Source organism: Oncorhynchus gorbuscha, linkage group LG14 (assembly GCF_021184085.1).
Source record: "Oncorhynchus gorbuscha isolate QuinsamMale2020 ecotype Even-year linkage group LG14, OgorEven_v1.0, whole genome shotgun sequence".
NCBI classification, from domain to species: Eukaryota; Metazoa; Chordata; class Actinopteri; order Salmoniformes; family Salmonidae; genus Oncorhynchus; species Oncorhynchus gorbuscha.
In genome coordinates this window covers 52,701,184-52,823,079 of record NC_060186.1, presented here as the reverse complement: position 1 = coordinate 52,823,079, position 121,896 = coordinate 52,701,184, and the positions used below count along the sequence as shown (strand labels likewise).

General features: G+C 42.3%; 4 protein-coding genes across 8 annotated transcripts; 1 reads left to right on the top strand and 3 right to left on the bottom strand.

Moving 5' to 3' along the window:
- Positions 1-8,546: 8,546 nt before the first annotated feature.
- ccdc25 (coiled-coil domain containing 25) lies at positions 8,547-13,669 on the bottom strand. Its single transcript, XM_046299333.1, has 8 exons — positions 13,495-13,669; positions 13,063-13,110; positions 12,894-12,933; positions 11,048-11,175; positions 10,826-10,929; positions 9,498-9,700; positions 9,345-9,390; positions 8,547-9,206 (listed from the first exon to the last, which is right to left on the bottom strand). The coding sequence occupies exons 1-8, from the start codon at positions 13,517-13,519 to the stop codon at positions 9,177-9,179; spliced, it is 624 nt and encodes a 207-aa protein (XP_046155289.1). The 5' UTR covers positions 13,520-13,669; the 3' UTR covers positions 8,547-9,176.
- A 54-nt stretch (positions 13,670-13,723) lies between these two features.
- LOC123995092 (N-acetyltransferase ESCO2-like) lies at positions 13,724-18,189 on the top strand. The gene is made up of 11 exons (XM_046298403.1): positions 13,724-13,845; positions 14,371-14,433; positions 14,549-15,446; positions 15,548-15,635; positions 15,730-15,769; positions 15,949-16,084; positions 16,205-16,336; positions 16,535-16,624; positions 16,780-16,923; positions 17,343-17,527; positions 17,714-18,189. Exons 2-11 carry the CDS (start codon positions 14,384-14,386, stop codon positions 17,844-17,846), a joined length of 1,896 nt encoding a protein of 631 aa, XP_046154359.1. The 5' UTR covers positions 13,724-13,845; positions 14,371-14,383; the 3' UTR covers positions 17,847-18,189.
- On the bottom strand, positions 18,187-27,899 carry LOC123995093 (lymphokine-activated killer T-cell-originated protein kinase homolog). Of its 2 annotated transcripts, none has more exons than XM_046298404.1 (6): positions 27,638-27,899; positions 27,265-27,455; positions 26,767-27,076; positions 26,010-26,139; positions 18,888-19,058; positions 18,187-18,765 (listed from the first exon to the last, which is right to left on the bottom strand). In XM_046298404.1, the coding sequence occupies exons 2-6, from the start codon at positions 27,441-27,443 to the stop codon at positions 18,533-18,535; spliced, it is 1,023 nt and encodes a 340-aa protein (XP_046154360.1). In that variant the 5' UTR covers positions 27,444-27,455; positions 27,638-27,899; the 3' UTR covers positions 18,187-18,532. The 2 variants fall into 2 exon arrangements, with proteins under 2 accessions (XP_046154360.1, XP_046154361.1); XM_046298405.1 differs by having other exon boundaries at positions 18,187-18,750.
- A 3,828-nt stretch (positions 27,900-31,727) lies between these two features.
- LOC123995091 (scavenger receptor class A member 5-like) lies at positions 31,728-83,454 on the bottom strand. Of its 4 annotated transcripts, XM_046298401.1 has the most exons (10): positions 83,119-83,454; positions 80,408-80,526; positions 77,901-78,032; positions 61,165-61,839; positions 58,460-58,540; positions 57,699-57,806; positions 52,591-52,656; positions 38,984-39,172; positions 33,547-33,627; positions 31,728-32,999 (listed from the first exon to the last, which is right to left on the bottom strand). In XM_046298401.1, the coding sequence occupies exons 2-10, from the start codon at positions 80,517-80,519 to the stop codon at positions 32,956-32,958; spliced, it is 1,488 nt and encodes a 495-aa protein (XP_046154357.1). In that variant the 5' UTR covers positions 80,520-80,526; positions 83,119-83,454; the 3' UTR covers positions 31,728-32,955. The 4 variants fall into 4 exon arrangements, with proteins under 4 accessions (XP_046154357.1, XP_046154354.1, XP_046154356.1 ...); XM_046298398.1 differs by having other exon boundaries at positions 31,728-33,627; positions 83,119-83,452; XM_046298400.1 differs by having other exon boundaries at positions 31,728-33,627; positions 83,230-83,452.
- Positions 83,455-121,896: the final 38,442 nt, after the last annotated feature.

Genomic DNA, 121,896 nt, shown 5'->3' with positions numbered 1-121,896 from the left:
CCAGTTGAAGCTCGCATCCGCTACAAGACCATGGTGCTTGCCTACGGAGCTGTGAGGGGAACGGCACCTCAGTACCTCCAGGCTCTGATCAGGCCCTACACCCAAACAAGGGCACTGCGTTCATCCACCTCTGGCCTGCTCGCCTCCCTACCACTGAGGAAGTACAGCTCCCGCTCAGCCCAGTCAAAACTGTTCGCTGCCCTGGCCCCCCAATGGTGGAACAAACTCCCTCACGACGCCAGGACAGCGGAGTCAATCACCACCTTCCGGAGACACCTGAAACCCCACCTCTTTAAGGAATACCTAGGATAGGTTAAGTAATCCCTCTCACCCCACCCCCCCTAAGTTTTAGATGCACTATTGTTAAGTGACTGTCCCACTGGATGTCATAAGGTGAATGCACCAATTTGTAAGTCGCTCTGGATAAGAGCGTCTGCTAAATGACTTAAATGTAAATGTAATAAAACGGCCAACCGAATCGTTTCTAGTCATCTCTCCTCCTTCCAGGCTTTTTCATCTTTGAACTTATATGGTGATTGGCATCTACATGTTCATAGTATTACCACGACAACCGGCAAAACATTTCATCTTTCAATCACCCACGTGGGTATAACCAGTGAGGGGATAGCACGTGGGTACCTGCTTCTATAAAACAATGAGGAGATGGGAGAGGTAGGACTTGCGAGCAGTGTGGGCGCAATAACTGAATAACATGGATTTCTAAATGTATTTTCCGATGCTCGTGCACGCGACGTGTCCGGTCTGGTCAGCATGTAAGTGTATTAAATACTTGGTTATTCTAGCCACACCCTTATCTAAAGACATGGTAGAGACTAACATGAGATCTTTACTGTACTCTATGAAAAGTTATTTCCAAATATGTATAAAATGTGTTTATCAATGTGTGGAAATGTGAATTGTATAAACATTATGACAGCTCCAGTTGTGTACTATACCAAGTGTCGGGCAAGCTACTCTGCAAATACAGTCTACCATGCTACCAATTACTTCACACTGGAAGAAGTTACGTTATACTAAATCTAAACTAAACTTAACTAAAGTTATTTTTAGAAAATTGTTTACTACATCCAAACTGCTTTGTAAAACCTGAAATTTCATGGACTACAAATTGCAAGAAGAAGATCACTCTGGAGTCAGATGTTAACAGAATGTGTCATTTAACCTATTAAACATAAAAAGGTTTCATGTGAAAATTAAGCAGGTCTGATGCCGAACAATAAATTCAATGTTTTGCCTACTTTACCCATATTATCTTTTCTTTTTGCAAAAAAAGTAGTGTGTAGTTTCAGTAGTTAGCTACACCCATTACATGGCAAAAAAGTTGTTAACTACTGAAAACACATTAACACTTTACTTGACACCCAGCGTCATAACACAGTCAAAACACGGTCATAACTATGTCATAATATGTCAAAGAAGCTGACGTGATACATACAGTGCCTTGCAAAAGTATTCATCCCCTTGGCGTTTTTCCTATTTTGTTGCATTACAATCTGTAATTTAAATTGATTTTTATTTGGATTTCATGTAATGGACTTACACAAAATAGTCCAAATTGGTGAAGTGAAATTTAAAAACTAGCTTTTTTTTAAAGAAATCTACAAAATAAAAAAACAGAACAGTGGTACGTGCATATGTATTCACCCCCTTTGCTATGAAGCCCCTAAATAAGATTTGGTGCAACCAATTACCTTCAGAAGTTACATAATTAGTTAAATAAAGTCCACCTGTGTGCAATCTATGTGTCACATGATCTCAGTATATGTACCTGTTCTGAAAGGCCCCAGAGTGTGCAACACCACTAAGCAAGGGGCACCACCAAGCAAGCAGCACCATGAAGACCAAGGAGCTCTCCAAACAGGTTAGGGACAAAGTTGTGGAGAAGTACAGATCAGGGTTGAGTTATAAAAAAAATATCAGAAACTTTGAACATCCCACAGAGCACTGTTAAATCCATTATTAAAAAATTGAAAGAATATGGCACCATAAAAATACCTGTCAAGAGAGAGCTGCAAAGCTCCACAGTGGAGATTGGAGTATCTGTCCATAGAACCACTTTGAGCCGTACACTCCACAGAGCTGGGTTTTACAGAAGAGTTTCCAGAAAAAAAGTCATTGCTTAAGAGAAAAAAATAAGCAAAAACGTTTAGTGTTTGCCAAAAGGTGTATGAGAGACTGGAAGAAGGGAAGAAGAAGAAGGTACTCTATGGAAGAAGGTACTCTGGTCAGATGAGACTAAAATGGAGCTTTTTGGCCATCGAGGAAAATGCTATGTCTGGCGCAAACCCAACACCTCTCATCACCCCGAGAACCCCATCACCACAGTGAAGCATGGTGGTGGCAGCATCATGTTGTGGGGATGTTTTTCAGGGACTGGGAAACTGGTCAGAATTGAAGGAATGATGGATGGCGCTAAATATAGGGAAATGCTTGAGGGGAACCTGTTTCAGTCTTCCAGAGATTTGAGACTGGGACGGAGGTGGACAGTCCAGCAGGACAATGACGCTAAGCATACTGCTAAAGCAACACTTGAGTGATTTAAGGAGAAACATTTAAATGTCTTGGAATGGCCTAGTAAAAGCCCAGACCTCTTTTGTCTTATTTCTTGTTTGTTTCACAAGAAAACATGTTTTGCATCTTCAAAGAGGTAAGCATGTTGTGTAAATCAAATGATACAACCCCCCCCCAAAAAATATATTTTATTTCCAGCTTGTAAGACAACAAAATAAGAAAAATGTCAAGGGGGGGGTGAATACTTTCGCAAGACACTGTATATTTAGACCTGTTATGACATATATTGCATTATGTTATGGCTGGTTATGACACCTACATAAGAGTGCCAAAACCCACAAAACCTACCACAGATGGTAGTTATTTTATGGCTGGTTATGACACCTACATAAGAGTGTCAAAACCCACAAAACCTACCACACAAGAGAAAACATTCCATTAATGTATCATTTTAATTGCACACAAATTGATGTCAGGCATGCACATACCCCAATTCTCTGTTGCTGATGACTGGGATGAATGCAGGAGCAGATTTCAGGAGCAGGACAAGGTACCCTCTTTTTGACTGATTACTGACATAAGGGCATGTACGTTATAGGCCTATCTGGTTTATGCGATTATGATGGACATAATGCTTCTTGACAGTGTCATAATGTTCATTGTCTTAGTCCAAGTAAAGTGACACAGGATGGTCATAATGCTTCATGAAAATGACATAAAGTAATTTAAAATATGCTGGGGGAAAAACATGACTGTGAGCAGAATTCATTACAACAACCACAAAGGACTTAAGAAACAAACTTTCAAAAGAAAGGAAACTTCTTGGCAGGGAAAAAATACATTTGAATAAATGTTGGTTTTGACACTTATGTTGTGTTGCTGATGCACCTTCATCATTCAGTAGACCTATTGGCAGTTTCAGAAAATACTTTAGGCCGGATTGTGAACGGACTATTAATTGTAGGTCTGCCTTCCTCTGGAGGGGATGCGGTGGGTGGGAATGGTTGAATGGTCTTGTTGATGTTAGGCTGCATATGTCTGTGTGTGTATCTTGTTTGTTTAATTTTGTCTCATCTGAATAAAGAAAGAAATTATATATATAAAAAAGAGAAGCACAGTCCATGTTGTTGTAGGGGAGTGCTCTCTATCAACCCCATGTGAAAGACATATTTCCTTACATCAGAAGGAGGCCTTTCCAAAGACACCACCCCGACTCTGCATTTTACGGCCTTGTTTGCTTTTGTTGGAGGCTTCAGCTGGTCAGGCTGGACACGGGGACCACAGCAGAGCAGGTGGGTCTGTTGGTCAGAGGGTCGGCAGTACATCTCAGTCTGCCCTCCAGAGCCAGACCCTCCATAAGTGGCGGTATGTGGTCCCCCTGCCTCTGTCAGCCACAGGCAGATGTTATAACCAGGACAGGGGTAAAGCATAGCTGAAAGAAGCCACAGTTAGGGAAACTTTCCTCCTCTCTCTCTAAACAGGAAATTACAGGACTGCCTAGCTATAGATGACAATACATCCATAAAGCAGAAATGTTTAGAGTAGGAGTTACAATGGGCCACAAGTTGAAGGCACCATCGTTAGACTAGGTGGTACCCCACTGTGGTAAAGCAGTATACATGTCTGATACATGTTGTACTGCAGGGAAAGGGGATACCTAGTCGTAACTGCCTTGCTCAAGGGCAAAACAACAGATTTTCTTCCACCTAGCCGTCTCTGGGATTCCAACCATCTTTTGGTTACTGGCCCAACACTCTTAACCACTAGGCTACCTGCCACCCTGAATGGGCTGGTTTCCTGGACCCAGAATAAGAGAATCCCCATTGAAAATACTATTTCTGTCCATGAACAGGGTTAATCTGGGTCCGAGAAACCACCAGCCCTAAATCTCAGCCATAAAGCACATAAGCATCTGGCTCAATAGTGTACTGCACCGAAGCAAATTAACAACAATTTGCTCCCACGCTCTCTCTAGTCATTTCCACTCTCCACCCCACTGCTGCACTGTGCTTGGGTTCTGTGAGAATTGGGCTGGGATGAAGCTGAAGCTCTGGCAGGGTCATGGGCTACTGGAGGAGATGATTGCATATTTCCAATAAACACATAACCCTGCCTTCTCCACGTGGAGAGAAGAGGACCATCAGAGGTGGCAGCATTAAGAGGTCATTCTTTCCACAGGACCTTACGTCCTGCCAGCATGGCTGACGCCCTCCTCTGCAGAATAACTCCTTTCTCAGGCTTCCATTAGTGCGTGTGTCATCTCTATGTTGTGTAGGCCAGTTCTTCTGAAATGTACCCTCTTAAATCTACTGTGGGAGAAACAGTCAATTCAGAGCTGTAAAAGCTTTGAAAGAGAGTAAACTGGGCCACCTTCAGGTTTCTGAAGCAAAGGTTATGAGCACCGAGTTCAAAGTTATGGGAAACATAGGGCTTTTTGGCAGGACATTCGCTTGTAAATATAAAATTAAACTATTGTGACAGAGCTGGAAATGATCCCTAGTAGACGCCTGTCTGTATTTGTCCTGGTTCAGTGCTTTAATTTTAGAATGTCACTGCCACACTATTATTTTGAGCAAATTACATACAGCCCACCAAAAAATGTTTTATTTTCCACAATATACAGGCTCCTGACACCAGCTAATTACCCCCCCCCCCCCAATTTTTTTTTTTTTTTTTTTTTTTTAATATATTCTAAAAAATGTACATACTAATTTATGGCAAAACAAGACAAAGGTGTAAAAATAGTGACGCTGAAAAGATAGGCATATAGCTTTGTCTCTGTGAGATCATATTGAAGAAACACTTTGAAAGAAACAAATCTGTAGTCGACATCAAGTTTGATTATAGATCAAATCAATCAATGAATGACAAATTATACCATTTACCATGTCAGAGTGACCAACTCTAGCTTGATATTTAGTCAATTTGAACCTCCGGAAATAAAGCAATAACCTGCCATCTAGTGGTCTTAAAGAAAATGGAATCTCAAAATGTGAAATAAAGCAACAGCAACTATTTTTCAGACTTAGTACAAAGTACATGTTGTTACAATGGGTGTAGCATAAGTTCTTGACTCTGCACTCATAGCTGTAAATCTATGTAGATCTCATTATAAAAATAACTGGGACGTCTTCTCAGTTCTGGAACTGACTCATACGACAGGACTAATAAAACGAGACAAGAATGACAAATTCTGGCTGAACTCTTAATGACTCCCTTGCAAAGGAACAACTGAACTGCCACAGCGGTACCTCTCAAGAAGTACATCTCTTTAGAACAATACAATGCAGGCTACTTCTAATCAGCACTGAAACACGACAGATTCAAAGGAAATCTCTAGCCACCTTAATAATAGGATGTAATAAATTGATCACTAGCCACTTTAAACAATGCCACTTTATTTAATGTTTACATACCCTACATTACTCATCTCATATGTATATATTGTACTCTATACCATCTACTGCATCTTGCCTATGCCGTTCGGCCATCGCTCATCCATATATTTTTTATGTGAAATTGTTAGATTAATTGTTAGATATTACTGCATGGTCAGAACTAGAAGCACAAGCATTTCGCTACACTCGCATTAACATCTGCTAAACATGTGTATGTGACAAATAAAATTGGATTTGATTCCCATTTGTTGTGATAAGAGCAATTTAAACACACATCCAACTGTTAGGTCAGCTATAACTTCAATATCATGCCTTTCTCCAACAGTTCATGTCTTGAAAATGTTTTAAATAAATGCCTCAACCATGAAATAACTTTCATTCAAAAACTTGATTGAAGGTGTATGCAATATTCCAGTCAGATTGAAATCATACTTGCATGTGACAAATATGCATATTCACAGTTAGTTGATGAACACACAGGGTCCTGTAGTTACATACAGTTGAAGTCAGAAGTTTATACACCTTAGCCAAATACATTTAAACTCAGTTTTTCACAATTCCTGACATTTAATCAGAGTAAAACATTCCCTGTCTTAGGTCAGTTAGGATCACCACTTTATTTTAAGAATGTGAAAATGTCAGAATAATATTAGTGAGAATAATTTATTTAAGCTTTTATTTCTTTCATCACATTCCCAGTGGGTCAGAAGTTTACATACATTCAATTAGTATTTTGTAGCATTGCCTTTAAATTGTTAACTTGGGTAAAACATTTCGGGTAGCCTTCCACAAGCTTCCCACAATATGTTGGGTGAATTTTGGCCCATTCCTCCTGACAGAGCTGGTGTAACTGAATCTGGTTTGAAGGCTTCCTTGCTCGCACACGCTTTTTCAGTTCTGCCCACAAATGTTCTATAGGACTGATGTCAGGGCTTGTGATGGCCACTCCAATACCTTGACTTTGTTGTCCATAAGCCATTTTGCCAGAACTTTGGAAGTATGCTTGGGGTCATTGTCCATTTGGAAGATCCATTTGCGACCAAGTTTTAACTTCCTGACTGATGTCTTGAGATGTTGTTTCAATGTATCCACATCATTTTCCTTCTCATGGTGCCATCTATTCTGTGAAGTGCACTAGTCGCTCCTGCAGCAATGCACCCCCACAATATGATGTTGCCACCCCTTTGCTTTACGGTTGGGATGTTCTTCGGCTTGCAAGCCTCCCCCTTTTTCCTCCAAACAAAACGATGATCATTATGGCCAAACAATTCTATTTTTGTTTCATCAGACCAGAGGACATTTCTCCAAAAAGTATGGCTTTTTATTGGCGGTTTTGGAGCAGTGGCTTCTTCCTTGCTGAGCGGCCTTTCAGGTTATGTCGATATAGGACTCGTTTTACTGTGGATATCGATACTTTTGTACTTGTTTCCTCCAGCATCTTCACAAGGTCCTTTTCTGTTGTTCTGGGATTGATTTGCACTTTTCGCACCAAAGTATATTCATCTCTAGGAGACAGAACGTGTCTCGTTCCTGAGCGGTATGACGGCTGCGTGGTCCCATGGTGTTGATACTTGCGTAATATTGTTTGTACAGGTGAACGTGGTACCGTCAGGCGTTTGGAAATTGCTCCCATGGATGAACCAGACTTGTGGTCTACAATTATTTTTCTGAGTTCTTGGCTGATTTCTTTTGATTTTCCCATGTCAAGCAAAGAGGCACTAAGATAGGCTTTGAAATACATCCACAGATACCTCCAATTGACTCAAATGATGTCAATTAGCCTATCAGAAGCTTCTAAAGCCATGACATATTTTTCTGGAATTTTCCAAGCTGTTAAAGGCAGTCAATTTATTGTATGTAATCTTCTGACCCACTGGAAATGTGATACATTGAATTATAAGTGAAATAATCTGTCTGTAAACAATTGTGTCATGCACAAAGTAGATGTCCTAACCGACTTGCCAAAACTGTAGTTTGTTAACAAGAAATTTGTAGAGTGGTTGAAAAACGAGTTAATGACTCTAGCCTAAAAGTGTATGTAAACTTCCGACTTCAACTGTATGCCATCCTGTCACTGAGAATAACCCACTTTTATTCATGTAGTGGGAAGCAAATCACATGCAGAGTGAAACAAAGGCCTTTTCTTCTGCTTTTCAGTCGTGTGGAGTGAAAATGTTTATGCAGATGTGAAATGAAATGTAAGTCTTCTTGGAGAATTAATTTGGACGCGCTCCTCATACCTTAACCTGCTCCACGCGTTTCAGTCTGTGTGATGTGGACCAGAGGTCAGCCACAGCCTCTTTCCTTTCATACATACACAGCATTGAGAAATGAAGAGATGTCGTGCTTTATACTGAAAATCCAGCATGTTAAAATCCTAGCTCTGATCATGACCCAGGAAAGAGAAACCTGATCCATTACCCTGACAAAAAGCACTTGGAATAGGTAGGGGAGAGAATGGTACCCATATGACTAATAAAGGACCAAGTAGCTCAAACCATTCAAATGTCTCACTCTTCATTAGCAAAGCTATTTCAACATGTTTTCTAAATAATGACCTGGGCAATTACTCTACCTTCTGGGCAGTTCAATTTAAAACAAAAACGGAACTTTGCATGGATAAACAAGGGGAATTTTATTAATAACGTCAGCGCTCTTTCGGCTATTACAAAGAAACATTCAAGATAAAAAAACTTACTTTGCATGGCCTCATGGGGATACATTTACTAGACTCTAGTCTCTGGACAGGACAAAGTCTGCACCATCGGCCAGGTAAATTATAATAGATGTAAAGTACATATTCATTTCACCCATAGCTAGACATACTGGTCAGGAGATCATATATTCATTCATATCATTAGGTCAACATGCACCAATACTGAATTAGATCATAGAGCGTGTAAGGAATAGCAGTCCCAAGACTAAATCCTTGACAGCACTTGTCTGAGGAATCTGGAATTGCCGTTACCCTCGTCAGTCAAGCAGAGGATGTAAAAGTACAAGATACCAATGATGTTTGAATTTTTCCTTTGAAATTCAAGAAGCGTAGGGAAAACAAGCAGTTCACTATGGTCCTGAAATTGTGCATAATTGGCACGAGTACTGTTCCAAAAATACAGTAGCAAGTTTATCGATCTATACACACAATGTCAAAGCACTGTCCGGTATAACAGTGTGTATAACAGTGCAATCCAACAATGTTACATTTCAGGGGATGGTGTTTCTCCGATGTCCCAGATTCTCTTTTTACATGAAGTCATCCGAATCATTTCCATCCTGAAAAAGACTCCATTATCCATTTCTGACATACTGAATGGTCGTATTGCAACAACAGTCATATAAACGATTAACAGGCCAGTCTATTTCTGAAAGAAACAGATTATAACTCTGTTCGGATTTTGTTAATCAACTCACCTCATTTGTTGTCATATTGTCACTCGTCATCAGCGAAGAATAACTTCTGTTTAGGAACAATTACAGTGTAAGTTCATATCATTCACAGAAGTGACACGTGGTGTTTTGGGATGCCAGTCGAACATAGATGATGCAGCTAGGGAGATAACTTACTTGAGCTCCTCCAGCTCTCTTTTCTTTTTTATGTCATCTTTCTCTTTCTTTTTCAGATCTTGTATCTGGGCCTTCTTCTCGTTTCTCTCCTCCCTGTCTCGAGACTCTTTCTCTGCTGCTAGATCAGGGTATCGCTCGTCCTTTGTTTTCTCCACCCTGTTCACTATCTCATTGACCTTTTTCTCTACTGCCACGACCTTCACCTACAAAACAGTTGACAAAACAGGTCTCAATGATTGTTTTATAGAAATGACCAAAACCTCACAATACGGTGCAGTGTTGGATTTGGCTGGTCTGCTAAAACCATTGACAACTACATGCCGTTTTCAAAGGATTGTTAAATAAATGTTATAACCATTTGGTTTTAATGTCATCACCTCTTGAAGAGCATAGTCAGAACTACACATGTCCAATTATTCCACATTTAGCTTTATAATTAGACGTATACAGCATGTATACAGCATCCCTTTCATGAACAGTAAACATAAATTGACAATATATTTTTAGATATGCGAGGGTAGTCTATCCATTTGGCATGTAGCTAGCTACAACATGTGTCATTTAGCTTGCTTCATCAGAGATTAGGCTTTTGGAAAGAGCTTGACATCGGCAAATCCTCGTCCTGGTAAAGTTCAGTCGGACTACTGTCATCACCACTGAAAGTTAGCTTGTTAACTAGCCATATTGATGTGATCTGTTATTAGCTGGCTAGACAATTTGACATGGTCCATCAATCGATGTAGCCAATCATGTCTGTCAGCAGCAATTGTGATTTAACCCTCTTTAAAACAATGTTGAAGAGAATAATTTGTATGTGTCCTGCTGCTTGACAGGCAGAGCACACAAATGAACCTAAACCACACATACCTGTCAGGTATAGTTCACTTTAATCTAATTAATGGAGGACAATATTGAGAGATATCGTGAGTCTACCCTCAGGTATCTGAAATTACATGATCAATTGATGTTTACTGATCATGAAAACATGCAGTTACTTGCTGTATAACTCTGATGACAGAGCTAAATGTGGAATAATTGGACATTTGTAGGTCTGACAATGCTCTTCAAGAGGGGATGATATTAAAACCAAATAGTTCACATTTATTTAACAATCCCTTGAAAACGACACGCAGTTATCAATGGTGTTAGCAGAGCTGGGGGTCTCCTTGCAACCCAGCAGACAAATCCAACGCTCTGCACCTAATTGTGAAATTTTATTGATAACAACCTTAGAAACAAAGAACATATGAACAATACAAGATGAGACACATATAAAAGTGACAGATCTGAAAGTAACACAGATTCATTATGCCAGAAAGATCACTGACCTCCTTGTGTCGATGGAAACCTATTTGGCCTACATCCATGTCTCCTGTTTTCTTTAGGTTAGCCCATGGTGTGTAGACAACATTGATGTTGTTCATTTTACAACCTGTTAAAGAGTAATTAAGAGTTAAAAGGCTATCACCAAGTTTCCTGGAAATGCTTGTGATATTGTATTAACTACTCTGTTATTTGTATCAAACTCAACAGGAAACTCAATGTATTACCTTGGATGCTGTTGTTTTTCACAAGCTGTGCACAGTCAATCAAGACTTCCTTGGGAATATCCTCTATTGTCAGTCCCTTAGGCATTCGCAGGTACACATGGGCAGAGGAGAGTTTATCCACATGAAACCTGTTTATCCACATGATAGAATTATTATAACAGCCTTAAGGCACACATACTAAAATAATCAATGCCATACAGTACCAGTCAAAAGTTTGGACACACCTACTCATTCAAGAATTTCTTTATTTTTAATTTTTTTTTCTACATTTTAGAATAATAGTGAAGACATCAAAAGTATGAAATAACACATATGGAATCATGAAGTAACCATAAAAGTGTGAAACAAATTAAAATAATTGTTCAATTTGAAATTCTTCAAAGTAGCCACCCTTTGCCTTGATGACAGCTTTGCACACTCTTGGCATTCTCTTAACCAGCTTCATGAGGTAGTCATCTGGAATGCATTTGAATTAACAAGCGCGCCTTGTTGAAAGTTAATTTGTGGAATTTATTTCATTCTTAATGCGTCTGAGCCAATCAGTTGTGTTGTGACAAGGTAGGGGAGGTATACAGAAGATAGCCCTATTTGGTAAAAGACCAAGTCCATATCATGGCAAGAACTGCTCAAATAAGCAAAGAGAAACGACGGTGCATCATTACTTTAAGACATGAAGGTTAGTCAATACGGTTTCTTCAAGTGCAGTTGCAAAAACCATCAAGCGCTATGATGAAACTGGCTCTCGTGAGGACCGCCACAGGAAAGGCAGACCCAAAGTTACCTCTGCTGCAGAGGATACGTTCATTCGAGTTACCAGCCTCAGTAATTGCAGCCCAAATAAATGCTTCACAGAGTTCAAATAACAGCACATCTCAACATCAACTGTTCAGAGGGGACTGTGTGAATCAGGCCTTCGTGGTCAAATTGCTGCCAAGAAACCACTACTAAAGGACATGAATAATAAGAAGAGACTTGCTTGAGGCAAAAAACGAGCAATGGACATTAGACCTGTGGAAACTTGTATTTTGGTCTGATGAGTCCAAATTTGAGATTTGTGGTTCCAACTGCCGTGTCTTTGTGAGAAGCAGATTAGGTGAACGGAAGATCTCCACATGGAGCATGGAGGAGGAGGTGGTGCTTTGCTGGTGAAACTGTCAATGATTTATTTAGAATTCAAGGCACACTTAACCAGCATGGCTACCACAGCATTCTGGAGCAGAATGGAAAATGACCCAACACACCTCCAGGCTGTGTAAGGACTATTTGACCAAGTAGGAGAGTGTTGGAGTGCTGCATCAGATGACCCGGCCTCCACAATCTCCCGACCTCAACCCAATTGAGATGGTTTGGGATGAGTTGGACCGCAGCGTGAAGGAAAGCAGCCAACAAGTGCTCAGCATGTGGGAACTCCTTCAAGACTTTTGGATGGAAAAGCATTCCAGGTGAAGCTGGTTGAGAGAATGCCAAGAGTGTGCAAAGTAGTCATCAAGGGAAAGGGTGGCTACTTTTTTGGTTACTACATGATTCCATGTGCGTTATTTCATAGTTTCTGTCTTCACTATTCTTCTACAATGTAGAATATATATATATTTTTTTAAATATATATTTTTTATTTAAATAGAATGAGTAGATGGGTCCAAACGTTTCACTGGTACTGTACATACTACCGCAGCCCTATTAGCTGATATATACTGTACCTTTGCTTAGCTCTAGGTGCCACCATGTGGATATTTTTCAACACTGCATAGACTAATGTATCAGACAAATGTTCAGACTCAATGGTCAAATCCCAATAAGAGGCTCATGGTTTCAGTTATAACCAGAGAGAGATATATGAGTTTCTCACCAAATGTCTTCAGGCCATCCATATTTGATGAGATCTTCATCTAATTGTGAGAAAGAAGCAGACAGTTAGAATTGTGAGAAAGAAGCAGACAGCGGCGGTCTTTAATGCCGCTGACAACATGAATCATGGTTTGTTAGAAAACAACACTTTAAAATGACCAGCTACCTACTTTCATATTTGTCTTTCCCCATGTAGATAGTGTAGGGAGGTGTAACAACTGTACAATAAAAAACAACAAAGCAAATGTTAGTTTTAGTCAGCTATATAAACAAGGCTTTGGGGCTAATAAAACACGAATAATATGATAATTTGCCTAGCTACACATTCCTGTCCATTCTCAGAACAGGACAATAACTCTGCCATCATCCACTCCATATGATTATTATTCCTAATTAAATGCCTAGCTTCATCTGCTGACCTGAATATGTCAACAAACATCCATGACGAATGACAACTCATGATTATATTTGTCAAGAAAGCTTTCTAGCTAGAAATCAAACGTAGCTATCTAACAAAATAATTCAAGAAGATTCTCTAGGCTAGCTAGTTCAGTGCTAACTATGGGCGGGATAGCCAGCTAAAGAAAAGCTCACTTACTCACCGGCACTTGTGAAGTAAAACACCATCTTGCATAAATCGAAGAAACTGTTTTAAACTTTAGAAACAAAATAGGAATGGAGTACTGTACACGCTTTCCAAATGACTAAATGTGCCTCATAACGAGATGACAACTGTGCTGACAGTCAATTTCGCATGGAAAATTGACCCGGAAGTTGGCGGCGGTCACAAACCAACTATTTCCGCTGAGGTCATGCTGCTCCACTTTTTTTTCAAAGTGGGACGCGCTCATATGGTCATTGGGCGCGCTGTTCAAAAACAGTCTGCACGGGAACCGCGGGGAAAACAAGCCACACTCCAGAACTTTGCTACGTATTGGATCACTTTGGATTTGGTATGCATTTTTGAAGAACAATTTATTTGGTCAAAGTTAGCTAACTCTTTAGATGGCATTTTACATTTTGTCTTGCCTGTCAGCTGTTTGTTTGCACCAAAACGTTGCTAGCTAAAATAGTTAGCTCGCTAACAAGCCAATAATCATTTCAACCACAATAATAACAACTTAGCTAAAGTTAGTTTTTATATTAGTAACTTTTTAGTGAAAAGTCGCCGTCAAGTTTTATCATACAAAGGACATTCCCACAAACATTTCGTTAACTTTGTAACTATATGGCGCACAGTGTAATATTTGTGTCAGATCTATCCCGCCAATAATTATTCACTCAGACACTGAACTAACGTTAGCCAGCTGGCAAAGGCTGCGCTGTCTATACATAATACACCATTACGTTTGTATTGCAATTATCTATTATTATTGCTAGATATGCTAGCTGATTCTGCGTGGTTAATTTATCTATCTATTGATTATCCAATGCGGGACCTAGCTAGCTAACATTAATACTTCTACTTATTCTTCCAGTGAAGTTACAAACATGCCCAATACTACAAGGAAGAGGAAGCACTCTTCAGTTGATTCTGACAGGTGAGTGACATGATGTCTATTAGTAAGTCGTGTGTTAAATCAGTTATTAATCAATAATTCATGCATATAACATTGAGTAGGGCCTAACATCCTTGTAATTCTCCAACATTTTTAGTAACTCAGCCAAAAGGCCTATTACAGATGGAGAATCTCGCCTAAAAAGGAAGTCATCTCGGGTGCCACAGTCTCCACTAAAGATGTCCGTAAAACACCAGGAGAAAGAGAACTGCCCTTCTCCCCAGAGATCCCCAGCTCCATCTCCCCTAAAGATTGCTCTGAAGAGAGGCTCTCCGTTCAAGGCTGCTGTGGTAACAGGGTCCTTCTATGGTAAACGCAAACCTTTGTACCTGACACCCCTGGAGAGGAAGATGCTGAATGAGACCAAATCACCTCCAAGGCTGACCAGTGTGGATCCTTATGGAATGCCGACAGCTGCTGTAAAGAAAAGGATTAAGATTAAAAGTACCAAGGCCAAAAAGGTGGCCACTGTACACGGAATGAAGACTGGCGTAACGGGAAACGCCAACTCCAAATCAAGCCTAATCAATTCCTCAAAGCCTAAAGCATCCGCCAGCACAGAGAAAGTGGAGCTGAAAAAAGGCATCACCTTGAACTTTGGCGGTTTAAAGCCTAAGCCTAAAATCTTCATTGGGGCTGCCTTTTTCAGCACAGGAAAAAAAACTGCCTCCATGTACAAAAAGTCTGCCTGGAAATCTACCAAGCCAGCTTTGAGATTTGAGAAAATAAAGGCCATGGTTCCTGCCTTAGAGGGAAAGCAAGAAAAAATACAACAAGCCCCCTTTCCACAGCGACATGCTGTTGTAGTGAAGATACTGCAGGAAGAGCCAGAGTCTCTGCCCGGTGTGCAGGATGTACCAAAGAATCCAGAGTCACTTGAGGCCCAGTCAACCAGAGCTATAGCAGAGAAATACGGCATGAACAAGGAAGTCAGGATTGTGTTAAGCCGATCTCCGTCTCCCACATGTCCAGCATCCCCAGAAATAAACACTCAGGTGAGCTGTATATCACTTGACTAGTGTTTAGCATAGGTCTCACTGTCTGTAAGCATATTGTATCTGTATTACATTTAGGATATTGTTCTTTCTGTTTGTAGGAGGAATTGATCACAAATACAGGTTCTGATGCCGTGTTTGATCTCAGTGACATTAGCCCATTAAACGGCATCATCAGTCCAGTCAAAGGTTGGTTGTTTATTGTTGGTCAATTAGCATTCCTGTTTTTACTAAATGTCTTCATTTTCATTCATGGTTCCTCTCCCCTTTATGGAATCATCAGCCGATGCTGTGTATCCAATCTTTGGATCTGCATCAACGAGGTAGGCAAAAACACTTCCATTTAATCTTCTTTTTTTTTTTAGCTAGAATGGTTTACTGCCCTCCAGGGATGGTATTATTTTTGGTCTTGCACATGGACAAATAGTAGTAACTCCAAACACTGTCAACATGTGTGTATCGATGTATATATGCATTATCACTTTCTATTTTCTGCCTTTAGGCCCCAGAGGAAGGCAGCTCTGGACTCTCCAGTGAACTGCAGCACCCCCTCTGCCCTTAGTCACCCCCTTCCCTCTGCTGCCAGGAAGAAGAGGGAGACTAACAAACAGGCTGAGGCTGATGATCAACTCATCATCGTAAGTAAATCCTCTGGAAAGATGATTGATGGAAACCTTGATGATGACCGTTGACTGCCTCTCACACTGTCATCTGTGAGCTTTGCTAATGCTCTTTGTTCTGTTCTGTGTTTACCTCAGGATGCTGGCCAGAAGCAGTTTGGTGCCACTGTGTGTGGGTCCTGTGGCATGATCTACAGTGCAGACAGCCTGGAAGACAACTTCCAGCACACACAGTTCCACCAGAGTTTTCTGGACGGAATTAAGTTTGTGGTACGTATGACTATGCATTTCCTCCCTTTCATTGACTCGTACAAGTTGCCCTAAGCATGTTGCTTTTAGAGTAGCTCATTTTTTTTCCCCCGCAAAAGCTTAGCCAAAACCGTTTCACTTTAGCGAATAAAGTGAAACTTGACCACTCACTCTTGATTTGTGACAGTTGCTTAATCATTGTTTCCTTCTCGTCCCCAGGGCTGGAAGAAAGAGCGGGTGGTAGCAGAGTTCTGGGATGGAAAAATCATTCTGGTTCTACCTGATGATCCAAAATACGCTGTCAAAAAGGTTTATCGATCATATCAGTGTCTGGGTCTGAAACAGCACCCTATTCCCTTCATAGTGCACTTCTTTAGGCCCATATGGTGTGCTTATGCATTTGGTTTGAATGGAATCGTGAACGCACTTGCTCATGCTTAATGATTTTTTTAAAAATGTATTAGGCAGAAGATGTGAGGCGACTTGCTGACAACGAGTTGGGCTTCCAGCAAGTGTCCCTCCGCTGCCCCAGCCAGGCTAAAACCTACCTGTATGTGAACAGTGACAGGATGGTGGTCGGCTGCCTCATTGCCGAGCACATACGACAGGTAAACTTCTCTCTCCTCCTGTGCTGCTTAACTTTTGCCCTCTGCTCCAAACAAATAACGCGCCAAACAAATGGTGGGTTTTCCAGGAATGGATCAGGAGTCTTTTACCACAATATGCTGATGTAAAGGCCTGTGATAATGTACTTTTTGTGTGTGTGGTGTGCACGTGAAAGATTGTCTGCTTGATCAAGAAATTAACAAATATACACTCTGTCAAATACGATTAATCGGACGTTAGCTTTTGCGGACAGTAAAGGGGTGGTCATTACCTGGCTCATTGCAGAGCGTGTAAGGAACCAAGGGTCTCCTTCAGAGATAGAAAGGTAGCACACTGGAGGTGATAGCAATTCACTCGCTATCTTACAGGGGTATTTAGCGGAGTGACTGAGTGATTAGTCTATCTTGCCCTTTGGTTCCAGGGCTTCAGAGTGCTGGAGCAGCCAGAGCAGACCAAGGACATGACCAGGGAGGACTTCATGGAGCGCCACAGAGCCTGGTGCTGCTCTACCACGCCAGAAAAGGCCATCTGTGGGGTCAGCCGCATCTGGGTGTTCAGCCTGGCCCGGAGGAAGGGCATTGCCACACGCATGCTCGACATAGTCAGGTTAGGAAATTATTACAGGTTAGGTAGTGCAAACTTACTTTTGATTTGTTAAACCGAGAAGTACAACAATTCAAATCAGCCAAACAGGCATACTGGTTTGAGGGCCAATGTCAGGGACGAATAGCTAAATGGAAGATGTCATGTATGGCTATTTTTTTTAAAAATCTGAATGTATGTCATTTTCAGAAACTCCTTTGTGTATGGAGGCCACCTGACCAAGGAGGAAATAGCCTTCTCTGACCCCACCCCAGATGGAAAACTGTTTGCCACGAAGTACTGCGAGAAGCCTGCATTTATGGTCTACAATTTCATTGGTTAACTTAAAGCACAAGTTCACTTTTTTTTAATGCTTTGAGTTTGATCAATGTTTGCCCCATTTTGAAGAGTTTAATTTAAATCAGAAAGTTGGTTTGTTGAACATGCAGTCAAATTCCATTAGTGTTGAACTGAAGTATATTCTCTAAAGCTTTTGTATATAGTTTTAATAAAATTTATCACACTTCAAAGCCCAACTTCTTAACAAAATACATCATGCTTCATCAACACACATTGTTTTTTTTTCTCCCCAAAATACACCCATTTCACTAGTTTGTCTGTAATGACAGTTGTGCCACTGCTATTCACAGAAATGCTGTGGGGGCTAAATAAAGAGTATGGCAGAGCATCTGAGCAATTTATTTAATCACATGATTGACATTCATGACACTTTACAACATAATGGATCGACACTACACATTCCATTTTAGATTATGCAGCACAAACCATGTATGCCCACAGGACACTAATAAAATGCTCAAGTATGTCAACTCCAGTTTAAACAACTGGAGGAAAACCCTACTTCTTTGAATTCCTTCTGTTTTCATAGCAGTATACTGAAATGTAAATCATTTTATTTACAAGTTTCACCTGAAAAAGGAGTACAGGACAGAATAATACAATGATATTACAAAAGTCAAGGTTTCTGGACACCGGTCTAGTCATGACAGTATGGCTTGATGAGACTGGTCAGTCTATGACAATGACCTCACTATTTTTGTTGGACTCCAGAACCTGAACTATTTGGGTAGCTGAAGGGCGTTTCTGTGGATTGTCCTCGGTGCAGAGCCAGAACAGCTCCACCATTCTCTGGTAGGCTCCCCCGAGACTGACAGAGTCCAGCGCTGGCCGGGTGCCCAACTTCTCATAGTAGGCATCCTCATCAAAGCCGTCCTCCAATGAATCATCTGAGAATGTAACGTCTACAATGATTTAAAACCATTATTGAGCAAATTATCTTGTTTCAAACAGAAGTTTTACATAAATCCCAAAAATGTGAAATTGCCTTTTTAAATGAGCTCTAGACATATAGAACTCTCCTTACCCCCCTCCTCACTGTCTAAAATCTCCAGGTGAGGCATGGCCAGAGTCATCATCTCCCAAAGGGTCAGTCCGTAGGCAAAGATGTCTGCCTTGTCAGTGATCACTCCTCCCTCCAGAGCTTCCTTGGGCGTCCACGGCTCAGTGCCAACATACTCTGCTTTGGGGTTACTCACTTGAGAGAGGAGCAGAAACAGGAAGAGGTTTAAACATGTCATACAGTGATTAAAGCATGGGTTTTTAGACTTACTGGGCATTGGTATATTTGACCAACAGTTTATTTGTGAGTATTGGTGGTTCTCAGAAAATCCAAAAGTAGAATTGGTTAGGAACATGTGTGAGAAACACTAAGAATAAAGATTTTTTTAAATGTATTATTTATTTCACCTTTATTTAACCAGGGAGGCTAATTGAGACGCAAAGCAGTTTGACACAAAGAGTTACACATAGAATGGACAAACATACAATCAATAATACAGTAGAAAAAGTCTATATACAGTGTGTGCGAATGAGGTAGGATAAGGGAGGTAAGGCAATAAATAGGCCATGGTGGCAAAGTAATTACAATATACCAATTAAAAATGCTGGAATGGTAGGTGTGCAGAAGATGAATGTGCAAGTAGAGATACTGGGGTGCAAAGGAGCAAGATAAATACAGTATGGGGATGAGGTAGTTGGGTGGGCTATGTACATGTGCAGTGATCTGACAGCTAGTGCTTAACGCTAGTGAGGGAGATATGAGTCTCCAGCTTCAGTGATTTTTGCAGTTCATTCCAGTCACTGGCAGCAGAGAACTGGAAGTAGAGGCAGCCAAAGGAGGAATTGGCTTTGGGGGTGGCCAGTGAGATATACCTGCTGGAGCGCATGCTATTGGTGGGTGCTGCTATGGTGACCAGTGAGCTGAGAGAAGGCTGGGCTTTACCTAGCAAAGACTTGTAGATGACCTGGAGCCAGTGGGTTTGGCGACGAGTATGAAGCGAGGGCCAGCCAACGAGACCGTACAGGTCGTAGTGGTGGGTAGTATATGGGGCTTTGGTGACAAAACAGATGGCACTGTGATAGACTGCATCCAATTTGTTGAGTAGAGTGTTTGAGGCTATTTTGTAAATGACATCGCCGAAGTCGAGGATCGGTAGGATGGTCAGTTTTACGAGGGTATGTTTGGCAGCATGAGTGAAGGATGCTTTGTTGCGAAATAGGAAGCCAATTCTCAATAACTGTGGATTGGAGATGCTTAATGTGAGTCTGGAAGGAGAGTTTACAGTCTAACCAGACACCTAGGTATTTGTAGTTGTCCACATTTTCTAAGTCAGAACCGTCCAGAGTAGTGGTGCTGGACGTGCGGGCAGGGATCGGTTGAAGAGCATGCATTTAGTTTTATTTGCATTTAATTTAAGAGCAGTTGGAGGCCACAGAAGGAGAGTTGTATGGCATTGAAGCTTGTCTGGAGGTTAGTTAACAGTGTCCAAAGAAGGGCCAGAGGTATACAGAATGGTGTCGTCTGCGTAGAGGTAGATCAGAGAATCACCAGCAGCAAGAGCAACATTGATGTATACAGAGAAGAGAGTCGGCCCGAGAATTGAACCCTGTGGCACCCCCATAGAGACTGCCAGAGGTCCGGACAACAGGCCATCCGATTTGACACACTGAACTATATCAGAGAAGAAGTTGATGAACCAGGGGAGGTAATCATTTGAGAAACCAAGGCTGATAAGAATGTAGTGATTGACAGTCGAAAGCCTTGGCCAGGTCGATGAATACGGCTGCACAGTAATGTCTCTTATCGATTGCAGTTATGATATCGTTTAGGACCTTGAGCGTGGCTGAGGTGCACCCATGACTAGCTCTGAAACCAGATTGTATAGCGGAGAAGGTACGGTGGGATTCGAAATGGTCGGTAATCTGTTTGTTAACTTGGCTTTCGAAGACCTTAAAGGCAGGGTAGGATAGATATAGGTCTGTAGCAGTTTGGGTCTAGAGTGTCTCCCCCTTTGAAGAGGGGGGATGACTGCGGCAGCGTTCCAATCTTTGGGAATATCAGGCGATACGAAAGAGAGGTTGAACAGGCTAGTAATAGAGGTTGCAACTATTTCGGCAGATCATTTTAGAAAGAGAGTAGAGGTCGACCGACTAATTGAAATTGCTGATTTCAAGTTTTCATTACAAAGTCTGTATTTTTGGTATTGTTTTTTTTTTTACACCTTTATTTAACTAGGCACTTCAAGACTATCAACTCCCGAGATGAGGCTGGTGTAACCGATGTTAAATGGCTAGTTAGCGGGGTGCGCGCTAATAGCGTTTCAAACGTCACTCGCTCTGAGACCTGGAGTGGTTGTTCCCCTTGCTCTGCATGGGTAACGCTGCTTCGAGGGTGGCTGTTGTTGTTGTGTTCCTGGTTCGAGCCCAGGGAGGAGCGAGGAGGGAGACGGAAGCTATACTGTTACACTGGCAATACTAAAGTGCCTATAAGAACATCCAATAGTCAAAGGTATATGAAATACGATATATACGATACATAATATGGTATAGAGAGAAATAGTCCTATAATTCCTATAATAACTACAACCTAAAACTTCTTACCTGGGAATATTGAAGACTCATGTTAAAAGGAACCACCAGCTATCATATGTTCTCATGTTCTGAGTGTAACAGTATAACTTTAGACCGTCCCCTCACCCATACCCGGGCGCGAACCAGGGACCCTCTGCACACATCAACAACAGTCACCCACGAAGCATCGTTACCCATCGCTCCACAAAAGCAGCGGCCCTTACAGAGCAAGGGGAAGTAGTACTTCAAGGTCTCAGAGCAGGTGACGTCACTGATTAAAACGCTATTTAGTGCGCATCCGTTACATGAGCAAGGAACTTAAACGTTAGCTTTCTTACTTGGCACATATTGCACTTTTACTTTCTTCTTCAACACTTGGTTTTTCCATCATTTAAACCAAATTGAACATGTTTCATTATTTATTTGAGGCTAAATTGATTTGATTGATGTATTATATTAAGTTAAAATAAGTATTCATTCAGTATTGTTGTAATTGTCATTATCACAAATAAATAAATAAAAATGTCCGCTTAATCGGTATCGGCTTTTTTGGTCCTCCATTAATCGGTGTTGAAAAATCATAAATCGGTCAACCTCTAAAAGAGAGGGTCCAGATTGTCTAGCCCGGCTGATTTGTAGGGGTCCAGATTTTGCAGCTCTTCCAGAACATCAACTATCTAGATTTGGGTGAAGGAGAAATGGGGAGGCTTGGGCGAGTTGCTGTGGGGGGTGCAGGGCTGTTGACCGGGGTAGGGGTAGCCAGGTGGAAAGCATGGCCAGCCGTAGAAAAATGCTTATTGAAATTCTCAATTATAGTGGATTTATCGGTGGTGACAGTGTTTCCTAGCCTCAATGCAGTGGGCAGCTGGGAGGAGGTGCTCTCCAGATGAGGAATTGATGTGCCTAAAAGCCCAATTATATAATACATTGAGGTATTGTAACCTTTTTTTAGACCCTTTTTGTTCCTACCCATGTTAATGTCTATAACTATAATTAATTACACACACACATTGCTCAAAATATTTACTAAAAGAAGGATTCAAGTTACCAGGATAGGATCAACGCTATTAGCAATTTTAGTCTAAATACAAGTATCGATATGCAAACAAAGCTTTTCTGCATTTGGTTTGAGGTTAACAAAACTCTTATTGCATTTCACTTGACAGTTCAAATGATTCACTATTGTGTCTTGACATATGTATACTGTAGGCCTACAGCCTATTTCCGAAATACAAGAATATATAGACTTGTATTGTCCTGCCTTTCTCTTTGAGAGGTTCTACAACCTCATGGACAAGAGGAACACCGATGTGAGAATGCTGTTCATGGACTACAGCTCAGTGTTCAACACGATGGTGCCCAAAGCTCACTAAGCTAAGGACCCTGAGACTAAACACCTCCCTCTGCAACTGGATCTTGGACTTCCTGACAGGCCGCCCCCAGACGGTAATGGTAGGCAACAACACATCTGCTACGCTGATCCTCAACACGGGGGCCCCTCAGGGGTGCGTGCTTAGTCCTCTCCTGTACTCCCTGTTCACCCACGACTGTGTGGCCAAGCACGACTCCAACACCATCATTAATTTAGCTGAAGACAACGGTAGTAGGCCTGATCACAGACAAATATGAGACTGCCTATAGGGAGGTCAAAGAATTGGCATTGTGGTGCCAGAACAACAACAACTCTCCCTCAACTTCAGCAAAGACAAAGGAGCTGATTGTGGATTACAGAAAACTGAGGGCCGAACACGCCCCCGTTCCTTGGTGTCCACATCACCAACACACCAAGACAGTCGTGAAGAGAGCACGACAACACCTTTTCTCCCACAAGAGACTGAAAAGATTTGGTATGGGTCCCCAGATTCTCAAAAAGTTCTACATCTGCACCATCGAGAGCATCCTGACCTGTTCCATCACCGCCTGTTACGGCAACTGCTCGGCATCCGACTAAGGCACTACAGAGGGTAGTGCGTACGGCCCAGTACATCACTGGGGCCAAGCTTCCTGCCATCCAGGACCTACAGCGGATTCGGAAAGTATTCAGAACCCTTGACTTTTTCCACATTTGGTTACATTACAGCCTCTGATTCAGAGCGGTTTGGTTAAGACATTTCAGTTGAAGGCATTCAGTTGTGCAACTGACTAGGTATCCCCCTGTCCTTATTCTAAAATAGATTACATTGTTTTCCCCACCTCATCAATCTACACACAATACCCCATAATGACAAAGCAAAAACAGGATTTTAGAAATCTTTGCAAATGTATGCATTTTTTTTAACTATTACATTTACATATGTATTCAGACCCTTTACTCAGTACTTTGTTGAAACACCTTTGGCAGCAATTATATTCTCGAGTCTTCTTGGGTATGATGCTACAAACTTGGCACACCAGTATTTGTAGAGTTTCTCCCATTCTTCTCTGCAGATCCTCTCAAACTCTGCCAGGTTGGATGGGGAGCATTGCTGCACAGCTATTTTCTGGTCTGTCCAGAGATGTTTGATCAGGTACAAGTCCGGGCCCTGGCTGGGCCACTCAAGGACATTCAGAGACTTGTCCCGAAGCCACTCCGGCGTTGTCTTTGCTGTGTGCTTAGGATCGTTGTCCTGTTGGAAGGTGAACTTTCGCCCCAGTCGGAGGTTCTGAGCGCTCTGGAGCAGGTTTCATCAATGATCTCTCTGTACTTTGCTCCGTTCATCTTTCCCTTGATCCTGCAGCTGAAAAACATCACCACAGCATGCTGCCACCACCACGCTTCACCGTAGGAATGGTGCCAGGTTTCCTCCAGATGTGAGACTTGGCATTCAGGCCAAAGAGTTCAATTGTGGTTTCATCAGACCAGAGAATCTTGTTTCTCATGGTCAGAGTCTTTAGGTGCCTTTTGGCAAACTAAGTGGGCTGTCATGTACCTTTTACTGAGGAGTAGTTTCCGTCTGGCCACTCTACCATAAAGGCCTGATTGGTGGAGTGCTGCAGAGCTAGTTGTCCTTCTGGGAGGTTCTCCCATCTCCACCGAGGAATTCTGGAGCTCTTTCAGAGGGACCATCAGGTTCTCTGTCACCCCCCTGACCAAAGCCCCCCTCCTGATTGCTCAGTTTGGCTGGGCGGCCAGATCTAGGAAGAGTCTTGGTGGTTCCAAACGACTTCCAGTTAAGAATAATGGAGGCCACTGTGTTCTTGGGGCCTTCAATGCTGTAGAAATGTGTTGGTACTCTTCCCCAGATCTGTGCCTCGACACAATCCTGTCTCGGAGCTCCAAGGACAATTCCTTCGACCTCATGGCTTGGTTTTTGCTCTGACTTGCACTGTCAACTGTGGGACCTTGTATAGACAGGTGTGTGCCAATCATTTGAATTTACCACAGGTAGACTCCATTCAAGTTGTAGAAAGATCTCAAGGATGATCAATGGAAACAGGATGCACCTGACCTCAATTTCGAGACTCATAGCAAAGGGTCTGAATACTTATGTAAATAAGGCATTTCAGTTTATGTTTAATACATTTGCAAACATTTCTAAAAACCTGTTTTCTGGTTGTCATTATGGGGTATTGTATGCCGATTGATGACGAAGAAAAGTAATCCATTTTAGAATAAGGCTGTAACGTAACAAAATGTGGAAAAAGTCAAGGAGTCTGAATACTCTCCGAATGCACTGTATATACCAGGTGGTGTCAGAGGAAGGCCCCCAAAAATGTCAGACTCCAGTCACCCAAGTCAGACTGTTCTCTCTGCTACCGCATGGCAAGCCTAGGTCCAAAAGGCTCCTTAACAACTTCTACCCCAAAGTCCTAAGACTGTTGAACAATTGATAAAATGGCCACCCGGCCTATTTACATTGACACCCCCTCTCCTTTCTTTTAACACGGCTGCTACTCGTAGTTTATTATCTATGCGTAGTCACTTTACCCCTACCTACTGGACATGTACTAATGACCCCGACTAATCGGTACCCCTGCACAGGTACCCCGGGTAGATATTCTCGTTATTTTATTGTTTTACTTTTTATTTTTTTACTTTAGGTTATTTTGTAAATATTTCCTTAACTATATTTCTTGAACTGCATTGTTCGTTAAGGGCTTGTAAGTAAACATTTCACGGTAAGGTCTACAGCTGTTGTATTCGGTGCATGTGACAAATACAATTTGATGAATAAAATAGATTGTTTACATAGCAAACCACCTGCACATTGTTTGTTACTCTATACCCTTCCCTACAGCACCCCTACTATGAATAGAAACGCTGTGTTTCCCAGAAAGCATGAGCATGATGTAACCACTGGGCATGTGTTCCATTAGGCTCAGGACATTAGTGCGCGCAACACTGTGAAAATCATCAACAGCTATGTTGCAAGAACAACAGATGTTTGGCATTACACCCCAAGACCTAAACTAAAGAGGGCTAGGAATGCATTTTGTTCAGGTCCTACATCCGGCTAATTTCTCAGGTTCACACTTTCTAAACAGAGACAAAGACAGGTTGTCTAACAACAGATGTAGAAAAGAGACCAAAATACCAAGTCCTGCCTATTTTACCAGTGTTTGAGTGTATGTATTGAGCTCAGATGGTGATATCTACCTTTCATATTCTCATCCAACTGCAAGGAGACTCCAACATCACAGATTTTGACAGTCTCAAAGTTTCCCTTGATGACAACATTGCAAGACTTCATGTCGCCATGTAGTAGCTTCTTCGCGTTGTGAAGGTACTGAAGGTGAAACAAATATACATTTCAAGCGTTTCCTTAATATATTTTCTATACCAAATTGTACACAGCCACATGCGTTTGATTCCCATTAAAATATGGAATAACATGAAGCATCTGGTAACTGACAGTGAATGAGAAAACAGGAAAATCATTTCCATTTAAGAGGGGTGTTTCATAGTGGTTTTTCAGTTAATTTGGTCATAGCTAGGCCATGAATCAAAGATTCCTATACTCAGTAATGGTGCGGTTTAAGAACTGCTGCATAAAGCAACACTCCTTCCAGGGATTACAGAACATTTGAAATCCTAAACCTGAAATTGTTGACGTAATGACACGAATGAAGGAGAAACTCAAATACCCTTCATCACCACGTATTATTCACGTTAATTGAGGGGAAATGTATAACAGCAATCTTGAATTACATTTGCTTACATGACCTCTCTGCCCCAAAGCATGAGAATAGAGCCAATCCATATCGATGAGCTGGATGATCACATCCAGTCGACACTACAGTACTCCTGGTATTACAGCTTTATGTTACAAGCTGTATCTCCATTCCTCCCCCTGTAACCCATTCCAGATCAATACCAGGTGAAAACTAGATTCAAAAGATGAGCAGGATGTTACCTGTAGGCCCCGTGCCACATGTAAGGCCACTTTGTCAATGGTGGCAGCTGGAAAAGCCTTCAGGCCCTCCTCTCTCCTCCTCTCTATCAGGTCGTTCAGGGACTGCTCCCCACCATACTCCATGGCCAGGCACTTGGAGCCATCCTTGGCAGTGGCGAAGGCACGGAATCCAACAATGTTTGGGTGGTGCAGGTCTTTCAGGATCTTTGCCTCGTCACTGAGTCTTCTCTGGAATACACCCACCTGTTTTGAGGCACATTTGCTGTTGATCTTTTTGACAGCCCATGGAGACTGGTTAAATGTACCAAGTCTGCAAAAGAGCACATAGGAACATGACATACCAACTCCATAGGTAATATTGAGAAGATAAATGACAGAATATACTGTAAAGAGATATAGGAAAGATATACCAATGATGTGTATTTAACATATGGAAATATGTCTATAGTTGGCTGGGATTAAGGATGAATTACATAAAGGTTATCCCACAAAACAAACCTGTTCATGAGATAAACATTCACCCCAGTTCCACATCCCAGTTTCTTCATGAAAGGGGAGGCAGGGATGGTTATAGGGGTTCTAGGACTGGGTGCGCCATCAGAGAGAGGGCTTTTAATCTTGTATGCTTTGCAGGGCGTCTTAAATGCATTCACATCACTGGCAATAGAAGAGTCCATTCTTTCACCGATCTGTGAACACATAAGACAGAGTCAAAGTACCTCAATGCTAGCAAAGCTGGCTAGCTAACTTCAATAACAATCATAATATATCGCAAGGACCCAAAATTAGCGATCAACAACCTAATTTACTCAAGTGCGAATATTATATTTTGTGATAAAGGTTTATGCACAAATTCAGTGATTATTCTTACCAATATTTCTGTCCTGTATTGTCTTGATCACAAAAGATGCAGTAGAAAAGGCGCCCAACGTTTAAAAATCCAAAATGTTTTCGTAAATCAAATACAGGCGCCCTAGGAGGACAAACTGCAATCTGTCAAAATTATTGAAAAAAGCGTTTCTAAAATACGTAGCCTCCCAACTATCTGAAATACAGGTCAGGGGCATTAACACATTGTTTTGCGTATAATATAAAGTACTGATGTAGCTAATGGTGTTTCTGGTTTGATTAAAACTCTGTTTATGCTTGTAGAAAATATTTGTAAAGTAAAATACATTGATTACACCACCAGAGAGCAGACTTAGGCGCTAAATAGAGAGGAAAGTTGTGTGTGGACTGTGGGCACATCTATACTGAGTGTACAAAACATTAAGAACACCTTCACTACGGAACAACTTTGAAAGTTTCTTCAAGTGCAGTTGCAAAAACCATCAAGCGCTATAATGAAACTTCCCTTTTCTTACATTTTTATCATTGGGCCCGAATCCTGGATTCCAGTATTTTACAGATATCCATAATTTCTGATATTCTGCAGATCCAGGAACAAATTCCGTGTTCCATTTGTTATTTATCCAGCCACATTTGAGCAGATGTCTGCTGCAGCCTGCATATGTGTGTCCCCAAGCACAGTTGGGGCTCATTGATTGTGTCTCGCCACATTTCTCCACATAGCCATGGGCAGACCATGCCCAAGCCATATTGCACTTCCAGGTGGTACTGCATGCTGTTTAATCCTTGGTAAAAAACTGATTTCAATAGGGACATACCTAATCAATTGTACAACTGAATGCATTCAATTGAAATGTCTCTTCTACATTTCAGAGTGGTGCCTTAATCAACATCTACGTCATCAGCGCCCAGGGAACAGTGGGTTCACTGCCTTGCTCAGAGCAACAGATTTTTACCTTGTTAGCTCAGGGATTCGATCTAGCAACCTTTCTGTTACTGGCACAACGCTCCTACCCGCCAGGCTACATGTAGTTTCCTCTCTTTCCTTCAACCTGATATAGCAGAAACATAGTATAATATGAAGAACACAGTACCCTGGTTAGAAAACAAATGTTCAACTAAACCTCAGAGGGAAATTGGCGAATTTTTCTGTGCTTGCTAAATGTTGTGGTTGGTTTTATAAAAAAGTAGAGTGTGTTCCTTGGTCAAACCTCAGCATGGGCTCTGGTTGGGGAGAAGGAGCTGTCCCTGGCTCTGCTCAAATTGGGTAGATTTGGGGAAATCCACAATTGAATCATTTCATGCATGTTTTCAATGTCAAACATTGTTCTGTAGACACGGTTTATTTGTCCATTGTTTTACTTGAATAATCAACTGCATTTTGACCATGTATGGCTTATTGTTTAGCTTTACAGTATTTTGGATCATGTCCAGTGTAAATACAGTACCAGTCAAAAGTTTGGACACATCTACTCATTCAAGGGTTTTTCATTATTTGTACTATTGTCTACATTGTAGAATAACAGTGAATACATCAAAACTATGAAATAACACATGGAATCATGTAGTAAACAAAAAAGTCTTAAACAAATCAAAACATGTTTGAGATTCTTCAAAATAGCCACCATTTGCCTTTATGACAGCTAGCACATTCATGGCATTCTCTTATCCAGCTTCATGAAGTAGTCCCAGTCACCTGGAATGCTTTTCAATTTACAGGTGTGCCTTGTCAAAAATTCATTTGTGGAATTTCTTTCCTTCTTAATGCGTCTGAGCCAATCAGTTGTGTTGTGACAAGGTAGGGGTGGTATACAGATGATAGCCCTTTTTGGTAAAAGACCAAGTCCATATTATGGCAAGAACTGCTCAAATAAGCAAAGAGAAACCACAGTCCATCATTACTTTAAGACATGAAGGTCAGTCACTACGGAACATTTCAAGAACTTTGAAAGTTTCTTCAAGTGCAGTCGCAAAAACCATCAAGCGCTATGATGAAACTGGCTCTCATGAGGACCGCCACAGGAAAAGAAGACCCAGAGTTACCTCTGCTGCAGAGGATAAGTTCATTAGAGTTACCAGCCTCAGAAATTGCAGTTCAAGTAACAGACACATCTCAACATCAACTGTTCAGAAAAGACATTTACATTTACATTTAAGTCATTTAGCAGACGCTCTTATCCAGAGCGACTTACAAAAGACTGCGTGAATCAGGCCTTCATGGTCAGATTGCTGCAAAGAAACCACTACTAAAGGATACCAACAAGAAGAGAGACTTGCTTTGACCAAAAAACATGAGCAATGGACATTAGACCGGTGGAAATCTGTCCTTTGGTGTGATGAGTCCAAATTTGAGGTTTATGGTTCCAACCACTGTGTCTTTGTGAGAAACAGAGTAGGTGATTGGATAATCTCTGCATGTGTGATTCCCACCGTGAAGCATGGAGGAGGAGGTGTGATGGTGCTTTGCTGGTGACACTGTCAGTGCCACAGCATTCTGCAGTGATACGCCATCCATCTGGTTTGCGCTTAGTGGGATGATCATTTGTTTTTCAACAGGACAATGACCCAACACACCTCCAGGCTGTGTAAGGGCTATTTGACCAAGAAGGAGAGTGATGGAGTGCTGCATCAGATGACCTGAACCTCCAAAATCACCCGACCTCAACCCAATTGAGATGGTTTGGGATGAGTTGGACGGCAGATTGAAGGAAAAGCAGCCAACAAGTGCTCAACATATGTGGGAACTCCTTCAAGACTGTTGGAAAAGCATTCCTCATGAAGCTGGTTGAGAGAATGCCAAGAGTGTGCAAAGCTGTCATCAAGGCAAAGGGTGGCTACTTTGAAGAATCAAAAATATTTTGGGGTTACTACATGATTCCATATGTGTTATTTCATAGTTTGATGTCTTATCATTCTACAATGTAGAAAATAGTAAAAATAAAGTAAAACCCTTGAATGAGTAGGTGTGTCCAAACGTTTGACTGGTACTGTATATGAATAAATTCTGTAGCTATATGGACATGTTGACAGAATGTGTGTTCCAACACAGCTCTCAGCAGCATCTTCATCTGAACATTCAATCATTCATCCTCCCAGACACAGGAGACGGAAGATTGTTCAAGAATTCCGGCCAACAGCCACTGATAACTCTCTCTAGTTTACAATAGCAAACAGCCTTTGTCAAATCTCAAGGGAGGACTCTTTCTTATAGAACTTATCCTGTCCAGAATACACATGGACACATGGGGGAGTTCTGGAAGGCTCTGGGGAAGCTTACACTTCTAGCAGTGCTGATTACTGGAACTGCTCTTTCTCTCGCTGAGTTCTGTGACGTGACCCTAAACTGCTCTGAACAATGTAGTTTCTTTCTATAAATGGACTGAAGAGGTATAGTTATTGAGCCCACTACCCCTTGCACAAAATCTCTATATATGGTTGCACTGTTATTTCAAACCCCTCTTACCGAGCTGACTCAATGTGACAGTCATGGATGTTAATGCCAGAGAGAGGTCCTCTGGGAACTATACAGGATAATGGAGTCCAACGATTCCTGTGTCCATCTGTGAATTCCCCTGAATTATCGCTTCAGAAATATTGTCCTCGGTCATACCTCAAATAAAATACTTGTTGTTTGTCTACATTTGACATAAAACTGAGGGTAGAAAATAATTTGAGACAGTTCCAGATGATAAGGACGTTTCACAAGGGGAGTGTATGAAACAGATTAACCTAAACATTTCACAATGCAAAATTAAACATGTTCTTATTACCTTCCATAGAAATGTTTCATCCAATACAAGTTCAAACATTGTTTAGAAGCATGTTCCCCTCAGCCGTAATTCAGGGTCTTTGTTCTCCCTAGGCTCACCATATGCCGAGGTGATCAGGTGATTCTCCAGCAATCATTTCTATTTTCGTCCTTCATGTGGAACCACTTTTAAGGTAATTGCTTCTCAGTTGTCAAACCAGAGATGACATACCCAACTTCCTCTATCCCTCCTCACCTGTTCTCTTGATGTACTGTATCTAGGGTATGGGCTAGGATTACTTAGCTTTCAACTGAACTGCCTCAACCATTTTCATCCTAATCAGAAAATAATCAAGTCCACATGTATAAACAAATGTATATTTTATTATTTCCATGGTACATGAACAATTAAAAAATCTGAAAAATCTAGTAAAAAGTGTTGTCTAATGGACATATGAAATATTGTTGTCACATATTCACTGTATTTATTTATCTAATTCATACTACTTCAGGTATTGTTATCTGGGTGTTATGACCAGCACAATTGATAAGCAGATATTTACATTCCTCAGCAGTCCCTTTGTCCAATAAAAGTGGTGATTAGGGCCACAGTATAACCAAGTATAACCATAGTATAACAAATCAACCAATCTTGACTTCACATAGCAATCATACCATCCTGGCATTTGATAGCATGTTCCTGAAGTGGGAACCTGGGTTTGTGGTCCCTATTATACAAAGCAAATGTGTGCAGTCTGCTACCTTAAATGTATGTGAAAAGCATTGCATGACAGTGATTCATTTCCAGCACAGTTGAAGATCCATGCAAGAATAACCTCTGTTATGTTCACAGACTAACTGCACCCTGGTTGAATATCTGAGACAGGATTATAATAGAGATGATCACGTACTGTAGGGAATATCTATCAGAATAATATCTACCAGAATAAATGTCTTGTATGAAAATATTTTAGGTAGAAAACATTTTTTCTCCTTTCTTTTCTGTTGAAGGACCTTTCCCAAGAAGGAAGAATGATCAGTCTGAGTGAAAATATATAGAGATTGTAAGGTATTCTCCTTGGCTGTTGGCTTAGAAAACGAGTGCATTGCAACACCTCTATAGCACTTGTCTGCGCATGAACCTAAGTTGATAAAAGTGAGGACCATTTCTGAGGGGAGCTGCTCTACTGCTCCAGATGAAATATTGAGATAGTCCAGATTCATGAGTCTGAGAGTGGATCAAACCTAGTCCTCAGGACCTCCGCACATTTCATTGTTTATCCCAAATCAATATCTGGCAAGGGATCATCTACAGAAATATTTTTCTTACAGCCATCATCTCATGTCAACACGTGATTTACATGTGAAAGTATCTTACATCAGGGGTTGGTTTTGTTTATTTCACACAATAATACATATTTCCCGGTTTCATTTCCTGTGAGAAAACTCAATTCATTGTGCATGTTTTACCATTTCACTTGATTTTCCCCAAACTGTAACTTGCCCTCTTAGGCTGTAATTTGTCTTACTCGTCGTTAGAGTCATGGTTTCCATATGTAAACCAAGCGTCAATCTTCCAACCGCCCATGCAATTATCGATGAAGAGGGTGACATTTTTGGGCTCTAACAAAAAAAACTGTTGAAGGGAGAAGCAAAAACGAGAGAGAGAGAGAGAGAGAGACTCTCATTCATGATGATAAAAAAAAATGCTTGGCTCTACAGGCAGAAATAGTCAAATTGTCAGACACAAACCAATAAATCGTACTAGGGCCAAGTCATACATCCATTTAAAATGGCATCTCTTCCCCTTTCTTTTCTTTGTAATTGCTTTATCAAAAAATTTGACAAACATTTGTGACTGACCATTTTTTAAGTTGGTCCATTTTTGGCACTGAATCTAGTTCAGCTAAGAAGTATCTGCTATTGATAAACCTACTTTACATGAACAATAGCCATCCAAGAGGCCCTAAGGGGTCTGAAATCAAAGCATGTTTGCACATAACTGTCAAATCAGTTGCCCACAGCGGTGGGTGGGTGTACAGCTCTTCTGCTCTACCTCACGCTGCCTGTCAACTGCAACTAATCTCAGCAGTTTGTAACTGAACTCGGTGGGGGTTCAAATGGTGGGTGTTAGGTGTTGCATGTCACCCCCGCATCCTCCACGTGCCCACAGTTTGTCTTACCCCAGCCTGAGAACTTGCACTGGTGAATGGTGTCCTCGTTCCCAACGCAGGCCACATCATCCATCCAGATGAGCCCAGTACCTGTATAGAGAGAGAGACAGACAGACAGACAGACAGACAGACAGACAGACAGACAGACAGACAGACAGACAGACAGACAGACAGACAGACAGACAGACAGACAGACAGACAGACAGACAGACAGACAGACAGACAGACAGACAGACAGACAGACAGACAGACAGACAGACAGACAGACAGACAGACAGACAGACAGACAGACAGACAGACAGACAGACAGACAGACAGACAGACAGACAGACAGACAGACAGACAGACAGACAGACAGACAGACAGACAGACAGACAGACAGACAGACAGACAGACAGACAGACAGACAGACAGACAGACAGACAGACAGACAGACAGACAGACAGACAGACAGACAGACAGACAGACAGACAGACAGACAGACAGACAGACAGACAGACAGACAGACAGACAGACAGACAGACAGACAGACAGACAGACAGACAGACAGACAGACAGACAGACAGACAGACAGACAGACAGACAGACAGACAGACAGACAGACAGACTGTATACAGAGAGAGACAGACAGACAGACAGACAGACAGACAGACAGACAGACAGACAGACAGACAGACAGACAGACAGACAGACAGACAGACAGACAGACAGACAGACAGACAGACAGACAGACAGACAGACAGACAGACAGACAGACAGACAGACAGACAGACAGACAGACAGACAGACAGACAGACAGACAGACAGACAGACAGACAGACAGACAGACAGACAGACAGACAGACAGACAGACAGACAGACAGACTTTATTCAAGATGAACCTAACAGTGCACATATGTCCTCTCAACATCCAGATCGACTCCAGTATTCAGGACTTACAGAAAAGTATGATTCACAGCTAAGATGATAAAGGAGGGATATACAGGGAGGAAATATAGGGGCGGCCAAGTATCAGGCTCTGCTATTCTATTGTTTTTCTTCGCAAATCACAGCCTTTATCTGAATGAAAGAGAGTGTGATAGCAGTCTGGTCTGGTCATACTCAGGCTCCTCTTACTCATCACACTCCTCTGAGAGCCCTTGGAAGCGTCAATGTGAGGCAGATATCTGGCAGAGGGATGAGAGCATGTCATGGCTTCACAAACACAGAGAGACTGGAGACTGGCGCAAGCCTCTCCTCTCCCCTGTCCACAGGCACCAGGCAGGGTAGCCAAGAGTCACCAGAGGCGACCTCTGGCATGGAATCTATGTCTGAAATTGGGTTTATTGTGGTATCAATTACATTGAAGACAGAACTGAGAGGTTGACAAACATACGAGACGACACCCTCTAGTGCCTGTTTCCCGGTCCAAATTAAAATAATTTCAAGACGCAGTCAAAATCTCTCGATGGTTTGAGTAATAATTGCTGTCTGAAGAATGATGTGCAAAATGTATGTCCAACGTATGAACACAAACTTAGGAACTCCATTGTTCATGATAATGAGTTGTGAGTTACAACAGTAAATGTGGGACTCTGAATTCATCATTGGGTTTGAGAACAAAATTCACTTTCAATCGTTATGTATAGGTTCGGAACATTTGTGTAACAGCACAGTTAAACATATACGATAAATAGAAAACAAAACTGGATGGTCTTCAGATACAGATGGGAGGGGTTGAGGGTAATTGAAGGATTGGATTCAAAACAAACAAAAGATAACTAATGTAAAATACACTGTGTCCGATCTAATTTGCCTACTTGCCAAATAAGCAGGTTAGAGAAAGACATAGGACCTCAAATATACAGTGCATTCGGAAGGTATTCAGCCTTATTCTAAAATGGATTAAAATGTGTTTTTCCTCATCAATCTACACACAAAAGGCCATAATGACAAAGCAGAAACAGATTTGAGAACGGTAAACGGTACTTTGTTGAAGCACCTTTGGCAGCGATTACAGCAACGAGTCTTCTTAGGTATGATGATACAAGCTTGACACACCGGTTTTTGGGGAGTTTCTCCCATTCTTCTCTGCAGATCCTCTCAAACTCTGTCAGGTTGGATAGGGAGCATCGCTGCACAGCTATTTTCAGGTCTCTCCAGAGATGTTCGATCAGGTTCAAGTCCGGGCCCTGGCTGGGACACTCAAGGACATTCAGAGACTTGTCCCGAAGCCACTCCTGCATTGTGTTGGCTGTGTGCTTAGGGTCAAATGTCCTGTTGGAAGGTGAACCTTCACCCCAGTCTGAGGTCCTGAGCCCTCTGGAGCAGTTTTTCATCAAAGATCTCTCTGTACTTTGCTCCGTTCGTCTTTCCCTCGATCCTGACTAGTCTCCCAGTTCCTGCCGCTGAAAAACATCACCACAGCATGATGCTGCCACCACCATGCTTCACCGTAGGGATGGTGCCAGGTTTCCTCCAGACGTGATGCTTGGCATTCAGGCCAAAGAGTTCAATCGTGGTTTCATCAGACCAGAGAATCTTGTTTGTCATGGTCTGATAGTCCTTTAGGTGTCTTTTGGCAAACTCCAAATGGGCTGTCATGTGCCTTTTACTGAGGAGTGGTTTCCGTCTGCCCACGCTACCATGATTGGTGGAGTGTTGCAGAGATGGGAGAATCCTTCCAGAATGACTGCCATCTCCACAGAGGAACTCTGGAGTTCTGTCAGAATGACCATTGGGTTCTTGGTCACCTCCCTGACTAAGGCCCTTCTCCCCTGATAGCTCAGTTTGGCCGGGCGGCCATCCCTAGGAAGAATTTTGGTGGTTCCAAACTTCTTCCATTTAAGAATGATGGAGGCCACTGTGTTCTTGGAGACCTTCAATGCTGCAGACATTTTTTGGTACCCTTCCTCAGATGTGTGCCTTGACACAATCCTGTCTCAGAGCTCTACGGACAATTCCGTTGACCTCATGGCTTGGTTTTTGCTCTGACATGCACTGTCAACTGTGGGACCTTATATAGACAGGTGTGTTCCTTTCCAAATCATGTCCAATCGATTGAATTTACCCCAGGTGGACTCCAATCAATTTGTAGAAACATCTCAAGAATGATCAATGCAAACAGGATGCACCTGAGCTCAATTTAAAGGCTCATATCAAAGGGTCTGAATAGTTATGAAAATAAGGTATTTCTGTGTTTTATTTTTAATACATTTTCAAAAATGTCTAAAAAAACATGTTTTCGCTTTGTCATTATAGGGTATTGTCTGTAGATTGATTTTTAAAAAACGTCTATTTTAGGATAAGGCTGTAACGTAAGAAAACGTGGAAAAAGTCAAGGGGTCTGAATACTTTCCGAATGCACTGTATGCCTAACATAACTACAACTTTGTTTGATTTATAACAACAAGGGATAATATACATGCAGGAAAACCATAGTGAATCCAGGTGAAAGCTATGATCCCTTCTTGATGTCACTTGTTAAATCCACTTCAATCAGTGTCGATGAAGGGGAGGAGACCGGTTAAAGAAGGATGTTTAAGCATTGAGATATGGATTGGGAATGTGTGCCATTCAGTGGGTGAATAGGCAAGACAACGGGCTATAGTAGTGGGTGCCAGGCACATGTCAATAACTGCAACACTGATGGATTTTTGTCAACAGTTTCCCGTGTGTATCAAGAATGGTCCACCACCCAAAGGACATCCAGCCAACATGGGCCAGCAACCCTGTGAAAAGCTTTTGACACCTTGTAGAGTCCACGCCCAGACGAATTGAGACTGTTATGAGGGCAAAAGGGAGGAGTGCAACTCAATAATAGGAAGGTGTTCTTCATGTTTTTCATACTCACTATATACAGTTTACCAAACCAATCCAGAATAATATATGTTTTAAATGCAATATGTCATAAGGATATCACTCTCCCCACAAAAGGTTCCCACAAAGTTAACATTAGCATAAGCATGTCGTTCTTATCCCACATTTGAATGAAATTTCACGTTATAATTCCTGGTCTTCGTTTGCTTTAGGGTTATATTTGAATGCTGGCAACATAATGAGCACAAAAAGTACAAAATGCTTTTTATATCCTGAATCAGACATTCATTTCTTTCACTCTAAGATGACAGTTTACAGATGTGCATGTGGGCCTCATCCCCATAGGCCTATCGGGGCTGTGTACCAGTGAGGGGATTCATAGACGGACTTGATATAAGATTAGAGGCCAAAAATATCCTACACTGGCTGGAGGCCGCAGACTAGACCATCAACCCTTGAAATGCCAGGGCTTGTCTGATATATCGTGTAAATATACATCTACAATGAGAACTATGTGTGTAGTTAGGAACTAATGTCTCCATTTCAACTATTTTATTTGATGTATTTGTGTGTCTTCCCTCAAAAGTAGTAGTATCACTATTGCTCAAAGGAGGCCCTTTGTGTGTACGGAAATATCGTTCCGTATTGTTTCCCATATACTTTATGACCAGCAGTACTGTTGGGAAGGGACCAGGACCTGGTAGACCTACCGTCTGTCTACTCTATCCGTTTGTTCACAGAAACATTTTGAACTTTGAGTGTGAGCAATATTTTCCCTCAGAATGTTGGCAAACACACTCTGTATGATCAGAGTTTCTGCTTTAAGGTCATTCTACCACATTTAGCACCATGAGAGAAGACTCCAAGTTTGAGCACCACCAACTACAGAACATTGAATAACTGAAACATATTGAGTGCAGCATGAACTTGAAAAGGAAACTTGGCCAGGACCAGTATAGTATAGTGTACATTCACCACAGATGTTTGGACTGGGCCTAATACATCACTGTTGGGTTTATTTTAACTAGACATGCCTCCTAAACTGGTTTACCCAGCATCTCAACACTTACTTTGAGAATTATTTATTGTATTGACCATGTACAATGTCATCTCTAACATAATTATAGATACAAATATGGGTCAGGATGAGGTCAAGAATAAAGAAACAACATTTTGCTTCGCAAATGGGGTCTATGAAAGAAAGACACATTTACAACTGTTTAATTAATCCTCAAAAGTAAATGTGAATTATTGTTAATTTTAAAAAAATGGTTATTGGAATTAGATTTTTTTGGTTTTTTTTTTGTCCAGATTAATTTGAACAAAACCCTAATATTTTGATTGGACCAAACATAGATGTGTGTGTATGCATGATGTAATGATGGTTGTGGAAAATAGGTCATAAGAGAGGAAACAGATGGATATTACCACTGGCACATTTTTGATGGCATCTGGCTCATATGATGTTCACTATAAACGTATATGGATCTCAGTAGTTTTCAAATGCTTTGTGCACTAATACCCACCATAAAAAGTACAATTACAACAAACAATTGTAAAAATCCTAATCTGCCTCCGCAAGTTTATCACAGTCTGTACTGTAGTTAGTTCAAATCTCCATAGAGATAAAAACAGCTAAAAGGCTTACCTTGTCCAAACCGGCCTGTTTTATGGATCTCAAAGGCTCCTTTGTAGCCAAGCATCCTACAGACCACGTCGCCGTCCTTCTTGTCCCAGACGTCATCACACACCGTTCCCCAGCGTCTCTCGTGGAACACCTCCACTCTCCCCTCGTGAGGGCCTGATCCATTCACCAGCCTCACCAGTGTCTCTTCCACTGAATCGCACGCACACACACACATACGCACACGCACACGCACACAACAGGGGAGAGAGACATGGATGGTGGTTCGAAAGGGGAAGCTGGTCATGGGCCAAACAAAACCCCTAGCCACAGAACACTGATCAGATTGAGGTGGCTTGACTCAGTGTATTAACCTCAAAGATGGATCATAGAGTGCATTTCTGTAAAGTCAACTAAATTACAGTAATATTCAGAGGACACTGGCTTGTTGATTTGCTGTTGATTTCCCAACCAGGTTGGTTTACCAGCATGAGAATTTCTTCCAGAATGGTCCTGTATTTGGCTCCATCCATCTTCCCATCAATTTTAACCATCTTCCCTGTCCCTGCTGAAGAAAAGCAGGCCCAAACCATGATGCTGCCACCACCATGTTTGACAGTGGGGATGGTGTGTTCAGGGTGATGAGCTGTGTTGCTTTTACGCCAAACATAACGTTTTGCATTGTTGACAAAAAGTTCAATTTTGGTTTCATCTGACCAGAGCAGCTTCTTCCACATGTTTGGTGTGTCTCCCAGGTGGCTTGTGGCAAACTTTAAACAACACTTTTTATGGATATCTTTAAGAAATGGCTTTCTTATTGCCACTCTTCCATAAAGGCCAGATTTGTGCAATATACGACTGATTGTTGTCCTATGGACAGAGTCTCCCACCTCAGCTGTAGATCTCTGCAGTTCATCCAGAGTGATCATGGGCCTCATGGCTGCATCTCTGATCAGTCTTCTCCTTGTATGAGCTGAAAGTTTAGAGGGACGACCAGGTCTTGGTAGATTTGCAGTGGTCTGATACTCCTTCCATTTCAATATTATCGCTTGCACAGTGCTCCTTGGGATGTTTAAAGCTTGGGAAATCTTCTTGTATCCAAATCTGGCTTTAAACTTCTTCACAACAGTATCTCGGACCTGCCTGGTGTGTTCCTTGTTCTTCATGATGCTCTCTGCGCTTTTAACGGACCTCTGAGACTATCACAGTGCAGGTGCATTTATATGGAGACTTGATTACACACAGGTGGATTGTATTTATGATCATTAGTCATTTAGGTCAACATTGGATCATTCAGAGATCCTCACTGAACTTCTGGAGAGAGTTTGCTGCACTGAAAGTAAAGGGGCTGAATAATTTTGCACGCCCAATTTTTCAGTTTTTGATTTGTTAAAAAAGTTTGAAATATCCAATAAATGTCGTTCCACTTCATGATTGTGTCCCACTTGTTGTTGATTCTTCACAAAGAAATACAGTTTTATATCTGTATGTTTGAAGCCTGAAATGTGGCAAAAGGTCACAAAGTTCAAGGGGGCCGAATACTTTCGCAAGGCACTGTGTATATTGTTGGTCAAGCTTATATCTCCTGAATTTCAATTGGCTGGCTCTTTGTCCTCGCTCGAGAAATTAATAATGACCGAGCCTACCCGCATCTGAAATGCGCCAGGCAGAAATAGCCCTGCGTTTGGCCAAACGCTCTATTTCTCAGATGTCTATAATTAGCTTTCTCGGTCCTTATACAGAAATGTGTTCGCTTACGTTACCCGCTGACTACGTCAGCGAACAACACGGAGGCGGGGAATCTTCAGCACACACACACAATAATGCTTGTCTTTAACACTGCAAAAATGTGTACAATAAGCTTGGTATATTATGTAATCTGCTTTTCAATTTTATACAGGCTGAATCAAAATGAAAGCGTCATTCTATTTTAGATTCCTATCAGCGGCCTCCAATAATGTTGATTTAACCCAGACGTGTGGCCTAGTTCCATAAATGTTCAAATCCTTTCCAGATCATCGCACAATGGTAACTTCTTAGATGACAGAGTATACTCTTGGCTAACAAGTTGAATCAGCAATACAAAATTGGGTTTAATTATTTATTTACTAAATACCTAACTAATCACACAGAATTACACATACACATATTTAAATCATAACTTGATTACACATTACGTCATAAAGGTAAACGTCCCTAGCGGGCGGAACAGATATGACAGCTTGTTACACAAAAGAAAAGGGGCTGAGTTTGAGTGAAAGAGCGGGAAGACTGAGGAACAAAGGGCGAAGCTGTGCTATCGTAAATACAGTATCTTATGCATTCTAAATTACCACCCATTTGGAAAAGGAAAATTAAATAAATATTTAATCTGAGCTGCGCTTCGGTAGGTTGGTGGTAGATGGAAGGCCTTGTTGCCCAACGAGTCCGTTGTCCTTTGAAGAATGTCTCTGCTGGTAAATTGAAGACGTTGTAGTAACGTCGTTGTGTGGTAGACAGGAAAGTCTGTCTGTTCCTTCCTAACCCTCGTTTGCAGCAGCTGTTGCTAACTCAACGGCTAGGAGGTATCACTTCTGTAGTGAATAAGAGTTCAAAGTTCATACCATTCACAACCAAAGCTCACGCTGATGTTGGCTTCATTCTGTAGTTATTATCTGAACCATTCTGACATCAGACCGTCGTCCTCACATCCTCGGAACAGGAGATTATATTGTCTTCAAGGGCTTTTATAGGAAGGGAGAGGAGGGCGCGTTTGAAATGTTTTATAGCCCATGTCCCTTCACAGGGGCGGGCCACTGATTGAGCAGAGCCCTATCTTATGAAAACCCAAATCTCACATTTTAGAAGCTAAAATCACATGTCATCCCATCATGAATAATTTCATATTCAAACATTTAAATTGAACAACAATTCCACGTGAATCCGATAACTCTGATGTGTAGACTTTCCACTGTAGAGTTTATGTCATCTTATCATTGATGAGAATGTCTCAGATGACAACCGAACTGACATCATATTCATTAAGTACCACCGCATATGTTCAATTGGTCGGATTACCAGAATATAGTTCATTTCCCCCCACCTTCTGATGTTCCCAGAATCTCTATGTTAACCAAGGGTTTTGCAAATGTAACATCAGTAGGGTAGAGAGAGGAAAAAGAGGGAAAGAGGTATTTATGACTGTCATAAACCTACCCCCAGGCCAACGTCATGACAACAGTAAGTACGCGTATCTCTAATTTGGCTCTGTGGGCTAAATCAATCTGACCTCATAGTGCCAGTCAAGTAGACCTATGCATCATTGTGCCGAATTAGCCGTTTATAAGAGTGTGGGCTTCTCCATATCGGTTCAGCTACCTACTGCACACTGATCCTCATCCACTGTGCTATGTTAGCTACCCTGCTAATACCACCATGGCTCTGGCCTAGACCCATCACACCCCTATCAGAGATAACCTGGGTCTGCGTCTCACTGGACAGATTGAAGTTTCCTACCAGAGTAAAGTTATGCCTACATATCTGCAGCAGACACATGGTTTCAATCTGCCAGATTGGCTGCATGTCTCAGGCTAAGAGTAGAGCGGAGCTCAGGCGGCAGCATCTGCAACACATTAACAAGATGTTCCTGTGCTCTTCTCGAGTCTATCCTCCAGATTCATGTTCAGCCATTGGAGCCCCAGGCTATTCATCTCCTAAAAAGGTCAATAAAGGCTAGTTGAGTCAGAGTTAATCTTCCAATGGGAGGTGCATTTACACATGAACAACCTGAAGTTGTGAACATATACACACTCACGCGTGCACTTAGACCTGCACAAACACACGGCCCAAAATGCACAGCATTGTCTTAGTCCATTAGTCCAGAAATCTTGTTGCAAAAGGTCCAGATGTTGTAAGCTGTTGCACTAAGATTCAGATTCACTCTCTTACTCTCTCCTAAGAGTAGAGAGGAAGATACAGTGCCTTGCGAAAGTATTCGGCCCCCTTGAACTTTGCGACCTTTTGCCACATTTCAGGCTTCAAACATACAGATATAAAACTGTATTTTTTTGTGAAGAATCAACAACAAGTGGGACACAATCATGAAGTGGAAAGACATTTATTGGATATTTCAAACTTTTTTAACAAAGGAAAAACTGAAAAATTGGGCGTGCAAAATTATTCAGCCTCTTTACTTTCAGTGCAACAAACTCTCTCCAGAAGTTCAGTGAGGATCTCTGAATGATCCAATGTTGACCTAAATGACTAATGATGATAAATACAATCCACCTGTTTGTAATCAAGTCTCCGTATAAATGCACCTGCACTGTGATAGTCTCAGAGGTCCGTTAAAAGCGCAGAGAGCATCATGAAGAACAAGGAACACACCAGGCAGGTCCGAGATACTGTTGTGAAGAAGTTTAAAGCCGGATTTGGATACAAAAAGATTTCCCAAGCTTTAAACATCCCAAGGAGCACTGTGCAAGCGATAATATTGAAATGGAAGGAGTATCAGACCACTGCAAATCTACCAAGACCTGGCCGTCCCTCTAAACTTTCAGCTCATACAAGGAGAAGACTGATCAGAGATGCAGCCAAGAGGCCCATGATCACTCTGGATGAACTGCAGAGATCTACAGCTGATGTGGGAGACTCTGTCCATAGGACAACAATCAGTCGTATATTGCATAAATCTGGCCTTTATGGAAGAGTGGCAAGAAGAAAGCCATTTCTTAAAGATATCCATAAAAAGTGTAGTTTAAAGTTTGCCACAAGCTACCTAGGAAACACACCAAACATGTGGAAGAAGGTGCTCTGGTCAGATGAAACCAAAATTGAACTTTTTGGCAACAATGCAAAACGTTATGTTTGGCGTAAAAGCAACACAGCTCATCACCCTGAACACACCATCCCCACTGTCAAACATGGTGGTGGCAGCATCATGGTTTGGGCCTGCTTTTCTTCAGCAGGGACAGGGAAGATGGTTAAAATTGATGGGAAGATGGATGGAGCCAAATACAGGACCATTCTGGAAGAAAACCTGATGGAGTCTGCAAAAGACCTGAGACTGGGACAGAGATTTGTCTTCCAACAAGACAATGATCCAAAACATAAAGCAAAATCTACAATGGAATGGTTCAAAAATAAACATATTCAGGTGTTAGAATGGCCAAGTCAAAGTCCAGACCTGAATCCAATCGAGAATCTGTGGAAAGAACTGAAAACTGCTGTTCACAAATGCTCTACATCCAACCTCACTGAGCTCGAGCTGTTTTGCAAGAAGGAATGGGAAAAAATGTCAGTCTCTCGATGTGCAAAACTGATAGAGACATACCCCAAGCGACTTACAGCTGTAATCGCAGCAAAAGGTGGCGCTACAAAGTATTAACTTAAGGGGGCTGAATAATTTTGCACGCCCAATATTTCCGTTTTTGATTTGTTAAAAAAGTTTGAAATATACAATAAATGTCGTTCCACTTCATGATTGTGTCCCACTTGTTGTTGATTCTTCACAAAAAAATACAGTTTTATATCTTTATGTTTGAAGCCTGAAATGTGGCATAAGGTCGCAAAATTCGAGGGGGCCGAATATGTTCGCAAGGCACTGTATATCTCTGTCTCTCTCACGAGAAGACCAAGGTGCATTTTGTTGTTTGCGCGTGTTCCGGTTAAAACATCGTCAAAAAACGCCGAAAAGGGTTTGAACATAATACGTTATAAGCAAAACCTTTCCCTTGCCAAGGTAATCCTATGTGCTGCATTTTCAGGCACAAAGAAGGGTTTAGCTAAAGCTAACAAGGGAAAGTAGCCATTTTGTTTTCTTGTGCTATGTTGAAATTCCTCCGCCTTGCGGAACGGAAGTCCCGCTCCGGATAGTTCCGTTTGATTTCCTGACACGTGAAGGAAATGCTATAACCACTCCCCAACCACATCTAGTTAAGTGGATGGGTCACTATTGTCTAGACATGTACACATGTTCATGAAATACAATAGATGGCTGTAATCACCCGCAGACACACTTGGCTAACTTGATGGATTATGTAATCAGCTGGCGAAGTGGAGTCTTTTGTTTAGACATGTAGTTAGCTAGCTACACAATAAACCGGCATAAACTCATACTACACAAACATTGTCATAGCTGTAGTATAAATCCGCAGGTAGCGAAACAGCTAACCAACTAGGTGCAATGTTAGGCTATAACTAGCAATGCAAATGATATTACTACACAGATCATACACGTAAAGTTAGCTAGCGAGCCAGCAAGCTAATGTTTGCTAGCTAGCTAATAGTACACTTTGACTTGATATGAAAATGACTTTCTGACAAAAATAGAAACATATACTATCTGGAAATGTATCTGTGTGAAATCACTGACCGCTGACGTGTGCCCAGGATATTCGTTCATGAAGAATTATTCATGTCACACTCAAGTCATTACTTATGCTATCCAGACGGATATCAATGTCTTATCCAATTGAACTAATAAGTGTAAATCTGGCAATTTACATTCTGAAATAGACATTTTAAATAATATCCAAATTGATGAGTTTTCTAAATAAGACATTGTAAACTTTTTCCAAACTAACCTAGATGAAGCAACTTCTCAGGTTAATTAAAGTTTAATTCCCAAATTGCCTATACAGGTCTGATTTATCATTACATTGATAAATCAGTCAAATTTGTTTTTTTGCAAAACCATTCAGTAATCCAGTACTGACAGAAGCCCTGCCCCAGCGGGAATCCCACGTGGCTTTGGTCTTGTGTTGAATTTTCCCAACATTTGATCTACTGTTTACACTTATGATATCCAATCAATGGAGATTGTATGGATTATCGTCTCATTCAATTTAATAAGTTAAATTGTTGAACATAACTTCATGTTCTTCCAATCAAATGAGAAACTTTTAAGCTTCTCATATTAACCTCAGGTTAATTAAAGTTTAATACCCAGGTAAGATTAATCATTGGCATTGATTAATTTATTCAGTTTTCTTTTGCATATTCATTCACGTTCAACTTCCACATTACTGGTACAGTACTGATAGTTCGTCAACATCTAGAAATAGATTAAACGTGTCTTTGCATCAGCTTCCAATGAATTCCAGACTTTGAAAGAAAATAGGAACATTTTTCCTTTAAATTTTTCTAATAATGTGCAAGCTATCAAAGGAGGTGGTCACCACTCCTCTGCTAATTAGTGAACCTCCACCCATAAAAGGATTGATCTCTGACCTCAGCAGCGATACCAACCCTAATTATTCCATTAGCGAAAAAACAGCCGAAATTGCGAACGCTCTGCAAAATAAACCATCAAACACAGGCTTTGTGACGGTTCTTCCCACTTTTGCACTGAGGTATCGCCATAAAAATGTGGCATCGGTCCAATACCACAGTGCACAGCTGAAGCACGTGCCAGACATGGCTAACATGAGGGGGCAGGTGGAGAGAACTGAGCAACTATTGACAAAAGCAGGAAATGAAAACATTCTGCTAGTCGAGGAACTGCGTTTGAAATCTGAATAATTAAAAGTAAATTGCAAATACTTATGACAATGAACGAGCACAAACTCTTGAACAAAATCGTTGTCAAGAACAACTCGATTTAGCCCAAACTAAATAGGATGTAGTCCACTCCAAACTAGATCACCAAGAATTTACAACTTCCAGATGAGACTGAATTAAGATGACGATTAATATTGTAAAATATTACTAGGTCTTTAAGAGTTTATTCGGAAGATAACAGCTCTATAAATATTATTTTGTGGTGCCCGACACTCTAGTTAATTACATTTACATGATAAGCTCAATCAGGTAATATTAATTACGGATAAATGATTTTATAGAATAGCATGTTATATCACTTAATCCGGCATAGCCAAAGACACGACACTGTAGTATCACTAAAACTTAACAGTCTTAACAGCTGTAAGTGAATCATGAAATACTTCCTTTAGAGAAGTGGGAAATGAGAAATAGAATTGAGTGCACTTTAGAGGGCCATGTTACACTGTTACAGAGAGACATTTATGACTATGTGCTGCAGTAGAAGGAAAGCCTCCCCGATCCGTTAGTGGAATTAGGTCTGAGAATGCTGTCACAAGAAATAGAGATGCAGGGACAGGATATCAGCCATATCATCAAGTAAAATTATTACCGTTTGTCAAGACAAACTAAATAGCTGTAGCCTACTGCAGAACAAGGACAATATAACAAACAATCTCCCATGTTGAGTTTGTCAACTTGTACAAGCATTTACTCTATAATGTATCTCTGCTTGATATCTGTGCATCTGAATACAAACACCACTACATCTCTCTGGCTTCCATTGACTAAATGTGTTTGTCAGTTCTTTGGTTAGGCAAACACAATCTGTGTTCTACCCTGGACTGTAGGTGCCCCTGCTCACGGTCCCTAAGGGAGTTTCATATGCAAGACCTCACCTCCCAGAGATATGTGTGTGTGTGTGTGTGTGTGTGTGTGTGTGTGTGTGTGTGTGTGTGTGTGTGTGTGTGTGTGTGTGTGTGTGTGTGTGTGTGTGTGTGTGTGTGTGTGTGTGTGTGTGTGTGTGTGTGTGTGTGTGTGTGTGTGTGTGTGAAAGCATCTCTTTCCCCCAGCAAACTCAGTGGGAGGCTGATCTGGGTGCCTCCTGTCCACCACATTCAAAGAATGTGGGGTTCAACAAGGGTTCTTCTATGAACCCTAGGGTTCCTGGCACTGAAAATGCCCCCAAAAGGTTCTTCCAAGAAGCCCATATGAGGTGGGGTTCATCGAGGAACCTCTTTAGTTGGTGGGGGTCCTTGCAGGAACCTAACTGCCCAACTGAAACATTTGGCTTTGAATTTGAAAGGACAATTTAAGGTAAGGTTTGGTTCTTGTATTATCTAAGTTGATATTGTTTTATGATGACACCATCTACCTTTTCATATTGTGCAAAAAGAAAAAGGACACAATTCAATGGATATCAATCAACAGAGAGGTAATAATATGTAGGCCATTAGAATATGTTGAAGGCTAGCTGTTTTGGGTGAAGATGATTGAACTGCACACTTTTGTGTCTTTGTCTGCAGGTATATTGACAAGGAGGCACACAAAGGTACAGTACCAGTCAAAACTTTGGACACACCTACTCATTCAAGGAGTTTTTCTTTATTTTGACTATTTTCTAGAATAATAGTGAAGACATCAAACTATGAATAACACATATGGAATCATGTAGTAACCAAAAAAAGGGTTAAACAAATCAAAATATATTTGAGATTTTAGATTCTTCAAAGTAGCCACCCTTTGCCTTGATGACAGCTCTGCACACTCTTGGTATTCTCTCAACCAGCTTCACCTGGAATGCTTTTCCAACCGTCTTGAAGGAGTTCCCACATATGCTGAGCACTTGTTGGCTGCTTTTCCTTCACTCTGCAGTCCAACTCATCCCAAACCATCTCAACTGGGTTTAGGTCGGGTGATTGTGGAGGCCAGATCATCTGATGCAGCACTCCATCACTCTCCTTCTTGGTCAAATAGCCCTTACACAGCCTGGAGATGTGTTGGGTCATTATCCTGTTGAAAAACTAATGATAGTCCCACTAAGCACAAAGCAGATAGGATGACGTATCACAGAAGAATGCTGTGGTAGCCAAGCTGGTTAAGTGTGCCTTGAGTTTCTAAATAAATCATACAGTGTCACCAACAAAGCAACTCCACACCATCACACCTCCTCCTCCATGCTTGAGGTTGGGAATCACACATGCAGATATCATCTGTTCACCTACTCCGCGTCTCACAAAGACACAGCGGTTGGAAACCAAAAATCACAAATTTGGACTCATCAGACCAGATTTCCACCGGTCTAATGTCCATTGCTTTTGTTTCTTGGCCCAAACAAGTATCTTCTATCTCTGGCTTTTCCTTCCCTGTGGCGGTCCTCATGAGAGCCAGTTTCATCATAGTGCCTGATGGTTTTTGCGACTGCACTTAAAGAAACTTTCAAAGTTCTTGAAATGTTCCGGATTGACTGACCTTCATGTCTTAAAGTAATGATGGACTGTCGTTTCTCTTTGCTTATTTGAGCAGTTCTTGCCATATATGGACTTGGTCTTTTACCAAATAGGACTATCTTCTGTATACGTCCCCTACCTTGTCACAACACAACTGATTGGCTCAAACACATTAAGAAGGAAAGAAATTCCACAAATGAACTTTTAACAAGGCACACTTGTTAATTGAAATGCATTCCAGGTGACTACCTCATGAAGCTGGTTGAGAGAATGCCAAGAGTGTGCAAAGCCATCACGTTTCAGGAGAAGAACCCGATGCAGACAGTGTCAAAGTAACAACTGTTTATTACTAGAACAGGGGGCAGGAAAAACAACATGTCAAGGGCAGGCAGAGGTCAATAATCCAGGGTGGTGTGACAAGGTACAGGCAGAATGGTCAATACCGGGAAAACAAGAAAAAGACAGGAGCAAGGGGAAAACCGCTGATAGGCTTGACAAACAAAACTAACTGTCAACAGACAAACAGAGGTACAAATACACTGGGGATGATGGGGAAGATGGGCAACACATGGAAGGGGTGGAGAGAAGCACAAAGACAGGTGAAACAAATCAGGGTGTGACAAATGCCAAGGGTTGCTAAGGGTTGCTAAGAATCTTAAATATAAAATATATACACTTTTTTGGTTACTACATGATTCCATATGTGTTATTTCATGGTTTTGTAAAGTAAAACCCTTGAATGAGTAGGTGTGTCCAAACCTTTGACTGGTACTGTATGTCCATTAGTATTGGTATTTTATGCAAATCACATCCTCCTCCCTTACCTCTTCAATGAAAATCACATAGGCCTCTACATTATGGACAATGAAAACCACAGTTTTTTAATTCACATTTACCATAAAAACCAAGGTATAAATACGGTTGTGTTCGTGTTTTGTTAATCATCTGTATAATGACTATTTTTTGGATTCATAGACATCACCCTTCTGCTTTTCCACAAAAATCATAATAAACACTGCCAACTAAAATACACTCATGACATCTCTCTGTAGTTTCACAACTGAAGTATTTGTTCTAGAAAAATAGTTGTTTAGTCTTATGGGAGAAATCACTAAAAACAGTGCTGTCAATACCTTATAAAAGCAGGCACGTTTCCAACTGTGCATTTGGCGATTGGAGCACTGGCCCACTTTGTTATACTTACAGCTACAATTTTAACTAGGTCTTTTCATTATTAAAATACTGTAACGTCTGCTTCCAACTCATACTCTCAAACATGTAGATCCCCTGAACGCAGCTCACTCTCCAGCTCCCAATCACCTGAATTCTGATCACCTGTTCACACACCTGTATGCCATTTACACACACTATTTAGTTCAGTCCATTGTATCCCATCATTGTGAGGTATTGTTTGTTTTTGTCCACGGTCTAGGCGGAGTGCTGTTTAGGGCCATATTAGTCCTCCTGTGTATCATAGTTTTTGTCCATTTTATCCATTCACGAACATTGTTTTTTTTTCTATTTCCTGCCTGTACTTTTGCCTATCAGATTTCCTGTCATCAACCTCTTGCCTGATCTCCCAGACTACGTCATTAGCCATTTTCCTTGCCTGTACTGTTACCTTTTTGGATTCCCTTTCTTTCCCTGGACCCAGCTACCTGCCTCCTCCTGTGGTCCTTTACTAAATAAACACCTGTGCTTGAAACAAGCACTCTGTCTCCCATCATACTCATTACAAATACACTGGGGGGGAAAATGATATCTGACTTGATTTTGGCATGTATGAACACATAATAAGCCCATAAACAATAACTGATTAAAAAAAAATGGCTACACTGACCTATAAAACTGGCAGTCAACCAAATGTTATACCTTCCTCTATACTCTTAGGGAAGAGGAAGGGAGTGAATCTGAATCTTAGCGCAACAGCTTACAACATCTGGCAGGGAACCACCCTTTGCAACAACATTTCTGGACCAATGGACTAAGACAATGTTGTGCATTTTGGGGCGTGTGTGTGTGCAGTTCTGAGTGCACGCGTGAGTGTGTGTTATGTTCACAACTTCAGGTTGTTCATGTGTAAATGTGACCGCTCACGCATGTGTATATGAGTAAAGTCTCTAACTCAGCACCGGGTAGACACTTCAAATGTGGAGAATGGAGCTTGTGCCTGTCCTGTAAAAAGAATCTTTCCAATCCAAGCTTAGGCCAGTTTCTGTTGGACTCTTGGGATATCGTATCAAAGTTCGGTATCCCCATCCTGAGAAGTGTGTGGATGTTAGGGTGAAAGGCAACGCTATGGCAACAATTACCAAGTAAGCTTTAAAGCACCTGACATTTTACAGCTTGTCACGCTAGTTACGGTATATGGGGCTTTAGGTTCAACTGCACCCCCAACTCTCAGCCCCAGCTCTGTGCCCTAACCCTCAGCCTGAGGAAAGCGCCAGCTCTCAGCCTTCTAGGAGAAGCATGGTTGTCAGTTGTGACATTCTAAAAGTATAGCGGGGTAAAGAAGATAAATGAACAAGGGGACTGGGGGAGAGCCCCACGGTGTCTGAGCTGTGACAGACCTTCCTCTCACTACGAGGACCTATACTTTGTGTGACACCACTGCTTTCCATCAACCACTAGCATGAGAGCTTGACAATTATGGAAACAAATCCAGACCAAGTACCAGAAGAAAACCTCTTAAATCACATGGCTTTGAATGTGGAGTTCTGATCTTTTCCTGGTTGTAGCTAATGAAGAGAAATGTATTTCAGATGTTTGTAGCTGTCACTTTAAGAAGAACACCGTTCCAGCTCTCATCACACCAAAATGGGTTTAATGATGTCATAGAGAAAGAATAATATTTCCTGTGTGAGGGAAGAAATTGAGGTTTGCGGGTTTGTTTTCTTTCCCTGCTTGAAAACACATTGTGGTTTTATTGAAATTACCTGTCAGTGGGGGTGTGAGGGCGTATACTGTACAACGATACGACATGCCCACTCAGTACAACCAGGCCTACTAACCAGTTTGTCCATGCTTCAAACTCGGTGAATAAATGTTTTGATACTTATTATTTGGTGAGGTAAGCCATTTTGAGTGGTTTGGATACAAGAAGAATCCTGTAAAACGTCACGCTAATAACTGCTTCAACATATGAGGTGACCGTTCCATGTACAAGTAGAGCAGAGATTTATGCCTGTTGTGGCTCGGTCCATAAAAATAGTTTATTTATCTGTTTGATCCACTGGCATCCCTGTTTACAAGTGGGGTCTGCCAGGTGAGAGCCTCCAGCTACTGATGTAAATGAGTAATGAACTCACTAGACTGAGACCAGCATGTGACTTCAGCTCTGGTGCTGAGTTTTGGAATGTGTTGTGATGGAGTAAACAGCATTCCAAAGCAAAACAGAGAGGGAAAAGGCCTCAAAAGACCCTCTGCACTCCTTCACCCCCCGAAGGAGTGCAGCGGTAGTGAAAGTTGATTGGTAGGTCAGTTAGGTTAAATTCTATAGCCTACCTGGGTTTTATTACAACCTATTCCAATAACTCATTTTACGATGCAGCAGTGTCAGCGATATGTACGCAGATAACAATGGACACCATCATCGACCAAGATCATTTGGAGGATGAGGAGGGATCAGCAATCACATAACTCTTCACTGCTCACTGGTCCCACCTGTTTTTTCACCACGGTCACCTCGGTCTCCCTTCTCGCCCTTCAGTCCTCTGTCTCCTTTGTCACCTTGGAAACGAAAGACAGACAACAAAATATTGTGTTACGCTCAGTGGCAGAATAAGAAGTAACACAGATTAATACACTGCTCAAAAAAATAAAGGGAACACTAAAATAACACATCCTAGATCTGAATGAATTAAATATTCTTATAAAATACTTTTTTCTTTACATAGTTGAATGTGCTGACAACAAAATCACAGAAAAATATCAATGGAAATCAAATTGATCAACCCATGGAGGTCTGGATTTGGAGTCACACTCAAAATTAAAGTGGAAAACCACACTACAGGCTGATCCAACTTTGATGTGATGTCCTTAAAACAAGTCCAAATGAGGCTCAGTAGTGTATGTGGCCTCCACGTGCCTGTATGACCTCCCTACAATGCCTGGGCATGCTCCTGATGAGGTGGCGGATGGTCTCCTGAGGGATCTCCTCCCAGACCTGGTCTAAAGCATCCGCCAACTCCTGGACAGTCTGTGGTGCAACGTGGCGTTGGTGGATGGAGCGAGACATGATGTCCCAGATGTGCTCAATTGGATTCAGGTCTGGGGAACAGGCGGGCCAGTCCATAGCATCAATGCCTTCCTCTTGCAGGAACTGCTGACACACTCCAGCCACATGAGGTCTAGCATTGTCTTGCATTAGGAGGAACCCAGGGCCAACCGCACCAGCATATGGTCTCACAAGGGGTCTGAGGATCTCATCTCGGTACCTAATGGCAGTCAGGCTACCTCTGGCGAGCACATGGGGGGCTGTGCGGCCCCCCAAAGAAATGCCACCCCACACCATGACTGACCCAACTGCCAAACCGGTCATGCTGGAGGATGTTGCAGGCAGCAGAACGTTCTCCACGCCGTCTCCAGACTCTGTCACGTCTGTCACATCTGCTCAGTGTGAACCTGCTTTCATCTGTGAAGAGCACAGGGCACCAGTGGCGAATTTGCCAATCTTGGTGTTCTCTGGCAAATGCCAATCGTCCTGCACGGTGTTGGGCTGTAAGCACAACCCCCACCTGTGGACGTCGGGCCCTCATACCACCCTCATAGAGTCTGTTTCTGACCGTTTGAGCAGACACATGCACATTTATGGTCTGCTGGAGGTCATTTTGCAGGGCTCTGGCAGTGCTCCTCTGCTCCTCCTTGCACAAAGGCGGAGGTAGAGGTCCTGCTGCAGGGTTGTTGCCCTCCTACGGCCTCCTCCACGTCTCCTAATGTACTGGCCTGTCTCCTGGTAGCGCCTCCATGTTCTGGACACTACGCTGACAGACACAGCAAACCTTCTTGCCACAGCTCGCATTGATGTGCCGTGCCATCCTGGATGAGCTGCACTACCTGAGCCACTTGTGTGGGTTGTAGACTCCGTCTCATGCTACCACTAGAGTGAAAGCACCGCCAGCATTCAAAAGTGACCAAAGCATCAGCCAGGAAGCATAGGAACTGAGAAGTGGTCTGTGGTCACCACCTGCAGAACCACTCCTCTATTGGGGGTGTCTTGCTAATTGCCTATAATTTCCACCTGTTATCTATTCCATTTGCACAACAGCATGTGAAATGTATTGTCAATCAGTGTTGCTTCCTATGTGGACAGATTGATTTCACAAAAGTGTGATTGACTTGGAGTTACATTGTGTTGTTTAAGTGTTCCCTTTATTTTTTTGAGCAGTGTATATAACATCATGCAAGTACAAAATTAAACTGAACACAGGTGATTCACTTGAAGAAGAACAGTATTACGTGTATGTCCCTAGAGAGCCTTCCAGCATGCTACTTCTCTGAGCGGTGCCCTCTCCGTCTGTCATGGTTGACTCTGGGTGGGCAGGGATTAGGCCTAAATATAGGCTATGGTTTGAGGTTTTCAAATTGCCTTACTGGAATACTTGGGAGACATGAGAGGGTCTTTTTGCTCTTGGTTGGGGGAACATAAAGTAGCTCTAAAATAGCCCCCCTCACCCTGAGAAGAACGCCAGATATACCAACCTCAGGTCTGAAATTAAACAGTATCCCTCAGCTCAATTTCCCTTTGGATACCTTATTATCTTGTTAACCTGAATTGAAGCCTCACGAACTAAATGTAATCACCTTGTCATTAGACATACAAATTATAGGACAACCCCCTTGTGAACTACAACCCCCTTCGGCTTTTGGTTTTCCTAGCCAATGCAGCGGACTAGAAACAGTACAAATAGCAAATATGGTCAGGGTGTATGTTTCCCCAAAAGTCAACATGAACCCATATGTCCTTGATTCTCTGTGATCTGAAGTCCATTATTGTGGGCCATTGTTTTTTTTTGTTGCTCTCAACATCTGAGGCAACTCAGCTGTCTGTGGATTGTATGCCAAATTTTGAAAGACAAAAAGGGGTCAGGGCAAAAGACAACATCAATTTAACGATTAAAGGATTTAAGTAACAAAATGACTGGGATTGAGAGGCTGAAAGCACAGTTGTCCTGCATCTCCTCTTTCAGAGTGAGCGGAGAGAATCGTTATGGCATCTTTCTGGCTTGTCCGATGATGTTATATGCTTTACAGACATAGAAAAGCCTCACTACTTGAGGCCAGTTAACAGTCTTATAAATGCGATTGAAAGTAGATCCTCCTTGAAGACATTTGTGTCCTGAATGAGGGCATCTGATGTTGATCTGATGAGGATCGGAGTGTGGACGAAGGGACATTCTGGAGCCTTGCAGTTTCATCTGAAATTCTAGATTTACTGTCTGGACTTGAGAGAGGCTGTAAAAAATGAAGTAATCATTCCATTTCAATCTTTAATTCCGCTCAATAAAATCTTCAGATTTGTTGTATTTTAATGTGTAATACCAGAAGTATGTCCATGATAATAGAGGACACAACGAAATCTGGCAAAAAGGAACATTATTGTACTATTTAAGTAGAATATTCATAAAAATAACAAACTAAAGATATGCCTTTGATGAAGTCCTACCGCTCAGTTCTGTGGGAACATTTCTCTGTAATTACAAGTCTAAAACCCCAAGGTGTGGTTATGAGCTGTTACTGTAATAAAGTAACATTACACAATGATTATAAAGTGACCATTATCCCACGTTTACTTCGTGAACTTTCATATTCAAAATCACAGGAAAGGGACCAATTGCAGTGGCGCCCAGACCAAACCACCAAGTGTCGGGTAGTGCTCTGTGCTGACCACATCCTCAGTGTAGGTTGAGAAATTGACCACTCTGGTTCAAACACCTACTGCAAACACCACTATTCACAGAAAAACAGACTTAATGAAACTGCCTGGCTATTCATAGGCCTGCTTTAACAAGCCCCAAAACACCTCTGCCTTTTCCACAAGGACCCTTTTGCAAGCATCACTGATATTTCTCTATCCCTGTTAATTGTGTGTTGTAGTCTCAGTGAGTTAGTCTAATAGAGCTGGGACTGGGATGCCTGGGCAGATAGACAGCACAGGGCATCCACATCCCATCTTAATGTCGTTGGCTCACAGGGGTTTGAGCCTCCAGCGCCGGACAGTTCAGCCAAACTAAACTGATCCAGAACAGCTGCTTGTTTAGCATGGAGAAATAGAATAGGCCTATTGTGGAGAGTCAAATCTATGACCAATATGATAAGGCGCTGTGTCTCGAATCATGTGTGTGAGAGGAGTATCTCTCACACATATCTTTCATAACAAGTGCTGCTTTCTAACACACAAGGTGACGAAAGAGGAAACGGCCTTCTAGAAGGCTTTGCGACGTGGCTATAGACTCCAATGGTGTCGAGGTACCATAGGAGTCTACAGCCAGTTCTCAGGGCTAAGGTTGGACCAATTAAAGCCTGGACATGGCTTTCCTCTATTAGTATGGTAAGAGCAAGACATATACTATATACACTACCGTTCAAAAGTTTGGGGTCATTTAGAAATGTCCTTGTTTTTGAAAGAAAAGCACATTTTTTTGTCCATTAAAATAACATCAAATTGATCAGAAATACAGTGTAGACATTGTTGTTGTTATGTCTCATTAACCATGCCTACGCTGTATTTCTGATCAATTTGATGTTATTTTAATCGACAAAAAATGTGAGGACATTTCTAATTGACCCCTGAAGAGCTCAGTGACTTTCAACGTGGCACCGTCATAGAATGCCACCTTTCCAACAAGTCAGGTTGTAAAATTTCTGCCTTTCTAGAGCTGCCCCGGTCAACTGTAAGTGCTGTTTTTGTGAAGTGGAAATGTCTAGGAGCAACAATGGCTCAGCCACGAAGTGATAGGCCACGCAAGCTCACAGAATGGGACCGCCGAGTGCTGAAGTGCGTAGCGTGTAAAAATCGAACTGACTTGGTTGAATGGAAGCAAGTCGCCGTAGCAATGTTCCAGCAAAGGTGTAGGCAACTCCATATTGGGGTAGCAGGGTAGCCTAGTGGTTAGCCCTAGTGGTTAGCCTAGTGGTTAGCAGGGTAGCCTAGTGGTTAGGAGGGTAGCCTAGTGGTTAGCAGGGTAGCCTAGTGGTTAGCAGGGTAGCCTAGTGGTTAGCCTAGTGGTTAGAGTGTTGGACTAGTAACCGAAAGGTAGCAAGTTCAAATCCCCGAGCTGACAAGATACAAATCTGTTGTTCTGCCCCTGAACAGGCAGTTAACCCACTGTTCCTAGGCTGTCATTGAAAATAAGAATTTGTTCTTAACTGACTTGCCTAGTAAAATAAAAATATTAATGACCAAGATTTTGAAATGATATGTGCGATGGGCACGTGTCCACATACTTTTGATCATTAAGTGTATTTCTATCTTCAATGTTTTAGGTTGGCTCAGCACATCAGCTGATAAGGTAGGTCTGCTGTGGGTTAGGATGGGAAGGCAGAGGGCCTGCAGATATAGTTGTCAATGAGACACAACAAATCAGACGGAATTGACCCTGATCCTCCATCCATCTGCCTTGGATTACCTTCTCTGGAGCCTGAGCCAAAGAGAGAGCACGGTGGCACAATCGGTGAGAGCACCCCTTTAAGGTTCAAAGAGACAGGAAGGTACAGATGATAGTTTAACTAATGATTCTACAGCTGTCGGACAGTAATGATATCAGACATACCTTTGGGCCCTTTGGGTCCCATATCCCCTTTCTCCCCCTGTCGGCCGTCGGGGCCGCTCGGGCCTTTTAGTCCCCTTGGACCCTGGGTGCCTTTTTCTCCTGTAAAACCTGCCGGGAAGACATAGATACATGTATTTTCCCAAGTCTTTTCAAACAGGATATCTGGCATGCATTTCAAAGAATGAAAACAACCTATCTTATCGGGATATTTGAGTACGATTGCATGCCATAATAACATTTTCCAATGTTCTCTTTCTTTATTCATCATTTCATTATGTCATGAAAGACTATCTAATGGAATGCCCTTACTCCCTTTCCCAGGATGCTTTGAGCCCAGTTTGAGGGGCTGTTATTAGGTTGTTAGCAAACAGTGGATTTATGGGTTTGGAACCACCAGTGGTCCCGTTCACTAGGTATTGAAGATATTGTCACTGCATTACTCACAAGGTAATGTACTGGAGTACCCAACTCTTTAATGAGTAGGAATGAGTGGAACAACTGAGATTTTGAATGTGGTAGGAGGAGTGCTTTGGGTGGCTATAACAAATGTCCCATGTTCCTAAAGGGAGGCTTGCTTTCAGCATTCTTCTTGGAAATAAGTCTTTGAGGGTCCTTGAGGGTTTACATAAATCACAATTGGGACCTGGGCCAATTACAGTAAGATACGTTTAGAAAAGAATTGGTTTAAATAATGGTTGAAGAAAGTAATGTATGTTGAAAGCTAGAATATGACAAATGACAGTACTGTACAGTGTACGAACCGCTCATCCCTGTGAGGCCTGCCACACCAGGGGACCCAAGTGGCCCAACATCGCCCTTCTCACCCTTTGGTCCTGGAGGCCCTGTTGAAAACAACGTAATTAAAGCATTAAGTCAATCCCAAGATAATATAAACTGATTAATATACTGTAATATAAAGACAATATGATTATTGAAGTTGTGTAATCCCATAAATCACACTGGTTTCCTGTTGGTATGTCATTCTTGTTTCACCACACCCTCTGACTAAAGCAGAGGAGCTTAAGGCTAAATCTGAAACATGGTTAAGGGACATCGTTCAATGGTTTGTTGTACTTGGAACCAGTGGTGGACTGACTTCAGACTTGTTTGTAGAATTAGCTTGGCCTTGATGGAAAGCACATGTTACACAAGGTATACCACAATGGAACCACAATGGAATAGTTCGACATTTGTCTTGTTTTGTCCAACTGACATGTTCCAAAGTAGCTTTTCACATAATGGTGTGATCTGATCCTTACAGATGTAGGATCTTAATTTGTGACAGTTTGCTACAGCAGGAAGATGATCCTGCAGCAACAGGAAATGTGAATTATTATGTGGATTATAATGAATTGACATTTTTGTAGGGGTTGACATATTTTCCACAAGGGAAAATCAAGTCTGACGTTTCAAAGTGGAAATGTAAAAATGTCAGAGGACTTTTTACACCTCAAATACACTACAAGTTGTACATTTCTCCTGCAACAGGTTGATCAAACTAAGATCCTACATCTGTATATCCTAAGATACTGTCCTGGCCATGCTTTGAGCCACTCAACATCCCCTGGCCTGGCCTGAAACTTTACTGGGAAAATATCAATCTATTGGAGTGAAATAGTGACTAGTGAGAAGTCAGATTGACTTGGAAGTCATATCCTGGGGGGGCCTGAAGGAGAAAACACTGAATTGAATTGAGCGGTGACTGGTTTGTTTTAGTAGGATCAACGGTACCACTCATCACTTCTCCTGTAGCTCAGTTGGTAGAGCATGGCGCTTGTAACGCCAGGGTAGTGGGTTCGATCCCCGGGACCACCCATACGTAGAATGTATGCACACATGACTGTAAGTCGCTTTGGATAAAAGCGTCTGCTAAATGGCATATATTATTTATTATTATATTATTATATTACTTCTTATTTAGAGTCTTCTATTAATTCAATTGAGAATGTTTAACATACAATGGATCAGCAAATCTGATTTGGCTGAGCAGAATCTATATGTTAGTAATGGGCTAATTGCATGTCAAGGGAAAATGGCTGCAAAGCAATCAGTTTTGACACGTTTAATATCAAGCTGATAGATAGATTATTTGAAAACATTAGACTGCTTTTTAAAGTAGGCTATTTTAGGTGACTGATATTGTTTTACACCAGGATGTCCATTTATCAAATTATCTAAAAGAACATTTTCCTTATTTTGTTTCACCATTTGTGAACAATGAAAACAGCGCAAGATTAATGTTATATAATGAAAATCATTTAAGCCAATAGACACACTGCTCCTCCCAGCCTGAAGACACTTCACTAAAACAGCAAACAGGTCACTCCTGAGGCCATTACTGTTAATCAAGTGGCTGTGTGATGATTATAAATGTTTCCATGCTAACGCTCTCCTCAGACCAACACATCACAGTTTCTTAATCCACCTCTCAACTTTGCAAAAATGTGTGTTTTTGCAATATGTTTTTTTCCCCTTCTCATTTGTCCACCGCTGCCAAATTGGAAGGTAGGCATGAAACATAAGCAAAAGGCATTGGGATGGAGGGAGGGAGAGGAGGCATCAGGCCAGAAACACCAAGTACCATGGTGAGGTGCAGCTTTCCTGGCTAAACCCACACTTAATGACAAACAAATGTGATGTGAGGGGGAACTAATGACAGGGCTGAGTTCCTTGGTTTTGGAGGCTTCTAAATGTAACCCACAATTGTTTCCAGCCTAAATAAACCACTGTCCCACCTACAAAACAGTATACATCAGATACTGGTTTAAAGTCTTTTTATGCAAAGATTAACATCACTCAACTCCTATCCACATGGAGGTGGAGGTGCTTAGATGACACAAGGAATTGTTTTAAAATGGTCATACTATGGATCATTTAGCTATTTGATTCGGAATTTTAGGACTCCTTTAGGTATACATTTTACCTCAAATATTGCATTTGGCCATTGAATAGCAAATTCATAAACGGCAAAAAGGACAGTCAAAAAATGTATCATAAAAACAAGATTTAAAAGTGTCTGTCCTAAATCTAGGAGATACAGATTTAACCCCTTTTTTGGGGTAGGTACAAAACTACCATCATACTTACATTCGTATTTTAAAAACTGGTACTGTGGGGGTCGTAGAGCAAAGCAGAGAACACCATCATGTTTTTGACATCTTCCCCTTTCCATAGAGTGCAGTTTTGTAGATCAAACCGTTCGGATGCTACAGACTTTTATGTGAGAAGACTGATTTTCGGGATGTGTCACGGTCTGACAAACACTGCTCTAGCTCTGCCACCCTTTCACTGTGGAAGTGCAAGATATACAATAACACATACTGTATCTCTAGCTTAAACTCACAGATTTTGCTGGGGATTTTTGTGTTATGTAATTTAGATTGATGACCCGGGGTGTCAATCGACTCTAGGGGGATAATCATGACATGAACTTCAAGCCAGTGATTAGTGTTGGGGCCGTTATTACCTTCTAGGAAGGTGATGTTCTTGAGGATATTGGAGTGCTCCCAGTCTTTGAGCCTCAGGTCCTCTGTGACGGTGCTGAGGATCTCCACCTCGTTCTTCAGTGTTTCCTCCATTTGCACCTGTGTCTCCCTCATGTATCGTGTGTCCTGGCTCACATTGCTGATCTGCACCTGCAGGTCCTGGATCTTCAGGTGATGGATGCTGATGTCACTCGTGAATGTGTGGTTGACCGCGTCCACCGTCCAGCCCACCTCCTCAAGCCTCTCCTTGAGCTGGTCCACCTGATCCGCTGCACTCTTCAGCAGTAGGTCGTGGTCGTGCAGCGAGACAGAGGCCTGGGCCAGCAGGTTGCTCAGCCCACTCACGTTCCTCTGGGACGATTGGTTCAGGGTAGAGACACGGCCCCCCAGCTGCTCTACTGCACTGTCTGTCGACTGGGAGTGGCCCTGCAGATCCCTGATGTCCCTCTCCAGGTCGTGAAATGCCCGGCCCAGCTGCTGTAAGGACTCGCTGTGGTTCTGGAACAGGTTCTCCAGCTTCCAGATTTTCTCCAAGAGGTTTGCCTGAGAGGAGATGTCGCCCAGGGACTGCTGGAGCTCCCGGGAGCGGTCCCACATACGGGTCATGTTCTCCATCAGTGCCTCCTGCTTCTCTGAGGACATCTGAGACCTGGACACTGAGGAGGACACATGGAGAGAGGAGAAAGAGGGGATTTTACAACGCCTACATAGAAAACGCTAAAGATGAAGAATGCTTACTAGAGTAAAGTGTGAAAAAATTGGATCAATGTTATTTCCTGACATTTGCTGGTTGAAAATACAATCTACATGATCTTCTAATCAGCAGGGTTTGAATGGGTGGAGTTTCGGCTTGCCTAAAAAAGTTAATAGACCAATAAGAAAGAGAGTTCCAAACCTATCTGCCAATTACAGCTAGTTTTCAGGCGCACTCCCCCTCCCACAAAAGCCATTATGTTTCTTATTTTTTACTATTTTAATGGAAAACTATTACAGTAAGGATCTTAATTGTTACACATAAATGATTTGACATTGATATAAAAACAGCTGCATTGGGCCTTTAAAGTTTAGGTTCTGTTGGAGGGAAGTTTTTGGTAACAGTGCAATCAGCCAGATAGATACAGTATGTTGAAACCAAATCCTCTCAGCTCTACAATGACAGCATCCTCTGTTATACTTTCAATTTAATGTAATGTTGCTCAATGGGAGAAAAAGAGAATGTTGGAGAAATGGATGGAAATGGCTATTTCCCAGCACAGATACTCAGAACCCCTCTCATCCCTGTCCACAGCTATTATAACATTGTTGCCTATGTGTGTGTTGTGGGCCAGAACTAAATTAATTATTTCAATATGAGGGACATGTTGCCTACATGGCTGCACAAAAGGGACTTTATATTCCTTGTCATTTTATGTTGTACAGTATGTTATATCCACACGAAGATAAGCCTAATTGTTATTCATCGGGAATTCACTGACTTCAGTTCTATCGTGGCAAAAACCACAAAACCGAAACAGATGGATTTGTTTCCCAGCAGGATAAATTAAGAGGAGAGAGATGTGGGTTCCTGAACTAGACTCGGGTGAATATAGAGTTGGTGAAGGTCTGCACTCATTTAGCATTCAATCACTCAATCACCGAAGTCTCTGGTAACACATTGAGGGCTCTTGGCGTGACCTTCTCTACCAAAGGCCAGTTGCAAGAAAACAGACACATTCATTGAAATGCTCCAAAATGCACAAAGACTCCTATTTTTCTATTGCTCCTACTCATGTATTTCAGTTTCCAAGAATCTGGGAGCCCAATTAAGTTTCAAGCAATGCACTGGGAGAAGATCGAATGTATAGATTTCAACATTGCCCATGCAAAATTTACCTGCACACCAGAGCCAAACAAAATTACAAACAGAGGTGTGGCGACCAGTAAACTGGACTGCTCATGGAAACAGCCAGCAGGTGAGGTCAACAACCCCAATCCACCACTAGACTACCTACCATGAGGACTGCTCATGGAAACAGCCAGCAGGTGAGGTCAACAACCCCAATCCACCACTAGACTACCTACCATGAGGACTGCTCATGGAAACAGCCAGCAGGTGAGGTCAACAACCCCAATCCACCACTAGACTACCTACCATGAGGACTGCGGAATCTGTAAAAGATATGGAGAGTCAATGTGTAAAACATCCCCTGTGAGAGTGTGGTGGCAGACCTGTTATTCCCAGAGTCCTCAATGTTCTGGTGCATCATGGGGTTTTACAGGATCTTACTGTGCAAGAGCATCTCTAGGACCATGTGCTGGTCAGCTGTTTACTCTCAAACTAGTTTTTTTTTTAAAACAGGAGTCTGAAACATACAGGCCATGCGCCTCTCCTTTTCCTGTTTTAGGATTTCACATCCCCACACCCAGGTTCCTGATTATCCACTGTTTTGCCTCTTAACAAGCCTCTTCAAAAAAATTGGAGCCTCATACATGTTCTGTACCTGTCCCAGGTGTTCAGTATGCAGGGGACTTTTGACCTCGTGGAAGTGTGTTATTGGCAATAAGAACTGACATCCTCTTGTAAAAGAATAACATCAATACCTCAATAAACAACCATATGTTTTTTTCAGCTACACACCTCCTCTACCAGTGAATGTACTGTAAATATAAAACCAAAACATACCCACCATAGCTCGTTATGGGTTCTATCACCAAATGACCTGGAACTAACAATAACATAACCACTATGATTAGACAGATAAAGTTGACTAGTCCCTGGAGAACCATGAGTCTGGGGCGACTAGGGCTTCAACTCCCGAGGAAGGTCAGTAGAGGGGGAAGGGGGTACTTGCATTGCTAACTATCCATGGACAACCTGCTTTAAGCATGGTCCTCATTCCTGTCTCTGAGAAAAGTCCAAACAATATACAGGTTTTCGAAAAGGAGTAGTGTCAGTTTGACAGTTTGCCAGGCTCATAGCGCCTGTGTGCACTCAGAGGCTCAAATGACCAAAGGGGGCTGAGGTTGGGGCTGATGAGGTTTAGGGCCCCACACCCAGAGCTGGTCTGGAACCGGCCTAATGGACTACACATACCAAGTGTGAGGAAGGCGATCGCCACAGCCCGCTGTGACTCATTTGAACAGAGAGAGAGCAGCCTCAAACTGAGCGGCTTGGCCTACTAGTCTCTCCATCTAGCTCTCAGAGGATCACTGAATCTCTCCCTGAATGGGCATTCGTTGAGGTGATAGATTACAACAGTGCCTGAAACTCTAAACATGGTATGGCACAACATTCTAACAGTACTGTCTGATGTGGCTCATGTCTCTCTTTTTGGCCTTGGGTGTTCTGGTGAAATTCAAAAGTTAAAACTTGTCACTGATATTCAGTATTTTAAGAGTTTAAATAGGTCAAACATCCAATTTACAGAGTGTACCAGTTAATGTTAGACCGCACTCTATCAATAATACATCAAGATCATAACACACTTATCTAAAGTTCAAGTTAGACGTTCAAGTTAAACAAGTTAAGCTATATCCTACAAAAAATGTGTTCACAAGGATGAGTGATACATTGCTTCATTGTGTTATCAAATCAAATCACATTTTATTTGTCGCGTACACATATTTAGCAGATGTTATTGCGGGTGTAGCGAAATGCTTATGTTCCTAGCTCCAACAGTGCAGTAATACCTAACAATACACTCAAATCCCCCAAAATAAGCAATACAGAAATATTAGAATGAGCAATGTCAGAGTCGAGAATATAAATATATATATATATATATATATATATATATATATATATATATATATATATATATATATATATACAGTATATGATGTTGTGTATAGACATTATGGACAGTATATGAATAGAAAAGCTGTGTTCAGCAGTAGTTATACAGGATGAGCCTTGACTAGAAGACAGTATATACATATGAAGCTGGTAAACGGTATGTGAACATTATTATAGTGACCAGTGTTCAATGACTATGTACATACTGTTGGGCAGCAGTGTCTAAGGTGCAGGGTGGTGTACCGACTGGTAGTGTGATGTTGAGTTCTGTGTCACTGGACAACTGCTTACATTCCTGCAGCTGGAATCTTCTCGTGGATGAAGTAAATCTCATCGAACCATTAAACTGCCAATATTATCATTTGCAATGCATTCCTCTACTGTCTCTGTCAATCAGCCTTTTATAAGAAATACCCTGAGGACGTGTGATATTCATTCATAGTGGGATATTTCCCAGTGCGTACCACATACAGACATGCATGACAACCATTACAAAATACACAGAGTATACAAAACATTAAGAACACCTGCTCTTTTCCAATAGACTGACCAGGTGAATCCAGATGAACGCTATGATCCCTTATTGATGTGACTTGTTAAATCCACTTCAAACAATTTAGATATGGTAGTATGTGGTAGTAGGTGTACTGGTCTGTGCCAAGAACTGCCACATTGCTGGGGTTTTCACACTCAACAGTTTCCCGTGTGTATCAAGAATTGGCCACCACCCAAAGGACATCCAGCCAACTTGACACAACTGTGGAAAGCATTAGAGTCAACATGGGACAGCATCCCGGTGGAATGCTTTCGACACCTTGTTAAGTCCATGCCCCGACAATCTGAAGCTGTTTTGAGAGCAAAAGTGTTCCTAATGTTTGGTATACTCAGTGTACAAGTAGTAATGCAGTCAAGGAGGTTTTTCTCATCTCTATCTGAACGTGCCGAGAGGAAGGGCGCAAATATATGAAGGTATCCATCACAGAATATAGAATTGAATAAGTTAAAGGGAACCTTAACCTACGACCAGGTAAAATATCGCCATCATATTACAGCATGAATCTAATACTTCAAGTTTACAAGTTTGAAACGTTCCACAGCGATGTTGGTCCATGCAGACGAGACGGCATCAGCCTGTACCGTTGAAACCAGGAAGGATGGGTAAATGGACTCATGCTGCTTACACCAGAATCTGACTCTGCCATCGGCATGACACAACAGGAACTGGGATTTGTCGGACCCGGCAATGTTTTTCCACTCCTTCTACACCCGTGTTGGTGATCACGTGACCACTGTGCCCACTGGAGCGGCTCCTTCTTGTTTTTAGCTGATAGAAGTGAAACCCAGTAGCCCAACCGTCACAAGGATCAACGAGGTGTGCGTTTCGAGATGTCGTTCTGCACACCACAGTTGTACTGCGTCATTGTTTGTCTGTTTGCTTGCATGATTCTTGCCCTTCTCCTACGACCTCTCTCATCAACAAGCTGTTTTCGCCCACAGGACTGCCGCTGACTGGATTTTTTGGGGTTTGTTGCACCATTCTCGATAAGCCCTAGACACTGTCATGCGTGAAAAGCCCAGGAGGGTAGGTGTTTTTGGGTACCTGGATTCAGCGTGCCTGGCACCACAATCATACCACCCTCAAAGTTGCTTAGGTCACTCGTTTTGCCCAGTCTAACATTCAATCGAACAGTAACTGAATGCCTTGATGCCTGTCTGCCTGCTTGATATAGCAAGCCATGGCTACGTGACTCTCTGTCACTGTAGGAGTTAACCATTTTCATAAACGGACGGTGTACCTAATAAGCTGTCCGGTGAGTCTATGTTCCACTGTACATCCATATGTAGAGTCTTTATTAATAAACATTCAATTACCCACATCAAAGCAACCCCAACAGCTGTTTCTCTGTCTTACTTGTTACCATTCTCCTCCTCTGACCCAAGGTCAAGTGCCCTTCAGAAGAAGGGTTAGGGCTTAGAGGCATGCATTTAAGTGAATCACCCTGATAGAGAAAGACACTGTGCAGGGCAGGACAGGGCAGGTGCTGACAGTGTTCATGCTCCAGACAGACAAACAGTGCATCTGGACGAAGCAGGTTAACCTGAATCTGGGGAAGTTTAAAGGTCCATCTATCAGCCCTGACAGTTATGGCTCCCTGTCCTCACATTTATCTGTTATGTCTCTGACTGGTTCTGGGTTCTGCATAGGCTCTGTCATTAACAAAACAAATTATATATCACATTCAGATATGTTCAACATAATTTATCCTATATGAGTCATGTACTGAAAGAATTGGAATATGAGTATACTTCTGACAGTGTCTAGCTACCAATAAGCTGATTTACAGATGATCTTGCACCTGATGAAATCATTACAAATTCTTTCTCCGTCGTCGCTCATTGCATATGAGAAAGTATTCTCTCCCAGTGACAGACAACGATGCAGATTAGTTACAATCTCATGCACAGGTCTGGGTGTTTTAGACATCACGAAAGGGCTCTCTGGGGAGAATCAACAACCTTCTCCACCCAGCAATGCTCTGGAGCTGTGGTCTGGCCATGTCTTGGCAGGGACACAATAGTCCTACAACAGCGCTCTTGTTTTCTGAGGTGGACACAGTGTCACAGAATGTTTGAGTAGACGCCAGGCCAGACCCCAGTAGGAACCTGTACCACTACGTTATCACCCAGGCCTGCACTCCCATGCTGGATCCATGGTGGCACACGCATCCCTAGGGCTCAGCCAGCACACCCACCCCACAATAGGACCATTGTCTCTGGGAGTGGAGGCCAGAGACGTCCATCCTAGATCCGGCTTAGACCAGCTCGGCTCTTTCATCCACAGTGTCACAGACTGGCCAAGAAGCAGCCCACTCTCAAATCAAAGGGATCTCAGATTGTTAAAGGGCTTTGAGAGAAAACATACAGATACAACCAGGCTCTTACAGTTGAACAACTTAATGTGAGCCATGGGGCGCACAAACTGACATGACATTTACATGGTGGCTCGCTGGGCTCGCTGGGCTGGCTCCATCTGCGTCCACTTCACAGTGCCACTGTCAAGAAGATGCACAGAGAGGACTATTAGAGCCGCATTCCTCCGAGATTTGCCAATTTTGAAAGCAGTGAGTCAGTGGCGTCATTTCGTTGTGAGAATGCGTGTCAGGGCCTCGTCAGTGTTGCTGAGTGCTCCGATCGGCGCTGAGAGCAGAGAGCAGCACAGAGCGCTGTCACAGGGTGCCAAGTCACTCTTTTATTTAGCACATCAGAGTGTGTAGGCTGTGACATGACTGTCATCTGGAACACATTTCAGTATGTGTTCTGCTCTCGGGGTCACGCGCACATTAAACAGGGCATTAACTTGTACTCAGGCTGCAGTAAAAGTGCTGGGGAGGTCAGGAAAAAGAGTCTCATCGGATTGACTCTGTATACTGCACAGTGCATGTACGGACCTGACCCTGTAGCCATAGATGCTAAGCTGGCCGTTTAGGCCTCTCAGGGTTTTCAATAAGGTTATTAAAAGGGCCTGCTGAATTTGCTGAGGTGGCCACGGAAATGTATACAGGCGTAATTTATTTTGGACTGTCTTGCCCCAACAAACAGCGATATTGGACGCCTGAGTCAAGATTAATATTCCACTGGTGTCACATCTTCTCCTGCTCCTTCCCTCTGGCGTATGAAGTCGCCAGAATACTAACCACCCGTCCTGGGATTCATCATTACACACACCTGGCACTCATCATTACGTGCACCTGTTAATCATTATGAGTCACACCTGAACTTCATTACCTTCATTTCCTCCCCTTTATGTCACTCCCTTATGTTTTCTCACCAGTTGGTATTGTTCCTGTGTACCGGCGTGTAGCCTTATGTAATTGGCTCGTTACTGGTTTTGTTGTTTTATTAAATGTTTCACCTGCACTTGCTTCTTGACTCTCAGTTCTGTCATTACAACTGGAGAAATCCTTTTTGGGTCAACTGTTATCATATTGACCTTTGACTAAGCGTTCCTGTTGAAATTAGCAACCTCTCCCAGGACAAAAATCCTTCTGTCGTCCAACTTTAATATCTAATAATAAACATTCTCTAATCGCAGTGTTCGATGCCATTAAACCCTTCCCCACCCTGGAGCTTTAATTAATGATAAAAGTTCCTCTGTGTGCCCAAGTGGTCTTCAGAGTCTAAAAACATGGCCCATGCTTGGTTTACATTGGCCTTCACCAACTATGCTAAAAGCCAGTGTGTCACTTGAATGTTGACTCTGATACTGTCTACTAGCTATTCGTTATGTCCACCAGTCAAATTGATGTACATTTGAGCTGTTTGTGGGGGAGGATGTGAGCAGATCAAAAACAGCTGCCTGTGCTTCCAGTATGCCATCTATCCCCACGGTGTGAGTTCTGTTTGTGGTGGATACACATCAAGTAGTTCCATGTTGTGATGGCAACCTCTGAATGTAATACCCCAAACAGAGAGTCAGGTACTCCAGTGGACATCTGCTATGAAGGGAGAAATCTCATCTGGGCACACTACTGAACTGTCCGAGCAACTAGAGCTGTTTGAGAACTATAGAGAGACCTTGACATTTTCCAGGTGGAATAATACAATTATGGGAGGTTAAATCTGTTTTGTTTCACATCAGTGAAAATCCATTATTCATATTGTCTGGACAAGACAAAGGCTCGACTTAGTCCTGTTCCCAGAACAACCTTTCTTACCCAGAAGCCTATGGGATTGAATGCGTAATTGAGGAGTGTGGGGTTGTTTGGACGGTATGTGCGCTAAACTGCTGTGGATTACGTAGATCAGTCAGTGTCCCAGACAGGCAGTTAACCGACTCTATCTGGACCATGTGATCCAGGAGTGGCCATGAAGGGACTGTCTGCTGGACAATGAGAAGGTCAGACCTGACCAGCAGGCTGTAGCTAGCTCGGGATGTGTGGAATGGAATTTCAACCAGCTATCTGAAACCTCGCTGCTGGAATATAGAACCCAGGCTTTTGTTTGATTCTGCTTCACTTTCTCTGGTGTGAGAGGGATCAAAGCCAAATCCTGCTGAAAGGGGGGTTGGCTGGTTGAAGTGATGTATTCGAGGACCACAGGGGGAGCTTTTCCCTGAAGCCCCTGAGGTAGAAAGCACCTGTTCTCGCTCTCTCCCGAGGGCTTTCACTATGGAAATTGAAAATATCTTGTGCCTAAGGAAAGTTAAATGAGAGTATTTTCTCTCAATTCATCTGAGCTTATCTCTGCATCTATTCATTACTACTTCTGACGTTCAGGGAGGGAGGGCATTATCTACGTCATTGCCTGCAGGTTTGTCAACACTACAGTTTTATGAGGTGCTGTACCTTGAAGAAGCATTGAGGCAAACAACTTTGAACCACTGGTAAACCAAGTAATGAGACAGATTAAATTTCCCTCTTCAAACGTTCGGTTCCCTAGACTAAACACAATTTTTTATAAGAATGCCGCAAAACAACTTTTACAGCCACAAAAGAAGGCCATGATGTTGATCTCAGAGGTTTACTGTAGAGTCAACACAAACCGATACCAGGCTCATGTAACTTTACTATCTATAACCTGGGGTTTGGACATGAGACAAACAATCCCTTCGGTTTTTGCTCTCCAACCATTTGTTTAATTTGTCTTTGCCATCTCATCAACTCCCCATACACTGTTTGAAAGTAACAACTATGCAAGCCCCTGATGGCAGCCATCACGCATTGTGTGTTTTCCCAGCAGTGTAATCACTGAGGCTGGAAACCCTACGACGGCCAAGACACAAAACACAGCTCAGCATGAGGCCTCGGAATCTCTTCTGCTTAATTACCCCTTTGTAAAACAGAGAAACATTTAGAGGTTTCATTTTGTAGCCTGCTGCGACATTCGAGTGTGATATACATTTATAGTCCTCTCCTGCAGACTTCTAGAATCACTGTCGTCATTTGTGAAAAGTTGTATCAATGACACTGCTGGTTTATTGGACGAGCAGAGCTTTGGTTTTCCGGTGTTCATTTTTCTAAAACTTGTCTGTTTTGAACTACTTGAGGTAATATATAATAATAATATCCTTGAAAGTGGAATAGTTTACATCCTATTAACCTCTTGACATGAAGGGGTTTTGTCCCGGTCGGTTAGGAGGGACCACCGACAGCCAACGAAAAACTAAGATTCAAATCAACAATTCCCAACATAACTTTTTAATGAAAGGATATTATTCACATCCAGTCCAGATATTGTGTCAGAGCTTATCGGCCCTATTGTCACTAACCCCTGACTATTTTTGATAGAACAGCTGACAAAGCTCTCTGCGTGGAATGAACTCAGCACATGGGGACAACTCATTATAACAGTGAGGAACGGCAAAGTGCACAGTCCAGCAACGTGCCAGACCAATTATGGCTACAATGTTAATTGACATGCTGTTTAGCTCTCTGTCTGAATAGGCATCTTTTTAGCATTCATGACTTCCTAGTAGGCCTATAGTGAGCAGGACTTATCCAACGGGAACCCAAGGGTTCATCCTTGTCTGTAATGAGTTCGGCACAAAGGAGCCTGAACGTCAGCTCAGAAGTTCATTAGAAGGGCTTTTCCAAAGAAGAATGGACGGAAACTGGGGCAAAAAGGGGCACTTGGAAACTAGAGAGGGTTCCAGCCAGGGCTTTAACTCTGTTGCCAAGCTACACGTGTTTGCGGAAAATCTTTGTCTTCTTCGGAATGCTTATGAAGCCCATATGAAAGTTCACTTCTCATTAATATCAAACTTAAACACGTAAAATTAAGAAATAACTTGCAAATGTGCACGAAAACCCAATAGTTTTTGTGGCAGTTCAATTGATGTTCTCTTTCAGCTATGAGGAGGAAGTTACTCTATGGGTGAACTGGGCATGACATGTGTTATAGATTCATGCTTTTTAAAATCTTGTATCATGTTATATGAAATGTGTAAATATGGTCATAAATAACTTCAGACACCATAAAAAACTTGGTTATGTTAAGCTCAACTTCTCATTATTTTCCCAAAAACTCTGACTGGATTTGAATGTCTCCTGCCTCACCCAAGTCCTACACTTCTAATAATTTGGCTGAGTAGTGCCTTTCTAGTTGGTCACAGATAATGAAAACGCCACAAGGTTGGCATCAGACCACAGACCTTCCTTTAATCTGTCAGTTTGTGGTTATGTTGGCCAGCAGTGTGGTTGAGAGTAAGCAGAGAGGTTTGGGACTAAGCTTTACTGCTTTACACAAACTGGGCCAAGAAAGCCCCAGCGCCCTGTCCAGATCATATCCTGCAAACATCATACCGAAGACAAGGAAGATGGTTTCATTGGTCCAAATTGACTTCGGCAAGGCAGGAGAAGTTCAATAGCACACAATCATATGACTTCAAAATCACATATAAAACCAATTAAATATTAAACCATAGAAAGATTTTGCACCATAGAGTTGGATGTGGTAGTACTACTGAGGTTCTCTTTGAGCTATGAGGAGCGGCTCAATTGACCATCCATGCAGAGTCGAGGTCCAGCCCAAAAAGCAGAACATCTAAGGAATGCCATGTCATAAATGTCAGGACCCGGTTACAAACCCGGGTCTCCGGAGTGAGAAACAGTCACTTAACCAACTGAGCCACGAATAGTCGGCAGAACCCAGAAGATGAGGCAGACACAGTAGTACTTGAGACGGTGTATTTAATGAAGTAAAAAGTGAAGTTCTTCAGGAAAACATGTAACTCCACAACCTCAAAAGGAATCCTACAAGAACAAAGGTAATCCTCCAAGACAAAAAAAGGTAAATCTACAACGTGGAAGGTAAAGCACAAAAAGCCTCAAAAGATACTCAAAAAACAAACAAACAAGAACAAAAAACAGAATTCCACAAGAGAGTCCACCAGGATCAACAAGAGTTCTCAGAGTACTAGGGCTGGGTGCTAACATACAAACACAGAGCAAAGAATGTATGCACACATGACTGTAAGTCGCTTTGGATAAAAGCATCTGCTAAATGGCATATATTATAAAGAACTGAGGAAAACAAAGGGTTTAAATACAATCAGGGGAAACGAGGCACAGGTGCAAATAATAATGGGGATCAAGGGAAAACAAAAGGTCAAAAGGCACAATGGGGGCATCTAGTGACCAAAAACCGGAACAACCCTGGCCAAATCCTGACAATAAAAAAACAAAAACAAAATCAGAGGTCTGATTTTTCATAGCAGAAACCAACAGTATTATGGTAATTTATGCTAACCAGCAACTTGTCAGGAAAATCAGCAGCCCTCAACTTTTCCAACGATCCAATTCGGGATAAAAGCCATAAGTAAAAATGTGCACAAATTTGACTGGTTACATACAGTACATTCAAATGGAGAACATTACTCAAAAGTATAGGGGAAACAGAGGCATACAGGAAACGGTTCCTGTGGTAGAGAATCATGCCATATAACATGTATTAATACACAGGGGTTGGAGGGCATTGCTAAACATTGTTTGTGGACGCCAATGATTAGCAATAGCCTAAGTCTACAGTATGTCTACAGTAAAATACTGTAGATGCCTGTATCTATAAAAGGTCATTTCCTCTCAACAATAAGGATGTAAGTCTCTATCCAGACAGCCTAGCAGGGAGGACGGTCCAAGAATAGGGACTCCTAAATATAGCAAAACTCTGATTGAGAAAAGCAAATAACTAGACACTGGTATCAGTGAACGGACCAATATGTTTTTACCAAGACTATAAAAACATGGACAGCTATTGGTGCCTTGATCTTGATCTCTCGAAACTGCTTAGACATAAAAAAAAAAATATCATCTCAGGTCTGACTGCGTTCCTTATAAAGTAGCCTCAGAGCATGTTAACCTGGTGCTGAGCCTGTAGAACTAAATCAAGTCGCCATCGTTCCAACTAATAACCATCTGGGGAGAAGTGACAGTGAGGCCGTCATGACTCATGACAGAGCAGAAAGGTTTTCTGTTGAATGTTCTCTCTCAGCAGTGCTCCTCTGTTTAACTATTTACACAGATGGATGAGGTTTAGTTCATGGAACTGGGCTTGCACAACATTGAAACACGCCCAAAAACGCTCTCTTATATTTCAAATGTATGCCAGACAGGCCTATGGAAAACGTTGTCCTACAGCTTCAAACAAATCTGTTTCTCTCAAACCAGGAATCTGCTGGCTAAATGAGGTAAGTTAAAAAATATAAGTGACTGTTTAATTGAATTAAGCGTGTAAGAAACATACATACATTGACACACCGAGCCCAAAACAGGAGGTAAAATACCGACGTAGTTTGGCCAAATTCGAGAACATAACATATGTCTTGTCAGAAAGAAACTAGGTAAACAAAACATGAAGAGGACTTTAACCACCAATCGATGTGATGACATAGAATCAATGTGGAGAACTGCTTGGATTTCCAAAAAGTCATCAACTTAGGTGCATTTCGTCTTTTAACCTAAATCCAATAACATGGTGACATTTCTGATTGATTTCACCTTGAATTCACATTAGGTTGAAGACTCAACCAAATGTAAATCAAAAGTACACATTGAACTGATGCCTGTGCGCAGTGGGTTATGACCGTATCAAGGAATAGGCAACTAGTCGGCCTTCAAAACAATAGATGATCTGAACAGGTCCATGTGGTTGATTTCATATGTAGAAAGACTGTCCAGATGACTTTTAGGCATTTGGAACAGGGCTATGCAGGAAAAGGTTTGGAGAGCAGTTATGACCAGCAAATCCTGGTGTTTTCACGCTTTGAAACATGAACCCACTGTAAGGGGGTAATAGCTCCCAATGCCTGAAGCTTAACTAGGCACTTGATTATGATTCATAGGGGCCATTTATACAGACTAATGTAGCCAAGTTAAAAACATTTTTTAAAGCAGCTGCAATTGGTTTAGCTATTGAAATAGAACAACTCTAACATGACACATTAGTTATGTACCTGGAATAGGAAGCTGCCTCTCTTCACGCTCAGTTGTTGACAGTAGAAAAGCATGAACTCTCGGTGACATCCTCCTTCACATCTATCCTGCATACAGTTTTTGGGTTGGCATTTCATTTATCTTTTGCAGCCTTTTCCCTCTTGACTGCACCGGTTCCTTCCCATCTAAAAACACTGGTCGAACAAGTGCATTACTTTTACACATAAACATGGAGGATCAAAACTATGAGAGACAGTAAGGATCCTAAAGGTTGTTAAACTCACTGGAACACTTTCAGGCAGCTGAGAGAGCCAGACTTAATCAGGGAGGTCCCCACTGGAACCTAAATACTAGCTGGGTCACTCACTTCTCATATCCTCTCAACATCATGTGCTAAGGTCAAGTAGCCATAGAACAAGTGCTTCAGTTTTACTTCACTGCTCTGCCAAGCTGAACCCTGATATTTTAGACTGTTATACAGTATCCCAATTCTCTATTCTCTCCATATGTCCCTCCTTACTTTCCTTGGCACTTCCATTCCATCTCAATTCCTGAGGAGGAGGGTGACAGTTACTGTGATGGCCCGAGTAATGTGTAGTTATGCTAATCCTACTAAGCAGCAGATTTCTTTGATTGTACTGTATGTAAGCTGTTCAACTGTTTAACAGCTGCAACAGCCATTCTGAGTCAGTGTGCAGTGGCCAGAGGTAAAGCAACAGAGGTTGTTTACGGAAAGCGTGTGAGCATCCTCTGATACAGTCCACAGGGTTCAGTATTCCTGCCGTGCCTTCTCCGACCTTACAGAGATGTAATCGCTCAGCATGGGTCAACGAGTACATCTGAAATATCGAGTGATATGACCCCTCTCTCTTACAGTATCTATCTAAAAGCCTAGATTAAAGGTTCAGATGTCAGGTCTGCATATTTGTGCTCGGAGATTGAAGCCAAGGTCTTATAGGGAGACATCATAAATATTCACATATGAACACAAAGTATATATATGAATGAAAGCAAATGTGGATTAAAAAGTGCACTGGGTGTTGGTTCGTGTTCACACTGGAAACTTGGCAGGATCACTATGTCATTTCCCCCTCCACAGCGGTCCTCATGTTATGTTAATCTCATTCAGCATCTAATGATCCACATGTCATTCTATGGGGACTATCTGAAAGCTCTGTTTGATTCGTTTTTAAGTTCGCTTAAATTTAAACCACAAATGACTAAATACCTCCGTGACAGTGTTTGTCTCATACACTTTTCAGGCTCCTTTTCAAATGATGTCACTGGTATTGCATGTCGGTCTCAATAATGCCTTTGCCTGTATCAACCTATAGAACTGCAGGTATTATGGTCCTGATGGAAGGAGTTGGAAAGGCCTGCTTCAAATTACATAGAGATTACACAGAGTTTATCCATTCAGATTCCCGCTGTTCACCAACCCAAACGCTTAAGTCTTTGTCCGGAAACTTTTCCCGTTTACGAATAATGCAGAGGTGTGATTTACAGGGAAACACTGCAGGGTTTCACTGGGCTACAGACCTAGTATCTACCAGTGAAACATGATTCATTTGTCAGCCGTGGCTACCAAGAGCCTCATTCTTTTCACATGCTTTGGATTTTTCCAAATCAATCAAAAAGCTAAAACAAAACTGGTGCTTATGTTTGTCCTATTTCACACATGTACAGGCGTGTTAATCATTCGCATGTTGGAATTGGAAATGTGTTTTTTTGCAGATCCCACTCTTCCTGAGACACCCTCGGGGAGTTGGGTCACAGCTAGTGTTAATCAATCTACGCAACAATGGTATAATTCAAAAATCGGTGTAAACGACAACAAAATACATTAACATAAATCCAACTTCAAACTTTCCACAGTTTTGCATTCATCCCACCAGAGTGGTCATTAGTCTTGAAAGACCGGTCAAGACAGTGACTTCACATCACTCCCCTGTTCAAGCCCCATTCTGTTAGTCCTGCTGCTTTTGTCTAAATAAAGCACCAAGGTGTTGCCCACGTCTGACATATCAGCGTTGCAGGTCACCAGGGTATTGGTTCTAACCCTGACAAGTCACGTTATAGACATCCTTCCACAGACACACACAGACTCAGGCCTGGAGGAGGGGAGAGGCTCTGGACACGGCTTGACAGGAGAGTCGTTCCGGAACCATCAAGCCATGACACCCACCATCTCAGATTGTTCTGAAATTGTTGCCGTTGTTAGAAAAAGATAAGATTAGCATCCCTGCAACATTATTTTGTTGAAATTGAATTTGATCTGACAAATTAAGATAATTAATTGCACCAAAATTGGCCCTTTTCATTTATAGGATTTGCATAATCAATAAATATACACCCAGTGGACAGTTTATTAGGTACACCCTAGTACTCGGACAGACCCTCCTTTGCCTCCAAAACAGCCTGAATTATTCAGGGAATGGAAATGTTGCCTGTTTCAACCTATAGAACTTCAGTAATTATGGTCCTGATGGAAGGAGTTGGAAAGGCCTGTGTCAAGTTACATTATTCCATATACTGAATGAGACAGTTACTTAAATTTAAAGTGGAGTACAATTGCAAAGCATAATCCTTATGTATTACCTCAGGCAGACTAACTGTTTTAATGTTACAGTACCCATACATTTACCAATTCATTCTTAATCTTAAGTCATTGGTTGCAAACGGCTGAAGACCAGAGTTCTCAAGTGAAGTCAGATGTACTAACAATTTGGAATTTCACTTGAAGAACTTGAGAACTGAACACATCTGATCACAAGTCAACCAGAATACCCGTTTCAGACAGTGTACATCATTGATTTCGATCACATTTGATCCCGCAAGGAAAAATGTCAAGGATATTATTGTTATATCCACCATTTAGCTCTTGGGAACTAGAATAACATTGACAGTGTCCAATATAGTCTTTTATCTTATTTTAACTACCCAGATAGGGTCGCTGTGGTTGTTAATTTAAACTCACAAAGAGCCCGTTTGTAACTCAAGTGATTTGACTTACCTGCCAAACAGAGGCCAAGGATACACAGGAGTACCAGGATGTATAGAGACACGATGGCATACTTGATGGCAGACAGGGAGTTCAGGTGGCTGCAGCAATTGTCTGACTTTCTTCTCCTCTTGGCAGAGCCGGCTGAAAAAGAAAACATCTCTTTAGAAATGGACGACAAAGACGGACATAAAGGCTCTCAGGTGAGGTCTGAAGTGAGGGGTAGAGGATAAAAGAAGTCGGATGAAATTAGGGTAACATGTCATGAGGTAATAAAAATGTCCTACATGAAAATGCATGCCTGACCGTAGACCGAATGACTTGTTGCGGTCAGATACAATATGAGCATCTCATACCATAGGACAACTTTATGAGTGCAAAGAAATCCCCCCCAAATGATTGTGTTATTGCTCTATTAGTACTGACGTAGCGACTTGGAGGCCTTGATTCCCCACTGGGCTGATATTGTAGTGAGCATGAGAGTCAAAACAAAGTCTGCAAGTCTGACATTTCGCCTATTGGCCGCTGTTGCACCACCATACATCACAGGGCTGCCACCCAGATACAGAGCAATATATACATTCATTAAACACTTATTGCACTGTCCAGGTCAAACGGTTTCAGGGGAATTCATTTTGATAAAACTGTCATCGTGACATTCCAGTTGGAAGTGTGTGCGACATGTGTGTGAGCAAGCAAGGATTACTGAGCAAGCAAGGGAACATTCAGTGCTGGTCAAATAGACCCCCAAAAAATGGTGACAGAAGACATCATTAGTCATGCTAAGAAGATTTCAGTCTAATAGGAATTTGGTATCAATTCCAGAGTGTATTATGTTATTACGTCATGAAGCACATTGTCTTATTTCAAGGCGACATAAGCCCTGAGAGAGACCCGAGAGGAAAGTATTACACACTTTGATTTTATGTTCTCCTGGCAACTCATCCCAGCCACAAGACAAAAAATGACTTGTTTTTAGAAACAGCCTGAAACATGGTTCTTCTATGTGCCTATGGTCTTTCTCTTCCTCTCTGTAGAACATGTAGCTCTGAAGTCACTGAGGAGCCTGCTTTAGAAGACAAGGCCTTCAGCCTATTTTCCATAAACAGCCTTGTGCCTGCTCTGCAGCCCGGTTTCAATTGTACTAAGACTGGTGATGTCATGTCAGTGAAGACAGGCAGTGGATCTGTGCTGCACACATGCTGTGGCTGCTGGGATTCTGTGTGAACAATAACCTCGCAGAAGAGCCACTTCACATCACATCCCACTAGGCTGAGTTCCATGATAAGGTACCTTTTCTTAAGGCGAAATAAAAAAACACGGCTGTTCTATATATATGGAACGTATAGCAATGTTGAGACCTTTGCATATTTGAACCGTGCAAACGTGGACCTCAATGATACAAATACTAAGCATTTGTTTGTTGAAATGTGCCTTTTTGAATGTTAGAGTGAAAACATAAAATACATCTCCATTTTGGAAGGTATGCATGCCGGTCATGTAAAGGGTGACTCGTTTGACATTTTTCAGTAAAATTTGCCTGCTAACTAAATCACACTAGTTTTTCTGTGGAAGAGAAACGCGTAGATAAAAATGTTCCACAGACAAACACTGCTGCTTTAAAGTGTTTACTTCATGGCATCATGTGTATCATATATCCTACCATACACCCTGAGTATTTACCACATACAGTGTACATTAGAATATCTACTTATCTTAGATATTCATAGGGGTCAATAAAGTCTAAACCCAAGCTGACATCAGGCAGTGAGACTGAATATTTATAGAGGAAGTGGAGCAGAACAGCTTCGACTTTTTAAAAAATCCTGCAAAATTAAGACAGAAATTGTAATACGTTTAGACACAACACCAAAGACCACAAGTTAAATTGGCAGTATGTGGCTGCATGTACAGCCTAACTTTTTTTAAAGGGGGTGTGATGGCAACAATGTCCTTCAGTGTTTACAGTGAGTATGCTTGGCAAGTTTAGGGACAAACTAGTTGACTTGGGCAAGAAGAGGCCAACAGAATTATAACCATTTCACTGGTAAGGCTCGTTAAGCCTTTCCCACCAGCGTGCCATGCCGGAGGTCATAACTTGAGAACACTAAAGTAGATTTTCTCCGCTACACCTGTCCAAGCCCGAAACCCTCACACATTAACACACACAACATACTATCAGCACTTAGTGTTTTTTCACCACTCGCTGGGTGAGAGAACTCTTCAGTCCCCAGGAGGGTTGGGGGACAAGAGTCAGATTTCCCATGTTTATCTTTGCAGTTACAAGCATATCCTCTAAAAAGGTCATGACTAAGTCGGGTCAAAGGAACTCTGCTTGCATCCCTTCATGAGTTGAAATATGAGCACCTCACATATGGAGGCACTAAATGAATTCTTCCATCAATGGCAGAATTCAAAGAGATTCTAATATGCTGTGATTATACATGGGCCTGTGGGCCCATGTGTGAAAGGTCAAGGGGCAAGGATTTATACAGGACAAAGGGAAACTGCTTCTTTACCGTCTTCACACAGGTTCAGCTTTGATAGGTTTCTGCCATCGTAGCCCTCCTCACAGAGGGATCCGTTCTCCCTCTCTTCATATGTACTCAGGTACATGGCCTTATTCTCCATTCAGGAACTGTAGGGTGGACAAAACAGATGATTTCCATGCAATCAAAGCAATATGCAAGAGAACAATAAAAAGCTCTCTGTATGCATGTACTTCCATAGTCATTCATGGAACAGAGAATTACAGCCGAAATGTAATGTAAAGTACGTGAGCTTCATCATCTTGACATGCTGATTCTAACCCCTCTGGACAAGATGATGTATCTCCTTCAGAAATGCTTGTCTTTGTCATACAATAGCAGACACCAGACTAACCACACTACCTTCCAGTGTAATAACAGCTATTACAATCAGGCTGTAATGGTCTGGCAGTCCATAGCAGCTCAGGAGCACTAAAGAGACCAGACCACCGCTCTATTCTACTGGCCTATTTTAGATTTAGTGTGCCACTGCCATGCCCCTCCCCCCCCTTTGCCTGTTGTTCTGATTATGAACTACTTGGATGAAGTCACTGTCTTTGCTTTAGGGGAGAGAAAAAATACTTGCAATGAATGCACTCCAGATTGCATGAATATATGAAATGTTCCAGTAAAACCTCTGGCAGGACAAAGCTGACTTATTACATTCTATCAAGCTCTATATCTCCCCACTCTTGTTTCCAACATTGATCTGAGTGATCTGTCTCTTATACGCCATGGCTAACAATCTCAAGTCTCACTAATGTGGCAGGCTGTCAGTGTCAAAGCGTTCGTTATTAACTTGAAATTGAAGTGTGGATGTAGGGCCGTCGGTTCGAACACTGTACCTGTCTCTCAGACTACTACATATTATTACGAGTATCCTTACCAATCTATTACCTTATCTTTTTAGCATGGAATACAACACCAAGGTCATAACTTTTGTCTCTAAAGCAAACAGCAGAGAATCTAAAACATAAAGCAAGGGGCATGGGTTGAATTATAATAATCAATGACAAGAATGTAGAGGGTTCAAAGCCTCCTGTGCTGCCATCTAGTGCCATAAATCAGACTGTAGTCAGAGAGAGAGAGAGAGTGAGAGAGAGGGAGAGAGAGTGAGAGAAAGAGAGAAAGAGAGAGAGAGAGAGAGAGAGAGAGAGAGAGAGAGAGAGAGAGAGAGAGAGAGAGAGAGAGAGAGAGAGAGAGAGAGAGAGAGAGAGAGAGAGAGCGTAAACATTCCCATCTGAACAGCTGTGAGAGAGAGAAGCACTCCCACATTCCTGGGCTACAGCAGAGGCAGACCTATGGACTCCTCCCCCTATGAACAAGTAGCAGCAGGAAATAAACTAGTACCTCATAAAATACTATAATAATCCACTAGATTTAGGAAAAAAGTGCATGTACATGTACAGTATGCTATGGCTGAGAAAACAGTGCCATTTGGACTTTAGTGGGTGGGGAGTAGGTCATTAATAACTCCGTAATAGAGAATAGATAGTGAATATAGAGACGGATGTGGGACTGTTGAACAAAGTCATTAAAAAGAGTTCAATCTGGCCTTTTTCATGACGCAGAGGGAGTGTCAGTTGACATTTTTGGATAGGGGGCAGACAGCCATTACCGAACCAGGCTGCTAGGAAACCTGTACAGTATGCTAACCCCATCCCTGATCATGGTCACCCCATGCAGGACTATGAGAATGTACACCCCTTCCATCCTGCCTTCATTCACATCTCTGTGTGTTTTTCCCCAGAGGCAGGGCACTGATAGGTTCCCACCATGGTATTTTTCCTTTGCGGTCAGAAGCTACGGTACAACTCCTCCATGGTATTGCTTTACTTGGCAATGAGTGTGCCTTGTGATGTCTCCTCAAATACAGGAACAAACCCTTGAGCATGTCCAATCTCCACGAGGTCATTATATATCATGAAAAATAAAGTCCCTATAGGCAAAGGGAGAAGACAGAGCTCTCCATCCATCACTGTGACAAAAAGCCACACTGTGGGCTATGACTATGTCATTGTAATATTTGCCTTCTCTCTGCCAGCCAGGTAGGTCTGAATAGACTAGACGCACTGAAAACCAGCATACTTGGATAGTGATGGAATCTAAAGGAGAGAAAACAATTAAAATGTCCAATGTCCTCGGGTGCACCTCACAGCTGAGTGGCGTCTCTCTGCAGAGTGCACTGGGTCAGCAGTACATGTGGTCTCAGAAGTCTCACATCAGCGGAAACCTTTACAGAGACATCCCGTGTCCATCCGTCCGTGAGGAATTAACCCATTTCCCAGTTAATTAAACACGCGGACATTTCACCCATGAGTGGAGAAATACAGAACAAAAAACGTTCAGTGGTTTTGGATGTTCATTTTCTTGGCATGAAGTCAACGAGAAACACAGACCCGTTATTTTTTGGGATACCAGAGCACAGGTGTAAAATAAAGTGTCCATACAATAGTTTAATTCAGATGTCATTATGAAGAGACTACAGGTGAATTGTCTCGTTTATCTTTTTTGCAATTTCAAAGTCATGATGCAAAAACACTGAAAAGAATGTATCTATGGACATACATGAATGTAAGAAGGTCCGCGGGTACAAATGCATTTCAGGTTCACTCTGTTGATGTTTTCAAATAACTCATAGAACAGGTGTCACAATTACACGACAGAAATTGATGCAACATTTCGAAAAGTTTGTCACTCACCTTGTCGACGTTCTGACTACAAAGTATTACAGATGCACATCTCAAAATGTTATCTAAAAAGGGTGCATGTTTTGCCAATGAACTGAAATCTCAATAAATGTTTCCTCTCACCATAAGACAATTCACTGAAGTCTCTCTCAGCAGATAAATGCAGGGGGGAGATCCGTGCAACAGCCAGTCTGTGATGCTTGGGTGAATTAGTCCCTGTTTAAAAATTGTAGTGGAGGCATGGAGACTACGATGTGACGAATACCGCTTCCTGGACAAATCTGATTAGATGTGTTCGTATCTCATTCTATATAGTGTCTAGTTTCTCAATTCATGCGCCCGGGGCAGGGTCCAGTATAAATTTTGTACCGCGGTAAAACTTTTTTACACATTTCTGAACAAATGCGCCCTCCTCTGGGCATTTAAGCGTGGCACGTCAGGCCTACAGAAAAGGCGCAATGTAACTCTACAGATCCTACAAAGACTACCACCCTATTCCTCATAAGATACATACATTATAGATAGTTCAATATCGTCAGAGGGAAATAAACTATTCTTAATAAGTAATTCGTCTGCAAAAATATTAGAATAGACTCATGTTAATTTCTGTCTTTAGACCTATTTTGTAAACATGACTCTGTGGGCCCAGTATATAAATAGCCTATATCAAAGCATGTCCGTCATAAAATTGCCCTTATTGCCTCTGCGTGAAATGCGATTTTTATTTGGATGAATATGGCTGTGGTCCAAGATCACATTTTAGTTAGAGTTCCTTCCACACCGAGGCCGCCCTCGAGTAGCGGTTCTTCCTCCAACCAGGTGCGCAGGACGCGGGCGTGACAGACACAGATAGGGTTGGGCAGGTAAGATCTGACTGCCGATAAAACGATGAACTGTACTTGATTAAACACTACAACACCTTTTACTTTAACTGTTATGAATTTCTAGCCTAGTAGATAGTGAATAGTGATAGTGAAAGCAGGACATCGACAAGGACTAGCCTACTCAAGTTTGCATTACCAGAGCCAGGTTTACTTTACAAACACGACGTGGTAGGGTTTACAGTAGATTGTATACTAGTGCCACTTGTAAACAAAGACTACCGATTTGGTTTCATCACTTTTAGATCTTTATCGGTTTTTAGTGCAGTTCAATACATTTCCAGTGAATGGCATCTACCATTACTTTAGAGGGAGTGGGGTAACTTAAGTTAAGTTGAGCCCTTTTTACATCCAGCACCACTCCATCAAGGGAAATATAGTATTCTTCCAAAAAAAAATGATGTCTACATATATTTCAGGGTGTTGTGTATCCCTGAAAATATTCAGAATTCATATAAACATTACAGTTTTGACCACAAAGTTAAGCATTTGCCTGTATTGAATGAAATGTTACCACTAAGGTTACCTTATTAAAACCATGTCTACACCGAGCTCCAAAAGTATTGGGACAGGGACATTTGTTGTTGTTGTTTTGGCTCTGTACTCCAGCACATACTTTTTGAAATTATACAATGACTACGAGGTTAAAGTGCAGCTTTAATTTGAGGGTATTTTCATAGAGTGAACCGTTTAGATTTGACAGCACTTTTTGTACATAGTCCCCCCCCCCCATTTTATGGGAATATATTTCAACTCTATATCTGACATGGTACAGGTGTCTTCTTTTTTCTAAACCCATAACCATGTGTATGAGGTGTATTATTTTGTTTCAAAGCAGATTTGTTTTAGACTACCAAGAAAAACTCTGTGCGACCCTGATTAAGCCCACTGCAGTGAAAGGTTAATTAGATGTATACCTGTGTCGCGCTTGAATGTACAATATAACGTTATTGAATGACCGTCAGTAGTAGAATTTGGGAGGTGAATATTCTGTGATATTGCATATCACCACTAGGTGGTGTATTTCTCACATTGGGCCTAATGTTGTTCAGTAAAAACCCACTGGGAGTTCTGTTGGCAAAAGACTGTCCGTAATATATATACACTTATTGTATACCCAGGTCCTTCAAAACATTAAACATCTGTTTAAGGTATGTTCAATTACTTGGCAAGTTTGATTAATTAGCTGAGCAAGGGGAACCTACTGTATGCACCTCCTCACATAGAAACGTACTATCATCTCCCTCTCATTTTCCCTCCTTCTCCTCTTACCTTCTCTTTGTATCTTTATTCCACCAACCCATATAATGTTTATTGAACCTTTTTCCTATAACATTCCAGGCCCACAGAGCTTTACTCTAAAACTGATATATAGTATTTGATTAGGTCAGTCTTAAGCGAAATTGACTCCAAACCTCATACTCCGTCTGGTCCATGGTCTACTCTCCAAGAGTTTGTGAAAACAAACAGAAGGGAACTGCCCAAGGGGAGATTTGGGGTTGGGAGTAATGGTCAATATGCACAGGATGTCTTTTTCACGACTTAGATCCTATCTCTCAAGTATCATGTGATTAACCCGAGTGTATTGTAAGAAATTAAATACTCTAGACTTTGAATCACACAAAACATCGAATTACACACCAGTCAGAAATGCACTGGGTCAGATTATGTGGTTTCATTCCGGTCAGATCAGGAAGATGGTGATGTAATCCTTCTGGAAAGCAGCAAGACTGATGAAGAAAGGTGCTTCTCTGCTCAGATTGTTTCATACAGTTTGTCGTGAGGTTTGTATACAGATCTAATCCCACTTCCCCTAGCTCCGGGGAGAAGATCTTACTGCAACATTTCAGAGTGTTTAGAGCTTTCTTTATGTGGGCAGGAAAAACTCCTGGTGATACGTACTTATACAGATGTGGATCTTAATTTGAGCCAGTTTGCTACATCAGGAAAATAATCCTGCAGTAACAGGAAATATGAATTATGTGGATTATAATTAATGGACACTTTTGTAGGGGTTGATACATTTTTTGTAAATCGAGTGAGAAATGGAAATTACAAACTTCAGAAGACTTTTTAAACCTTCAATACACTACACGTTTTACACCCTGCAACAGAGCGGTCAAATTACATCTGTACAAGGACAGAGGTTCTCACTGTCTGGTCTGGCTGTCCAGTAATTACTCATATGGGAGCTCATTCCATCATAGATCAGTCTCTTTGTTAAATCAGAAAAGTACATTCCTATATATCCAACATCCAACATCACAAAAACAATACTATGCCCCACAGCATGTAAAGGCCAAATAAACATTGATGCAGTTTTAGCTCTATAAAAGTTACTGGTTGAACCCTAGGTGATATGACTGAGGAAATAGTACTATAATGAAGTTGATTTACAAAAGCAACAATCTCACTGTCATAACATTTGTGAATGCAGTATTCATTTGTTTTAGCAGGGAGTTCCATTGAGACCAAGGTTTCTTATACAAGGGAGCCCTGCATATACACAATTCACTAATCCAACCTAATACAAATATACACAATTTCAAAACACACTCAAGAGGAACAATCCCATTCCTCAGCAAAGATGTCCCCAATCAACATGTTGAACTGTCTGAGAGGCACCAGTACATCTAGTTGTAGGGAACTCTGTATATTGTTTGCAACCCATGTATGGAACAAACTAAAAGCAGATTTACCTACCTCTGTGGAGACCAAAGGAGTCTCCAGAGTTAGCCATCCCTAACAACGGGCATTGTCATTTGTACGTCTAAAGACGGAGGTTTTTGTTATAGAGATTTATATATAAAAAGACAGTAATGAATCAACCTACTGTACATGACTTCAAAGAGGACCAGCCTACTTTCTGGTATAGAATGCAGTGATGTACTGAAAGTGGGTTGCCACTTTTTGAGGAATGTAATCCAAGGATCCATTGTGTGATGCTAATCTCCAATTTACACTAGTTTGTTGTGCTGTTTATTCCTCCCCTGGCATATACATTGCAGCCCCATGCTAGAAATCCACAATGAACCTCCCTAAAAGGGTCTCCCTCTGGACCATGGAGGACGTGTTTGCCCTACCAAAAGAGTGTCTTCCAACTGGCCATCGTGAAGCATGACATATCCGGTAACTATCTTCAGTAGTTCCTCTACTTACCAAATCTTGTCTTAGAACAAAACAAGCTATGGTCATGTATAACAGTCATTATTAATACACTGCTATGATTTTTTTATTTTTAGTTTTAAATTGTGAATATACGTGATATTTTATCCCTGGCCTAATCCAACCCTGTACTGTGTGCATCGAATGCCTGCAGACAGTTCACCACAAAATGACATGGAACATTAACTGCCTCCAATGATCTTCCCAATTGCTGTTAATCATACCAAACACAGAGCTCATGTTTGACACAAATAAAGTTGATCATGCAATTCAGACAATTTTCAACTTAAAAGCCATGTACCCAGCCTGAATTGACAGGCATAATTTTGCCCCCAACTCTAGTGGCCTCCGCTCACCACCTCTCTTGCCTCCTTGCTCTGCCCCTCCCCAGGCCCACCACTGCTGACGATGGGTGAGCACCAGTTGGAGAGGATGGGGGTGAAGGGGGAGCATCTTCAGGACATCCTACTGGACATTCTTCGCCTCAGGGTCCAGGAGAAACTGGAGAACATCAACATCTTCTCTAGTGAGGGATTCTACAGTCTCCTCTTAAAGAGATAGTTAGACATTTAGGCAGTTAAGCCATTTTGTAATCTTACCCAGAGTCAAATGAACTCATGGAGAAGGGAGAGTGGGGTAAGTTGAGTCAAAAGGGTTAGTTGAGCCATCCTTGTTTCTAGGAAACCATACACAAAAGTAATAATTTGACCAAAATGTAGGAAGAGGTCATCATTTCATGGAGTCCGAAGGAAGAAATCACATGGAAAAAATGGTAAGCAAGTTAGGTCCAAAAAACGGATTTTCAACAAGTCAAATTAATTTATTGCGTTAGATGTTTCATGATGCTTGTATCTAAACTAAAGTAGATCATTTTAAGATATTATATGCATCAGTTGTGGTCTCTATAAGCTTCAATATGAGGTCCTAAACCCAGCATGAAAGTGCATCCTTGTAGCTGTGTGGGATTATAGTCAAAATGTTTTCCTTGTGGTACGTTGTAGCAATGGTTGTGCCAATGGCAAGTTTCGAAAATGGAAGTGTTTTCTTCCCAGGCATAATAGAAGGCATTGTCGCTGGGATATGAGGTACCAACAGGGCCTAGCCTATATTAAAAGTGCTTTTTTTCAAGTACAAAGGGCTTGGTATTTGTTAAGCCTGTGTTAAATGATCCTTAAAATTATTAAAAGACAAACAATGATTGTGATCGTGTTAAATTGTGTTTGGGGAAATAAATATAGACATGGTTTTAAAAAGGTAGTGGTAATATTTCATTCAGTACAGAAGTTTGTAACTTAACCTATAACGAGTAAGCTGTGCCAAGAGACCACTTTTTTTGGACAAGCTATGTTTTCAAAACTGTAATGTTCAAATTAATTCTGATTATTTCCAGGGATACACCACATCCTGAATATATATATATATATATATATATATATATATATATATATATATATATAGAGAGAGAGAGAGAGAGAGAGAGAGAGAGAGAGAGAGAGAGAGAGAGAGAGAGAGAGAGAGAGAGAGAGAGAGAGAGAGAGAGAGAGAGAGAGAGAGAGAGAGAGAGAGATACAGTGTCTTTGTTAGAAAGAATACTATATTTCTCTTGATGGAGTGATGCTGAAGGTAAAAAATGTCTCTACTTACTCCACTCTACCATTTTTACGTCTGAGTGCAGTTTGAAGGAAGTTGAAGGTCGTTTCTGGATACATTGCTAACTAGCATTAGAGCAATGACTGGTTCTCTACTGGTGCAGCTAGAAGGATTTCATCTGACTCTGAGTGAGTAGAAAAAAAGGGTTTGATTGCCAGAATGACAAACTATCCCTTTAAACTGTATCAGGAATACAGTTGTTGTCATGCAGGTGAAAGAGGACCCAAAAGCGACTTGGCGAAAACAGAGTCTTTAATCCAGTAAAGTAAATACAATCAAAAAAAACACAACTTTCACTCGAAATGACGAGGACAAACTGGAGACTCGATCTTGAACAGCAGGTGAACAGCAGGTTGCCTCGGGAAGGCACTTGAACCAGACAGACTCAGACACCTGCTCACCACGCAGCATCTGAGGAAAACACGACACGACAGGGCGATACACAAACACAGCACGGTGAATTCTAGACAAGGAACCGACAGGGCAGAAACGAATAACAAGGAGAGAAATAGGGACTCTAATCAGGGAAAAGGATCGGGAACAGGTGTGGGAAGGCTAAATGATGATTAGGGGAATAGGAACAGCTGGGAGCAGGAACGGAACGATAGAGAGAAGAGAGAGCGAGAGAGTGAGAGAGGGAGGGGGAGAGAGAGGGATAGAAAGAGGGAAAGAACCTAATAAGACCAGCAGAGGGAAACGAATAGAATGGGGAGCACAGGGACAAGACATGATAATAAATGACAAAACATGACAGTACCCCCACTCACCGAGCGCCTCCTGGCGCACTCGAGGAGGAATCCTGGCGGCAACGGAGGAAATCATCAATGAGTGAACGGTCCAGCACGTCCCGAGACGGAACCCAACTCCTCTCCTCAGGACCGTAACCCTCCCAATCCACTAAGTATTGGTGACCCCGTCCCCGAGAACGCATGTCCATGATCTTATGTACCTTGTAAATAGGTGCGCTCTCGACAAGGACGGGAGGGGGGGCGGGAAGACGAACGGGGGTGCGAAGAAAGGGCTTAACACAGGAGACATGGAAGACAGGATGGACGCGACGAAGATGTCGCGGAAGAAGCAGTCGCACAGCGACAGGATTGACGACCTGGGAGACACGGAACGGACCAATGAACCGCGGAGTCAACTTACGAGAAGCTGTCGTAAGAGGAAGGTTGCGAGTGGAAAGCCACACTCTCTGGCCGCAACAATACCTTGGACTCTTAATCCTGCGTTTATTGGCGGCTCTCACAGTCTGTGCCCTGTAACGGCAAAGTGCAGACCTCACCCTCCTCCAGGTGCGCTCACAACGTTGGACAAACGCTTGAGCGGAGGGAACGCTGGACTCGGCAAGCTGGGATGAGAACAGAGGAGGCTGGTAACCCAGACTACTCTGAAACGGAGATAACCCGGTAGCAGACGAAGGAAGCGAATTGTGAGCGTATTCTGCCCAGGGGAGCTGTTCTGCCCAAGACGCAGGGTTTCTGAAAGAAAGGCTGCGTAGTATGCGACCAATCGTCTGATTGGCCCTCTCTGCTTGACCGTTAGACTGGGGATGAAACCCGGAAGAGAGACTGACGGACGCACCAATCAAACGACAGAACTCCCTCCAAAACTGTGACGTGAATTGCGGGCCTCTGTCTGAAACGGCGTCTAACGGAGGCCATGAATTCTGAATACATTCTCGATAATGATTTGTGCCGTCTCCTTAGCGGAAGGAAGTTTAGCGTGGGGAATGAAATGTGCCGCCTTAGAGAACCTATCGACAACCGTAAGAATCACAGTCTTCCCGCAGACAAAGGCAGACCGGTAATGAAGTCTAGGCGATGTGAGACCATGGTCGAGAAGGAATGGGGAGCGGTCTGAGACGACCGGCAGGAGGAGAGTTACCCGACTTAGTCTGCGCGCAGTCCGAACAAGCAGCCACGAAACGGCGCGTGTCACGCTCCTGAGTCGGCCACCAAAAGCGCTGGCGAATAGACGCAAGAGTGCCTCGAACACCGGGATGACCAGCTAACTTGGCAGAGTGAGCCCACTGAAGAACAGCCAGACGAGTGGAAACAGGAACGAAAAGGAGGTTACTAGGACAAGCGCGCGGCGACGCAGTGTGCGTGAGTGCTTGCTTAACCTGTCTTTCAATTCCCCAGACTGTTAACCCGACAACACGCCCATAAGGAAGAATCCCCTCGGGATCAGTAGAAGCCACAGAAGAACTAAACAGACGGGATAAGGCATCAGGCTTGGTGTTCTTGCTACCCGGACGGTAAGAAATCACAAACTCGAAACGAGCGAAAAACAACGCCCAACGAGCTTGACGGGCATTAAGTCGTTTGGCAGAACGGATGTACTCAAGGTTCTTATGGTCTGTCCAAACGACAAAAGGAACGGTCGCCCCCTCCAACCACTGTCGCCATTCGCCTAGGGCTAAGCGGATGGCGAGCAGTTCACGGTTACCCACATCATAGTTGCGCTCAGATGGCGACAGGCGATGAGAAAATAAGCGCAAGGATGAACCTTATCGTCAGACTGGAAGCGCTGGGATAGAATGGCTCCCACGCCTACCTCTGAAGCGTCAACCTCGACAATGAATTGTCTAGTGACGTCAGAGTAACGAGATAGGAGCGGACGTAAAACGTTCTTTTAGAAGATCAAAAGCTCCCTGGGCGGAACCGGACCACTTAAAACACGTCTTGACAGAAGTAAGAGCTGTGAGAGGGGCAGCAACTTGACCGAAATTACGAATGAAACGCCGATAGAAATTAGCGAAACCTAAAAAGCGCTGCAACTCGACACGTGACCTTGGAACGGGCCAATCACTGACAGCTTGGACCTTAGCGGAATCCATCTGAATGCCTTCAGCGGAAATAACGGAACCGAGAAAAGTAACGGAGGAGACATGAAAAGAGCACTTCTCAGCCTTTACGTAGAGACAATTCTCTAAAAGGCGCTGTAGAACACGTCGAACGTGCTGAACATGAATCTCGAGTGACGGAGAAAAATCAGGATATCGTCAAGATAGACAAAAACAAAGATGTTCAGCATGTCTCTCAGAACATCATTAACTAATGCCTGAAAAACAGCTGGCGCATTGGCGAGACCAAACGGCAGAACCCGGTACTCAAAATGCCCTAACGGAGTGTTAAACGCCGTTTTCCACTCGTCCCCCTCTCTGATGCGCACGAGATGGTAAGCGTTACGAAGGTCCAACTTAGTAAAGCACCTGGCTCCCTGCAGAATCTCGAAGGCTGATGACATAAGGGGAAGCGGATAACGATTCTTAACCGTTATGTCATTCAGCCCTCGATAATCCACGCAGGGGCGCAGAGCACCGTCCTTCTTCTTAACAAAAAGAACCCCGCCCCGGCCGGAGAGGAAGAAGGCACTATGGTACCGGCGCCAAGAGACACAGACAAATAATCCTCGAGAGCCTTACGTTCGGGAGCCGACAGAGAGTATAGTCTACCCCGAGGAGGAGTGGTCCCCGGAAGGAGATCAATACTACAATCATACGACCGGTGAGGAGGAAGGGAGTTGGCTCGGGGACCGACTGAAGACCGTGCGCAGATCATGATATTCCTCCGGCACTCCTGTCAAATCGCCAGGTTCCTCCTGAGAAGTAGGGACAGAAGAAACGGGAGGGATGGCAGACATTAAACACTTCACATGACAAGAAACGTTCCAGGATAGGATAGAATTACTAGACCAATTAATAGAAGGATTATGACATACTAGCCAGGGATGACCCAAAACAACAGGTGTAAACGGTGAACGAAAAATCAAAAAGAAATAGTCTCACTGTGGTTACCAGATACTGTGAGGGTTAAAGGTAGTGTCTCAAATCTGATACTGGGAAGATGACTACCATCTAAGGCGAACATGGGCGTAGGCTTCTCTAACTCTCTGAAAGGAATGTCATGTTTCCGAACCCATGCTTCGTCCATGAAACAACCCTCAGCCCCAGAGTCTATCAAGGCACTACATGTAGCACCCCGAACCGGTCCAGCGTAGATGGACCGACAAAGTAGTACAGGATTTTGATGGAGAGACTTGAGTAGTTGCGCTCACCTGTAGCCCTCCGCTTACAGATGAGCTCTGGCTTTTACTGGACATGAATTAACAAAATGTCCAGCAACTCCGCAATAGAGGCACAGGCGGTTGGTGATCCTCCGTTCCTCTCCTTAGTCGAGATGCGAATCCCTCCCAGCTGCATGGGCTCAGTCTCTGAGCCAGAGGAGGGAGATGGTTGCGATGCGGAGCAGGGAAACACCGTTGATGCGAGCTCTCTTCCACGAGCCCGGTGACGAAGATCTACCCGTCGTTCTATGCGGATGGCGAGAGCAATCAAAGAGTCCACATCTGAAGGAACCTCCCGGGAGAGAATCTCATCCTTAACCACTGCGTGGAGTCCCTCCAGAAAACGAGCGAGCAGCGCCGGCTCGTTCCACTCACTAGAGGCAGCAAGAGTGCGAAACTCAATAGAATAATCCGTTATGGACCGTTCACCTTGGCATAGGGAAGCCAGGGCCCTAGAAGCCTCCCTACCAAAAACTGAACGGTCAAAAACCCGAATCATCTCCTCTTTAAAGTTCTGGTACTTGTTAGAGCAATCAGCCCTTGCCTCCCAGATAGCTGTGCCCCATTCTCGAGCCCGGCCAGTAAGGAGTGAAATGACGTAAGCAACCCGAGCTCTCTCTCTAGAGTATGTGTTGGGTTGGAGAGAGAACACAATCTCACACTGCGTGAGAAAGGAGCGGCACTCAGTGGGCTGCCCGGAGTAGCAAGGTGGGTTATTAACCCTAGGTTCTGGAGGCTCGGCAGGCCAGGAAGTAACAGGTGGCACGAGACGAAGACTCTGGAACTGTCCAGAGAGGTCGGAAACCTGAGCGGCCAGGTTCTCCACGGCATGGCGAGCAGCAGACAATTCCTGCTCGTGTCTGCCGAGCATGGCTCCTTGGATCTCGACGGCAGTGTAACGAGCGTCTGAAGTCGCTGGGTCCATTCCTTGGTCGGTTCCTTCTGTCATGCAGGTGAAAGAGGACCCAAAAGCGACTTGGCGAAAACAGAGTCTTTAATCCAGTAAAGTAAATACAATAAAAAAAAACACAACTTTCACTCGAAATGACGAGGACAAACTGGAGACTCGATCTTGAACAGCAGGTGAACAGCAGGTTGCCTCGGGAAGGCACTTGAACCAGACAGACTCAGACACCTGCTCACCACGCAGCATCTGAGGAAAACACGACACGACAGGGCGATACACAAACACAGCACGGTGAATTCTAGACAAGGAACCGACAGGGCAGAAACGAATAACAAGGAGAGAAATAGGGACTCTAATCAGGGAAAAGGATCGGGAACAGGTGTGGGAAGGCTAAATGATGATTAGGGGAATAGGAACAGCTGGGAGCAGGAACGGAACGATAGAGAGAAGAGAGAGCGAGAGAGTGAGAGAGGGAGGGGGAGAGAGAGGGATAGAAAGAGGGAAAGAACCTAATAAGACCAGCAGAGGGAAACGAATAGAATGGGGAGCACAGGGACAAGACATGATAATAAATGACAAAACATGACAGTTGTAGCCTATACCAACGGCATCTTCTTTGATGAAGAAGTAACTACTGTATTGTCTAAAACTGTATCATAAAGGGACAGACATATACTGTGTCCTCTTAGATTGCAGAACAAATTCACTTGTAGCCTATATCAGTTGGCTCACATAAACTCAGACAGTGCAAATACTGCGAGAGAGTCATACAAGGTTCCATCATCAGCCAACATGATTGACAGACATGTATTTCATCAACAGGGTTAGCCTAGAGATACATATCCCCTGCCAAGAATAGATTGACATCGAAAGAGAAGAGAAAGCCTCTGATGGATTATTCAACAGAACTGAAAAGAAAAGACAGAACAAGTTACGCTATTTGGCATGGATACATAAAACAAGTTCAAGTTCAATACTACAGATAAAATACGTTCACCAGGGTTTTTGTTCACAGTGGGGTATGCTTGCATTTAAAATGTATTTTTAACCAAAGGTTTCTTTAGCGCTTTCTCTTTTGAGTGTTTCTCTTCATGACTAGGAGAAGATGTCTCTGATATTCTTATGTTCCCCTTCTACGATGTGGAGGTCTAGAGAAGACAAAAACATTTGCTTTCAGGAATCATTGACCTGAAGAAAAAAGGCCAGATTGGTTTTGGCACAGTGGTATTTTCACGGACACTTCTGTGAATCAAGTCCTTGCCTCTCGCTCTGTGCTGCTCGTGCAGTCTTTTTTTTATTTTTACACTCAATATACTATGTGGCAGTTATTGCAGAGGGAGAATATCATTCCCCATTGAACAAGGGGATACAATGCATCCCTCATCTGGACTAAATGTTGCAATCCCATACCCAGCAGTGATTTGGCTAGCTAATGGCCTGTTATATTACTCTCAGGAGATCCAGTGTGAATTAGTAGGGAAAGTAAGTCAATTAGTCTCGAGTTAAATGTAGGGACACATGGCCATCATTTAGATAACATCCCAAATGCTGCTCCAAGCTATTAGGTCTTTCACAGGGAAGGTAATGGGGGATCATTTAATGGGAGGTTTCCGGCAGAGACAAAATGTCTAATGAATTTGCTTATAAGTTCGATGCTGGAGCTAAAATGTTGTGTCTTCTGACTGACATCGGCGTCGTCATCTTTATTTGTCTTTTGTTGCTCCGAACCTCACGCTTGCTTGTAAGATGTCGGCTGTGTTTTTCTGTCGATCACATACGATCACAGACTCATCTTGGAATGAAACACAACTATACATAGAAACCGTCCAGACAGAGATGTATGTATAGGCAGAGATTTCCTCTTTTATTTGGTGCCGAATCATATTCATATTACTGTAACAGTCCATTGTGTTATCATGTGTGTATTATATGTGCTAGTTTAAAGTGCATAGAGATACTGGTTTGGCATATTAAGGATGTTTTCAAGTTGAGCAAATAAAAGTGCTACATTTGCAAATACTAAGTCTGTTTCTTTCAAATCCTTCTTGATCAGAGCAATCCCTCCCCAGACTTAAATGTTCTGCCCAATAGTATAATGAAAACATTTGTTTGCACCAGCTGGAAGTATTTTGATGCATCCCTAAGGTTCACCACGTTTCACTAGGCAGTATATGCACATGAAAAACTGCAGGACCGTCAAATCTGAAGCTCATACCTTAGCGTATTTTACAATGCAATCCAACTCTAAACAACTAAACCTGTATGATTGTGTAGTTTTTTCAAAAACAGGAAGACATCCATTTGCTATATCCAGCCTAGAACCCAGGAACGAAACAAGGTATGGCATTTGAGAGCTCCATTTAGTGGAGGAATCTGACTTGACACCTTATTTTCTAATGAAGACCAAGTCTGATCCTTGTTTGTTTGAAATAATTGTCTCCACTGATAATTATCTAAAAATCAATATGTAGAATCAGTGGCCTAAATCTCCAGTGGCCTAAATCTTGAGAGGCATACTGTTGCCCTAGACACGGTCCATTTGTCTTTATTACATGACTCACGATACATCTTTCCACTTCCCCACAAACTTGTCAGACAACCCAAACTTGCAATCTCCTCGTTATTCTGGGCAGACCCAAAAAATGGAGGACAGCCAAATGTAAGCAACAACATGTTGTTCAGTGAAAGTAACACCTCTACGGGAAGTTCAGATTTGTTTTTCTTTGTTCAGTAATCCAGCCCCTGAAAAGTGCAGCCCAGCCCTGACGTGCTGAATCTGATGTGCCCCATAAAAGGACTGTTTACATTTCCTCACCTTCCATGGACATTAGCAAGTGCTGAGCCTGTGGCTCTAGGGTCCCAGCGGGGGGGTACACCAAATTAGACGGGCTGATTAATATCCCTCAGAGATGCATGGCATTTGATTTCTTCCATTCAGGGCAGTGGTGCATCAGGAAAGCGCTGACTCACATTAAATGTAAATATACCTCGGGGAGAGATACTAAATCATAGCTGACAGAAGGAGGGCTGCCCGAATATTCCAAAGGTTAGCAAATCGTGCCGTCGACCCAAAGAGATGAAACAAAAAATATGAAACTGGGCTGTGTATTGTTTGGCATGCAACAAATGAGGGGTTGAAAAAAAATGTGTTGTTTTGGGTCCATACTCCAGCACTTTGGATTTGAAATTATACAATGAGGTTCAAGTGCAAACTTTAATTTGAGGGTATTTTCATCCATATCGGATGAACCGTTTAGAAATTACAGCACTTTTTGGACGTCGTCCACCCATTTTAGGTGACCTAAAGTATTGGGACACATTCACTTACAGTACCAGTCAAAAGTTTGGACACACCTACTCATTCCAGGGTTTTTCTTTATTTTTACTATTTTCTACATTGTAGAATAATAGTGAAGACATTTCAACTATGAAATAACACATATGGAATCATGTAGTAACCAAAAAAGTGTTAAACAGATCAAAATATATTTTATATTTGAGATTCTTCAAAGTAGCCTTAATGACAGCTTGGCACACTCTTGGCATTCTCTCCACCAGCTCATGAGGTAGTCACCTGGAATGCATTTCAATTAACAGGTGTGCCTTGTTAAAAGTAATTTGTGGAACTTCTTTCCTTTTTAATGCATTTGAGCCAATCAGTTGTGTTGTGACAAGGTAGGAGTGGTATGCAGAAGAGGTAAAAGACCAAATCCATATTATGGCAAGAACAGCACAAATAAGCAAAGGGAAATGACAGTCCATCATTACTTTAAGACATGAAGGTCAGTCAATTACAGAACATTTCAAGAACTTTGAACGTTTCTTCAAGTGCAGTCCCAAAAACCATCAAACACCATGATGAAACTGGCTCTCATGAGGACCGTCACAGGAAAGGAAGACCCAGAATTACCTCTGCTGCAGAGGATAAGTTCATTAGAGTTAACTACACCTCAGTAATTGCAGCCCAAATAAATGCTTCACAGAGTTCAAGTAACAGACACATCTCGACATCAACTGTTCAGAGGAGACTGCATGAATAAGGCCTTCATGGTCGAATTGCTGCAAAGAAACCACTACTAAAGGACACAAATAATAAAAAATATATGTTTTTTTTCTTCTTCTTTTCTACACCTCCTTTAAAGAGTTTGTTTGGTAATGTATTGTTGTTATATATAAAAGTACCAATTATGTCAAATGTATATTTAAAATGTATATGTAAAATGTATAGGTAAAATGTATGTATATGTAGCAAGAAAAGCTTTCCTCTACGGAGGACAAACATCGTTGTTTTTTTTACAGCTTTTTTGCTACATATACATACGCTTTACCTATACATTTTACATATATATTTTACATACATGGTACTTTTATATATAACAACAATACATTACCAAACAAACTCTTTAATCCCACCCCTCAGCCACTCTCAGCCCATCCCACCTATCACCATAGACCTCAGCTCTTTAATCCCACCCCTCAGCCACTCTCAGCCCATCCCACCTATCACCATAGACCTCAGCTCTTTAATCCCACCCCTCAGCCACTCTCAGCCCATCCCACCTATCACCATAGACCTCAGCTCTTTAATCCCACCCCTCAGCCACTCTCAGCCCATCCCACCTATCACCATAGACCTCAGCTCTTTAATCCCACCCCTCAGCCACTCTCAGCCCATCCCACATATCACCATAGACCTCAGCTCTTTAATCCCACCCCTCAGCCACTCTCAGCCCATCCCACCTATCACCATAGACCTCAGCTCTTTAATCCCACCCCTCAGCCACTCTCAGCCCATCCCACATATCATCATAGACCTCAGCTCTTTAATCCCACCCCTCAGCCACTCTCAGCCCATCCCACCTATCACCATAGACCTCAGCTCTTTAATCCCACCCCTCAGCCACTCTCAGCCCATCCCACCTATCACCATAGACCTCAGCTCTTTAATCCCACCCCTCAGCCACTCTCAGCCCATCCCACCTATCACCATAGACCTCAGCTCTTTAATCCCACCCCTCAGCCACTCTCAGCCCATCCCACATATCACCATAGACCTCAGCTCTTTAATCCCACCCCTCAGCCACTCTCAGCCCATCCCACCTATCACCATAGACCTCAGCTCTTTAATCCCACCCCTCAGCCACTCTCAGCCCATCCCACATATCACCATAGACCTCAGCTCTTTAATCCCACCCCTCAGCCACTCTCAGCCCATCCCACCTATCACCATAGACCTCAGCTCTTTAATCCCACCCCTCAGCCACTCTCAGCCCATCCCACCTATCACCATAGACCTCAGCTCTTTAATCCCACCCCTCAGCCACTCTCAGCCCATCCCACCTATCACCATAGACCTCAGCTCTTTAATCCCACCCCTCAACCACTCTCAGCCCATCCCACATATCACCATAGACCTCAGCTCTTTAATCCGACCCCTCAGCCACTCTCAGCCCATCCCACATATCACCATAGACCTCAGCTCTTTAATCCCACCCCTCAGCCACTCTCAGCCCATCACCATAGACCGCCCTTGTTTGGTTTCCATGTGCCATATATTTTTCAATTGTGCTGTGATGTTTTACATATTTTTTTAACCTTTGTAATCGTCTATTATCCACAGATTGTTATCTAAAGATGAAAACCTTTCATTATTATATTATTTATTGACTGGCTATGGCTTTCCAGATCACCCAACACTGCTGTTTGTATGGTTCATTTTAAGAGCATGTTGTGATTTTTTAACCGTTCCTGAACCTGTGACCAGAAACAAGCTACATAGGGGCAATACCAGAATAAATTATCTAGTGATTCTGTCTCTTCGCACCAAAATCTACAGAGCTGAGATTGTTGTATGCCCCATATATATAGCATCCTGTCGGTGGCAAGAATTTTATGTAATAATTTAAATTGAAAAACTCTAAGTGTTGAATCAAGTGCAGTTTTTTTGTACCAGTTCATAAACCATGTGCAATGGAATTGGTACATCAGATCTCCTCCCATTTATTTTGCAACCTGTATGGCGCAGCTGTCAACATTTTTGTCCTCAGATAAACTGGTATATTTGTCTATTTATGCCAGTTCCTTTCAGCCAATTTGTATCTTTAATATATGGCAGGCAAACAAGTTCCCAACCTTCTCCCTTTTCCACTTGCCTCCTCCATTTTTGTGGTAGTGCTGCAATCAGTTGGTTGTAAATTTGTATTGAGCAGATATTACCATATATTTTCAATAACTGCATATGTGACATAACTCCTCCATTTCTATTCATAATTGTAACGACGTTCGTCTGTTGAATGAAGAGAGTCAGACCGAAATGCAGCGTGTAGGTTACTCATGACTTTAATGAAAGTATCGCGGTACATGAAATAACTGAACTAAATACAAAAACAACAGAACGGAACGTGAAACTAATTACAGCCTATCTGGTGACTACAACACAGAGACAGGAACAAACACCCACAAAATACAAAGTGAAAGTCACGCTGTCTAAATACGGTTCTCAATCAGAGACAACGACAAGCACCTGACTCTGATTGAGAATCGCCTCAGGCAGCCAAGCCTAACTAGACACACCCCTAATCAGCCGCAATCCCAAATAATACAAACCCCAATACGAATACAACATATAAACCCATGTCACACCCTGGCCTACCCAAACATATAACAAAACACAAAATACAATGACCAAGGCGTGACAATAATTTAATTAATACATATAATACCATTTTTAAACTTTTTTCCATAAAGAATGTTTTATTTGATTTGAATCAATATATTTTAGTTTAACCATAACATTTGTATTAATATTTGTTCTATCTTTTCTGGAGGATAAAACTGAAGTTGTAACCAGCTTTGTATGACTTGTTTAAGAAAGGGCAATACTTTAAACAACATTTCATTTTCAAATAGTTGGAAATGAGAAGTTGTAATCTGTATGAAGGCAAAAAAGCTATTTTTGAACAAAGGATGAGCTTTTCTTAATATTCTACTGGAGAACCATTTTGGATTTAAGTATAACTTATGTATGAGTGAAGCATTTAGTGAGGTTTAAAGCTTTACTATTTAATCATTGTAGCCCATAAAACTCATATTCATTATATAAATAGGCACATTTAATTTTGTCTGGCTTAGCATTCTAAATAAAATGAAGTATTTTTTGCTCATATGATTTTAAAAACGAATCATCTGGAATAGGCAATGCCATTAGTAAATAAGTAAACTGTGATAGGACCAAAGAGTTAATCAATGTGATTCTTCCATAAATAGACAAGTATTTACCTCTCTATGGTTGCAAAATCGAATCTATTTTTGCTAACTTTCTATTGAAATGAATTGTGGTAAGTTCATTTATATTTTTTGAGATATGAATGCAAAGTATGTTTACTTCACCATCCGCCCATTTTATTGGCAAACTACAAGGTAGTGTAAACACTGTATTAGTTAACGATCCAAAACGTAATATGGTGCACTTGTCATAATTAGGCTTTAATCCAGAAAGGCTAGAAAAGTGATCAAGATCTTCAATGAGACTGTGCAGTGATCCAAACTAGAGTCATCAGCATACATTAACACTTTTGTTTTTATCCCCTGGATTTCTAACCTCTTGATGTTCTTCTTGGATCTAATTTTAATAGCTAGCATTTTAATGGCTATAATAAATAGAAATGGAGACAACGGACAGCCTTGTTTTACTCCTCTTAAAAGCTCAATACTTTCTGAGAAGTAACCATTGTTTACTATTTTACATCTGGGGTTGCTGTACATAACTTTAACCCATTGTATAAGAGATTCACCAAAATTAAAGTATTCCAGGCATTTATATATACATTCTAATCGTACTTTATCAAATGCCTTTTCAAAATCAGCTATAAAGACCAGACCTGGTATCTTCAATGTTTCATAATGTTCAATTGTTTCAAGTAATTGTCATATATTATCCCCAATATTTCGTCCATGCAAAAATGTAAGAAACCTGTCTGATCAGGATGAACAACATCTGGTATAACCTTTTTTATTCTATATGCGATGCATTTCACCAGGATTTTCGCATCACAAAATTGAAGTGTTAAAGGCCTCCAGTTCTTTAAACGGACTGGATCTTTATACTTACCACCTGGGTCCTGCTTTAGTAGTAATGAAATCAGACCTTCTTGTTGAGTACCTGAAAGTCTACCATTTGTATAAGAGTAATTAAAACATGCTAATAATGGATATTAAAAAAGGTTTGATATACCTCTACTTGTATACTGGTATACCGTCAAGCCCTGGTGTTTTTCCAGACTGAAAACATTTTATTGCCTCAAAAATGTCCCCTTCTGTCAGTTGGCCTTCACACCTGTCTTTCTGTAAATGTGTTCATTTGACATTATTATTATTATTATTAGGAAATAAATCCTTACAGTTAACATCATTCAGTGGACATGGAGGAGACTGAAAAGAAAACATATGATTAACATTTTTTGCTTCCTCTTTCAAAATATAATTTAGTGAATCATGGATAACTCCATCATTTGTAACAAGTTTCTGTAAATTATTTTTGGTAGAAATTCTGTGTGGAAGAATCAAGAAAAATGTTCTCCATTTTTCCCAATTTTCCATCCAATTTGCTTTATTTTTGTAATACATTACACTTAATCGTCCTTGAATAAGTACCTCCATTTCTTTTTGTTTTTCCTCTAACCTATCTTGTGCCTCTATAGTACAGTTTCCAATACCATCTCCCTGCGCTGTTACTTCCTCTATTTCCTTTATTAGTCTAATCTCTTTTGACCTAAACTACTTTTGTTTGAATGATTAGTATTGTATTGAATTGCCTCTAAAAGTACATTGGAAAGTGTCTGCTGTACCTATGTTGTACAAAAAAAGTAAATGATGAATTATTTTGTCTTAGTTAAGAACAACTTGTCAGCCAAAAAGCTTTGATTAAATTTCCTATATCCCCGTCCACGTGGAAATTCTGTAAGAGTTATATGGAGGCCAATTAGATGGTGGCCCGATTGCATTCGGTCTCCTATTAATACTTTTTAAACTTTTGATGACAGCAAGAGCGAGACTAGGTAGTAATCAAGATGGCTAGCTTGATTAAGCCTCCTCCAAGAATATCTCACTAGGTCAGGGTTTTTCAACCTCCATATATCCACAAGTTCTAATGTATCCATGATTTTTGTAAACCTCCAATTGTCTTAATGTTCCACCCACTAAAACCTCCCCCCATGTCTAGGTCTGTTGTCACAAGACCATCAGACCCTCTCCCTGACACATGACGCACCTTTGCGTCCTAAGGCAAACCCTTGGTCGCCAAATGTGTCATGCAGGTGATAGAGGACCCAAAAGCGACTTAACAGAAACAGAGTTTATTCAAGTCCAAACAGGGAATAACAGAAATCCTCTAGTCTGTAGAGGGGAATAACAAGAGAAGCGGCCACAGACTGCAGGTCGCTATAATAGGCGCAGGCCGTAGTAGACAGAGACACCTGCTCACACGCAGCATCTGATGAAGGCAAAAACACGACAGGACAGGGCGAAACACAATCACAGCATGGTGAATACTAAACAAGGAACCGACGGGACAGGAACGGAACACAAAGGAATAAATAGGGACTCTAATCAGGGGAAAGGATCGGGAACAGGTGTGGGAAGACTAAATGATGATTAGGGAATAGGAACAGCTGGGAGCAGGAACGGAACGATAGAGAGAAGAGAGAGCGAGAGAGTGAGAGGGGGAGGGGGAGAGAGAGGGATAGAAAGAGGGAAAGAACCCAATAAGACCAGCAGAGGGAAACAAACAGAATGGGGAGCACAGGGACAAGACATGATAATAAATGACAAACATGACAGTACCCCCACTCACCGAGCGCCTCCTGGCGCACTCGAGAAGGAATCACTGGCGGCAACGGAGGAAATCATCGATGAGTGAACGGTCCAGCACGTCCCGAGACGGAACCCAACTCCTCTCCTCAGGACCGTAACCCTCCCAATCCACTAAGTATTGGTGACCCCGTCCCCGAGAACGCATGTCCATGATCTTATGTACCTTGTAAATAGGTGCGCTCTCCTATATCATTAGACAAGGACGGGAGGGGGAGGGAAGACGAACGGGGTGCGAAGAAAGGGCTTAACACAGGAGACATGGAAGACAGGATGGACGCGACGAAGATGTCGCGGAAGAAGCAATCGCACAGCGACAGGATTGACGACCTGGGAGACACGGAACGGACCAATGAACCGCGGAGTCAACTTACGAGAAGCTGTCGTAAGAGGAAGGTTGTGAGTGGAAAGCCACACTCTCTGGCCGCAACAATACCTTGGACTCTTAATCCTGCGTTTATTGGCGGCTCTCACCGTCTGTGCCCTGTAACGGCAAAGTGCAGACCTCACCCTCCTCCAGGTGCGCTCACAACGTTGGACAAACGCTTGAGCGGAGGGAACGCTGGACTCGGCAAGCTGGGATGAGAACAGAGGAGGCTGGTAACCCAGACTACTCTGAAACGGAGATAACCCGGTAGCGGACGAAGGAAGCAATTGTGAGCGTATTCTGCCCAGGGGAGCTGTTCTGCCCAAGACGCAGGGTTTCTGAAAGAAAGGCTGCGTAGTATGCGACCAATCGTCTGATTGGCCCTCTCTGCTTGACCGTTAGACTGGGGATGAAACCCGGAAGAGAGACTGAACGCACCAATCAAACGACAGAACTCCCTCCAAAACTGTGACGTGAATTGCGGGCCTCTGTCTGAAACGGCGTCTAACGGAGGCCATGAATTCTGAATACATTCTCAATAATGATTTGTGCCGTCTCCTTAGCGGAAGGAAGTTTAGCGAGGGAATGAAATGTGCCGCCTTAGAGAACCTATCGACAACCGTCAGAATCACAGTCCTCCCCGCAGACAAAGGCAGACCGGTAATGAAGTCTAAGGCAATGTGAGACCATGGTCGAGAAGGAATGGGGAGCGGTCTGAGACGACCGGCAGGAGGAGAGTTACCCGACTTAGTCTGCGCGCAGTCCGAACAAGCAGCCACGAAACGGCGCGTGTCACGCTCCTGAGTCGGCCACCAAAAGCGCTACAAATAATTTATCAATAGACGCAAGAGTGCCTCGAACACCGGGATGACCAGCTAACTTGGCAGAGTGAGCCCACTGAAGAACAGCCAGACGAGTGGAAACAGGAACGAAAAGGAGGTTACTAGGACAAGCGCGCGGCGACGCAGTGTGCGTGAGTGCTTGCTTAACCTGTCTTTCAATTCCCCAGACTGTTAACCCGACAACACGCCCATAAGGAAGAATCCCCTCGGGATCAGTAGAAGCCACAGAAGAACTAAACAGACGGGATAAGGCATCAGGCTTGGTGTTCTTGCTACCCGGACGGTAAGAAATCACAAACTCGAAACGAGCGAAAAACAACGCCCAACGAGCTTGACGGGCATTAAGTCGTTTGGCAGAACGGATGTACTCAAGGTTCTTATGGTCTGTCCAAACGACAAAAGGAACGGTCGCCCCCTCCAACCACTGTCGCCATTCGCCTAGGGCTAAGCGGATGGCGAGCAGTTCACGGTTACCCACATCATAGTTGCGCTCAGATGGCGACAGGCGATGAGAAAAATAAGCGCAAGGATGAACCTTATCGTCAGACTGGAAGCGCTGGGATAGAATGGCTCCCACGCCTACCTCTGAAGCGCCAACCTCGACAATGAATTGTCTAGTGACGTCAGGAGTAACGAGGATAGGAGCGGACGTAAAACGTTCTTTTAGAAGATCAAAAGCTCCCTGGGCGGAACCGGACCACTTAAAACACGTCTTGACAGAAGTAAGAGCTGTGAGAGGGGCAGCAACTTGACCGAAATTACGAATGAAACGCCGATAGAAATTAGCGAAACCTAAAAAGCGCTGCAACTCGACACGTGACCTTGGAACGGGCCAATCACTGACAGCTTGGACCTTAGCGGAATCCATCTGAATGCCTTCAGCGGAAATAACGGAACCGAGAAAAGTAACGGAGGAGACATGAAAGAGCACTTCTCAGCCTTTACGTAGAGACAATTCTCTAAAAGGCGCTGTAGAACATGTCGAACGTGCTGAACATGAATCTCGAGTGACGGAGAAAAAATCAGGATATCGTCAAGATAGACAAAAACAAAATGTTCAGCATGTCTCTCAGAACATCATTAACTAATGCCTGAAAAACAGCTGGCGCATTGGCGACCGAACGGCAGAACCCGGTACTCAAAATGCCCTAACGGAGTGTTAAACGCCGTTTTCCACTCGTCCCCCTCTCTGATGCGCACGAGATGGTAAGCGTTACGAAGGTCCAACTTAGTAAAGCACCTGGCTCCCTGCAGAATCTCGAAGGCTGATGACATAAGGGGAAGCGGATAACGATTCTTAACCGTTATGTCATTCAGCCCTCGATATCCACGCAGGGCGCAGAGTACCGTCCTTCTTCTTAACAAAAAGAACCCCGCCCCGGCCGGAGAGGAAGAAGGCACTATGGTACCGGCGTCAAGAGACACAGACAAATAATCCTCGAGAGCCTTACGTTCGGGAGCCGACAGAGAGTATAGTCTACCTCGAGGAGGAGTGGTCCCCGGAAGGAGATCAATACTACAATCATACGACCGGTGAGGAGGAAGGGAGTTGGCTCGGGACCGACTGAAGACCGTGCGCAGATCATGATATTCATCCGGCACTCCTGTCAAATCGCCAGGTTCCTCCTGAGAAGTAGGGACAGAAGAAACGGGAGGGATGGCAGACATTAAACACTTCACATGACAAGAAACGTTCCAGGATAGGATAGAATTACTAGACCAATTAATAGAAGGATTATGACATACTAGCCAGGGATGACCCAAAACAACAGGTGTAAACGGTGAACGGAAAATCAAAAAAGAAATAGTCTCACTGTGGTTACCAGATACTGTGAGAGTTAAAGGTAGTGTCTCAAATTTGATACTGGGAAGATGACTACCATCTAAGGCAAACATGGGCGTAGGCTTGTCTAACGGTCTGAAAGGAATGTTATGTTTCCGAACCCATGCTTCGTCCATGAAACAACCCTCAGCCCCAGAGTCAATCAAGGCACTGCATGTAGCACCCGAACCGGTCCAGCGTAGATGGACCGACATAGTAGTACAAGATCTAGATGAAGAGACCTGAGTAGTAGCGCTCACCAGTAGCCCTCCGCTTACTGATGGGCTCTGGCCTCTTACTGGACATGAATTAACAAAATGTCCAGCAACTCCGCAATAGAGGCACAGGCGGTTGGTGATCCTCCGTTCCCTCTCCTTAGTCGAGATGCGAATCCCTCCCAGCTGCATGGGCTCAGTCTCAAAGCCAGAGGAGGGAGATGGTTGCGATGCGGAGCAGGGAAACACCGTTGATGCGAGCTCTCTTCCACGAGCCCGGTGACGAAGATCTACCCGTCGTTCTATGCGGATGGCGAGAGCAATCAAAGAGTCCACATCTGAAGGAACCTCCCGGGAGAGAATCTCATCCTTAACCACTGCGTGGAGTCCCTCCAGAAAACGAGCGAGCAGCGCCGGCTCGTTCCACTCACTAGAGGCAGCAAGAGTGCGAAACTCAATAGAATAATCCGTTATGGACCGTTCACCTTGGCATAAGGAAGCCAGGGCCCAAGAAGCCTCCCTACCAAAAACTGAACGGTCAAAAACCCGAATCATCTCCTCTTTAAAGTTCTGGAACTTGTTAGAGCAATCAGCCCTTGCCTCCCAGATAGCTGTGCCCCATTCTCGAGCCCGGCCAGTAAGGAGTGAAATGACGTAAGCAACCCGAGCTCTCTCTCTAGAGTATGTGTTGGGTTGGAGAGAGAACACAATCTCACACTGCGTGAGAAAGGAGCGGCACTCAGTGGGCTGCCCGGAGTAGCAAGGTGGGTTATTAACCCTAGGTTCTGGAGGCTCGGCAGGCCAGGAAGTAACAGGTGGCACGAGACGTAGACTCTGGAACTGTCCAGAGAGGTCGGAAACCTGAGCGGCCAGGTTCTCCACGGCATGGCGAGCAGCAGACAATTCCTGCTCGTGTCTGCCGAGCATGGCTCCTTGGATCTTGACGGCATTGTAACGAGCGTCTGAAGTCGCTGGGTCCATTCCTTGGTCGGTTCCTTCTGTCATGCAGGTGATAGAGGACCCAAAAGCGACTTAACAGAAACAGAGTTTATTCAAGTCCAAACAGGGAATAACAGAAATCCTCTAGTCTGTAGAGGGAATAACAAGAGAAGCGGCCACAGACTGCAGGTCGCTTAGGGTAGGCGCAGGCCGTAGTAGACAGAGACACCTGCTCACACGCAGCATCTGATGAAGGCAAAAAACACGACAGGACAGGGCGAAACACAATCACAGCATGGTGAATACTAAACAAGGAACCGACGGGACAGGAACGGAACACAAAGGAATAAATAGGGACTCTAATCAGGGGAAAGGATCGGGAACAGGTGTGGGAAGACTAAATGATGATTAGGGGAATAGGAACAGCTGGGAGCAGGAACGGAACGATAGAGAGAAGAGAGAGCGAGAGAGTGAGAGGGGGAGGGGGAGAGAGAGGGATAGAAAGAGGGAAAGAACCCAATAAGACCAGCAGAGGGAAACGAACAGAATGGGGAGCACAGGGACAAGACATGATAATAAATGACAAACATGACAAAATGGCATTGGCCAGAGGGAAGTATAATTTAATAACATAATTATCTATGAGGGTGCTTATGGGAACTAACCAATTAACATGGAAAACAGTCAGAAAAAAATAAATAGTAACAATAATATATAATATTAATATAAAAAATAACAGCACAATCTTAAACATGCATGCTCAAATTTGAAAGTCCTAGCAAGGCTATAAGCATGTCAGCCCAGCCTGCTCAGTTCATTGGATTCAATTGTTTGTAAAAAACAAGGTTTTAAAAATGAAGAAAAGAGAAAACAACATAATATATCGCAAGACCAGTCACCATTTTTGAGGCCAATTACATGCAATAAATATTTCATGTAGTCCTCATTATATCCTGTTGTATTCCGACCAAAAAGGAAGAAGGAAAAAGGAACATAGATTCTAACGACCGCAAGTTTAAAAAATTTTCTTAGGCATCACATTATATCATTATCCTGTTGCATCGTGCCATGGCTGTGCCAGAGCCGACCGCAAGCCAACCCCGGTCACTTCCTTATGGGAAGGCATATTCAAGTTCAACTCACAATCGATTCTGACACAGCCATGGCACGACAGCCAAGAACACATGCAGTGCTGACAATCCAGAGCAAGTAAACCTGTAAAACCAACGCTCTCTCCACCCTACACATTGTTTTTTATTCCAGGGTCGTTGCTCTATTACCTCGGCTGTTTTACACCTAGGCCTATATCATTAGGATCAGGAATATAAAAGGTAGCATAAATAGCTTATATAGAAATATATAATATACCTTTCTCTCGCTTAGAGAAGTGCTTCCATAAGACAATTATTGTATTAGTTCTACCGTTAACTTGGATCACTTTATCCCAGTGTTAACCAGCCCACACACACTAGAGACAACAACCCTGTTGACAATATCTAATCCATCCATTTATCGGAAGAATAATCATCCTTTACATTTTTTATATTGAGATGTATTTTTTAAATGTAAAAGGGTAATAGCAAATATTTTAGGATCGTATAGGCCTATTCCAAATAGAGAACCTAGGCAGGGTTTTAATTATATAATCCTTTATCCTAGCCCTATAATACATCTATACATATTTATTAGGTTTTAGCTTAAAAGCTAATCATTCCGATTTACATCGGCGAACAAGGGCTGCTCTATATAACAGCTTTAAAGTCATAATATACCCGACCTCTTCAATTTGGACATATTATATTAAACTAAAAAAAGTACCTTGGTATTTCTTATGTACAATCTTCAAATTAAATACATTAAAAATCATGAAGAAAAAAAGTCAGCCATACCCATCCTCACCTTCCCCTAAATCAAAACCTGATATTACGTCCATATAGTCCAAAGTTCCATATTGCCTAAATAGAAAAAGGATAAGTTCATCATACCCATTCTGCATTACCACAAATCCAACCTTATTTTAAGTCCACAGTTCCATAATGCATGAATATAAAACAAAACAGAAAGTAGTTCGTACAAAAAAAATGTTTTTTTGTAAAAAAGTCAAAGAATCCATATTTGTATTGCGTAATGCGGTGCAAATATGTATCGGGGACTACTTCAACAGGAGGTAGAGATCACTCACAGCCACGTTGTAATTTTGAGTCCTTGAACATTTTATTATTTACAAATAATTTATCAACCACGAGACAAACATTCTGCTTCTCGGCTAGGAGCCTTTTGAAAGTGGGGTACAGGGCACGTCTCTCCACTATTTCATGAGGAAATTGTTCATTAACAGAGAAAAAAAGAGAATGGGGTGTTCTTCAATTCCCTACCCTGGCAATTTTCATTTTGTAGTGGGTTAGCATAGCTAAGATCGGACGGGACCTTCCCTCTGCTCTGCCACCAAAACGTTGAGCTCTTTGAAAATCAATTGTTTCCACCTGTTCGTCCATCATCTTGAGATTACGTTTCATGAACACCTTGACTTTTTCCTCCGTTGACTGATAGTTTTCACCTTTATTCCCATTATAACAATATTATTTCCCATACTTCTGCACTTCAAGTAATTCAGCTTTCATTGTTTTATTGTCATACTGTACCCTCTCTGTAGTGTCTTTTAGGGAGTTTTCAATATCTTATTTTACGCTCGTATTATTTCCATCATTTTTTACTGTAATCTATTCCTGTTTTTAAGGCCTCAACCTAACCCAGTAGCCCAGGCAATAGCTCCGGTTTTTGAACTGCTTGCTCATGCTTGTAAGCAATGCTCTATCTTCTGGAGACATAGTTATAAAAACGCTCCCCTCCAATGTTAAGTTTAGAATTTAGATGGCGACATTCCTCCCGTTTCGCTCTCAGAACTCGAGGAAAGATATTCTTGTTCGCTTCGATGTATTCGTTTCCTTCTCAAGCATATGAAAATGCTGATCAATAAATACTTCCAGAATCTCTATATTATCTAGAATGTTTGTTTCGTAGTTATCAGCTAATCCTCTATTTTTGTGATTTATTCATGGAATGAGGTGTGCCTACCACGATGCCACCTGCCAAGTCATCCACCCTGTGCTGAAATGTCTGTGCCTTGAGCCTTCTTGGATGGGCACTTCTAATGTAACTCTATGGCAGCACTTGCTTTGGCCAAGAAACACGAGCAATGGACATTAGTCCGGTGGAAATCTGTCCTTTGGCCGGATGAGTCCAAATTTGAGATTTTTGTTTCCAACCGGCGTGTCTTTGTGAGACGCAGAGTAGGTCAACAGATGATCTCCGCATGTGTGGTCCCACCGTGAAGCATGGAGGAGGAGGTGTGATGGGGTGTGGGTGCTTTGCTGGTGACACTGTCAGGGATCTATTTACAATTAAAGGCACACTTAACCAGCATGGCTACCACAGCATTCTGCAGTGATACGCCATCCCATCTGGTTTGCGCTTAGTGGGTCTATCATTTGTTTTTCAACAGGACAATGACCCGAAACACACCTCCAGGCTGTGTAAGGGCTATTTGACCAAGGAGAGTGATGGAGTGCTGCATCAGATGACCTGGCCTCCACAATCACCTAATCTCAATCCAATTGAGATGTTTTGGGAGGAGTTGGACCACAGAGTGAAGGGAAAGCAGCCAACAAGTGCTCAGCATATGTGGGAACTCCTTTAAGACTGTTGGAAAAGCATTCTAGGTGAAGCTGGTTGAGAGAATGCCAAGAGTGTGCAGAGCTGTCATCTTTATTTGTTTAACACTTTTTTGGTTACTACATGATTCCATACGTGTTATTTCACAGTGTTGATGTCTTCACGATTATTCTAGAATGTAGAAAATAGTAAAATAAACCCAGTGGGAGGGGGATTTCTGCAACCTACAGTATTGGTCTGGTTTATTTTGGACTCAAATGTCAGTTCAAGAATGCCATCAGAGCTTTTTTGATGTGGAGTTTCTGGTCTGTCTTATATTCCATATCTAATTGATAACCTGTTGCCATAAAGAGAGTACACCATGCAAAGGCCTGACTAAAACCTATATTTCCCTCTACTAAGAGATAATGCATAAACAGTTCATTGTCTGCACCACTGGATCAATATTTAATGCAGGCAGCAAATAAAGCAGGGAAGCTTTGTAGCATCTACTTAATTATTAAGGATTTGTTGAACTTTTAACATGACCTTCTGATTCTCATTTTAGTTGAACATTAACAAGATGTTTACAAAATTACTTGAACCAGGAGTCAATTAAAGGTTATACGTTACTCATTCTTCATTATGCAGTTCCAAAGATATTTATTTCCTGTCTCAACTTCATGCCATGATCTTATTGCTCAGGTTACAATCTTAATTCAGGCGATGTAGCAGGGCTGCACGGCAGAGCAAACGACTCACAGATGATCCTCAGCTACACTGAGACAGACAGAACATCAGAGGAATGCCATTACAGATCTTTGTGCATGTTGATCATGACTGCATTGGGTCAGCACATCGCCATAGAGATGTGTTTCTAATGGGATACCTGGGGAGGTTCAGAGGAGATGGGCCTTAAATCTCAGCCTGACAGACATTGCTTTTACTCTAATGGCACTACTGATGCCTATCGGTCACACAGACAGGCAGCCAGGGGTTGGGGAGACTTTAGATTGGGAAAAGGATGACAGGGCTCTTTTCAGAATAATGAACCAATTAGTTCTCTTGTCTTTGAAAGTGGGAGGAAAAAACACTGTTGCCGGGCCGGACAAAGAAGTGACATTTCCCTCAGCAATTAAATCATTTGCTGCCAGTAAGGGGCTAAATGCTGTTATTTTTCATCACAACCCTGTATTTTTGTCTTCGCTCCTTGTTTGCTGTGTTTGCATTGTAGAAATGGCAGTGCATCCCATCCCTATCACCCCCAAGTCAGCCAACCAGCAGTACATCCATCTGATGCCACTGCAGACTGTTTGTCACGGTCTTGTAATTTATTCATAGCTGCAACTGCAAGAAAAAGGATCAATACATTCTGACAGAGAAATGAGTTAGTGGCAGGGCATGCGATGCATCCATCTTTGGATTAGAGAGAATAAACAGTGGAAACAGTCCTGGAAGTGATATTGAGGTTGAAGAGGCCATGCCAGGAAGCTGCTTTATTTTGGCCCCCTAAAGTGGAGTGACCTGTTCTCTGCTGATGTGTTTTATGCCAAAGAAATAACTCTGACGTTGGTGACCAATGTGTTAGTTGCTCCATACACCCACAAGACAAACCATAGAACCCAAGTGAAATTATTTTCAAATGTTCCATGGAGGAAATGTGTGTGTGTGTGTGAGTGTGTGTGTGTGTGTGTTTGTGTGTGTGTGCGTGTGTGTGTTAACATACAGAGAGAGAAGCTACATTAACATGTAGGTTTAGAGTGCAGGCAGACAGTGACATTATAACAGAATGAACCACCATAACATGTTTTACTGCACCCAAACTGTCACTCTGAAGCAACAAGATAGGAAGTCATATTTATTCGATTTTCTCTGAGTGTACCTGCTTATGAAATCAAGCTGTGTTCACTGAGGCCTGGGGGCTGGTAAACTTGTTGAATAAGACTGTAAATTAATTTATTTGTGAAACGTAACAAATATCCTCTCATATCCCCTACATGCTTCTATACCTTTGCTGTCCTCCACATGAGAAACGCATATGAAAGTATATGTATGTATGATCTACTGCATCGGAAAAATAAAGTAAGGAGGTTGGTGCATCCGTATGCCTACAGACAATTTACATCTTGCAGTTTATTCATTTGGCCCTAAATATCCTATAAAAAGGAAAGATATGGAAATGGCCTCCTCTGCTATTGCTAACATGACAAATAGTTTGAAAATATCTGAATTGGAACATAAATTGTATTTTTTTTATTTATTTCACCTTTATTTAACCAGGTAGGCAAGTTGAGAACAAGTTCTCATTTACAATTGCGACCTGGCCAAGATAAAGCAAAGCAGTTCGACACATACAACAACACATAGTTACACATGGAGTAAAACAAACATACAGTCAATAATACAGTAGAAAAAGAAGTCTATATACGATGTGAGCAAATGAGGTGAGATAAGGGAGGTAAAGGCAATAAAGGGCGAAGTAAATACAATATAGCAAGTAAAACACTGGAATAGTAGATTTGCAGTGGAAGAATGTGCAAAGTAGAGATAGAAATAATGGGGTGCAAAGGAGAAAAATACATAAATACGGTAGGGGGGAGAGGTAGTTGTTTGGGCTAAATTATAGATGGGCTATGTACATGTGCAGTAATCTGTGAGCTGCTCTGACAGCTGGTGCTTAAAGCTAGTGAGGAAGATAAGTGTTTCCAGTTTCAGAGATTATTGTAGTTCGTTCCAGTCATTGGCAGCAGAGAACTGGGAGGAGAGGCGGCCAAATGAAGAATTGGATTTGGGGGTGACCAGAGAGATATACCTGCTGGAGCGCGTGCTACAGGTGGGTGCTGCTATGGTGACCAGCGAGCTGAGATAAGGGGGGACTTTACCTAGCAGGGTCTTGTAGATGACCTGGAGCCAGTGGGTTTGGTGATGAGTATGAACCGAGGGCCAGCCAACGAGAGCGTACAGGTCGTAGTGGTGGGTAGTATATGGGGCTTTGGTGACAAAACGGATGGCACTGTGATAGACTGCATCCAATTTATTGAGTAGGGTATTGGAGGCTATTTTGTAAATGACATCGCCAAAGTTGAGGATCGGTAGGATGTTCAGTTTTACGAGGGTATGTTTGGCAGCATGAGTGAAGGATGCTTTGTTGCTAAATAGGAAGCTAATTTAAATTTGGATTGGAGATGTTTGATGTGAGTCTGAAAGGAGTTTACAGTCTAACCAGACACCTAGGTATTTGTAGTTGTCCACATATTCTAAGTCAGAACCGTCCAGAGTAGTGATGTTGGACGGGCGGGCAGGTGCAGGCAGGGATCGGTTGAGGAGCATGTATTTAGTTTTACTTGTATTGGAGTTGTATGGCATTTAAGCTCTTCTGGAAAGGACCAGATGTATACAGAATGGTGTCGTCTGCGTAGAGGTGGATCAGAGACTCACCAGCAGGTTTGAGAAACCAAGGCTATCGAGTATGCCGATGAGGATGTGGTGATTGACAGAGTCGAAAGTCTTGGCCAGGTCAATAAATAAGGCTGCACAGTATTGTTTCTTATCGATAGCGGTTACGATGTTATTTAGGACCTTGAGGTGCACCCATGACCAGCTCTGAAACCAGATTGCATAGCGGAGAAGGTGTGGTGGGATTCGAAATGGTCAGTAATCTGTTTGCTGACATGGCTTTCGAAAACCTTAGATAGGCAGGGTAGGATAGATATAGGGCTGTAGCAGTTTGGGTCAAGAGTGTCCCCCCCTTTGAAGAGGGGGATGACCGCAGCTGTTTTCCAATCTTTGGGAATCTCAGATGACACGAAAGAGAGGTTGAACAGGCTAGTAATAGGGGTTGCAACAATTTCGGCAGATCATTTTAGAAAGAAAGGGTCCAGATTGTCTAGCCCGGCTGATTTGTAGGGGTCCAGATTTTGCAGCTCTTTCAGAACACCAGCTGACTGGATTTGGGAGAAGGAGAAATGGGGAAGGCTTGGGCGAGTTGCTGTGGGGGGTGCAGTACTGTTGACCGGGGTAGGAGTAGAAAAATGCTTCTTGAAATTCTCAATTATAGTGGATTTATCGGTGGTGACATAGTTTCCTATCCTCAGTGCAGTGGGCAGCTGGGAGGAGGTGTTCTTATTATCCATGGACTTTACAGTGTCCCAGAACTTTTTTGAGTTTGTGTTGCAGGAAGCAAATTTCTGCTTGAAAAAGCTAGCCTTGGCTTTTCTAACTGCCTGTGCATATTGGTTCCTAGCTTCCCTGAAAAGTTGCATATCACGAGGGCTGTGCAATGCTAATGCAGAACACCATAGGATGTTTTTGTGTTGGTTAAGGACAGTCAGGTCAATGAATAAAGGAAAATTATGTATGGCGTCTGTATCTATGACATCCTTCCTGGGTTTCATCCCATTCATTTTTAGATTTAAGCTAGGTTGAGATAAAGCTTATATATCACTAGCCACTTTAAACAATGCTACCTTATATAATGTTACTTACCCTACATTATTCATCTCATATGCATATGTATATACTGTACTCTACATCATCGACTGCATCCTTATGTAACACATGTATCACTAGCCACTTTAACTATGCCACTTTGTTTACTTTGTCTACACACTCATCTCATATGTATATACTGTACTCGATACCATCTACTGTATGCTGCTCTGTACCATCACTCATTCATATATCCTTATGTACATGTTCCTTATCCCCTTACACTGTGTATAATACAGTAGTTTTTGAATTGTTAGTTAGATTACTTGTTGGTTATCACTGCATTGTCGGAACTAGAAGCACAAGCATTTCGCTACACTCGCATTTAACATCTGCTAACCATGTGTATGTGACAAATAAAATTTGATTTGATTTGATTTGATTTGAGCTTGAAGAATGGAAATCTTGAATCCTTAGTTCTTAAATCCATTACATCCATTAATTATATACTGTATACCCATTGACTCTTGAAGAATATACAATGCCTCAAGAGCTTAGTACAACTCGTACCCCATCATAACCCCCCCCCCCAAAAAAAGCTGGTTTAACTTCAATGTTTGTACGTCATTTCAACAAAAATGAAAAAAGTGATGTTGAATCAAAATGGAAAACTGATTGGATTTGCAAAAAGTCATCAACGTAGGGGGATTTATTTTTCTCACTCAACATCTAATCTAAATCCAATGGCAGGGGGCCATTTTTGGTGGATTTCACGTTGTAATGTTGAATTCACGTTAGTTCACAACTCAACCAAATGTAATTCAAAACTAAACATTGAAATTACGTCTATGCCCAGTGGGAATGTAAATGTAAACAAATGCTGTATAGTCTCAAAATATGGTTAAAACTACAATTTTGATATCATGACCAGTCCATGCATTCATAGCTTTTTTGAGTGGTTACATTTCTCTAGGCCCATTCCTCAGCTTTTTAACAAAACTGGGGGGTTACCTCTTTGCTATTGTTTCAATTAAGGACTCTAGCTTTAAGGTGCCATACTTAATTTTGACTGACATGAATAATTATTAAACCGTTTTTAAAGTAAAACCCATAAAACCTTTGGAAAGTATTTGGCAGTAGGGCAGAAACATGAACTTGTTCCTTGTTCTGATGTTTATTAGGATTCTTGAAATTCTTATTGGATTCCTGCTGCAAGACTGCTTGGCGATTGAATTTCTGTGGGGAGCAAATCAAGTTCCTCCAGGAGACATTCGGGATGGCCTCCATATCCTCATAAGACATTGGTTCGATGGGTTCTCTGTGATTAACGTGGTGTAATTTGCAAGTCATCCATGCATTCAGTCAAACCTTCTCTCCAGGTGAGAGGAAAGGAGAGGGGAAAATCATTTATGATTGAAGGAAGCAATCAAACACGACATTGGTACTTTTATTAGCATAGAGTACACCTAGAAGCAGTCTGCACACTAACTCCAGATTAAAGAGCACAGCCTGTTATTGAATATGTCCATTTGTCAAGACAAATGAGGTACACAGCTCTGGGTCTGATGGGCAGGCTTCTAGCAAGGCTAAACTACCATGTAGTTTATTACCGGGGTGAGGAAAACTAGTTCTCTCAAAACACAGGCAAGGGCAATTTATTTGCCTGACATCAATGGACCTTTGGCAGATAATTTATCTTTGGTGTATTCAAACTGATTGTGTGAGAGCATCTACAGGTGGCTTGTTGGAGAAAGGGCTTCAGGACAGAGCTGCCTTGGCTCATTTGGTTGTTGTATTTTATAGTTGCAAAGCCTTGAAAAAGTTCTGACAGAGAAATGTTCCATTTTCATTGGCTTGGCATGTCCTGTCTATTTAAAGAAAAAATGAATGCCTCTGGTAAAGATGCTGTATATATTTGGCAAAATCTTATAAAAGTCTATTTAATAAAATAATGGCTATACAACCTGTTATAAAGCTGAGCAACGTGGTCATAGTCTTTTTGGGGATTATTTTTAAAGGATGTATAGATATTCCTCTATCAAGTGTTATCATCGATCTTTCCCATCAAATGCATGTTTGGCTATAATATTTTCGGCAACTTGAATGCCTAATATGGATATCTCCTCAATTATTCTTGTTTCCAAAGTAATTTTAAATGTATGAATATGCCATTCATATGGCATTGCATAAACATTTTACAGCGGTTGGTCAGTGAAGCACATCATATGCAATATATTTTGCACATGAAGTTCAAGGGGGAAAGGAGGGTTTGAAAAATGTATGATGGCAGGGAGATACTTAAAGTATTGGAGGTAATTGGTGCTCTGATATGGGTGCTTCATTTTCTAATTATTTTACAGTTAGTATATCAGGTCTGGTCTTTAGTGGCAAATATCTTTATGGAGATGTGTAGAAAATGCTATATCTTGTTGAATGATGATACAAAAATAGTCTGAATAGTCATAGTTCTCAAATTATATGTTTGCATTCAGTTTCTGTCTTGAGTTTTTGAGTGTTCTTGTGTTTGGGAGAAATAACATTTCATTCCCATCAGCTTTTTGACAACATTGACAGATTCTGTCAGTCTGAGACATGATCTTCTCCCAGTACCTCTTGTTATTGAAAATTAAACTTTGGAATCATCTCTTGTCTGATGTGAAAGAGATACTGCCTTCACAGTGCATACAAATCAAGCTTCAAGACCTGCCATACATGGGATACAGCACTTAATGTCCCTGTCAAGAGGGGGCATGCTAATGAGAATGGGTGAGTTTCATTCAAGCTGAGCTGTCAGAATGAAGATAAATATTCACGACTGGTGAAGAGGGATTGCACACTAGAGAAAGCGAGAGAGAGCGAGTGAGCGAGTGAGTGAGTGAGCGAGTAAGTGAACGAGTAAGTGAACGAGTAAGTGAACGAGTGAGTGAGTGAGTGAGTGAGTGAGTGAGTGAGTGAGTGAGTGAGTGAGTGAGTGAACGAGTAAGTGAACGAGTGAGTGAGTGAGTGAGCGAGTAAGTGAACGAGTGAGTGAGTGAGTGAGTGAGTGTGAGAGAGAGAGAGAGAGAGATAGAGAGAGAGTTGTACTTTATTGCATACAAAACATGGATTATATTCTCCTGCTCACATCACCCTAGTGAACGGACTGTAATAATACCAGTATAATCTTACATATCCTGTTGGAAATTCCTGTGATCATCCTACTGGAGCTCTGAGGGGATATGTGAGATCAGGATCTCTCATTTCTGTTAATTACGTAATCCCTTTGACGGAGTGTCTATTTAAAATGAAATGAAGAAAACACAAGATGTGGTGGTCATCTGTTTTAGGTCAAGTGTCCAATTGTTTTACTTGGATTCATGCTGTGAATAAAACCAATTGAAGTCTGAATTCTCAAGTCTTTATTTTCAGGGCTTTTCATGAGTAAAACTGAATTGTTACGCTGCTCTATGTTCGCTACATACGTCAGTCTGAGACTTCCATCGTTGAAGTCGTTTGGGGACGTCAAAACAAGGGCTGTTGTACAAAACAAAGTTGTACCATTCAGAGTATCTAAGCCAGTGACACATTTTCAAAATGCCGCTTTACCCACATGTTCTGGCTCTGGCCCTACCCATCAGTTTCTGGGTTGTGTATCGGAGGACGCATGACCGAGCCCGTACGGGAGTTGTAGCGATGAGACAAGATAGTAGCTACTACAACAATTGGATACCACGAAATTGGGGAGAAAAAGGGGTAAAATTCACCATAAATAAATAAATAATAATAACTGTTAGGATGTGTTTGCGTTCTAGAAATCATCAGGGAGTAATTTAGATCCAGACTCATTGCGGAGAAGAAACTAACGTCCGTGCGAATGGTGTAGAGTTAGGCCGGAGCAAGGAGTCTGGATAGCCAGGCAAGAGTATGAGAGCATTTCCACTGATAAGTGTCCATATCAAGCAGTGACCACACACAGCGAAGTGATTGAACCATTTGAAACTGGGTTTCAACCAATATTTACTATAGTGGTTGAAACCCAGGGGGCTGAGTCACTGGCTTGCTGGGGCTCTCTCGTGCCGTCCCTGGGGGGGGTGCGTCACCTGGGTGGGTTGATTCACTGTTGTGGTCGGCCTGTCTGGGTTCCCCCCCCCTTGGGTTGTACCGTGTCGGAGATCTTTGTGGGCTATACTCGGCCTTGTCTCAGGATGGTAAGTTGGTGGTTGAAGATTTCCCTCTAGTGGTGTGGGGGCTGTGCTTTGGCAAAGTGGGTGGGGTTATATCCTTCCTGTTTGGCCCTGTCCGGGGGTGTCCTCGGATGGGGCCACAGTGTCTCCTGACCCCTCCTGTCTCAGCCTCCAGTATTTATGCTGCAGTAGTTCATGTGTCGGGGGGCTAGGGTCAGTTTGTTTATCTGGAGTACTTCTCCTGTCCTATTCAGGTGTCCTGTGTGAATCTAAGTGTGCGTTCTCTAATTCTCTCCTTCTCTCTTTCTTTCTCTCTCTCTCGGAGGACCTGAGCCCTAGGACCATGCCCCAGGACTACCTGACATGATGACTCCTTGCTGTCCCCAGTCCACCTGGCCATGCTGCTGCTCCAGTTTCAACTGGCCTGGGCCCTAGGACCATGTCCCAGGACTACCTGACATGAGGACTCCTTGCTGTCCCCAGTCCACCTGGCCATGCTCCTGCTCCAGTTTCAACTGTTCTGCCTTACTATTATTCAACCATGCTGGTCATTTATGAACATTTGAACATCTTGGCCACGTTCTGTTATAATCTCCACCCGGCACAGCCAGAAGAGGACTGGCCACCCCACATATGCTCTCTCTAATTCTCTCTTTCTTTCTCTCTCTCGGAGGACCTGAGCCCTAGGACCGTGCCCCAGGACTACCTGACATGATGGCTCCTTGCTGTCCCCAGTCCACCTGACTGTGCTGCTGCTCCAGTTTCAACTGTTCTGCCTTATTATTATTTGACCATGCTGGTCATTTATGAACATTTGAACATCTTGGTCATGTTCTGTTATAATCTCTACCCGGCACAGCCAGAAGAGGACTGGCCACCCCACATAGCCCGGTTCCTCTCTAGGTTTCTTCCTAGGTTTTGGCCTTTCTAGGGAGTTTTTCCTAGCCACCGTGCTTTTACACCTGCATTGTTTGCTGTTTGGCGTTTTAGGCTGGGTTTCTGTACAGCACTTTGAGATATCAGCTGATGTACGAAGGGCTATATAAATAAATTTGATTTGATTTTATTTGATTTGCAGCACATTCAAGTCAGGATTCAATTGTAAGAAGACATCTCCACAGGTAAAAACAGCCTGACTCTAACTACCTTGTTGATGTCCCAACAGTCCTCTGCAAAAATATAAAGTGTCACAGCACAAAACATTGGGAGTCCACCCCAACACAAAGCACTTTCCATCCTCCAGTTATGATATGAGGGTCTATGCTAGCATCAGCAGCTCTCGCTGTAAAACAAAATGCCTTTGTTATGAAAAAAATGATCCATTCTCAGAGTGTAAGATTTTCCCTGGCTTTTAAAACATGAGGAATGAATGGTTCACTGCTTCACCCTTATTTTCCTCTCAAAATGTCTTCATTCAACAGCATCCAGGTGGCAATGTTTGGTCACTATTAGCCTCATAGAGTAAATATAACAATTATATTTATGTTAAGTTCAAGTTTGTCCTGACCTGAGTTTGTAGTCCCTTCCACTATTTTGTCAGAGCGCTGTCAGATGTTTGCAGGGGAGTAACGGCTATTGGTTCATCCGTAATAAATACAGTCCTACAATATGAATAAAGAAAATGTCTAAATATGTTTTTCCGAGTGGTCACAAGCCTCCATTATATCTCAATTTCAGGAAATCCTGTCTGAGGCTCCCTGCTGAGAGTACATGCAGTTTAACCAGGTGTTTGCAGCTGGTCTGGGAGTGGGCACCACAGAGCTGTGGCCATCTACAGGCTCTCCCAGTGAGTGTGAGAGAGGGGTGTCTAGATCACGGGTGT

What these genes read in the sequence shown, in the direction of transcription:
- LOC123995093 (XM_046298404.1), bottom strand. Translation starts at nt 27,443, where the DNA reads ATGGACTCTTCTATTGCCAGTGATGTGAATGCATTTAAGACGCCCTGC. An exon ending in AATGTTTATCTCATGAACAG is followed by an intron (nt 27,077 to 27,264) that starts GTTTGTTTTGTG and finishes GCTCTTTTGCAG; the next exon opens with ACTTGGTACATTTAACCAGT. An exon ending in ATGTGGCACGGGGCCTACAG is followed by an intron (nt 26,140 to 26,766) that starts GTAACATCCTGC and finishes TTTCACCTTCAG; the next exon opens with TACCTTCACAACGCGAAGAA.
- LOC123995092 (XM_046298403.1), top strand. Translation starts at nt 14,384, where the DNA reads ATGCCCAATACTACAAGGAAGAGGAAGCACTCTTCAGTTGATTCTGAC. An exon ending in CTGATGATCAACTCATCATC is followed by an intron (nt 16,085 to 16,204) that starts GTAAGTAAATCC and finishes TGTTTACCTCAG; the next exon opens with GATGCTGGCCAGAAGCAGTT. An exon ending in TGGACGGAATTAAGTTTGTG is followed by an intron (nt 16,337 to 16,534) that starts GTACGTATGACT and finishes TCTCGTCCCCAG; the next exon opens with GGCTGGAAGAAAGAGCGGGT.
- LOC123995091 (XM_046298398.1), bottom strand. Translation starts at nt 80,519, where the DNA reads ATGGAGAATAAGGCCATGTACCTGAGTACATATGAAGAGAGGGAGAAC. An exon ending in AGGCCTCACAGGGATGAGCG is followed by an intron (nt 57,807 to 58,459) that starts GTTCGTACACTG and finishes TCTTCCCGGCAG; the next exon opens with GTTTTACAGGAGAAAAAGGC. An exon ending in GGGACCCAAAGGGCCCAAAG is followed by an intron (nt 52,657 to 57,698) that starts GTATGTCTGATA and finishes TTCGTTTCCAAG; the next exon opens with GTGACAAAGGAGACAGAGGA.
- ccdc25 (XM_046299333.1), bottom strand. Translation starts at nt 13,519, where the DNA reads ATGGTGTTTTACTTCACAAGTGCCG. An exon ending in GGATGGCCTGAAGACATTTG is followed by an intron (nt 11,176 to 12,893) that starts GTGAGAAACTCA and finishes GTGGATAAACAG; the next exon opens with GTTTCATGTGGATAAACTCT. An exon ending in ACAATATGACAACAAATGAG is followed by an intron (nt 9,207 to 9,344) that starts GTGAGTTGATTA and finishes AGTCTTTTTCAG; the next exon opens with GATGGAAATGATTCGGATGA.